Source organism: Macrobrachium nipponense, chromosome 2, assembly GCF_015104395.2.
Source record: "Macrobrachium nipponense isolate FS-2020 chromosome 2, ASM1510439v2, whole genome shotgun sequence".
NCBI lineage: Eukaryota > Metazoa > Arthropoda > Malacostraca > Decapoda > Palaemonidae > Macrobrachium > Macrobrachium nipponense.
The window spans coordinates 52976509-53120687 of NC_087201.1; the positions used below are offsets into that span (position 1 = coordinate 52976509).

Below are 144179 nucleotides of genomic sequence, written 5' to 3' on the forward strand. Positions count from 1 at the left end.
ATCAAATTCTTATATTTTGAGGCAATGACAGGGCTTGGGTCTACATGTCAATTTCTTATTGACAATGGTTTTTATGTATGTAACTTACCAAGTAATTATATTACCTAAAGTTTCACTCGCCAGCAACTTAAATTTTCATACAATCAACTTACCTGGCAGATATATACATAGCTAAGACTCCGTCGTCCCCGACAGAAATTCAAATTTCGCGCCACTCGCTACAGGTAGGTCAGGTGATCTACCGGCCTGCCCTGGGTGGCAGGACTAGGAACCATCCCCGTTTTCTATCATATTTTCTCTGTCGCCGGTGGTATCAACATTGTTGTTATTACCTCCTGACTTAGATTCATTTTTCAACATTTGATCAACGTTTTTTCGGCTTTTTGGTGACGTATTTAGATCGTGTTTTGGCATTCGCTACTGTGGACTGTGTTTGGAATAACTCTTTTGGATTTTTCTCAGTATGTCTGATTCTAATGTGAGTGTGAGAATGTGTGTGAATGTAGGCTGCAGGGTGAGGATACCGAAAGCTTCGGTTGATCCTCACACTGTATGCCGTAAATGTAGGGGGGTTCAGTGTTCTGCTATTAACACTTGTAAGGAATGCGAGGGTTTGAATGCAGAAGAGTGGAAGACTTTGACTTCTTATTTGAAGAAGTTAGAGAGGGATAGAGTTAGACGACTAAAAGGTGTGAGTTCAAGGCCTATTGAGCCTTTCACGGATAATTCTAACCCTACTACTGTAGATTCTCCCTATAGATCTCATTCTCAGAGTGTCTTTTCGGATTCGGCATCGGAAATCGCCAATCTGAAAGCGACTATTAGAGACATGAAGTCCAAGATGGCTGACTCGAAAGGTAAGGCTAGTGATAGTGAACATTTTAGTGAAGTGAGTCCTATCAGTGTTGTGGAGGGGGCGTTTGATCGTCCCTGCGGCGCTCCCAGGCCTAGACCTCTTCCAAGCTCCCATGCCCAGAGGAGAAGGAAGTCGAAAGCCTTAAGGAGGTCGTGGGGAATCCCCAACTGGTCAGACGTCCCTTCAGCTAGCTCTGCTTCATGGCAGCCAGCTCAAGGGCGCTATAGGAAAAGCGTCCTTCGCGAGTGTTTTTCTCGTCTCGTCCTCTCCCTCTCCCTCACCTAAACGAGGGTGGAAGGAGTCGAACTTATCGAGACCGCTGAAGCGTCATATGAAGCAAGACATTGATTCGAGCCCAGAGCGCTTCTCGGATGACGCCCGTCTGCTATTAAGAAGGCGAAGGTGGCGTCAGCGTCACCTGACGCTTATGAGGAAGTACCCCATCATGCTTCTTCCCCGAGTGATGACGAGAGGCGTCATGCACTAGACGTGGGAGAAGCGTCAAGAAAGATAATTATGGCGGTTCAGGAACAACTGTCATCTCTTGTGGGAGTTTTAGCGCCCCGTCGGAAGGACGTGACGCTTTCCAATTAAGAAGTCTCGTCCTCTCTCACCTGCTCGAAGAGAGAGTGTTTGTAAGACAAGAAAAACGAAAGACGTCTTTTAGAAGTGAAGCGTCATTTCAAGCGAATCTGAGACGTGACGCTCCATCCAAGATTGTGACGCCGAGTAGAGGTGGACGCCCTTAGAGAGCGGAGCGTCTTCCAGACGCGAAGCGTCATCAAGACGTCAACAAGAGACGTCATTCATGACGCTCGGAGAGCGGGAAGCGTCATACAAGACGTCTTCTACAGTGCAAGAGAAGCCGCAGGTTGTGACGCCTTCCAAGTCTATTAAAACGGGGAAAAGGAAAGAGTTTCATTCCCTTAGCCCCTCTCCTATCAGGAGTTTGTCTCCTCCAGAAGAGGAAAGTTCAGAAAGGAGAACGGAAACTCAGATATATCCCGAGTTGGAGGAAAACTCGGATGATGACGATCATGGAAGAGAGGGCTTGTCCAACTATAAGGTGTTGACTACCCTGCTTCTTGAGGAATACGGAGACGAGTTGACTCCGGCTGCTCCTCCTTCTCCACGCTCGCTCTTTTCTAGTGCGAAGGCGAAGAAGCCCTCGTCTTTTCTGAAGATGAAGCCCACCATCTCGATGAAGCGGGCTTTACACGCCTTAGACTCCTGGATGAAGTCGAAGAAAGACTTAGTCAGGACAGTATTTTGCATGCCTCCAGCAAGGTTAGCTGGGAAAAGAGGCATATGGTACAAGACGGGGGAGAATATGGGTCGCTCTCCCTTCTACAACAGAGGCAGATTTTTCGACGTTAGTTGACGCTTCAAGGCGTCCAAGTCTCAATTCTGCTCGAATTACATGGAGTATTTCAGAACTGGATCATCTCCTCAAGGGACTCTTCCATGTATTGGAAGTCTTCAACTTCTTGGATTGGTCCCTTGGGGTGATGTCCAAGAAAGCTCATGATTCAGAGGGAATCGAACCTGAAGCCCTGTTATGCATTTTGTCTTGCATCGACAAAGCGGTACAGGATGGATCTTTTGAAGTCTCTTCATTATTTGGAGCAGGTCTTTTAAAGAAAAGGACGGTGTATGGCGCCTTCTTAACAAAGGCAGTCTCGCATGCTCAGAGGGCAGCTCTACTGTATGCACCTCTGTCTGGCTATTTGTTCCCTTCTCAGATAGTGAAGGACGTGGCTCACTCTTTAACTGAGAAGGCGACGCAGGATCTTCTGACGCAGTCGGCTAGGAAGAAGAAACCTGCTTTAGTTTCTGACAAGAAAGAACCCAGCACTTCTATGCAGCCCTTTCGAGGTGGTCCGATCTCCAGACCTCCCGCAAGAAGGAAGGCTCCAGAGAAGAGAGGTAGGTCCGCCTTTCGTCCCTTTAAAAAGGGAAAATGAAAAATTTCTCCTCCAAGCACCAGTAGGTGCCAGGCTCCTGCGACGCTCCCAGGCCTAGACCTCTTCCAAGCTCACGAGCTCAGAGGAGAAGGAAAGTCGAAAGCCTTAAGGAGGTTGTGGGGAATCCCCAACGGTCAGACGTCCCTTCAGCTAGCTCTGCTTCGTTGCAGGCGGCTCAAGGGCACTATAGAAAAAGCGTCCTTCGCGAGTGTTTCTCGTCCTCTCCCTCTCCCTCACCTAAACGAGGGTGGAAGGAATCGAACTTGTCGAGACCGCTGGAGCGTCATATGACGCCTGACATGGATTCTAGTCCAGAGCGTTTTCCAGATTGACTCTACCGTCTTCTAGCAAGAAAGCGAAGGGGGCGTCAGCGTCACCTGAAGTGTACGCGGAAGTACCTTTTCCTTTTCCTTCTTCCACCGAGTGATGACGAAAGACGTCATGCACTGGACGTGGGAGAAGCGTCAAGAAAAATCATTATAGCAGTTCTAGAGCAACTGTCATCTCGAGTGGGAGTTTTAGCGCAACGTCGGAAGGACGTGACGCTTCCAATTAAGAAGTCTCGTCCTCTCTTACCTGTTCAACGACAAGCGTCATACAGACGGGAAACGGCTAAACGTCTTACAGAAGCGTCTAGTGCGAGAGCGAGAACAGGTGCTTACGAGAGTTTCGTAACGCCAGAGAGACGTAAGACGTCTTTTAGACGCGAAGCGTCATTGGAAACGGAGCATAGACATGACGCTCCGTCCAATATTATGACGCCAAGTAGGACGCCTTTGGAGAGCGGAGCGTCTTCCAAGCGCGAAGCGTCATCGAGACGTCAGCAAAAGACGTCATCCATGACGCTTGGCAAACGAGAAGCGTCATGTAAGCATGAAGAGTCTTCTAAAAAATTCTAGAGAAGCCGAAGCTTATGACGCCTTCCAAGACTATTAGAGCGGGAAAGAGGAAGGATTATCATTCCCTTAGCCCCTCTCCTGTTAGGAGTTTGTCTCCGCAAGAAGAAGAATGTTCGGAAAGGAGAGCGGAGACGCTTTTAAATCCCGAGTTAGAGGAAAACTCGGATGACGAATATAGTGGAAGAGAAGGTCTGTCTAACTAGAAGGTGTTGACTACCCTTCTTCTTGAGGAGTACGGAGACGAGTTGACGCCCAACACCACCGCACTTGCCTACATTCGGAAACAGGGAGGGACGCACTCCTCGTTCCTTTACGAGCTCACGAGAGACCTATTACTTTGGACGTCTCACAGGAACATCTCCCTGATGACAAGGTTCGTACAGGGAGTAAGGAATGTGAGGGCGGACAGGCTCAGCAGTAGGAACCAGGTCCTTCATACAGAATGGACTCTACACGAGGAAGTGTGTCTCGATCTCTGGTCTCTGTGGGGAACTCCTCATGTGGAGTTCTTCGCAACATTCATTTCAAAAAAGGCTCCCAGTGTTTTGCTCGGTCGTGGAAGATCCAAGAGCACTTATGGTAGATGCCTTCCTGCTAAATTGGTCTCGAGTAGACGTTTATGCTTTTCCCCCATTCAAAATCCTGGGGTTAGTAATGAAAAGTTTGTGGCGTCAAAGGAGACGAGGATGACGTTAATAGCCCCCTTTTGGCCGGCCCAGGAATGGTTCACGGAGGTGGTAGAGTGGATCGTAGACTTTCCAAGATCCCTACCAGGAAGGACGGATCTTCTCATACAACCGCACTTCAAGAGGTACCATCAAACCTCTCCGCTCTCGCTCTGACTGCCTTTCGACTATCGAAAGACTTGTCAGAGCGAGAGGCTTTTCTCGCGAAGTAGCAAGCGCGATCGCGAGAGCACGCAGAACCTCCACTACGAAAGTATACCAATCGAAGTGGGAGGTATTTAGAAGGAGGTGTAGATCCAAGAAGTTGTCCTCCTCCACTACCTCTATAGCGGAAATTTGCGGATTTCCTGCTATTCCTGAGAGAAAAATCTCATCTAGCCGTATCCACAATAAAGGGATATAGAAGTATGCTCTCGGCTGTATTCAGGAACAGAGGATTAGATGGGAGGGCAGATAATGAAGATCTCCACGATCTCATAAGGTCTTTTGAGACTTCAAAGTCCAAGGAACCAGTACCTCCGAACTGGAACCTAGACGTAGTTCTAAGTATCTGTCATCGGAAAGATTCGAACCTCCTCATCGGGCATCGTTTTAGAGACATTACCCGAAAATGCCTATTCCTATTATCTTTAGCTACGGCAAAGAGAATTAGTGAATTGCAGCTCTGCAGGATGAAGTAGGATTCAAGGGGAGACTCAGCGATTTGCTCGTTTAAGACCCTGTTTTTAGCGGAAAACGAGAATCCTACGAATCCCTGGCCTAAGTCATTCGAAGTCAAAGGCATGTCGAGTCTCGTAGGCAGAGAAACAGAGAGGTCTCTCTGCCCTGTTAGAGCTCTGAAGTTCTACCTTCAGAGAAAGCATCAAATGGGAGGCTCTAGACAAGGTCTTTGGTGCGCGGTAAAAGACCCCACAAGACTGATGTCCAAGAATGCGCTGGCATTCGTTGTAAGAAACGTCATTACAGACACTCATAAGGCCTGTCCTGACGAACAGTTACAACTGTTGAGAGTAAAAGCTCATGAAGTGAGAGCTATAGCGACGTCTCTCTCGTTTCATAAGAATATGTCGTTAAAAACATAATAGATACGACATTTTGGAGATGCGACTCAGTATTTGCATCTCATTACTTGAAAGACGTGCGTGTGACATATGAGAAGTGTTTTTCTCTAGGTCCTTTCGTATCGGCGGATACGATTCTGGGTACGGGAGCCGACACCAATCCTTAAATGTATATACTTTTCTTCTTTTTGGATATGGTCGAGTCTCTTCGAACAATAGAGGACTTAGGCTAGCACGGGCGGCCGTCTATGTTGTTCAGTAAGAGAATTCTTGTCATATCCAATTAGTTGAGTATAATTTTTTTTTTTTGAAAATTATGTATGTGTGCATAGTGGTTTTGAGTTACGATTGTTGTGACGAGTTCGGGGATAACTCTAACAATCTGTAGTTCTAACATATGGTTAGGATCAGGTGGTCGGGATGGTTGTGTGCTCCTTCATAAGGTGTATTGTCATATAAGTGGATCAGCACCCATTGACAAAGTCCTTTTAGGCTCTGCCGAGTAAGTGGGTAAGACCCCATCGGCAGACCCACAAGAACTCTTGGCCATAGATCATATATCTCGCTAAAGTTTCTTGAGGTGATGCAGACTACTGGGCAAACACCCACGAAGTCTACCACCTATCAGGTAGGAACCAAGGTTTTATTTATACCTACAACATATGTTGTTTACCTGTCTATTCCATATAGAAGCTGTCTCTTACCCTCCACCGAAGGGTGCCAATCAGCTATGTATATATCTGACAGGTAAGTTGATTGTATGAAAATGATATTGTTATGTTACAATAAAGTTTCATACATACTTACCTGGCAGATATATACAATTAAAGGCCCACCCAGCCTCCCCGCAGGAGACAGGTGGAATGAGAGAAAATGAAAATGATAGAAAACGGGGATGGTTCCTAGTCCTGCCACCCAGGGCAGCCGGTAGATCACCTGACCACCTACCTGTAGCGAGTGGCAGCGAAATTTGAATTTCTGTCGGGGACGACGGAGTCTTAGCTATGTATATATCTGCCAGGTAAGTATGTATGAAACTTTATTGTAACATAACAATATCATTTTGAAATTTGCAGTAATGCTAATTTCTTTAGGTTAAATGGCACCACCCACTTTCAGGGTAAGGCAGGAACAATGCAGCTGAGAGTCGTCAATAATCTTTTGCCAGCCCTCAACTGAAGTTCAGTTGTGAGCAGTCAGCTTGATTTTGATTTTCATCTGTTTTTCCATATGTGTTTTTCTCCTATTGATGATGTAATGGTAGCCTTTGGCTTTGTCAAGTTTTTGGTTAGATTCTTTGGTAACAAGACTTTATTAACAAAATAGACTTATATTGACTTGTACAGTGGTACCTCGAGATACGAAAGGCTCAACTTATGAAAAACTCGAGATACGTAAGCTGACACGAAAAGTTTTACTGCTCTACATACGAAAAGTTTTCAAGATACGAAAGGTTTCTGAAAGTACGAGATTCGCCCGATAACAATTTTGAAACTCACGCCGCGCGCCGCCATTTTAGTTCTAGTAGACTCGCCACCATCCTCCTGCTCTCCCATTGGTTCCTGATGCTAGCCAAGCCAGGAGATCCTTCTCTCCTATTGGACAGCATCCCTCCCATCATGCATCTAACGTGGTGGCGTGCCTTCGCTCGGCCACTTCGCACCCGAAGCTTTATCGTACGCATGCGGCATTCGTTCGGTCCAACGATTTCGTTTCGTATCGTAAATTCGTTAGTGATTTCGTTGTGCTACTTTATTGTGTTGTGAGAACCTAATTAGTAGTATACGTACTACATGCGTAACTTAATTACGTACAGTACATATAGTCATGGGTCCCAAGAAAGTTGCTGAAGTTCACAGAAAGAAGAGAATGCTTTCTATGGAGACAAAGATGGAGATAATATAAAAGTATGAAGCTGGCTTGCGTTTGAGTGTGATCGCTAAGGGAATACGGCCGAAACTGCCGTTATGACGATAGGCACCATCCTTAAGCAGAAGGAAGCCATCAAAGCAGCTACACCTTCCAAGGGCGTGACTATTTTGTCCAGCAAGAGGAGCCATGTGCATAATGAAATGGAAAGGCTGCTTCTTGTATGGATCGAGGACAAAGAAATCGATGGCGATACGATAACCGAGACGGCAGTCTGCCAGAAGGCCAGCGCTATTTTCGGCGATTTGATTGCCCAAGCCGAAGACGACGGCGGAGAGGGGACATCAACGGCAACCTCAGAGTTCAATGCTTCTTATGTGTGGTTCGAAAATTTCCGTAAACGGACTGGCATCCATTCGGTGGTGAAGAAATTGAAATTACGTAAAGTATAAAAAAAGTAAAAAGAAATGTAAAAATCAAAAAAAGACAAAATAAATTTTATTTTAAGTTTTTTGTAAAGTTAAGTGTTACAGTTTTGTTAATGTGTTTTGTAAAGTTTAGTTTGTTTTTCTGACATTTTTTTATGTGTTTCGTAAAGTTAAGTGTACGTATCTGCCGTTTGTCCTCCTCCTCCTCTGCCGCCACTTTCGGAGATAGCCTCACTCGAAAGGTAAGCTTCCACATTTTACGTTACAGTAATAATATTTCTTGTACACTAATATACACTTTATTTACAGGTTTTGCATTTTTATTATTAAGTTACATATTGAATGGTCCAAACTGTTGTAGTATTTCATTGTTTATAGGTCAATTTACCTTTATTATGAAATTTACTGGGGTGTTTTTGGAGGGCTTGGAACGGATTAGCCATTTTGCATGTAAAATGTGGTCCAAGATACGAAAACCTCATGATACGAAAGGCGCCTTGGAACGGATTAATTTCGTATCTCGAGGTACTACTGTAGTTTACTTGACTTGTTATCATGTCCGACTCAAGTACAACTAGCTTACGGTATTATAATAATAATAATAATAATAATAATATGCTTTATTTCGGCTCGGGGCCATATACATTGAATATACAAAATACAGACAGTAGCAAACACAATCTAGATACATGTGACATGATAAAATAGAAAAAGAAAATGAATAATCGGCACTTATCCACAAGCTAGTAATCATCATACTGGTAATAACAGTAATAATATTGGTGAGAGAGAGAAAAAAAAAAAATATGCATTGAGAGTAATAACAGATGGTGCATATATTATATAACTCAAATTTCAACTAGAGACCTTAGGTGGTTACAGTAGTCAGGTCCAGAGGGCTTAATACATAAATTAAATGTAAATAAAACTTTAACTTGATAGTAATCACAGTAATAATGAAAAAATAAAATATCAGCAATATATGTAATAATGACAAAAACTGCAGATGACATCTTGCCAATACAGAGATTAAGTCCTTTAGGGGACAAAGGCCTCATTTTCCCATCTTTCCCACAATTTTGATTTTCTTCTTGCTTCACTCCTTAGGATGCTTTGTATGAGCGAGTTGCTGCTGTTTCTCACTCGGGTTACCAGACTGGACATTGTTCGCCTAACAATGATTTTTAAATTGTCCAGGTGGTTTTCTATGAACATCTGTGTGGCGGAGTGGTAGCGGGGAGTGTTTGTGAGGCGTCTCAGAATGTCATTGTGCACAACAGTGATGCGTCGCATGGTCTCTCGGGTATAGTTCGTCCAGAGGGAACACCCATAGATACTGTAGCAGTACGAGCGGAAGAGCAGCAGTTTCACGTCTCGGTGACAGAAGGCAATCCTCCTTGCAATCATGTTGCCCGCTGCACATAGTTTACGACGCCTCTGTTCAATGTCTGCCGTATCTTTTAGGTCGTCGGTGATAATGTGACCCAAGTACGGAAATTCGTGAAAGCCAAATAATGATTCACACTTGATGTGTATGAAATGTAGGGGACAGGTGTGTTCCATTAATTTGGCCTATAGTAAGAGGTCTGACTGGGATGCCAAAAAATGGAGGGTATCTGAATCACATTTAAAAAGATTAAACAAGGACAGAAACGTAAAAAGCTGCCACTAGAGCTGAGAGTAAAACAGTTGGAAATAAGACTTTAGATAGTTCTGGTAAGTCTTCTGTAAACGTTCCCATAATTTCTGTACCCCCTCATTCTTTGACCCCCCATTCCTAATAGTACTTTAACCCTTAAACGCCGAAGGGGTATACTATTAAAAATCGTCTTCCGTGTGCCGAGGCGGTCTCAGAGTGAGCGTGGAAGCAGAAAAAATATTTTTTTCAAAAAATCACAGCGCGCTTAGTTTTCAAGATTAAGAGTTCATTTTTGGCTCCTTTTTTTGTCATTGCCTGAAATTTAGTATGCAACCATCAGAAATGAAAAAATTATCATTATCATATATAAATAATGCGATATATGATAGCACGAAAACAAAATTTAATATATAATTTATTCAAATCGTGCTATGCGCAAAACGGTTAAAGGTAACGAGTTAATTTTTTTTCGTTGTAATGTACACTAAATTGCGATCATTTTGGTATATAACACATTGTAAAACAATAAAAGCAACACAGAGAAAATATTATTACAAAATAATGCATGAATTCGTAACGCGCGGACGTAAACAAATATTTTTTTTCAAAAATTCACCATAAATCTAAATATTGTCCTAGAGACTTCCAATTTCTTTCAAAATGAAGACATGCATTTGACTTTACAAATGGCCCAGTCCCTTGGACTGATTCTCGGGGTTTTCTAGCGTCTCCATCCCCGGAAAGAATCGAACGGGGCATAGAGAAGGTGACAACCTTCTTAGAGAGAGAACGAAGCTCCGCAAGGGAGTGGCTGAGTCTGCTGGGGACACTTTCCTCGCTGGAACAGTTCTTCTCTCTGGGAAGGCTTCACTTGAGACCCCTACAATTTTATCTAAAACAGATGTGAGATCAAAGGTCAGGAGACCTTGCAGACTCCTTCCCGATCCTAACAGAGGGGAAAAAGGATCTGAGTTGGTGGCTTTCCCCACTCAGGAGAAACAAAGGCTTGTCTCTTTTAAAACCGAACCCGCGCCTAGTGTTGTTCTCAGACGGGTCGGAGTCGGGATGGGGAGCAACACTAGAGGCAAAAGAAGTGTCAGGCACCTGGAAGGGGGACCAGGTGAACTGGCACATCAACAAGAAGGAGTTGTTGGCAGTCTTTCTAGCTCTGAAAAGTTTCGAACCAGAAGTCAGAGGCTTGGTGGTCCAAATCAATTCGGACAACACCACGGCCCTAGCATACATAAGGAAGCAGGGAGGGATGCATTCCTTCTTCCTGTACGAGACAGCAAGAATCCTGCTACTTTGGGCAGAGGAAAGAAATATTACGCTTCTCACCAGATTCGTTCAGGGGGAGAAGAACGTAAGAGCGGACCTACTGAGCAGGAGAAATCAAGTCCTACCCACAGAATGGACTCTCCATCTAGACGCTTGCCAGACTCAGGATTGGTTCACAGAGGTACTGGAATGGACAGTGGACTTCCCCAGATCTCTTCCACTCAGGAGAGATCTGCTCAGACAACCCCACTTTGACAGGTTTCACAAAAATCTCCCCGCTCTCTGCCTGACTGCATTCAGACTATCGAAAGATTCGTCAGAGCGAGAGGCTTTTCGCGCAAAGCTCCTAGCGCGATCGCCTCAACCTAGTGTTCTTGTTAGACGCGTCAGATCAAGGTTGGGGAGCGATACCAGGGAACAAGGAAGTCTCAGGGACTTGGAATGGGCAGCAGAAACAGTGGCATGTCAATCGGAAGGAATTGACTGCCATCCACTGGGGGTTCTTAGAATTTGCAGACAAGGTCAGTAGCAAAGTACGTAGTGGTCTTCCATTCGAACATTATGACAGCACTCACGTACATAAGAAAACAAGGAGGAACCCACACGTTTTCTCTTTGCAAGATGGCAAGAACCCTGTTGTTATGGGCAAATCAGAACCAAACCAGATTGGTAACAAGGTTTGTTCAGGGGAAACACAATGTACTCGCCGGCGAACTAAGCCACAAGAGTGGATGATGAATCCATTGGTGTGCCTCGATAAGTGGAAACATTGGGGCAAACCAACGCTAGATCTGTTTGCCACAGCAAAAAACCATTGTCTCCCTCTTTACTGTTTGCCAGCCCCAGACCTGAAAGCATGGGCAATGGATGCGATGCTTTTGGACTGGTCGAACAAAGACTTATATGCATTCCCTCCATTTAGGATGGTGAGAGAAGTTGTCAACAAATTCAGGTCTCACCACATCATCTCAATGACCCTATTGCTCCATTCTGGCCAGCACAAGAATGGTTTCAAGATCTTCTAGATCTGGTGGATTGGCCAAGGTTACTTCCACAGAAAACCGATCTACTCAGACAGCCCCACTTCAGGATGTTCCATCAAGGGCTGTCCACTCTGTCCCGACTGCTTACAGACTGTCTGACAACTCTTACGAGTGAAAGGTTTTTCAAACCAAGCGGCATTGCAGAAGAAAAACTTCAAGTGATGTCTACCAGGCAAATTGGACAGTTTTTAGATCCTGGTGTAAGAAACAAAACATTTCATCTTCTAAGACATATATAATGGAAATAGCAGTTTCATGTATGACACTTACCTGGCAGGTATATATATAGCTATATTCTCTGTTCGCACTGGCAGAATTTTCAAAACTCGCGGCAACCGCTAGATCACTGGTAGTTCAGGTGATCGCCACCCCGCTCCCGTGGCGCTGGTGCTCGGAATCATTCCCATTTTCGTCAGATTTTTTTCTGCCACTGAACCGGCAACATCGTTGTTGGTTCCCTGCTAGAATTCGAAACTCGTTAGCTGACTTTCGCTGTACTTGGATGGTTTATTGGGTATCGTATTGGAAAGTTGGATTGGCAATCGCGATTGGAAGTTATTATAATGTCTGATTCTGGTATAGTATTTCGAGTGTGTATGAAAGAAGGGTGCAAGGTGAGACTGCCGAAAGCTTCGGTAGACCCTCACACAGTATGTAAGAAGTGTAGAGAGGTTTTGTGTACTTGGGATAATAGATGTAATGAGTGTGAAAGTTTAAATGAGAAGGAGTGGAAGACTTTCACCAAATATGTTGAGAGACTTGAAAAGGATAGAGTAAGAAGATCGGTGTCTCGGAGTGAGAGGTCAGGGTCTTCTAGTAAGGTCTTGAATACTTCTGTTATTTCTCCCCCTTCTTCCCAAGTAGAAGTTGTTAATCCTTCTCCTCAGGTCTCTCCTGCGCCCGCTGCTGTTTCTGAGGATACTAATATTGTGAAAGTGTTTGCCGCCCTTGCGTCAATGGGCGATCAGATTCAGCGTCTTACAGACAAAGTGGGTACGATTGAAAGTGTCAGTGTAGTGGAGGGGGCGGCTGATCGTCTCACTCGTGCTCCTAGACCTAGGCCTCTGCCAAGCTCCCAGACCCAAGGGAGAAGGCATGTCGACAGTCGAAGGGAGGCGAGAGGGGTTCCCATACGATCAGTTGTCCCTTCAGGCAGTCCTGTTGCGTCCCAGGCTGCAGCAGTGCGCCATAGGAAAGGCGACACTGGGAAGTGTTTTTCCTCTACAGATAGTGCTGCGTCAGGCAGGTATGGACGTTATGCGGAAGTTTCGCGTCCTCTGAAGAGGACGCATAGACCTACGTCTTCTCAAGATGAGCGTTACCCTCAAGAACGGTGGAGTAGTCCCGAGATTTTCTCTTCTAGTGATGAGGAAGAGGTGGTTCCGATTAAAAGGAGGAGATCCTTTAAGTCAAGACAAGACGCAAGACCTCATGTGTACGACGGTTCTCTGGATAGGAGCCCTCCTTCTGAATACGGAGCAGTCTCTCCGATATCTTCTCCTTATCGTAGAACTCAAGATCGAGTTTCTCGTTTTGAAGATCCGTCTCGTCCTCGTTCTCCGCTTGCTCAGACTTCCCGCCAGGAAGCAGAGACTAGGAACTTCCTTGAAGAGATGCAAGGAAGGTTAGCCGATTTGGTTAAATCGTGGGGAACATCGGAACATCCGCCTACGAGGCGTAAGGACGCATCTCTCCCAGTCAAGTCGTCTAAGAGGACGCATGATGGTTTGCCTCCTTCTCGTCATGCTTCAGAGTCTCGGGTAGTACGCAAGTTACGGGAGCAGGACGCAGGACGCAAGTTACGAGAACAGGAAGCAGGACGCAAGTTTCCGGAGCAGGACGCAGGACGCAGGACGCAACCTCGGAGCTCAGAAGGACGCAGGACGCAGGCGGCAGGAGCCGGTTTCTTCCCGCGAGGTTGGAGAAGATTTTCTGCAGCAAGACCTGGGTTTACAGGACGTGTCTTCGGCAGAAGAGGAAATAGAAGACTTAGAATCTGAGGAAGAAAAAGAAGGTGAAGCACCTTCTTCAGACTATAAGAAATTGACGAATTGCCTTCTTTCACTTTTTGAAGGGGATTTTCAGCCTGCAGCTCCGACATCACCCCTTTCTCAATTCTCTAAGAATAAAACTCCGAAGAAGTCCTCGTTTTTGAAGATGAAGTTTTCGATTACGGCTAAGAAGGCTCTTCAAAGAATTGATACGTGGTTGAAGGAAAAGAGGGAAGCGGGCAAGACTGTGTTCTCTTTCCCTCCTGCCAAATTGGCATCGAAGTCCGGAATTTGGTATGCGACGGGGGAAAATCTCGGCCTGGGAGTTCCTGCCTCCTCCCAGGGGGATTTTTCCAACATTGTTGACAGTTCCCGCAGACATGCCTTGAATTCGGCCAAAGTGTGGTGGTCTCCATCAGAATTAGATCATCTCTTGAAAGGGATTTTCCGGACCTTCGAGGTTTTTAATTTTCTGGATTGGTCCTTGGGGGCTCTGGGACGAACAGTGGAAGAGAATGAATCGACGGCTTCTCAACTCCCAAGCAGTATTATGTCCTGCATGGACAAAGCCTTAAGGGATGGCGCGAATGAATTAGCATCTCTTTTCACCGCAGGAGTTTTAAAGAAAAGGTCACTCCTATGCTCTTTTGCTGCTAAGGGCGTCTCTAACGCCCAGAAATCCGAATTAGTTTATTCCCCACTTTCGGATCAATTGTTTCCTGCGGATATTATCAAGGATATTTCGCTTTCCCTAACTCAGAAGGCGACGCAGGATCTGTTAACCTCCTCGGTAAGGAAATTTTTACCCAACAAGGTGGTTAAGAAGACCCCTAAGGAATCAAGGCAAACTAGTCAGCCCTTTCGAGGCAAGTCCTTTTCTCGTCCTGCCTTCAGAGCAAGAAGAGCTCCGTCCAAGAGGGTTTCGAAACCCAGTACTAAACAATGAACAACAAGTCCTTCAGACATCAGTAGGTGCCAGACTCCAGAAGTTTTGGGAGATTTGCAAGAAAAAGGGAGCAGATCCTTGGGTCGTAAAGGTAGCCAAAGAAGGTTACAAGATCCCTTTTCTGAAGAGACCACCTCTTGCGACATCGCCAAGAGAGCTTGGAGCTCACTACAGCGATCCAGGGAAACAAGAAGCACTACAAGAACAAGTTCTTTCTATGCTCAAGAAAGGAGCAATAGAACCTGTTCTGGATCACTTATCTCCGGGATTTTACAACCGGCTGTTTTTAGTAGCGAAATCCTCGGGGGGATGGAGACCAGTACTGGACGTAAGTCAACTCAATTTATTTGTGGAGAAAACAAAATTTACGATGGAGACGACCGATTCAGTACTGGCGGCGGTACGTCCAGGGGACTGGATGGTCACCCTGGACCTTCAAGACGCATATTTTCATATCCCAATTCATGCAGGATCCAGGAAGTACCTGAGATTTGTGATCCAGAACAGGGTCTTTCAGTTCAAAGCCCTCTGCTTTGGACTGTGCACAGCCCCACAAGTTTTTACAAGAGTGATGGTGAGCGTGGCGAAGTGGCTACACATTCTAGGAATAAGAGTGTCTCTATACCTGGACGATTGGCTCATAAGAGCCCAATCAAGAAAGCAATGTCTGGAGGACTTAGAAATGACGTTAAACATTAACGGAAGAGTTAGGGTTGATGGTGAACTTAGAAAAGTCGAATATGACACCCAGTCAGGAGCTAGTTTATTTGGGGATTCTGATCTCCTCAGTGACTTTTCGGGCTTTTCCGTCTCCCAACAGACAAGAGCAGTGCATCCGGAAAGTGCAAGCCTTTCTAGAGAAAGAACAATGTTCAGCACGAGAGTGGATGAGCTTACTGGGGACACTCTCGTCCCTGGAACGGTTCGTTTCTCTAGGAAGGCTTCACATGAGACCCCTACAAATATTTTTGAACCAAATCTGGCCAAGAAAATCGCAACCAGATTCCTTCCTGTTTCGAATTCCTCACAAGATCAAAGAGGAATTGCGTTGGTGGCTAACTCCGGGGAAGTTAGCGAAGGGAGCGTCTCTCCAGCAAAAGAACCCAGACCATGTATTGTTCTCAGACGCGTCGGACGCAGGCTGGGGAGCGACTCTCGGACATCAAGAAGTTTCAGGTCGTTGGAGCAAGCAGGAAGCGGCTTGGCATATAAACAGGAAGGAACTGATGGCGATTTTCTTGGTTTTGAAAGAGTTCAACGCGGTGATTCGCAACAAGGTGGTACAAGTCAACGCGGACAATACCACAGCTCTGGCGTACATCCGCAAACAAGGAGGGACACATTCAATCTCTCTTTGCAAGTTGGCGGAGGAGATCCTTCTTTGGGCAGAGAAGGAAAACGTAACCATTCTCACCAGATTCATTCAAGGGGAGAAGAATGTGAGAGCGGACCTGTTGAGCAGGGAAGGACAACTTCTATCAACAGAATGGACTCTTCATTTAGAAGTATGCCAGAGTCTGTGGAAATTATGGGGTCGCCCAGTGGTGGACTTGTTTGCGACAGCAATGACAAAGAGATTGACGACTTATTGCTCTCCAGTCCCAGACCGTCAAGCAGTCGCAGTAGACGCTTTTCTTCTAGATTGGACGGGGCTAGACGTCTACGCCTTTCCCCCGTTCAAGATATTAGGGAAGGTTTTGAAGAAATTCAGGGAGAGTCAGGGGACAAGAATGACTCTCATAGCTCCATACTGGCCGGCCCGAGATTGGTTCACAGAGGTACTGGAATGGACAATAGATGTACCAAGGACACTTCCAGCAAGAGTAGATCTACTCAAACAGCCTCACTTCAACAGGTACCACAAGAACACCCTCGCTCTGGGTCTGACTGCGTTCAGACTATCGAAAGACTTGTCAGAGCGAGGGGGTTTTCTAGAGAGGCGGCCAGAGCGGTGGCCGGAGCTAGAAGAGCCTCTACTATTAAGGTGTACCAGGCGAAGTGGGAAATCTTTCGCAAGTGGTGCAAGAGTCGGAAAATTTCTTCATCCAGTACCTCTGTGACCCAAATTGCCGACTTCCTTTTATACTTAAAGAAGGAAATAAAATTGTCAACTCAGACGATTAAAGGGTATCGGAGTATGTTGGCTTCAGTATTTAGACATAGAGGTCTAGATATTACAAATAATCTAGATCTGAGAGACCTCATGAGGTCCTTTGCAACAAGGAAGGAGCCCCAATACAGAGCGCCTTCCTGGAATCTCGATGTGGTCCTGAAATTTTTAGGAACTAGTAAGTTCGAACCGATGGATCAAGCTTCGTTGAGAGATATCTCAAAAAAGACCATCTTTTTGGTGGCCTTGGCCACAGCTAAAAGGGTGAGTGAGCTGCAAGCAATTAGCAAACATATTGGTTGGAAACATGACAAAGCGGTTTGCTCATTTCAGGAGGGGTTCTTGGCCAAGAACGAGAATCCAGCTCATCCATGGCCAAGGTCGTTTAAAGTTATGGGTCTTTCAGATCTAGTAGGACAGGAACAAGAGAGAGTTCTTTGTCCAGTAAGGGCATTGCGCTATTATTTGGAGAAAACCAGTAAGATTAGAGGAACTTCAGAATCACTGTGGTGCTCTGTGAAGGATCCTAGCAGAGCAATGACCAAAAATGCTATTGCCTTTTTCCTTAGGGAACTAATTAAAGAATCTCATATGTTATGCCAAGAAGAAAATTTCGGCATCCTTAAGGTTAAGGCGCACGAAGTGAGAGCAGTAGCTACTTCGTTGGCTTTTAAAAAGAATATGGCCCTCAAAGATATCATTGAAACGACGTTTTGGAGGACTAATTCAGTGTTTGCAAGTCATTACCTTAGAAACGTCAAAACAACGTTTGACAATTGTCAAACGTTGGGTCCATATGTATCCTCAGGAGCAGTATTGGGCAAAGGATTTTCCACCCCATAACTTACTAACATGCTAGGTATTTTAATGAAGTGGTGTTGTTTTTACGGTTGTCTGAGAGGGTGATTTCCTCTTCAGTCTGTGAAGTGTAGTGTGTTAGGTTAGTTTTGTGTGTGGTTCAGGTGGTCTAACTTATCCTAGCATGAATGCCCGTGGTAAGAGAGGGCTAGGGTTTCCTGTCAACAAATTGGTCCGGTCCAGTTGTCAGACCCTTGTATTTAGCTTCATCAACTAATAGGTCACGTCCTAGTTGGAAGCTACTAAGGTTTAGCAGGCTAAGAGGCAGGAATGCTGAAGTCAGCTACCTTAGCAGGTAAGGAATCTAAGAGTATTTTAAATTTTAATTTTTTTTAAAAACTCTTACAATGTTGCTGTCTTTGACCCACCTCCAAATGTGTCAATCAGCTATATATATACCTGCCAGGTAAGTGTCATACATGAAAATGATGTTATTATGATATAACAAAGTTTCATGTATACTTACCTGGCAGGTATATATATAGCTATATTCTCTGTTCGCACTGGCAGAATTTTCAAAACTCGCGGCAACCGCTAGATCACTGGTAGTTCAGGTGATCGCCACCCCGCTCCCGTGGCGCTGGTGCTCGGAATCATTCCCATTTTCGTCAGATTTTTCTCTGAACCCTGTCTCCTGAGGGGAGGTGGGTGGGAATTTAATTATATATACCTGCCAGGTAAGTATACATGAAACTTTGTTATATCATAATAACATCATATTTCCTGTTACATTTGAGGACAGCTAGGAACCTGTCAACCTCGACTATAAGAGGATGTAAAGCAATGTTGGGATCAGTCTTTAAACACAGGATTGGATGTATTGATGAATAAAGATCTTTCTGATCTCATTAAATCCTCTAATACAGAAAAGCCTAAAGGTTCGAAGATCTTATCTTGGAACCTAGATGTAGTCCTTAAATGGCTGTTGGAACTTCCTTTTGAGCCATTGTGCAGTGCATCACTGAGAATTTGACGAGAAAGACCCTATTCCTGGTAGCCTTGTCTACAGCGAAAAGGGTGACGAAACTAAGCTCCATGGACAAGATAGTGGGATTTGCTCAAGATGCTGTATGCACATTAACCTTGGGGTTTTTAGTGAAAAACGAAACTCCTTCCAAGCCATGGCCTTGTTCTTTCATTATTAAAAATTTGACGGACTTAGTTTTAGGGCTGTTGCCTTGTATAATAAGGCGCCCTATGAGGTAATGTTAGACTTGCGATAATCTTACGCTAAGTCGGTTGGTATTGCACTTCCATATTCAATGGAGTGTCTTGGGGTTTGTAGATCACTTACGAAGTCGGTATTATCTTCTTTGGTGATGACGACGATGTGTTAAACTCATGATGATTCGGCAATGATTTGAGGTTCTAGTCGAAAAACACGAAGTATAAAAAATATATATATTCTTCTGAGTTTACATGGTGAAGATCAGGTATGATTGTACAAGTCTTCTAATGACGATAGCTTGATCGCTTCTGCCAATGATGATGGCTAGTTCTATTCTCTCTACATGATAAAGCTTAGGTAAAGAGATACAGGTCTTCTAATGACGATAGCTAACTCTATTCTGCCCTACTACCATCTCGGTTACCAGTCATAAAGGAACAGACAGTAGCTCGAACATATGAACATACATACAATGAGACACACTACAGATCACGTAGGCCATTTGAATTATAGGTCACGGTAGTTGTCTCAAGCAGGGAGCTTGGACTAATGTTTCAAAACAAATGAATGATTACAGGTGACGGCATGTCAACTTAGCCTACATATACTTTATTGTATACGTCATCTTTAGCGTCTCTAGTCTGATCACATTCCTGCAAGCAATCTGGTTGACCTCTTTAGTTTTAGTCTTTTATATATATGGACTAACATTCCATATTTTTATTATGTAATCATTACATTAGTAGGACCAGAAGAAGAAGAGAGGTTATTGTGTCTGGTCAGAGCTCTAAAATGTTATCTACAAAGGACAAAAAATTAGGGACTCGTCTGATCATTTATGGTGTTCTGTAAAGAATCCTTCTTGCCTGGTGTCTAAAAATGCCCTGGCGTTTCTCTTATGTAATGTTATTGTAGAGGCTCATTCCGAAGTGAAAGCAACAGATTTTAATTCACTAAAAGTGAAGGTTCACAAGGTGGGAGTAGTGGCTACATCACTTTTTTTTAAACATAACCTCTCTTTGGATTCAATTATACAAGCAACATATTGGAAATGCAAATCATTGCTTGCCTCTCATTACCAGCAAGAAATCAAAACAGTATATGAAAATTGCAGTGTTGGGTAAGGGTGTGTAGGAAGACATTCCTTCCTATTCTAGTCTCTTCACCTTGAGTTTTAAGGGGAGTCTGGAGGTACTATTGGTGTACTAGGAGTACCCTTCAGTTAATTTTATAGTTGGTTATGAATTTTATAAAAATTTTGGAGGTGATATGTTTTACTTTGGTAAATTTTATATTGTATGGTACTGCCCCCTGGGCATCCTTCGGTTGACCATGGACTATTCCTTAGTTGCAAGGATCCCACTAAGTAAGAGGACGACTCCTGGCTATACCGCCATGTCTCTACAAGTTAAGATGAGCGTCTTCCAGAGGCAGTAATCATCTATTCAGCTCTCTTAACAGGTAAGAAACCAACAAGCATTCTCATGGATGCTAGCACTAAGTACATATTTTATCTTCATTAATTTTAAGAAATATGTGCATATCGATGGATCCCACCTCCTACAATGTGGGATTCAGCTATGTAACTACTTGCTAAGTTGCATACATAAAAATGACATTTTTATAATAAAGTAAGATTTTATGTATACTTACCAAGTAGTTACATGATCAAAGCCCTCCCTCCTCCCCTCACATGAATAGTAGGGCATAAGCAACTGAATTTTGTGCTGTGTTGGTTCCTCTCTCCCCTTGATAGTGGGCGGGGGTATCACCTGACCAAAACAAACTAGCACCACTGCGAATTTCAAAAATTCTAGCAGCCAACGGATTTAGAAACCATAGCTATGTAATTACTTTGTAAGTATACATAAAATCTTATATTATTATAAAAATTCTGATAAAGTTGTGTGTCATGGGTATCATTAGATAAGTGTTTTGTAAACTAAAAGATATGTGATTCTTACATACTCATCTTTTTTAATAGTGTAAATTTTGTTCCCTTGTTTATTTTCAGATCACATGAAAAATGAGTGCTCCAAGCCTTCCGCTTTCAACGATCTTGAAAAGCAAACATGAAGAAGCAGATGGTGATGAGCCTAAGAAGAAAACACGAGAGGAATGGAAAAAGGCTAAAGAGTTAGAGGAAGCTCGAAAAGCTGGTACAGTCCCTGCTGCTGTTGATGAGGAAGGTAAAGATATCAATCCTCATATTCCTCAGTATATTTCCACAGCGCCTTGGTATTTTGGTTCAAGTGGTCCAACATTAAAACATCAGCGACCACAGCCAGAAAAGCAAAGTTCTTTCAACCATCTCAATGAGCATTATGTGCGAGGGTTAGCTGGCACTACAGCAACTCGTTATCGTAAAGGTGCTTGTGAAAATTGTGGTGCATTGGGTCATAAAAAGAAAGACTGCTTTGAAAGACCACGTAAAGTTGGAGCCAAGTATGATGCTAAACAAATTGCCCCTGATGATATCTTGTTACCAGAACTGAAACTTGATTTTGATGGAAAAAGGGATCGTTGGAATGGCTTTGATCCAACACAGTATGCAGCTGTAGTTGAAGAGCACCAAAAGGTTGAAGAATATAAACGACAAATAAAAGCAAAGAAGTTGAAGGAAGGTGAAGAAATGAGTGGCGAAGAGCCTGATGATGATGATGAGGATGAAGACAAGTATGCTGAAAGTGTTGATATGCCAGGGACTAAAGTGGACAGCAAGCAAAGAATTACTGTACGTAACTTGAGAATTCGGGAAGATACTGCCAAGTACCTCAGGAATTTAGACCCTAATTCTGCATACTATGACCCTAAGACACGTTCAATGAGGGACAATCCTTATAAAGACACAGGTAGGCGAGATGAAGAAGTGGACTTTGCTGGTGAAAACTTTGTAAGGTTTACTGGAGACACAGTCACTCAGGCTAAAGCACAGTTATTTGCATGGGATGCTTATGAAAAAGGTGTTGATGTAAGTTTACAGGCTGAACCAACAAAACTGGAGTTATTGCAGAAACAGTTTATAAACAAAAAAGATGAATTTAAGAAAAAAGTATCAGATGATCTTCTAGAAAAATATGGAGGGAAAGAACACCTTGATGTCCCTCCTACTGAAATGCTTTTATCACAGACAGAAACATATGTTGAATATTCACGGCACGGTAAAATCATCAGGGGAGCTGAAAAGCAGGCTGTGCGGTCTAAATACGAAGAGGATGTCTATCCAGGGAACCACACTAGTGTTTGGGGAAGCTATTGGCATGATGGAAAGTGGGGTTTCCAGTGTTGTCATTCCTTTGTTAAGAATTCTTATTGCACTGGTGAAGCAGGTAAAGCTTCTCAGGCAGAGCAACTGTTACCCAAACCTTCCAATCAAGATCCAAATGATTCTGAAGAAAAGCTTCCTAAAACACTACTGGAGATGCATAAAGAGAAGACCAAGACTAAGAAGAAGAAAAGGAAAGCAAAGAAGAAGAAGACAAGTAGCAGCAGCAGTAGTAGTAGTAGTAGCAGTAGCAGCAGTAGTAGTGATTCTTCAACTGAAAACGAAGATGAAGAGGAAAAGGAAAAGAAGCGGAAAAAGAAGCTACGAGAGGCACTAATCCGTGCCAAGTTGGAAGAGGATGCTGCGGCAGAGATGTTGAAAATGGATGAAAGAGAGAGAAGTTATAATTCTATTTATAATTACAAAGCTCCCACTGAAGAAGAAATTGAAGCTTTCCAGATGAGGAGACAGAGGGAAGATGATCCCATGGCTGCATTCCTGGGGAAGTAAGTATTTTCTCAGGAGTTTGTATATCACTGTTGTATTTTATTTTGACTGTTGAGGTTCTATTTGAAACAGTTAGTTTATGGACAACGGAGGTAGGCTAATTTAAGAAGCATAGCTTTACTTTCCCACTGAAGCACTTAACGACCTAAAAATTAATTTTCAAGATGAAATATTTCAACATGTACAAAACCAAGATACATTATTCATGTTTTGACATGTTACTTTACTTCAGGTTCTGAGAGTTATATAGAAATGTATTATGCCATTTGTAATTTTAACTTATTTGTTGCTACATAGAGGTTGCAAAGCATTGTTGCTTCCCATCTTTGAACTTAACAAAAACAGGAAATTGTAGTAATTTTTCCATTTGCTGGAAACTGCAAGATCTGAGGTTATAGTTTGGTAAATATGTATATAATTTAAATCATTATGTTCACTCCTGACCTTTTAAATTTCTACAGGTAATTCTCAGGTAAATTATGCATTCATAGCCCAAATTAGGCAACATAGTTAGCTCCACAGAATGAACTTGTTGCTTTGCAAACCTCTTTTGTGATGATCATGTACAGTGTAATTACAGTAGATTAGTCCTGTCCTGTATTTTATTCATTACCTTGTTACTTAATGTATGTCCTTAAGGTCTGTGTTATCATACAAACAACAGACTTCTTACTTTACTTATGCCCAAGCACATAAGAAATTGGGAAATAGGTCCGAGTGAGTCCTGCTTTATCATGGGTAGTCCCCTATGATGTCTGTTACACCAACCTTGGTTTAAAGTTTAACCACAAACATACTACTGAGAACTTTTCAGTCTCAACTTTTATCCTTACTGATTCATAATGTATTTCCTATTGCCAGTCTGGGAATGTTCATTAAAGTCAGTCCTTACGTATATATTTATGGTTTTTCACATCTGTAAAACAATTTTTACATTAAAAAAATTATTTTCCAGACTTGAAAGGTCAGTAAAATGTGAAATAAAAATTTTGAAAACACCAGTCTGTATCAAGTGACAACTATTTTATTTCTTATTTTATCATATCTGTATGCATCATTGTATGGTTAGTATGTATTTGGACAAATGCATTCATGACTTGCATTCTAAACATATTCTAAACATACATTTAGTGAGGAACTTTTTGTGTAGAAGTAACAGTGGCTTATCAGCTGATAGCCTTCACATCCTGTTGATGGGAAGTTTTTGTATGCTTTATTACATCATATGTTGCTTTTGTTCTCAAATGAGTTAAATTTGTTATTGTTTCTTGTATTGATATGTAGTACTGTATCTCTACAGGTTTTTGTACACCAGATATGTAATTTCTTACTTCACTCAGTTGTCCTTGAAGGTTGTTCACAATCATAGATTTCTTTGTTTGCTTTTACCTAAGTAGGTATGCATAAATTGTTTTTGCAACAGCTACATTGTACTGTATATTTTATTTGAGTGTTAGTAGGAGTTTTCATGTGGCTAAACTATCTGGATGCAAAGCTTCAACGAAGGAACAAAAGGACAGAATGATACTGTCTCCAGGTCATCCCAGGGAAAGGCTTACAACCTGTGAAATGTACTATGTGTTTTTCATGGCATACTGTAGATAGTACAAAAGGTTCTTTGTAGCCTATGTCATCCATCTTCCTTTATAGCAGTCCAGCTTCAGCTTAACCTTCCTCCAATTTTGACCTCCTTTTCAAGAAAAATGACTCAGTGGTCTATTTTAAAATAATTCATGATACGTCAGCCTCCCTGCCTTGTGGAAGGTTATTCATTGCTAAGGGACTTCCCTCACAAGAAAAAACAGTTATGGATGTGGCCTCACTCTTAAGCTATCATGGTTTAGTTTACCACTGAACGAGTTCCACCTTAAGTGGGGCTGGATTACCCATGGGAAGTACAAATCTCTGTAGATTTTTGCCTAGGCTGCTTGTTAGTTTGGATGAGGGAGAGTAGTAACTGCTTTGATCCTAGTGGGGCAATATTATGAAATTTCTTAGTAATGAAGGAAGCTATAAAGGAGTGCCAATAGGAGACTTTAAGAGCTGCTACATCCCATTGACAATGTTAACTGCATAATCAGAGGAAGAGGTTGTTGATATTCAAATGATGGGAGCATGAAATTCAGAGGAACTGAAAAGCAGCATAAGCAAAGCATATGAACAGTACACAAACAAAGAAAATAGTGAGGAAATGACCATGTGTGTATTGTGGGGGAGTTTTTGGCATGAACTCAACAGCATATATCAAGCATAACACAGTATCACAAGAAATGCTCAGGGTTACAAAATTAAACAGGAATAGCCAATAGAGATGCAGTGTAAGGGCAGGCCTTAATATAGGTAGAGCATTTGTTGGATACTATGTGTGTGTAGCAGGTGTAGAGAGGATAGTAAAAAAAAAAAAAAAAAAAAAAAAAAAAAAAAAAAGTAGCAATAATATGGATATAATGAAAAGTGATTGTTATCCTTCATGTAAATAAGGGAAAAATTTTATGATGTATTCTAAACTACCGTACTGTCACTGGAGATTTTGAAAGGGTATAAGTCCAAAGGATAAGATTCATAGCTGGAGTGCATCACCATGATTTTGTTACCAAAGAGGAAGCTGCTGAGAGATGTAGTGACCAGATGCTGAGGAAAAAGACATAGCTCAAGAGCTCAAGGACAGAGTTGATTTAGATGTGATGAGGAGGGAGAAAAGTAGTATGTATTCGTGGGGAATGGGTACCAGACCCCCCCCAGCAAATAGCTAGAACCCACGAATAGTTGGAACCCCTTTAAAAATGCTTAAAACAGCCTATTTTGTTAGTTACAACTCAAGAAAAACCCACTAGAAATTTTTATACCTGTTTTTTTTAATAGTTTTTTCACAAAAAGTGCATTTTATAATGAAATTGATAAAAAACCAGAAATTTGTGGATATTTTTCCTATAAAAATACTGCAAATACGTGAATTTCCTGCAAATAATGGGTAGATATGGTCCATAGAGAAATCCATGAATGTGAGTCCGCAAATCCAGAGAATGCAAATATGGGGGGCCCGCTGTAGTAGGATGAAGACCATCTAGAAGCCCATGTATCATTGAGGAAGGGCGTAGATGAATACCCAGATCTGATGGGAATTCATTCATAGGATAAAAGACAAGGAAGGGAACTGATTTCATGTATAACCTCAATAAAGAAAAAGTGTGAGGTAAAAATATTAAAGGTAATGGTTTATATTCAGTATTTCTTACTCAAGTTATGTAATTCACATCATCAGCATTTGTAAGCATGATAAGCTGTACCCAGTCATAAATATTAATTATCATTTATGTATACTATTACTCTATTAATTTCATTTGTATGTGTTATATTTAAGACCATCATTAAGAAATTTGCCAGTCACTAAATAACTAGAAGATTTCCATTGCTTCTTAAGCTGTATCAAATATTCTGGTGGCAGAATTACAGTCAAAGATACATGAAGCACTGAGACTGTACAGTAAGGGTGTAGACAGGGAATGGAAAGAATCCCCCAGATTATACAGATGAACCTTGGAATAAGTGAGCCAGACATTGTGGTTGAAAATGTCAAGGTAATTCTTAGCTATTCTATTCGAGTTTAAGGGATTTCAGTAACTTGTAGAGACAAATCTTCCCTGTGGTTCTTACTTTGAATATAGTTGCCCTGGTTCTAGTTACACAGAGAAAGTAGACAATTAATGTCAGTTTCAATTGGTACAATCTGTATATTTGTGCACAGTTTGTATGAGAATCCAAACATATGCAGAATTTTTACTAAAACTGATGAAGAACACTATTTGAAATTCCTTAAAAATCTGCACCAGCAGTATGGGAAGCTTATAAGAGGTTTCCAGCTTTTCTCTTCTCACTGTATTTCTTCATATCATATTTCCTTTGGAATTTGACTGGCTTCTAATCCTTCCTGTGGAGTCTTTTGATACTTTGTGCATATTAAAAATCTGAAATTCCCTATTCGGGACTTCCACATTCTGACAGAAACAGGTCTAGTTATAGAAAATGAGGATGCTGATAAATGACCCTAAATTGTAATTACTATGACTAAATCAAATATACCTATTCTGTCAATGTTGTATTACTGACTTTCATCACATTAGGTGAATGGCAGCTGTTTCGGAATAATTAATTTGACTGTAACCAATGAAGGCAGAGTAAACTGGTTGTTGGACTGTGGAGATCCCTATCAGAAAGAATGCCATATTGAATTAATATGTTGTCTTAGATTTGTCAAGCTTGTTTGACCAGTGAAGTTATGATGAATAAATCACATGACCAGTTCCCAATTGCAGAGTTTGCAGAACACTTAAAATCAAGGATAATGTTTTGGTAATTTTCATATTTTGGAAACAAATCCTTAACTGAAATTTTATTAGGATCAACATTTTCAGTTTATCCAATAATTATAATGATTTGTGGAGTTGCATTGTATTATTAAATAAGATTGATGTATTCCTCAAGAACAAATCCTTTGGACCAGCCCTGTGAGAATTAAGAATGTTAATTTGGTGGTCTGGCTAAACTTATGAACGATAGTAACTTGTGATGCCAGTGTATCTCTATTAAAGCCTGTAGCACATAAGATTTATAAACCTTGTTTCCTTTATTATGTGCCTGCCGTTGAACCAAACTCTTCGACATAGAACTAAAATGCCTGTTGCCCTACCAGTTCAATTAAATATACCTTCATCCAAACCAAGAGTTGAGGAGGGAATCGAATGAAGTATAGAGTTTAGGCCAAAGGCCAAGCACTGGGACCTGTGAGGTCATTCAGTGCTGGAAAGGAAATTGAGAGCAGGTAGGTTTGAAATGTGTAAAAGGAGGTCTCTCGTGCCATTACACAATGAAATAATTGTTAGGAGACCTTGGATAGCAAGATGGAAGAAAGATATGAATGGAGGTACAGTGAAAGGAATGAAAGGGGTTGCAGCTAGGGCTGAAGGTACACTGCAAAGAACCTTAAGTAACGCCTAAAGTGCACCCCAAGAACTTGAGGAGGGACTAAGAACCAAAATAGTAGAAAACATCTTTTCACCATCTAAGAAAAATTCAGTATTCTGGTCCACTTTATTTATTAAGCAGCCTTTGTGCAACAGCAGTAAATTTATTAGCAGGACCATCATATCCCTTCCAATTTTCATCAGTTGAGGAGTCCCCTGCCAGAAGGGTGTAACCCAGAAATACGAGTTTTGAGTGAATGCAGTTTAAAGTTATGTAGTGATAACTTGCATGTAATTGTACAAAAATGTGTCCCCTGTTAGAAGGGCATAACCCAGAAATACAAGTTTTGAGTAAATGCATGCAGATTGGTTGCAGTGCAGGTGTGTACCGAGCTGGCTCTCCCATTGGCTCAGTCCTATGCCCTTCTGGGTCCCCACAAAAGATCTAACCCTATAGTTTGAAGCAGGTTGTACATGATTTCAATCCTTCGTAGCACTGACACAGAGCCACATTGTGCCTGGAAACTTCCACCATGTAGTTATTAGTGGCCTCTGGTGCCCATATCCAGCACTAACTAAAAATTACCAAATTTTCGGTTATGCCCCTTCTGATGTGGCTTCTCAATTTTTGCAACATTTTGGATGCTGTAGATTAATTATCCTTTATTTTTTTCAGTATGTAATCAGTGCTATGTTTCTTTTAAGTATGTAATCAGTGGTATGTTGAATGTACCTATCAATGTTAAGCACAGGTGAAATAAAATATTTATAAATGTGGAAGATATAACTTATATGAAACATTATATTCATGTAAATATGAAATATATAAGCTTTCTAAACTTATTTTGCTATTTTATTATAAGTGGGTTAACAGGTCAACATAAGTTTTACAACTTACTTAATTCCCCTTTATTGAGTATTAGTTTATGAGTTTTGTGGAAAATTTATAAATTCCAATGTATTTTGAGTGTAATAGCATGTGTAGTCTTATTCCTGTTACTTATGTGTATCCTTAGATTATAACAACAAATTTTACTTTTGGAGAACATAAATGAAATAAGCATTTCTCTTAATTAAAATTATTATTGTTTTACTTCATGCCGTTCATTTGAGAAGTCTTGATATGTAATTTATTCTGTATTAACTTGAATAATAAACAAAAATATATTTGTTCCAATGATAATGTAGGTGTGTAACTTGCAGAGTGAGCTGGATGGGTCATTGAATCCTGGTAGAGGAGGTTGAGAAGGGTTATACCCCAAATTTGCTCCTCACTTTTTCTTTGGCAGTCATCCCAAAATGATGCATCTGCTCTTTCTTTTCTGTGTGCACATTGTATTTGGAATGTGGACAAGTTTTTTTGCTGTTTTGCATGCCCCAGGCATTGGTTCCATTTTTCTTTTGAGATTAAAATGATTATTTGCTGGTGCAGGGGCTTTTGGCGACCATGTGGTTACTTTGTCTCCCTTGTCGGCTGACCCATATCAGTTTTGTTCTTTCTATAAGGTGAGGGTTCGTATTCAATCCCAGACCTGTGATAAAGTGTCACCTAGTCCTCTCCTCAAGTAGAAGTATGGTAAGAGAAGAAAGAAAGACAAGAAGCATTTGTTGGTTTTTACAGGGAATAACACTCACCCAGTGATGTTAACAAATTTCAGCACCCTTTTGCTCTTCATTGCTATTGCACTTCCTCCTACTCCTGGATCTTCTACTCCTCGCAGGGTTTGCTCCCTAAAGTTCCACAAACCTGTCTATCCCTTGTCTGAGGATGAGGAAGCCCTTTGCATATATTACTTATAAAATTTGCCCACCCTCAGTATTCCAAGGAGTCCACCACAAGCTTCCTTCATCAACTACTGCAGAGGATCCTCTGGTAGCAATAGCATTGCCAGTATGATTTATAACTAGTTTTTGCAAGCTGGTTCATCACAGGTACACTTTGTTTTGTGATAATTTGATCTACAGTGTGCACGTCTGATGTTGCTGTGGCACTATGTTTTTGTCTCCATGTTTACTGAAATTATTTGCAATGTAAGTGTTTAGAGACCCTATTAGATTTTATGTTTGCTACTTTTAAAAGAGATTTATGTCTCCTGCATGACATCTAGATTTGACAATCTTGCACAGTATTCTTTCTTTTGAGATATACTAGTCTAGTTTTTTATTTGGTCTCAGACGATAGCTGTCGTCCGAGTAGGATGTCTGAAAAGTGCTGTGGAAAGTGCAAACCTAGCGCAATGTTTAAAGTGAATACGAAAAAGGGAAACCAGATGTAGTAATTAAAACAGCAGAGGGAATAGTTAGATTAACATATAAGCTCTATCAACAAATTATCAGAAAAGCACATAATGATATAAAGATGGAACAATACAGAAAACACTGGATGAAGATGAGTCAACCCAAAGTGAGAGTGAGTCAGCAAACTGTGGTTAGACTCCAATGAAGTTGTGGATGAAGGAACTTGCTGTGAAATATGCAGTATATGGGTCCACTACGATTGTTCAAGAATTGAGAGTAAATACACTGGCATACTTTTGAATGACAACTTATTATACATCTGTAACAATTGCACAAAAAACTTACAGAAGATGAACTTGAAGAAATAAAAACTAACACAGTGGTATTAGCTGAGCTGATTCAGAATTTGGCTCAAAGAACGTGTGACATCATGACCAACATAGATGAAATTCAATGCAAAATTGACAATGTTGATAAAGATGTAAAGATTATGACAAATATGGAAAAAAAACTCATGCAGAATTACTCAAGACAAAAAAAAAATGCTTTTGATCAAATGTACTAACGAAGAGAACACTTCAGCAAATGAAAAGAAGCAAATTATGAGTACAATAATGATGCCAGTTGAACAGGTTAAAACAACAAAAGATGGACACTTATTTGTAAGATTCCCAAGTAGAAAAATCTTAGAAATGGCAAAAACAGAGATTCAGGGATTCGATAATATATCAGTCAATGAGAAAGGTAAACTTAAAACCCAAAATATAAGTAGTAGGCAGTCCCGGTTATCGGTTTTGGGTTCCGTTCCCGAGGGGGTGCCGATAAGCGAAAACCGCCATTAACCGAAACTTGGCAATTTATGGCACTCATGGCGCCTGTTAGGTATGTTATGGTGCCAATAACCGGAACTCGGCCTGTTATGGTGTCATAAATCGCTGAGTTTAACGAGCGCCATAAAACCGGATTGCCGATAACCGGGGACTGCCTATATGTTCTGAAAGACGAAGATGACATACTGGAAAGTAAAATTAACTGAACTATTTTTGTTTTTATTGCTTTATAATCTAAATGTGTGTGTGTGTGTGTGTGTGTGGAAGGCCTAGTAAAATGCATATTTACGTCATAGATTATATTTTCTGGATATAATACATTCATTTATAATAAACTACACTACAATCATCACAGAAGCGCTTTATTATAAAATCCTTGGGTTGTTATATCAAACCAAGACACTTCATAGGACTAAAACTGGTTGTGACACAAAGATCTTTGAGGACAGACCTAGTAGGGTTCTGTTGGTCAAAAAACACAACCACCTGGAGGCACAGCTGAAATACAATTCTGCATTACTGATGACTTTCAAACTTAAATGACATGTTAGCACTGCTAAAAATTTATTAAGGTTCTGAAACTTGTGTATCTCAGTTGTGAATTAAGTACACCATTCAAATTCAATAATGCACTGGTCATCTTGAACAGGTGGAATTACATAACTTTTATGACTGGAAAAGTTATTGTACATTTTTTCATAGTGGTTATTGTATTGGTTTAGATTTTGGTTACTCATGAAAAATATTCTACTAGACTAGTTGAATATCAGTATCACAGTAAAAAAAAAAAAAAAAATTAACTTTAGTACTTACAAATGATTATCACATTCGCATTAAGAGTAAATTATATTTACATTGTGATACTGCTTTAATTTCCCACTAGCCTAATTATATCTTTGCCATGTTACATAATAGTTCATGCTCAAACCAACCATACTTTTAGGTAACCTTACAAGCAAACTACACCCTTTGCTTTGCCTTAAGCTTCCTCTGGAAAAACAAGATGACTGTTAACTGAGAAATAACCAATATTTTAACTTATTTGGGTTGGGAACACTTGGTAAACATGCCATATACCTGACTGTCTGCTAAATGTACAGTGATATTCCCTAGTAGTGCAAGTAATCTGCTTTTAAATTAACACTCTTTCTTCCTTTATAGAACATGAATTATTTTCATTAATAAATAAATAAAAAAATGCCTTTATTAAAGCCAGAGGGTTGTGGTTAAGGAGAAAATACCTCTAAACACTTACCACCCACAGCATGTCTGTAAATATTTCCACATGGTTAATCAAATCGTATCAGATAAGGACAGATAAAAAATTATCATTCCATTAACATTGATTTTTCTTGGGGAAATAATACATTTTCCTTCACAAATTATAAAATGGCATTTCACTTGGAACACTACTGAAAATGTGGTTACAACATTTTTATAATCAGTTTTTTCATAAAATCATTTCATACAGATGTGTTCATAAGTAAAATGCAAACTAAATATACCTCAAAATGGTTTTGAATTCTAATCTTGCATATTTCTTATTCCTATCCAGCCATTATGATTACAAGGGAAGAATTTGCACAATACTCACGGTCAGTCTCACCTTTGCTACTGCCACTTTCAAATGTTCCATGCTATCATCCAATTATTCTCGTTCATTTGTATCACAAAAATTATCATGAATATTTACATCTTAACTGTGATCAAAAGTAATATCTATCTTTCAGGCTAGCTATCTTTTTACGCATGGTACAGCAATAACTTTTGCTATTTTACCTCCTTTAAGGGTTTCCTTTGTAACTATGTAAACAAATTTACCCTCTAAAAAGTGTTTGTAAATAATGAATTTATATTACAAAAGTAAAATAAAATCTCATAATGATTTACATAAAAATTTGGTAAAATACTTACTGGTGGCATCCACTTTTTACTCCCCAGTTAGCTAATACCCACCAAAATGTTTCAAATTTACATCTCGGTACAACAAAAGCATAATCACTGAAAACTATCAGCTACTGAATAAGCCCATCACACCACTATCTGATACAGTAAAGCTAAAGTATGAATATGACACAGTCAACCACCAACACATTGGCTATCATGACCAACAAAACTGGCCCATACCATATGTGAAGGCATTGAAAAAAAAAAAATACCCCAGTTTATCCTATAGGCTGATGTTTACAATTTGTTAATGACAGTGGCTTATTGGTATACTAAATATTTTCAACTGGCTCAACTCTACGAGTGCAGGGTAATAGTATTTACTAAAATATAATTTTTACTTATTTCTACTCGCCATCATAATTTCAGTGTTTTATTTACTGACAAATTGTCTTGAAAATTCAAACTAAATATACTGACAGACTTTTTATCAATAAATGGAGCAACTAGCCCATTGGGTCAGCATGTTCGACCCTCAATTTATAAATTATCAAGAACTTATATAATGAAAATATTTTCCTTTAACCCTTGAGGGATGGGCTAAATATATATTAAGCACCCCTATCCACCACCTGGCCAATTTAAGAAAAAACACATCAATGGAAAGAGGATGATATGCAAATGCACACGGTGTATGAAGAAAATTTTTACATTTTTCTGTGCCTTCCATGGGAAGTTGAAAGTGAATATTTACAACCCTGTGCAGGGGCTCTTTTCCAGAGAGTAAATTTTACCAAGTTATACTTTTTTCTCTACTAATTTGATTTTATTTTGTAAAATTATAATTACAGCTCACACAATATCATTACAGATAGGAACTAAAATCTGTAACAAATTCAGAGTACATTGTAAAATATTTACGAGATTTACCGAGATGGGGAAATGCAGTAAGTTTTTATGAGGTATAGTACATGTTTTTTCTAATATTTCTTTACCATTTTCTTTGCAAAATTACAATTATAACTGACACACTATTACAAATGATAACAAAAAGCAACAGCAATACCTGGGTATATTTATGAGCAAATAAAGACATCATGGGATACAGAGGTGCAATACATTCCCCCTATCGAGTCTCAAGGCATACTGATCACCCGTCCTGTGCTGAGCTACTATAAATGCAACTAGTCATTTTGAATCATTAAAGTGATATGAACATCTTTCCCATTAAATTCATCGAAATCATATGGTGCGTAATATTAACAGTACGTACTATGCACTTCTATGAGTTAGCCTGTCAATCACTCAAAACCTGTTATAAATATTCGTATGATGATGCCTGTCCACTAAGGGTTAAGGATTTTCTACTTGAGCCTGATATTCTTAAGTATAAATTGGTGCATAAGTTACCCGATACATAATACATTATTACAGCCAAATTAAGTTTTTATACTCTCTCCATGCAATTATATGCTATAACATAGCCAAACACAACACAAAACATGAAAAAGTTGTGCATAATTTTTTTTTTTTCTGAAACAGCAAGGGATCTTACATGCCATCAAATATGCTTAGTCTTCACAGTTAATGGGCTATGGAAACTGACAAAAGATTGCAAAATTTCTATTCAACAAATAAAACTAGCTTCCATTTTTACCCAGGTGATGGAAAAATGGAGTTTATAAAACTTCTAATAAAGAAAACCCACAGCATGTAACATGTTTAGCAAAGTAAACTTAATCCAATGGAACATTTCAAAGTACGGTTTTATTAAAAAAAAAAAAATAAAATGGATTAAAAAAAATTAAAACTGTTCACTGATCAAGTATTCACAGAAAAGTGGCAGAATGATAACAGTTTAATTTTCAAAACACACTCAATACTGTACTACTAAAGTATTTCCTTCCTACTGATAGTGTAACTAATGTATGGAATGAAACTAAATACAAAAAACTATATTCATCCATTAAGAGATCATTTAAATGATTCTGTAATCAACTTGATTTTACATCTGAATATTCTCTGTCAAATTTTTGAGTGCAGGGAACAGAGATAAAAATTCAAACTTTAACAATGAGGAAAATCTTTTAAAGAATTCCCTTCACTTCACCTTTCATTTCACTTTAATGCAGATTATCAATGAATACCTTAAAGAAATCCTACAATATTTGAAATAATTTTTGGTTCCATAAATATAAACCTCTTATTTTACGTAAGCTATAATTCCCAGGACCATGCACTGTTAACCAAGAGTCCCATAACAATGAAAGGAGTACAATTCCCACGACCATGCAGTGTTAACTAAGCATTGTCATCAACAAGGAAAGTCTCTGGCTTCCTTTCTACAGTGTACATATCAATGATAAGCTCACACTAAATATCATCTGCATAGCTCCTGTCAATGTGGAAGCATTTCTACTAGTTGTGTGTGGTTTCTCGCCCAACTTCCAATAAATTGCCACTGGTTGCTGTTCATCAGAGTTAAAACAACTTCCAATAAATTGCCACTGGTTGCTGTTCATCAGAGTTAAAATAGTTGTATTGGGAGTCAGTAATGACTTGAGAATTAAGTATGGTTTAGATAATTTCACGAGTACAGAAAACAATGAATTGATCCTCCTGGATGTAGTCTTCTGATGATCAACTCTATCTCTGAAGATTGTACGCATATCCAAATTCCTATGAATTCTGGGAAACTGGGCAATACTAATATTTTGGAAAAACGTGATCAACACTGCTTTCATCACCTTTATACATATAGTGATAGCCTTAAAAGGAACTGCTCTTAAATGAAAAGTGAAAACTTGATTCTAACAAGTTGAAGTTCAGTGGAAAACTGCCACAGGAAACAGGAAAAGAACAAAGGTCAACACAGTAAGTATATACAGCACATAAAGGTAGCTGCAAAAAAAAAAAAAAAAAATTAATATACAGCACATAAAGGTAGCTGCAAAAAAAAAAAAAAAAAAATAATAAGTAAGTCCCAAAAAGTGCTTTAGTACACAACACACTATAGTCAGTAGCTCTGTACACAGATCATGGAATATACATTTACAAGCATGAAAATACCTATCATCTGGTTCATGGGCTTTTATTCTTCAGGTTATTTCCTCAAACACATGGAATATGGTATGTGGATAGTGTGTTGTACTTCCTCCATGAAAAGAAGTTATAAAAAAATAAACTCATTCTCAAGACCACCTTACAGAAGGAATAAATCAGGCCAAATACTTTTGCTATAGCTTGCTAAGTCTTCATGCTACACAACTGCAGATAGTATAGCAGATGCAAACTAAGAGGTTTATACAATGTATAAATGCAAGTTTAAAATTCTGTAATTTAAAATGGGTCTACCAATAATTTATATAAAAACACCTTTTAAAATACTACCCTATTAGGCTGTTAATTCTTTCAAAGGATTAACTCTATCCCTAATGTTCTATTCTCAAAGAAGTCCACCGAAAATTTTCACCATGCAAATGGAATTTTTTCAAGTTCCCAGAAATGAAAGTTTGCAGACCAAAACTACATGAGGGATTTCCAAGATTAAAAATTCCTAAAGCAAACACATTTGAATTCCAGCTTTCAAAATGAGTGAATCATGGCACCAAATTCACTTAATAATTCTAAAAACCCAGTTACTTTGTCTCTTTGAAGAGTAATAAACATTAACAAGAAAATTATGACAATGATACAGTATTCTAACAACCAGAGTCAACCAGTTGGACGGAGAAATGTTACCGATACCATTTCGTATTCACATTCCCATTAGTAGTGGTAGATAACAAAAACCTATTTCTAAGGTTTCCACTGTACTACAACAAAGCAGATAAAAAATTACAAGAAAATCAATGAAATACATCAAGATTTGACCCAACCATAATGGATAATGCACTGACATATACAATATTCTCAAAAGTGGTCAAGAGACAATCTACGTTTACCTTCTAACCAATCTTCTGAGCACAATTTTTTTTAAAGTTATTTAGAGATTATTGTCATCTGGTCTCTACAGCCAAAAAGCAAGTAGAACCACTGGAAATATATTCTCGTATCATAAAAAATACTGAATCACACTTAAACAACTTCTTTTGAGCAAAGCCAATCTTGGCAGTACTTCTTGAAGGAAAACTTTCCAAGTCTATTAAATGCTATTTATTGGTCACATGTCATTAACATTTAACAATAATAAATTTATCATTCATTTATATATCAATATAATTAATTATTCTTGTTAGAGCGCAATCTTCCCAAACCTGACTGGGAACAAACACCACCTCTCCTATCTTCTTCATCATCTGACGTACAAACAACAGGTGCTACAGCTCCTCTCGTGGATGTTGCCTGCATAAGCTCAGCATCAGGTCCAGTTCGATTTTCATACAACATAACATTTAAGGTTTCTTCATAAATTCTCGCTTCAGGAAATTCAACCTATAACAAGGATAACAGAATATGAACTTACAATTATATGGAAATACTATACTGCTACAAGATATAAAAAATATTAAAAATCATGTTCACAATAATCATTATATTATTGTATTAATCATAATTATATGGACCTACTATATAAATAAAAGATATCAATATTCATTCATTATTATTGGATAATTACTCTGTTTATTATGCTTTATAAATGCTGTATAACATTTGATGGGTGCTTCAGTTACCCAAAATCTAATCCTTTTGATAGTCTTTATGCTTAATCACCCTTCCCCCAATGATCATGTATTCGATGTTACTTATTCACATTATATGAGAAATTACAATCCAAACCCCATCAAAGTGCCATCTACATGAAATTTCATGCTATGTTGAAAAACATTACTTTAACCCTTTATGGCCCAAAATGACGATTTTGTCACCGAGTTTTCCAATGGCTCTCAATGCGGCAGATTACTGAACTGAACTGAACTAATACAGGTATTCTCCTACTTACGATGGGGTTAGGTTCCGAAAAACCCATCGTATGTCGAAAAAATAGTATCTCGAACATAGCCTAGCCTACAGTGGGGTAATCAGTACCATCTTTACATTAGGGTAGCTACCCTACACTACACAGTATACTTATATGTACATATACGTACAGCATAGTAATTATTAATTTCAGCTGATTCTCTAGGTTCAACTAGCATATACAATGATAGATACTATGGTATATCGGGGATCGATATCGGCATAATTGAGCGATACCTATCAGGCTGCTGACGCCTACATATATTTATGCAATAATGAATATGTATCTTTTCCGTGAATCTTTTAAAAACTATACATTACTCTTACCTTATTATATTGTATGTATTCTCATATTACGTATTACGGTCTATGTTTTGGTTTGGAAATCAGCTGGTGGCAAATACGAGTTTATTTCGCCATATTTAACTCAATTCGGAGCGAATTGTTTTGCTTCTTGTTAGCATAAAAGAATATCTAGATACTTTACTTACATGAGACAAGGTCATTTTCTATTATAAGACATGTTAATTTTTTCGTAAACATGTTTATTGTGTAAGGAAAAATTATGTGATTCTGTTCGCTATTTTCACTTTATTTCTTTGTAGTACGAGCTTTACCGTTATGTTATTTATCTTTTATCGACATTAAAACAGCAGTAACTGCATTCTTTCAAGACCTGAAGTTTTGATTAAAATGATTCTCTCAACTTTACCTACAGTTGTTTGATTGGATAAATTACGGGAGTTTTATCTCTGTTACTGATGCACAATAACAGTCATTAGCAGATCAAAAAGTGTTCTCAGCTTCAGCTACAACTTTGTTTAAATTTAACAGTACGTTTCCTTGCCAATCTTTGATCTATAGCGAACAAAGTTGTTACCTATTATACATAAAGTCATTTACAACATAACTGCAGTAATTGTTTACTATCGTATGATGGTTGAAATACAAGCCACATGGATGCTGTTATCCTATTCGGTTTACTAAGCAAAATGTTGTTTCTCGTTCGGTTGTTCATGGCTGTACACATTTACCGAAAGAGTAAAATGCTAATACAAAAATTTTCAAATTCTCTTTTGCTGTTTTTTTTAACTTATTTAACTAGAAGATGGGATAAATTTTGGCTATTGAAATTTGGTGTGTCTCTTTTGCTGTTTGGTTGTACACTGCTGGGCTGCACCCGTTACGAGCAAAATTTAAAAATATTTTCAAAATATTGTCGTATCAGTATTAATTGCTAACCCCATCGTAAAATCAAATTATCGTAACTCGAACACTACCTGTACATATTTGGGCAAAAGACCAAGCACTGGGACCTGAGATCATTCAGCAGTGAAAGGTTAAAAGGTGTAATTAAGTAAAACTTCATAGTTGCACTATGAATCAACTGTTAGGAGAGGGTGGAAAGTAAGATGAAGACACAATGAAAGGAACAAAAGGGGTTGCAGCTAGGGCCCAAAGGCAAGCTGCAAATAACCTCAAGTCATGCTTACCATGCATCAGAGAAAAGGAACTGAAAGCAGACTGGTTGGGAATAAGGGACACTAATCTCAGTTAAATGTTGGTAAATAGTACATACATGTAACTGATGACCTGTGTTTACCCGCAACTTTTGTAAATAATTTATAAATTATTAATTATGTCACATTCCTCAAATTTTCCATTGATAAAAGATATTTTTAGATCATGAAAATCCATCTGTCTCCTGAGATTTTGTTGAAATAATTTTATGAGCAAATTATGTGGCATTTTCCTCACATATGTCACATGGTTACTGACTTTACTCTAGTCGCACACAATACATGCCCATCACATGTACTCTGTGATATTGCGCATGTATGAGGAATTATAGTACTAGTAAATCATGATATGCAATAGGTCTTCTTTAGTTATTCTTTGCTGTCAGGCATATGCTTCCCTGAATTTTGATCCTGCCGTCTTTTACGCAAGAATTACGTAGCAGTTTTCATCCGATATAAGCACACGTTCCCAGATCTCACAGATTCCTTGCTTTTCGATCACCAGTTGTTTAACCGGATCCAGCTAGTTACTAGAAAATTATCCTATTGGTAAAGCCTTAGGTTTGTAGCTATGAAAAATACAAATTGCCTTAGAAAATTTGTCATTTTTCCTCTTTGGCTGAACCTACCAGCAACATAGGAGGTTAAGGAGTCCTTACTTCTGCATTCTGCTTTCTCTGTGGTTATCTTGAGACCATTTAGATGGAAAATAAACGTCCAAGTCTTTGGGGGGGGATTTAATTTTGGATGAAGATGTCTTAAAGAAGTGTGTGTTCTTGCTTGAAGTCATCTTCAATAAGGAACAGAACGTTTGGAGAATGAAATAGTGGGTGCTAAGGTAATCATCTGTGACAGAAGAGGATCATCATAGGGGCCCAAGGGTACTCGAATCTTACACCTACTAGACAAAAGGTTTGTGAGGGGAGAAAAAAATAAACCTGAACACCTTAATAAGGTATCTTCAGCCTTTCACGTATTTTTATCCTTCCACCAATGGCACAAGTGAGAACAGACTCCAAAATGTCTGCATCCCTACCATACCCTACCCCACAGGCTCAACAGTAGCGGCCCAAGTGTAAGCCAAACCTGATGGCAAGACTGACAGTATTACAAAAATACAATAATCTCACCCTAACCATTTATTGGGCAAACCGGATAGAACGACGGGAGTCCTATCCCTAGAGCGAGAACCCCCTGGAATCCACGGTCTAGCCCTGAAAAACAGTCCTGCCCTTGAGCTTTCAATTTGATATCGCTTGGGTCCAAACATTATCAGGTAATTGATGGTCCTACCAAAGTTCCCATTATTTAGCTTGGGATATAAACCCAGTCCTAGCTATTGATATTCTTTCCTATTTACTAGGTCCAATAAACTTTTGCAAAAGTGGAAAATTCCACAAAAATTAGTCCAAACACATATATAGTATTGATACAAGGGACTCTTGGACTCAAAACCGTGAACAAATTCCTGGGGTTCAAGAGCCCCCTCAACAAGTCAAGGTGGTCCCAAGTCGAGGGGGTCTTCTCTTTGAAATAAATGTTCCAAAACATTTTTGCAACATTTAAATATCATGTGTGCAGGATACTGTCACAGTTGTGTTGCCTGTATTTCCATATTCACTGACAAGGTTTTTAGTTTATTCTATGAATGGTTGTTTACTTTCATAGTTTTTGTATATGTCAGAACCTCTTAATCTAATTTCATCAATTCTTTGACTGAGTTAATTCTTCAGAAGCGAGATGAAAGCAGGGGGTGTGTACGTGTGCAAGTACAGGCGGACTGCGGTTAATGGTGCAATCGCACAGCAGCGAATCGGTTTTACGGCTGTCGTCAAAAAATTCATTAAAAAAATGAGGCATTTTAAGGTATTTCTAAGGCACAATTTTCAGTTAACAGCGCCGCTGGCGCCATTGTAGAAATGCCGTTCAGACCATAAAGGTTATGCAAATTATATTAACCCTCTTACACCGAAGCCCTAAAAACCAAAACGTCTCCCGTATGCCGAGGCAGGTTTGGAGTGAGCGCGAAAGCGGAAAAAATAATTTTTTCAAAAAATCACAGCGCGCTTAGTTTTCAAGATTAAGAGTTCATTTTTGGCTCATTGTTTTGTCATTGCCTGAAGTTTAGAATGCAACCATCAGAAATGAAAAAATATCATTATCATATATAGATAATGCAATATATGGTAGCAAAAAAAAAAATTCATACATAATTGTATACAAATCGCGCTGTGCAAAAAATGGTTAAAGCTAACGAGTTACTTTTTTTCGTTGTATTGTACACTAAATTGCGATCATTTTGATATATAACACATTGTAAAACGATCAAAGCAACACAGAAAAAATATCACAAAATTATGCATGAATTCATAACGCGCGGATGTAAAAAATTTTTTTTTTCAAAAATTCACCATAAATCTAACTATTGTTCTAGAGACTTCCAATTTGTTTCAAAATTAACCCTCTTACGCCGATTGGACGTATTAAACGTCGAGTCAAAATGTCTCCCGTATGCCGATTGGACGTATCATACGTCGGCTCGAAAAAAAGTTTTTTTTAAAAATTCGCGGGAAAAATACTTATAGGCCTACCAGCCGAAAACTTTTGTATCACGCGCCTTGGGGGATGCTGGGAGTTCACGGATCAAGGCATTGATTTGTTTACAATCGCTACGCAGGCGCGCAAGCGCGAATTTCTTTCTTATCGCACTAAAAAGTATCAGTGACACATCTCGGAAATTATTTCGTCACTTTGACATAATTATTGCACCATTTTAAATTATCCTTTACATGAAGTATTATATATGAAAATGTGCGCAATTTCATGCACAATACAACTAAAAAATACTCATGATTGTAGCTTTTATCAGTTTTGAAATATTTTTATATAAATAACGATAAGTGCAAAAATTTCAACCTTCGGTCAACTTTGACTCTACAGAAATGGTCGAGAAACGCAATTGTAAGCTAAAACTCTTACATTATAGTAATATTCAATCGTTTGCCTTCATTTTGCAACAAATTGGACGTCTCTAGCACAATATTTCGATTTATGGTGAATTTATGAAAAAACTTTTTCCTTACGTTCGTGCGATAACTCTTCCGATAAATTTTTTCGTGCGATTGTCCTAATGTTTTGCACCCTTTTAAATTTGCCGTTACATAAAGTTATATATATGGAAATGTGCGCAATTTCCTGCACAATACAACAAAAAACAACCCATGGTTGTAGCTTTTATCAGTTTTTGAAATATTTTCATATAAATAACGTTAAGTGCAAAAATTTCAACTTTCGGTCAACTTTGACTCTACCGAAATGGTCGAAAAACGCAATTGTAAGCTAAAACTCTTATATTCTAGTAATATTCAATCATTTACCTTCATTTTGCAACGACTTGGAAGTCTCTAGCACAATATTTCGATTTATGGTGAATTTATGAAAAAAAAAAAAAACATTACGTTCGCGCGGTAACTTCGAAAAAATCAGAATTTTTTTGTGCGATTGTCGAAATGTTTGCACCATTTAAAATTAGCGGTTACATAAAGTTTTATATATGAAAATGTGCGTAATTTCATGTAGAATACAACTAAAAATGATTGAAGGTTGTAGCTTTTCTCTTTTTTCGAAATATTTGCATATAAATCACGATAAATAGAAAAAAAACCACGTTCGGTCAAATTTGACTCTACCGAAATAGTTGAAAAACGCAATTGTAAGCTAAAACTCTTACGGCCTAGTAATATTCTGTCATTTTTCTTCATTTTGAAACAAATTTGAAGTCTCTAAAACAATATTGTGATTTATGGTGAATTTTTGAAAAATATATTTACCCTTCACTCCGCGCGCCGATTCGCGGCCGCAAGTCTCGAAATACGTACATGGCATTATCCTAATATTTGCTCCTTTTCATATTACCTTTTTATAGAGTTTCATATATCAAAATGTGCGCAAGTTCATGAAGAATACAATAAAAATAATTGAAGGTTGTAGCTTTTTCCATCTTCGAAATATGTCCATATAAAAAATATATATATTAAATTTCGAAATTCGGTCAAATTTAACTCGTCCGAAATGGTCGAAATCTGCAATTCTAATCTAAAAACTCTTACAGTATCGTAATATTCAATCATTTGTCTTAATTTTGAAACAAATTGGAAGTCTCTAGAACATTATTTAGAATTACGGTGAATTTTTGAAAATAACATTTTTTTACGTCCGCTCGTTACGAATTCGTACATCATTTTGTGATAATATTTTTCCGGTGTTGCTTTTATTGTTTTACAATGTATTATATATCAAAATGATCGCAATTTAGTGTACAATACAACGCAAAAAAAAGTAACTGGTTAGCTTTGACCGTTTTCTGCACAGCGTGATTTGAATACAATTATGTATGAATTTTTTTTTTTCGCTACCATATATCGCATTATTTACATATGATAATGATATTATTTTTCATTTCTGATGGTTGCATTCTAAACTTCAGGCAATGACAAAAAAAGGAGCCAAAAATGAACTCTTAATCTCAAAAGTACGCGCGCTGTAATTTTTTGAAAAAATTAATTTTTCCACTTCCGCGCTCACTCCAAACCAGGCCCGGCATACGGGAGAGGTTTTGATTTTAGGGCTCCGGCGTAAGAGGGTTAAGACAAATGATTGAATATTACAATAATGTAAGAGTTTTAGCTTAGAATTGCAGTTTTCGACCATTTCATATGAGTTAAAGTTGACCGAATGTCGAAATTTTTATATATATATATCTTTATATGCAAATATTGCAAAAATGAGAAAAGCTACAACCTTCAAATATTTATTTTTGTATTCTTCATGAATTTGCGCACATTTTCATATATGAAACTATAAAACGCCAAATAAGAAAAGGAGCAAATATAACGATAATGTGATGTACGCATTTTGGAGATTTGCGGCGGAGAATCCGAGCGCGGAGGGAAGGAAAGTTTTTTTTAAAAATTCACCATAAATCTAAATATTGTGCTAGAGACTTCGAATTTGTTTCAAAATTAAGAAAAATTAAACTGACCAATAGTTACTTAGGACCTGTAAAAGTTTTAGCTTACAATTGCGTTTTTCGACTATTTTGGTAGAGTCAAAATTGACCGAACGTGGTTTTTTTTCTATTTATCGTGATTTATATGCAAATATTTCAAAAATGAGAAAAGCTACAACCTTCATTTATTTTTTGTTGTATTTTACATAAAATTGCGCACATTTTCATATATAAAACTTTATGTAACAGCTAATTTAAAATGGTGTAAACATTACGACAATCGCACAAAAAAATTTCTGATTTTTTTCGGAAGTGATACTGCGCGGACGTAAGGAAAAATTTTTTTTTTTTTATAATTTCACCATAAATCAAAATATTGTGCTAGAGACTTCCAATTTGTTGCAAAATGAAGGTAAATGATTGAATATTACTAGAATATAAGAGTTTTAGCTTACAATTGCGTTTTTCGACCATTTTGGTAGAGTCAAAATTGACCGAAGGTTGAAATTTTGGCACTTATCGTTATTTATATGAAAATATTTCAAAACTGATAAAAGCTACAACCATGATTTGTTTTTAGTTGTATTGTGCATGAAATTGCACACATTTCCATATATAAAAGTTTATGTAACAGCAAATTTAAAATGGTGCAAACATTACGACAATCGCACGAAAAAATTTATCAGAAGAGTTACCGCGCGGACGTAAGGAAAAAGTTTTTTTCATAAATTCACTATAAATCAAAATATTGTGATAGACACATCCAATTTGTTGCAAAATGAAGGTAAATGATTGAGTATATTACTAAAATATAAGTTTTTTTAGCTTACAATTGTGTTTTTCGACCATTTCGGTAGAGTCAATGTTGACCAAAGGTTGAAATTTTGGCACTTATCGTTATTTATATGAAAATATTTCAAAACTGATAAAAGCTACAATCATGAGTATTTTTTAGTTGTATTCTAAATGAAATTTTGCACATTTTCCTATATAATACTCCATGTAACGGTTAATTTAAAATGGTGCAAAAATTATGTCAAAGTGACGAAATAATTTTGGAGATGTGTCACTGATACTTTTTAGTGCGATAAGAAAGAAATTCGTGCTTGCACGCCTGCGTAACGATTGTAAACAAAACAACGCCTTGATCCGTGAGCTCCCAGCATCCCCCAAGACGCATGATTCAAAAGTTTTCGGCTGGCAGGCCTATAAGTATTTTTCCGTGAATTTTTAAAAAAAAATTTATGTCGACGTTTAATACGTTCAATCGGCACCCGGCAGACAATTTATCTCGACGTTTAATATGTCCAATCGGCAAAAGAGGGTTAATTATGTATACAACCCCTTTCCATCATCCGCATTATGGTCTTCAACTTCCAATTTATTTTTACATTTGTTTTTTATGGTGTTATCAAAGGTATACACTAATTTACATTTACTTTCTTATATTTCTGAAGTTAAAAGGGAGGGAACTATTTTCTTGTTTTCTTTATTCCATGCACTCTACATTTCCTCTGTAAAAAAAAAGGGACCATAGGATGGATTTTTAAAACAGTAGGCTTATGTACAAAAGCAATAACATCAGTCATAGAATAGTGGAAGGAGCAATCATAAGAGAGATTAAAATACATAAAAAAAAAAAATTAAAATTATATAAAAAATAAAGGTTTCATCTCAGAAGATCCCATAAGCTGGACTTTAACATTAAAAGAAGCTAAGATTGACCGTTCTGACCTGGAGATTAGGTTTTCTGCCCAACAGACCAATGGTGATTGCTCACTTACCACAAAGGTTAATCCCACTGACCATCAGCTCAGGATATCAGAACGACAAGAAGGGGATTAACAACTCTCAAGAGAATGGAAACAAGGACAGCCATCACATAAATGACAGCTCAACAAGTAGTTCCAGAACACTGCTGAGCCTTAACATAGTCTGACTACCTACAAACCTCTTGAGAAAGGGCCACAGACAGGGCCTAAAATACTATGTAGATACTTACAAGTAAACAAGTTACTCTCAATAATCTTGTGGGTTTCTTTTTCCATCAAAAGGAGAAGTTTCAGAGGTGGCAAATGAAGAGACATTCCCACTGTCGGGTTTTCGTTGTCCAACCACCACAAGTCACTTCTTACCTCTGTTGACAAAGGGACCTGTGGCTGAGGAAGAGTCCCTTGCTGGGAACCAAAATTCCTTCAACCTTCATTGCAGGGATCAATATTTAGATGGCCATGAGGAACCAGCTTCTCCTGTGAAGTCAAAAGGCCTAGGATCACTTGCTACTGCTGAGCTGGTTGTATCCGTTAGGACAGGAATGGAACGGAATATGTGATTTTGGCATAAAGCCAAGCACTAGGACCCATAGTCACTCAGAGCACTAGTTAGGACAGGAAGGAACGAGCCACTGACCTGAACTTTTCAGAATCCTCTGGTCTGATGGGAAAACTCTCGACAAGGCTGTCTATCATCATTCACAGGTAAAGATTTCTCTAGCTGGAATGAAGATTGGGTTTTTCCAAATTTACCATGATGCCTAAGCAGTAACAAAATTGTAGAAGACTGTCCTATCTCAAATTATCTTCTCCCAGGAACTTGCTAAGACCAACCAGTCTTTGAGATATCTTAGGAGGCAGATCCCCTGAGCATGAGCCCTCGTTGAAACTAGCTTGAAAACTCGTGGACACCTGGGGAGCTGTTGTCAGCCCAAATCAAAGGACTTTGAACTGGAACACCAGCTCTCCAAGACTCAAACAAAGAAACTTCTGGGAGGAGGAATAGATAAGAGATTTGCAAGTCAGTATCCTTCATTTAGTTGTCTGTTACAGCTGCTGAGACTGTTCAAGGAGTCTCCATCCTGAACTTTGTCTCCCTGATGAAGAGGTTCAATGTTCAAAGGTTGACTATCACTGGCCTCCAATCGCCAGTGGCTTTGGGGACTAGGAAGTTTTATTTGTTCTGCTGCTCTCCCATTCTCCTATAATCTTCCTCACTTCTTGGAGAGACAGGGGTTTGGGAGAGCCCTGGGAGTGAGGTGAAGGAGAGGACAATCATAGAGAAGGAGCAACGTGGAAAGGAAGTAGATATCCTACCCAAAGGAAATCTATCACCCTCCCTCCCCCAGCCCAGAAACTGCCACATAGCCAAATGGCCACTGGTGGCATTGAGTGAGGAGGGGCGCCCACTTTGTCATTTACCTGCCTTGGCTCTGCCTTTATTCCCCTCTTCTTGGTCTTGAAGAACGGGTGTAAAAAGGACACTGCTGAGGTGATTTCTTCGGAGACAAAGCAGGTTAAGAAGTTGTGTTTGAGGTAGCTGGCCTTATAGGTTTCTTGGGAGGAGACTATTGATTCTGCCTTGGAATGTTTGGGAGAGAAGCAGCTGTTGATTTACTAACTCCCTGCTGAACGAGACGATCATTATCGTCAGCTCAATGCCTGTCAATAGCCATATCCAGTTGATCCCTAAGGAAAAGCAGCTGGGATTCCAGGATATTGCCATTCCACAAGGACAACAGGGAGTCAACATCGACAGACCGAGCTATCTTTGAGAGGGCCGAGTCTCTCCACATTAGCATGATATTAGCCTATTAGTTTGCACTCAAATGGGTAAGGTACAATATGGGCGTAGCACCAAAGCAACCATCTGATGTAAGATGCACTACAAGCAGTCCTCAGTTATCGGCGATCTGGTTTTTTGGTGCTTGTCTAGCAAAGACGATAACTGTATTTTTGGCATCAATATGCAAAAATCCTTTGTTACCAGCGCTGCCGGTCCTCATTTATCAGCACCAATAACCAAGGTTTGGCACTATTATCGCTGATTTTCGGTTATCGTCATGCTGTTGGGAGCCGAACCCACTTGGATAACCGGGGACTGCCCGTATTGACAGTATTTCTTGAGGAAGAAGAAATTCTGGCCACTGCTATACATCACAAGTCAAGCCAAGATATTTACGAGTCCATCCTTGATCCCAGCAGGGCAATCATAGAGGGAGTTGTCACAGTTATGAACGAGATCAATAACCTCTGCATTAGAAAGAAACTCTTGATTCTCCAAACCCTCCACTTCCTGGACATGAGTATCCCTGTCTGCCTCCTCCAAAGGACCAGCAGAGCCTGAGCATCTGAGGTAGAGGGAAGAGAGAGGCCTCAATCACTGGCTTGACACACACAAGACCCCTACTTGCACAATGGACATGCATCATCCCGAGCTCTGGAAGAGTCACATCTGCAGATGCAGTTAGACAAACGTCAGCCGGTCTCGCCTAGATCACGGTGTGAAACATCAAGGTGAAGAGCGGCGAGTCAGCAAGCTTGAACCATCTGGTGAAGGACAGCGGTCGTATTCATCTCCACGGCTGCACCTATTCACATGTCCATGGCCGTGAGAATCAGGAGAGAAATCACGATATCTTCTGGATGAGCGTGACCTGGAGCAAAAGCAAGACAAACATCTGGAAGGCCTAGTACTGACTGGACTTCTAGAGGGATGGACACGGGTGTGAACAGAAAGAACGTCTTGTAGATGAACTAGAAGGAGAATCTACCGGTCAGGATTTCTTGATTGGAGCCTTGTTGTACATCCTCTGAACTCACACATGACGAATAGGAGACAAAGGAACTGCTGTAGAGTTCCTTTCAGAATGGGATACTTGAAGGTGAGAGGCAGACGGACAAGACACATCACCCACAGGAACAGATGCGTGTTGGAAAGTCACTACCATGGTCCAAAGGCGAGTGGGGGACATGTATATGTGCTGGAGAGTTACAGCTGTGGTCCGAAGGTGAAGAGGAAGAGGTGACGGTCCTGCGTTTCTTGGAGAGAGGATCAGCAACTAAGTCTTTAATCCTCCAACATCTGACGGGGGAACGAACAGGAGGAGAAAGAAGGATAAAGAAGACGGAGAAGATAAAGGCGATCTATGCTGCCTCCTCTTATGAACACAACCATACCTTTTTCGAAAACGAGTTGACTGTGTCCAACATAGCTTGCATGAGGGAATTTATCGAAGGAGCAAGCAGCAGATGACGTCATTAGCAGGACCCCACTGTGATGTCACAGGAACAGACGAACTGTACAAGCTGTTGGTACTGCTGTAGGCTGAACAAGAGGTAACCCAAGATGATGCATATTTGGTACCAATGGCATCGCACTAGATGGTGTAGCACAAGACCCAGCAAAGTGAAGGCTGAGAGGGCTACGAACTGTCATGGCAGCCGACACTGGGATCCAAGAAGACATGGAATGGGATAAAAGGTCACCTAAGGTTGGTACCCCTGATAGACCTATAGAGGTCCAAACAACCAACATCTATGGATCCAAACCTGAAACGGGAAAAAGATGGTGCAGCAACTAGAGGTTTAGACAAGGGAGAAGCAGAACAATGAAGAGACTGAGAAACATCCATCAGAGGATGAAATCCTTCCCAAGACAGCGCCTCAGACTTCCTTTTGTGCATCTGCTTCTTAACAAATCTCCTCCAACGCTCAGAAGACCAAGACCGAAATTTAAAACCACGGTTAGTCACATTACAACATTCGATCTACACCAAATACAAGTTGAACGGGGACCGGTATCAAAGAAAAGGCAATTTGTTTTTTATTTACTTGTAAGGTGGTTTAGGTTTTTGTTTTAGTTTTTCCCCAGACCTCTGAGTCTCAAGTAGACTCTTCTCAGGGCTGGTTTTCTCAGGGATCAATCCTGAAGAAGAAGAAGAAGAAGAAGAAGAAGAAGAAGAAGAAGAAAAAAAAAAAAAAAAAAAAATAGACTATTTGAGAAACCCGTCTTATTTAAAAAAATTTATGATTTTATTAATTGAAAAATCCCTGGTTTCCGCAAGAATATTTTTCATTTCCGAACTCCGCAGATAAATAGATCTTTGCTGGGTCCAATTTGGGCACTCAACAAGCAAATGCTGTACTGTCATGGGTGTTTGACATCTGTTACATTTCACTGGGTCAGCATGTGGTGTTGTACATCAAGTGACCATGTGAGAATCTTGTGTGTCCTATACGTAGCCTTGCTAGGATCACCTCTTTTGCTCTTTCCTCCTGTGAGGATGTCCTCCATGCATAGACTTCAGTTTTTATAATTTTTAAGTTTATTTGTTGTTGGCACAGAGGCCCATTCTTCTTTCCAATCCTGGTAAATTAATGTTTTAACTGATTTTACCCAGTCTGACACTGGGGCATATGAAATTGTTGGAGGGATAGTGCAGGCTAATTTGGCAGCAGAGTCTGCATATTCATTTCCTTTTATTCCCACGTGTGCTGGGATCCAACATATTTCCATTGATATTCCTGATTGGAGGAGTTGATGAATTTTTATTTGAATTTCCTGTACTATTTGGTTTCCTGGTTATACTGTCTTATTGCATCTATAGCGCTACGTGAGTCATGAAAATAACAGAGACACTTGCTTTTGCCTCAGATATCATATCTAGAGCCATCTGTATGGCTGTGACTTCAGCAGTAAATACTGATTGGATATTGAAGGTAGGCTTTTTTTACTTAACATATTTTTCGAATATGCAGATGCTCCTACTCCAACATTATTTTTGGAGCCGTCTGTATATATCATAAATTTGTCGCCTTTTCTTCTAATGTGCTCCAAAGCATGTTGGCGGTACATTTCCGTACTTGTCATTTGTTTTTTGTATTTTTGTAGTAAGACAGGGAGGTACATATCTTTACTCTATTTAAAATCCATGGTGGTGGCAATTCCATTGGTGGGTGAAAAATTGGATTCATATTATGTATGTTCATTATGTATCTAGCTCTTTTTGGGAAAGAGCTAGTAACTATTAACTGCTGTTACTTGATTACAGTTTTGGAAGCAGAGTAAGTTGCAGGAGACGATCCTGCTTGCATTGAAAGACCTCTTTTGTATTGTTATTAAATTACGGTGATGTTTTAAGGGCAAAACACCTGCCTCCACCAAAAGTGAGTTTGTTGGGGACGATCGGAAAGCTCCTGTGCACAATCGCACGCCTTCATGGTGCACTGCATCGAGAGATTTTAATGCAGATTCTGAGGCGGATGAATATATTGGACAGCAGTAATCTATTATGGATAAGACTGTTGCCTTATATATCATTAATAAAATGTCTCGCTTTGCTCCCCAATTAGTGAGAGATAACTTTTTTAATATGGCAAGGGCTTTGATGCCCTTGGCTTTAATGTATTTGATGTGCTCTTTCCATTTAAATGTTGATCAAATATTACTCCTAGATACTTGATTTTGTTTTTGTACAAAATTGTATTTCAGTGCATATAAAGATGCAGTTTGATTGTTTGGTTCTTCATCCACCTTTTGTCTTTGTAGAAGACGATTGCTTTTGTTTTATCAGTTGAAAATTTAAATCCAACTGAATTTGCCCAACTACATATATTTGAAATGGCAGTACTGAGAACTCTCTGAGCATGTCTCAGATTACTACTCGTATAGTAAATGACAAAGTCATCAACATATAAACTGTTTTTTACACCACTTGGTAAATTTATAGTAATGTCATTGATTGCTAAAGCAAACAATGTACAGCTCAAGACACTACCTTGAGGGACCTTCCTTTTCCAGTTTATAGGTTACTGAGTAGGAATTTTCTACTCTTACTTGAAAAGTTCTGTTTGTTAAGAAGTTCTTAATAAATATTGGTAAGTGGCCTCTTAGTCCCTTGGAGTGGAGTTTTGCATGATGTTATGTTCCATGTTGTTATCGTATGCTTTTTCTATATAAAAAAATATAGCTACTGTTAATTTCTTTTGTTCAAAAAGCCTTTTTTGATATGATCTTCTAAATGTGTTAAGGGATCTAGGGTTGATCTGCCAGCTATTGAACCAGATTGTGTTGGTGTTAAAATGGATTCTTTGGTTATTACATACGTTAATCGTGCATTAACCATTTTTTCTAAGATTTTGCATAGGCAACTTGTTAGAGATATCGGTCTATAATTGGATGGATTACTTGCATCCTTTCCTGGTTTGTTTATTGGAATAATTATGGCATGTTTCCATTTATCAGGAAAGACACGTTTTAGCCAGATACTATTGTAAAATTTAATAAAATATGATTTTAGCTATAGGAGCTAATTTTTTATCATTTCAAATGATATTTTATCATATCCTGGTGCAGAGGGATGACAAGAGTTGATGGCATTATCTAGTTCATCCATGTTAAAAATATAGTTATATTCCAGGTCTTCAAGAGTTTCAAAATTGAGTATTATATTTTCTTTTTGTTTTCTGATACTTTGAAAATGTGTATCTAGGCTGGAGTAAGCACTGATGTTTTTCAAAATGTTTCCCAATTATGTTTGATATTTCATAAGTATCATGGTATATTTTTCCATTTAAATGTATTGCACTTCTTGGAGGTCTTATATGTTTTCCATTGATTTTCCTTATCTTTTGCCAGACATCCCTTGTGGATGTGTTTGAAGATATGTTTGAGACATATTCCTTCCATGATGCGATTTTTTCAGCTATTACCGTTTTTCTAAATTTGGCTGTATATTTGTTATATAGTGGTTTAATGTGGTTAATTGTTATGTTTGTTATAACTATTTTGTTTAATATGTTTATACTATAGGGCATTTTGTTGAGTGATTTAAGGCGAGTTTTGAGTCTGTTTAGATGCGACTCAATATATGTTTTATTTTACTTAATGTTGTTAATGTTGGATTCCACCATGGGACAGGGGATTTTGTGGAATGTGTTTTGGTTTTTTGGAATACTTTTATCTGCAGCATTTATTATGAAGTTTGAGAAGGATTCACATGTAGTATTGTGATCTTCATTATGTGGGAATGGTGGTATGTTTCGTGTGTATAGGAAATATTTATCCCACGTTAGCTTTTTGGATATTATATCTTGTAGGTGGCAATATTTTGACATTTACTCAAGTAGTTCAGAATGATTGGGAAATGGTCACTTGTGTATGAATCGTCTAGGACGTTCCATTCAAATTCTTTCTCCGCTACATCATTTGAACATAATGAAATGTCAATGAAGAAAAGGTTAGGTGTGTATTTGAAAAATATGTTGGAACTTCGCTTTCATTGAGACAATACAGATTGTGTTTCATTATAGTATTCTCTATGTTGATTCCGGATGTGTCAGTGGGGGTTATTAATATCCCATAATGGATTATGTGCATTAAAATCTCCTACTATAAGTAGTGGTTCCTGTATACTTTTGCTAATAAGTTCAGAAAAATCACTGAAATTTGCATTGAAATTTGGTTGGTTATATAAATTACAAATAGTAATTTTACTTTTATCAGGCATATACAGTTTAATTGATGTTATTTGATATGGCATAGATGGTATGTCAACAGGTTCATATGTAATGCTATTATGAACGTATATGGCTGTGCCTAATTTTCCACCGTCAGTTGGTGAATAACAGGCAATTTTATAGTGTTGGATATTTGTAGGGTTACTTCCTATATGTTGTAGACATATGTACATTGGGTTGTGGTTCTCGTTATGATTCTTGTAATTCACCCAGACGTAGTCGGGTTAAGAGACCATTTATATTCCATTGAATGATTTTATATTCCATTATTGGGAGGAATTGGTGTTAAATTCTGTAAATTGATTGCTGATTTTACTTTATCTCGTAGTTTATATGCATTTGAATTTATTTGTGGTTTTTTAATCGTTGTATTTGTATGTTGGTTATTAGATTCTGCAGTTGTTTGTTTTTCATAGTTGAATATTAATAAGTCTATTTTTTGATTTTATAATTTCCTTTTTTGTATTTTAAGGATTCAGAACATAATTAGTTCTTATGTTGGTGTGTTAAAGGGCACCTCCTTAATTTGGTAAAATTGTCAATACAATTTCGTACTGTGTCCTCTGTCTTGGTAGTTATTGGTTATATCTACTTACAAAGCATTCATTACAACCACAAGATGAAGCATGTTTGGTAATGTTAATTATTGGTTCAGAAGTTTTTGGTCTACGCTTTAGAAATTTCTGGTTTGTAATTCTATTGTTCCTTTTCTGTAGTGATAAGGACTGTTGGTTTGAGGGGTTATTTGTTTTGTTGTTGTTAATGGGATATTTCGGTCTTGTGGATGGTTGGGGGTGATAGTTATATTTTGGTTTGGTTTAATGGTATGATTTTCATTAGTATTATTTGATGGAAATTGTAAAGAGTGATCTTTACTGTCCAGATGTTGGCTGTTTGATTGAGATTGAGGGTAATTGTGTATTTCCACTTGTGATGAGGTTAGTTTAATATCTTTTTTTAAAATGTTCTCCTGGTGTAGTTGGAGTCTCTCTGGATTGATTGTAATTTTCAATATTTACTTTTTTCCCTTAGGTGGGGTTCTTTCTAGAATTCTTTTCTTTTTGCCAGTTCGATTATCATCATTATTTAATTCTTCTTCTATTGGAAGTTCTTTTCCAAGGATAACTGAATCATCTATGTTGGTGGTGGTATTGGTTGTTGTAATATCACTTTTATTTTGGGTTTCAGTATTATTGGTATGAAATCCAGTTTCCATGTTTATACTATCTTGTTTGTCATTGTGCTGTTTGATGTCTTTGATTTTTAGTCACATTTGAAAAGGTGGGGGTTTTGGATGGATTGTTAACGCCTCTTACTTTTAGCTCAAGTCTGGCTTCCATGACTGACATTCCTGTCCTATTTATTAACAACTGAAGTTCTGTGTTATATTGGTAAATGAACACTCCTTAGATTTTGCGTGATGGGCTAGTCCACAATTAATACATTTTGATTGTTTACAGTTCCAATTAGTGGTATGGTCATCTGATGCACAGACCTGCACATATAGCTTTATTACGGCATCTTTTGTATGTGTGTCCATACCTTGAGCACTGTGTACATTGTAATGGTTTAGGAACAAAAGGACGAACTTCTCTATTTTGTCCAAGAATTTTTATTTTAAATGGTAAGTCTTGGCCTGTAAATTTTATTTTGGCAATGTTGATATTTTACTTTTATCTTTCCTACTTGAAATAGAGTATATTTCTAAATCGTGGATATTGTTATATCTCAATTTTAGGGAGTCTAGCAATAGTTGTTTTGAAGGAAGCTCCTGCTCGCTATTGGGTAGGATGACTGACCCTGTACATAATTCAATGTTTCATGGCTTGTAATTATTACCTTTATATTATTTATTTCTGTTATACTTAAAAAGGCAGTGGACTGCTTTTTATTGGTTACTTGGATCAAGCCATTCATTGTCCTTGATGTGTCTGCATTCCATGTCTTGTGTTGGATATATGTTAAGTAATTTGTTTTCTAGCCATCGCTGCTGGAGATTTTGTTGTCAGCTTTGAGGACTAGAAATCTTGACCAATTATCTGGTCCAAAGAGGTCATCAAAATGTACCAATGTGGGATTAAGTCGGTAATTTTTGTTTCTTTTTGGTCCTTGTTTTATGTATGTTGCTTGTCTATTATGATTTTTATATTTTTCTGTATTGCTGAGAGGATTATTTGTCTCTAATTCAGAATTATTGTTCATCATATATGGTTCCATTGTTACGATATTGGAGTTTACCAATTTATTTTTGTTTGTTTCTTTGTATTTATGCACTCTATTTGGTTTTCTGGCTCTGCTGCTTTGTTTACTTGGAACAAGGGTGTTCCTTTGTATCTATAGTACTTTCACTACTTGTGGCAGTACCTAGGAAATTCGGGAGTGACGTGCCAATGGTCATCAACTGTGCCGTAGTTTTTCCATCATGGGGCCCAGGGGTACTCAAATCATTTATTTCACAGTTCATAAATTTTGAGTTTTTACACACACACACACACAGACAGACCACACACACACACACACACACACACACACACACACACACACACACAAAATTCTTGAAAAGATATCATTGGCCCTTCGCGAAGTTAAATTTTCTGCCAAAGGCACAAGTGAGAAAGGACTCCCAAATGTCCGCATCCCTACCCTACCCCAAAAGGGGATGGCATAACATGATTAGTATGGCCCAAGTGTAAGCAGAACCCGCTTGCTAGGACTAAGAGTATTATGTTAATACAATTATCCCCATCCTAATCACATTATGGGCAAACTGGATAGAATGCCGAGAGTTCTATTCCTAGAACCAGGCCCCCCCTGGAATCCGTGGTCCAGCTCCACAGAATAGTTCCGCCTGAAAAACAGGTCCGAACATTGTCGGGTAGATGATGGATCTACCACAGTTCTCACTATTTAGCTTCGGATTTAACTCCACGTTAAGCCATATGTTTTCTCATTTATTTGCTTTCAAAAATTTTGGCAAAAAATGGAAAGGTCCACATAGTTTACTCGAAAAATATATAATGTCATATGGGACTCTTGGGTTCGAACCTGGGAAGAGATTCCTGAGGTTCGAGAGCCCCCTCACCACGTCAAGGTGGTCCCAAAATGAGGGGGTCAAAGAAGGCAAGGAAACATGAATAAGGGTAGCCTCCTACACTGGGACATTTTCTCCGAGACTTACGAGAACTTTTAGATGGGTTTTGGGACTGCATTATAAAAATCAAAACACAAAACACACCAAAAAATATGATATTGTAATGATACAATTAAGTTTGTTCATACTTACCTGGCAGATATATATATAGCTGTATTTTTCCGAATCAGACAGAAATTTAAACACTTATGACACACGCAGTGGGAGTCAGGTGGTTAGTACCCATTCCCGCCGCTGGGAGCGGGTGGGTTATCAGGAACCATTCCCATTTTCTCTATTCAATAAATTTTTATTTCCTCCACTGTTCCTCCTGAGGGGAGGGAAGCCGGTGGCGGGTGGCCGCTACTTGATTGTATATATATCTGTCCAGGTAACAAGTATGAACAAACTTAAGAATTGTATCATTACAATATCATTTTGTTCATGAAACTTACCTGTCAGATATATATATAGCTGAATCCCACCTTTGGTGGTGGGAGTAGACAGAATAGAAGATTTTAGGAAACATATATATGCAGATAATTGATATCTTGGTTCCTTACCTGTTAGCATAGCTGACTTCGTGGTTACTGCCGCGTAAGTCTGCTTGCGCTACTAGTTGCCAGCAAGGTAGAGACCTATAAAGCTGGTGCACTCCAGATGATCTGTCAACAGGGGCGAGACCACGACGTGACTAGACCATTGACCATACAAATGAGGGCAACGAAGTAAAACCAAACCACCTGGCGTAGCCTACCAAAAGTATCCCACTTAGACTAAGCTAATGGAAGGGAGATCCGCCGCAGGCAGTCAACCCCACAACCATAACACAAGTTAAAAACTCCCCTAACCATTAAAGGATGAGTAACAATTTTCGTATGTTGCTTTCACCTCCCGCAGGTAGTGTGAAGCGAACACCGAATTGCTTCGCCAATAAGTGGCGCCCAAAATATCTTTGATTGCCATATTTTTGTGAAAAGCCACCGAAGTAGCAATAGCCCTCAACTCGTGGGCTTTCACTTTCAGAAGCTCCATGTCACTTTCACTACACTTTTCATGGGCTTCCTTAACCGTACTTCTTAAGAAGAACGCCAGTGCGTTCTTCGACATCGGAAGATCTGGTTTTTTCCCAGAGCACCACAAGTTCTCCGAAGAGCCTCTGCATGCTCTGGTTCTCTGCAAATAAAACTTGAGCGCCCTGACAGGACACAGGACTCTCTCAGCTTCAGGTCCCACTAGCTCCGACAACCCTTTGATCTCGAACGTCCTCGGCCAAGGGTTGGAAGGGTTCTCGTTCTTTGCTAAGAACGTAGGACTTAAGGAACAAACTGCGCTATGATCCTTGAACCCAATGTGCTTGCTTATGACTTGAATTTCGCTAACCCTCTTCGCCGTCGCCAGAGCGGTTAGGAAAATGGTCTTCTTAGTAAGATTCCTAAGCGAGGCTAAATGGAGCGGTTCAAATTGACTCGACATGAGAAACTTAAGTACCACGATGGTACTTTCGGTTGGAGAACTTTCACAGTCTCAAATGATCTAATGAGATCATGAATGTCTCTATCATTCGCTAAGTCGAGTCCTCTATGCCTGAAGACCACAGAAAGCACGCTTCTGTAGCCTTTAATCGTGGGAACGGCTAGTTTCGCTTCTTTCCTAAGGTGAAGAAGGAAATCTGCTATCTGGCTCACAGAGGTTGAGGTGGAGGAAATGCCCTTCTTTCTGCACCAACTTCTAAAGACAGCCCACTTTGATTGGTAAACTGCGATTGAGGAGGGCCTCCTTGCGGTGGCAATCGCCGTTGCCACAGGTCTTGAAAAACCCCTCGCTCTGGCCAACTTCTTGATAGTCTGAACGCAGTCAGACTCAGAGCGGGGAGGTTTTTGTGGTACCTCTCGAAGTGGGGCTGTCTGAGTAGAGCTTTCCTTAGGGGCGAGTCCTTGGAAAGTCTACCAAAAGGGAAAAAAAAAAAAGGAACAACTTCCACCTCCGTGAACCAGTCGACCGCTGGCCAGAAGGGTGCAATGAGAGTCATCCTCGCTCCTTCTGATGCAGCGAACTTCCTCATCACTTCCCGAGGATTTTGAATGGGGGAAAAGCGTAAATGTCTAGTCCCGACCAATTCCACAGTAGGGCGTCTACTGCCACTGCTCCCGGGTCCAGAACTGGGGAGCAATACAGCGGAAGTCTCTTCGTTCGGGAAGTTGCGAAAACGTCCACATGAGGACGTCCCCACAGCTTCCATAGCGCCTGGCATACTTCCTGATGAAGGGTCCATTCCGTCGGCAGAAGCTGTCCTTGCCGACTGAGAAGGTCCGCTCGCACGTTTTCCACGCCTGACACAAATCTTGTCAGAATCGTGACGTTTTGCGACTTCGCCCAAATCAGGATATTCTTCGCGATGGCGAACAGAGAAGGAGAGTGAGTTCCCCCCTGTTTCCTGAGGTATGCCAAGGCTGTGGTGTTGTCCGAGTTTATCTGAACCACTTTGTTGGAGACTTCCTCTTGGAAGAACCTTAGAGCAAGGTAACCGCTGAAAGTTCTTTTAGATTGATGTGCCAGGACACCTGTTCCCTCTCCAGGTGCCTGACACTTCTCTCCCTCCCAGTGTTGCTTCAACCCGTGGAGGACGCGTCGGAGAACAACACTAGGTCGGGGTTCCGAAGCTTGAGCGAAAGTCCTTCCGCAAGCTTCTTTGGATCCAACCACCATTTGAGGTGCTTTTTCCCTTCTTTCGTCAAAAACAAGACCTCTTCTAGATCCTGTTTGCGTGACCAATTGCTTGAGAGGAAGAACTGAAGTGGTCGGAGGTGCAACCTTCCCAGAGAAACAAACTTCTCCAGTGAGGAAATGGTCCCCAGCACTCATCCATTCCCTCACCGAGCATGTTTCCTTCCCTAGAAAGGCCGACACTTTGTCTAGGCATTGAAGTTGTCGCCCCTGGGCGGAAAAGCCCGAAAAGCCACTGAGTCCATCTGAATCCCCAGATAGACTAAGGATTGAGAAGGAGTCAGATGCGACTTTTCGAGATTCACCAGAAGTCCCAGGGACCTCGCTAACGACAGAGTCGTGTGAAGGTCCTTCAGACACCGGTCTTGCAATGAGGCTCGAATAAGCCAGCGCTAGGTAGTAGAGAGATCCTTATTTCCGCAAGATGGAGCCACCTCGCAACGTTCTTCATAAGAACGGTGAACACCATCGGCGCCATGCTGAGACCAAAGCAGAGTGCCCTGAATTGGAAAACCTTCTCTTTCAGGACAAACCGCAGGTATTTTCTTGATCGGGGATGGATGGGGACGTGAAAGTATGCTTCCTGAAGGTCTAAAGAGACCATCCAATCCCCCGGTCTTAAGGCTGCAAGCACGGATTGAGGTGTCTCCATCTTGAACTTCTGCTTGGTAACGAAGCGATTTAGACTGCTGACATCCAGAACGGGGCGCCACCCCCCTGACTGCTTCGGCACTAGAACAGACGGTTGTAAAACCCCCGGAGAACTCCGGTCGAAGACCTGTTCCACCGCCTGCTTCTCGATCATTTGATCTAGTAGATCGTGAAGCACTTTCTGCTTTTCTCCCTGATACGAAGGAGACAAATCCTTTGGTGTCAAAGACAGCGGGGGGTAACTTCAGGAAAGGAATTCTGTACCCCTTCTTGACGATGTCCAGAGACCAAGCGTCGGCACCTCTCTCTTCCCAGGCTCTCGCGAAATGTAGAAGTCTGGCTCCTACCGGTGGCTGAAGGACTTCCCTCTCACTTCTTGCTCTTGGAAGGAGCGGGAGTCTTGCCTCTGAAAGAGCCTCTTCCTCGAGGGGCTGGCTTCGGAAGAAGCAGATCGAAAGGGCTTCGATTTCTTCAAAGCAGAGGACCCAGAAGACGAAGTAGTTGTAGGCTTCCTAGAAGACTGTGCCAGAAGGTCTTGGGTTGCTTTCTCCAGGAGACTGGCAGCTATGTCCTTTACCATAGACTGGGGGAAGAGATGTTCTGAGAAAGGAGCGAAAAGAAGATCCGCTTTTTGCGCTGGCGAGACCGACTTTGCAGTAAAATTGCAAAAAAGTGCTCTCTTCTTAAGCAGTCCCGTGCTGAAATGAGCAGCCAATTCCTCAGAACCATCCCTGACGGCCTTGTCCATGCAAGACAATACACTGGACAGCTCCCCCAGACTGATGGAATCAGAACTCCTGGACCTGGCATCCAAAACTCCTAGGCACCAGTCAAGAAAATTAAAGACCTCTAGTGTCCTGAAGAGGCCTTTAAGGTGAAAGTCTAACTCACTATGCGGCATCCACAATACTACCAAAGTCTCCTTGAGCCGAGGCTGGAAGCTTAACTCCGACGTTTTCTCCCGTCTCATACCACATACCAGCTTTGCCACAAAGTCTTGAAGGTGGTAAAGCGAAAGAAGTCTTGCCTGAAGCTTTCCTCTTTTCCATCCAATCATGGACCTTGCGAAAAGCTTGCTTCGTAGAAAGCGACTTCTTCATTTTCACAAAGCCCGAGATCTTAGTAGCTTTGGATGACGAAAACTGAGAGGGAGGAGTACGTGGAGCTTAAGGTTGGAAAGTGTCTGCAAAGACTGACAGTAGCAAACGAGTCAAAACCTTGTAGTCGTCGAAACTGGCGCCAACTGCTGTTCTTCGTCCACTTCGACGAAAGCGTCACTAATTTCTTCTTCAGACACTGGAGAAGTCGGAGGAAGTAAGGAAGTCATATGAGCTTTCTCAAAAGAGAAAGAGCGGCGAACAGGAAGAGTTCCCGCTTCCGCTTCCGCTTGCGGAGGTGGTAAACTGACATCCGTAGGCGGGCGCTTGGCGTCCGAAGCCAATCTACTGGCGCCGACTGAAGCGCGCTCGACAGCAACAGGTGTACACCTGGCGTCCACTGGCGCTGCGAGCGCGAGCGTCCACTAAAACGCGCTGAGCGTCCACTGGCGCTCGCTTACCTAGCACCGAATCACGCTCGGCGTTCACTAAAGCGCGCTTGACTTTCACAGAAGCGCGCTCGGCATCTAAAGAAACGCACTTCTTATCAACAAGTTTCGTAGCAGCGGAAACGACCGCTTCACGAGAGCGAGAAACGAATTTCTCGCCTCCTCTAGAAAGTTGCTGGGGAGCAGAACGAACTCTAGAGGGAGACTCAAACGGAGAGAGAGACGAGCGAGGAGAGGGAGAGGGAGAACGCCTCGACCTCTTCACAGGAAGATTGTCATACTTCTTACGGCGACGTGGAACAGTCTCTCTCGAAGAAAAAACATCTCGAAGTTGCTGCTGAAGAGACTGGAGAATCTTGCTTGTAGGTGAAGCCTCCTTTTCTGGGGAAGGGCTGATCCTGTGAGCAGGCGAGTGGCGAGGGGACGCCTTCTTCCTACTCCCAGGAACCGACACTTCACGCACCTTAGAGCGACTGCGGCACTCGAAAGAAACATCTAGGAAAGACTCCGCCTCCGAATAATCCTTACGCTTCTTCTGCGGAGGAAAAGCAGCAAACGCACTATCAGGCGACGAGCCAAGTTCCGGAGAACAACTTGGACGTGAAGCGTCCCGAACGCAAGCCGTCCTTTTGAGCGGACGTGATGCGGTATGAGAGCTCCACCCCTTGCGCGGGGAGGAAGCTTCAGAAGAAGAAAAGCACTCCTTGAGAAGACATGCACGCGCACGCTCCTTGGCAGTCTGGGTAGGTTCGTCAGAAGCTGCCGAAGGCACGCCAGATCGGTGGGGGTTCCTTGTAACCCTCCTTCGACTTTCGACATGCTCTCTCCCCGTAACCTGGGAGTCAATCAGAGGTCTAGGTCTAGAGGGGGAATGAGGCCGATCTGACGCACCCTCCACTACACAAGGGGCACTTTCACTGCACTTCTCTTCACTTTTGCTCTCCAGAGCTAACACTTTTGATTCTAAGTTACAAATCGATTCAAGAATTAGCGATAAAGTATTACCTTCCACCGACACTGCTTCAGGGGTCGGAGGCAACACTACAGGGGTAGGAGCATAATCTACAGAAGGAGGGTTAGCAGGAGAATCATTAAAATCTTGCCTACCTGAAACACTCCTGGAGGAAGACCTCCTTAACCTATCTCGCTCAAGTTTCTTAAGATAGGTTTCATACGCCTTCCACTCAGACTCTGTTAATCTATCACACTCCTTACAACGACTTTCAAACGTACATTCATTCCCCCTGCAAACCTTACAAACAGAATGTGGGTCTACTGAAGCTTTCAGTAGCCTACCTCTACATTCGGACATAGAACAAAATCTAGCGCTAGCAGAACTAGACCCTGACATCTTGATCAAAGAAAAATCAATACCAAATTCAAATCAATCCAAAGTCAACGTGTGCCAAGCCACCGATCCAATTCAGATACCAAAGAAAAAACCAAAAGGGATACTCAAGTAGCTAGTAAGTTTCCAAAATCTGGACGGAGGTGCTGCAAACAGGTGTTTCCAGCACCGGCGACAGAAAAATTATGAATAGAAAATGGGAATGGTTCCTGATACCCGCCTCCCAGCGGCGGGAATTGGTACTAACCACCTGACTCCCACTGCGTGTGTCGTAAGTGTTTAAATTTCTGTCGGATTCGGAAAAATACAGCTATATATATATCTGCCAGGTAAGTTTCATGAACAAAACTGTACATACACAGAAACAATCATGAAAACATGGCAAATGGTAAAATCCAGCTGCAGGGAGGAGAGAGTGACACAGATGTCCTCTTCTCAAAGGCGGTAGAAGAAAAACTGATATGCCATGAAGTTGAAGTTGGGTTGCTAGCTTCCCTCTACCTCATCTCCATAACAGACGCCAGGTGCCACCAATTCCTTGCATAAACAATTCTTATTTTTTGCCAGTTTCCAGCTGGTGCCAGATGATTTATCCTAATGTTAAGACCCAGGTTTGTTCCACATGTGAACAATTCATATAAGGATATATGGCAACATAAAAGGAAAAAAATTTAAAACTTAAAATCAGTAAAAAATAATTTAATTCAAGAAAAGATCCAATTTGATGCATACAATTATAAAGACAAGGCTTCATACAACTCTCCAGCTCACCTCCAGGGAGTTGACAGCAAAGAAGTTACTATCTATAAATAATCAATTTGACGAGGGCTCAAAACTAGAAGATATATACACTGTTTCAAGCAGGTGGAAGATTTTCATAAAAAAAAATTGTTTGGAAGATTTTCATAAAAAAAATTGTTTGGAAGACTTTCATAAAAAAAAATTTTTATGGATTATCATTAATCCTTTATACTTCTATGCTTTGCTACTGGCTAAAATACAGATATATGTTATACCCTATCAAAATCTCTAGGGTTATTAAAAGCATGGATATTTTCAATTTTCAAAAGCAAGCAATCTGATATCTATTATCTTTTGTTTATTAACTTTTTTTAATCGCCAGATGAGATTGGAGAAAAGGTAAGATAAAGAGGATGGAGACCTTAGTGGGGGAGACCAAAGGATACATAGGAAAGGTAAAAGGTATTTAACCTTTACAAAACTGATTATGAGTGTCTCTACCACTAGTAGCTACATAATGAATGATCCAACATAAAATGAAAGGAACTTACCTCAAGCATGACACTAATAACTACAACCAAGACGCTTTGTAAGCAAGGGTGCCACCACGGGTCAGCAGGCAGGTTGACTATCATACAACCCAACTGAAGACTCGTCGGAGCTCCCAAGCTGGTCCAACTCATCGACAGTAGTCAATCCTCTCCAGCTCTTCAGTTCTATAACTACTTATTCCATGAAAATGACAATTTGTCGAAAATTGCATTTTTCCTAACTATACAAACCTGAGGTCCTTTAACAATAGGAAGGTAACTAGCGGCAGCTGGGACGGTCGTAAGCTTCGAACAAGGGGAGAACGGTAGTTAACTGCTTGTCCGATCGTGCGCGCGCCCGAGAGGTGAAGAATCACTTTTGCTTTAGGCCCATGCAAAAAGTTGCAGAGTGAGGGGTGGCATGAGGTGGGACTATATGTAAAGGACCTCAGGTTTGTATAGTTAGGAAAAATGCAATTTTCGACAAATTGTCATTTGTTCCGATACGTAATACAAACCCTCGGTCCTTTAACAATAGGAAGACTCACTTCTTGGTGGGAGGAATCTGAGTCTTTTTGGTGAACAGACTGGTGTTCGTCCAACCCTGGAGTGCCTCCCTGGTCGTAAGAGCAAGGGAGGGATCCAAACCTCTGTCCGATTGATCGGGGTGTGCACCGCAGGATCAATGGTCAGACCTCTGGGCCAAGTACTAAGAGAGAGGCAAGCGTATCTCTTCGTACCAGCAAGCAAGAACTTGTTCCTGTTTGCAAGAGACAATCATAAAATGATGGGTTTGTCTCAATTTGGCATCCACTTCCTCCCCCTTGAGGAGGTGGTGGATATTTACTCCTATCCCTACTGAAAGGGATAGGATGGTGCTCTATTGAGTAGCTCACCTTGCATCTCGTCCATTACCCAGCAGGGTGACGACCGTGTCCCTCTACCCAAAGGTAGAGGGAAGAAAAAGATGGGAAGAGGAGCCAGTCACACTCTCATTCCTCATCCATTCTTACGGTCACACCAGGACTCGATGCTGTTCAGCCTGCGAGGGTCTGGGTTAACTACACAACGTGTTGAGCACCACCACGGTTCCCAAGGAAAAAGATCCAAGGAACTGTGGGCAATATCCTGAAGGTAGAAGGAGGTGCATGCGGTCCGGTTGGACCAGGCGCCTGCCTTCATTACCTGCACCACGGAGAAGTTCTTGCGGAACGCGAGAGAATGATGAAGAGGCGTCCACACTCATCCTGGGTGTCGAGTTTCTTCAGACAGCTCCGTCGCACCTTCACAGGACAAAGCAGCATAGCCTTCGTATCGGAGGCGGTGGACGTCCATTAGGGAGGGTATTGTGAAGGACTCGAACCAATCGTCAGTTACCGAAGGGTTCTGAGTCTTCGCTACGAAGATCAGTACGAAATCGAGCGTCACAAATCCCCATCCCTTTGTGCTTGACTTCTCAAGAGAAGTCATGCAGTTACCTAAGACGAAAAGAAGGGAATAGTCGTAGGTGACCTATCTTCTCGACTTTGGTTATGTACAGTACTCATACTGACAAGCTATTAAGACGAAGTAATGATTGCTCTGGAACAACGAACTAAGTCCATAGCATAGTTCGTAACTGACTCGGGCGCTCTGACAGCTGCCGACTGACTGGTTCGGAATCAGTAGCAGTTGTCCAAGCATCCGGGTAAGTCACGTGACCTTCGCCCTTTAAAGAGTTATGCTGAGAGACCAAACAAATAAAATATTTGTTAGTCACCGATGCCGGACGGCGCGGCGATGATTCTCTTAATGCATAAGCTCAAAGGCGAAAGTCAATTGCCTTCAAAAGACCGAGGTCCCTGATGGCAAGAAAATCTCATAGACGTTGAATCTCAGCTTAAGGAGAAACAACACTATGTGACGTTGAAGACGAAGGTAGGCAATGAATGCAACCTACGTCTTCCAGCTGAATCGAGAGAAGGAATCTCAAGATTCTAAACCTGTGCTTACAAATGACTGAAAACGCTAACCGCCATTTCATTGCTGTCCGTTGTGCAATGAAAGCGGGGCGTTCTTCAGTAATGAAACACAGGGGAGAGCCGCTTGAAGAACTGCTTCTCATGGGCTGAACGTTTGGAAGTAGAGCTGGCAGGTGTGGGAGTAGGCGATGTCTTTCAATACATCTGCTAATCCGGGGTGAACAATGAACAATTGTACACCTCCGAATACAAGATATTTTGAGGACAAACTCAGATTCCGCAAAAATCATTCGCATTATCGGGATACGAGCAGCAAGAGACTATTACAGAATTCTGTTACCGTGCGGTAAACAGAAAGATGAGAGTCGAATAGATATCTCTGTTTAAAATTCTCGCAATACCGAAGACGATGAATACTAGCGTTTCTCAGCAGTTAGATGGTATTCATTAAGTATGCGAGAATCCCCGTTAATCAGAGACTTAAGTCCGTGATTGTTGGGCAGAGATACGGTTGTTATTCAATCAAAGCAGGTGAGAAAGACATAAACAACCGTCTATCTCAAAGCGGCAGCTGATACTGAAATGCCTCGGGCAATTCAATACGCAGTAGCTGTCGCTGACTCGTCATCCTGAGTTGCCAAGTAATCCTTTCCACGAAGGAATGCGTTCGGCTAGAACCACCGAGCATAAAAAGATATGCTCGAGCAATTATATTTAAGCGAAACGAATTTCGGTAAATATAAAAGCTAAAATGGTGTTGTTGTGACAACACCATAAGTATATAAAATTGAAACTGGAAACTCCTGGGAGGTTGCAGGCAACCGGGTTGCAGTTCAATTAGAATACTTTTCGTCTAAGTCGCAATCCGTAGAATAACCAGGATATGCGCCTACCCCTCGGACCATTCAACTGCTTAGCAGAATCATGTCGCGAGGTTAATATATGTAGTATATTTGTAGGATTCTGAACAACGATCTCCATCCTAAATTCTTTCCTTCAAGAAAACAAAATAAGGATTGGAGATCGACCACCTTCGTTCTCTATTAAAGAGAGTGAAGGAGAAGTCTTCCTCGAAGGAAAGCTTCAATGGTGAACAGAATACTAAGACGATAGTTCCAGCCAAACTGGATATTCCCGTCCGTTCTTCTCTATTCCGGTTGGTCGCCTACTGTGAGATAGTCTTCTTTCAGCAGCAGTCTTCTTCCTAATGCTAGAAATTCCAGGAATTCGAGCATAGACGAGGTTCCCGATTATCGTGTAACATATCGGGGGGATTCTCGTCTCGCTCACTTTGGACCGTGGTCTCGCCTAAAGTGTTTGGAGATCGTAAGAAACTCTAACACTCTGAATGCGCTAGAAATTCCGTAGAATTCTAAGCAGTCTGCGAAACCCCACCGAATTCGTCAAACGATATCGGCTGGTGGTCCTCTCGATTCCCGTAGAAATCGAGAATGGGGCAGGATCCCTCCTCAACGACCGGGGCTTACGTCAGGTAGGACCCGAAGGTCCAACCTGGTAGCGCAGTCCCCAACGTGGGATCCTACAGAGAAATCTCTGTAGGATCCTTCCCCTTTCCCTCGTAGCCGTAAGGAGAGAGGGAATGGGGGAGGAATTGGATACTCGCTCGCCTTCCCAGTGGAACTAGCAGTTGGAGAAGAGTAGGAGCAGCCATCGCCTTGCGGCGATGGCCTCTCAGAGTCTGGGAAAACGTATCGTCAGGAGAAAACGTTTTTCCCCGAGGAGGGTTACGAACTCTCACTGTAGGTAAGGGTCTGCCGCCACTGTGAACGTCGTCTGGGTGGGGCTGATCGACACCTGACAGGAGAGAGCCGATACCGTCCTCCGACTCATTCCAGTCCTCGTCGAGGTCGAAACCTCTCAGGAGGACCGAAGGAGTATTAAATACGGTGTCCGAAGACACGTAGAAACGCCGCTGTCGCCGTAGAGGAGGTGGAAGTAGCTTGATCGACCGGCCAGAACTGAGAGAGCCTTCTTGTCCGGAGACGAGAGACTCTGGTTCAAGACAGAATAGGCAAGCTCCGATCGCGGCATACCCACCGTCGGTTTGGGTTCCCTCTCGGGCCCCAAAACGACTCGAGCAGAGACATGGGCTCTGCTGGTGGGAGCGGCGATCCTTCCCCCCGGTCGTTGTGCTGACGAATCAGTGCAATAACCTGGGTAAAGTTACTCTGAATCTCGGAAGTTACAGCGTCTTGAGGAGTAGGACCGTCCAGTCCCTCCAACAAGAGCAGCTCCCAGGACCCTCCTCCTTCAGAAGAAGGACCAGCAACAGATCCCTGACGGTTGCCTCCAATCACTTGCGCGTACGTCCTGGTTGGTCCTAAGACCAACCTGGCACGTGCGGTCGTCGTGACGGGATCGTGAGCGGCGCATCTCTCACGATCACTCCTATATACCTCGCTCTTCCTGGCGTATGCCGAGGAAGTTGAAGGTATCGGAGAGACAGAACTGACGCTACCCCCCCTCTCCCCCTGACGGTCGCCTCCAATCACTTGCGCGTTACGTCCTGGTTGGTCCTAAGACCATACGTGGCACGTGCGGCGTCATGACGGGACGTGGAGCGGCCGCACCCTTCCACGATCACTCCTAGCTACCTCGCTCTTCCCGGTGTAGCCCGAGGAAGTTGAAGGTAGTGGAGAGACAGACCTGACGCCCCTCCCCCCCCGCTCGCTGGCAGGACCACGTACGTGGGGGGCTGCAGCCGATCACCAACCCGCGGTGGGGATCGATCTGCAGGCCTGGCCGTGCCGCTCACCTGTGGCGAGCGGCTCAACTGAGCACGTCGACCGGTCCCGTCCCTGTGCGTCAGACGAGCTGCTGCTGGTCACCGTATCCGCCCGGTCCCTGTGGGAGCGGCGGTCAGGTGACCTGCAGAGCTCGCTTTCGCCGTGAGACCGGTGAGCGTCCTCGCGGCACGTCAAAAACCGCTGGTACCAGCCGAGGCTGGTACCGTCGGACGAGGGGACCTGGGGGACCTCTTCCCAGCCTCAACCCGTGGCCGGTCAGAGACCGTCACGTCCACCCGAGGTACGGCTGGTCGCTGCGAGAGCGGCCGCTGGCCTGGCGAGAGTCACCTGAGCGGCTCTCGACAGTCTTCTGCTCCGTGCCTCGGTCATGACGCTGAGCGAACTCAGGCGTCTTAACTTTGGCTGCACGGTCACCCGAAGGAGATCGTACACTCGGAACTTCTCGCGGACGAGAAACCGAGCCGGTACCTGGCTTAGCAGCAGAGCTGCCAAGACCAGGCGAGGGTGTACCAGCGGTAGCCAGCACACCCTTGGTCCCCGTCTTCTTCTTCTTCTCAGAAGGGGAGACGGGCCCGTTCCCGAAGGAACAGGAGGACCAGCAGAAGAACCCCCCCGTCACACCGGAATGTGACGAGCCCTTCGAAGTTCCCGAAGGAGTCTTCTTAGGGGGAATAACAAAACCCGGTTACCAGCTGGTCGCTGCGAGAGCGGCCGCTGGCCTGGCGAGAGTCACCTGAGCGGTTCTCGCCAGCCTTCTGCTCCGTGCCGTGGTCTTGGCGCCGAGCGAACTCTGGCGCCGAAACTTTGGCTGCACGGTCTCCCGAGGGAGAGCGTACACTCGGGATCTCCCGCGAACGAGAGACCGAGCCGGAACCTGGCGTAGCGCATCGCCGCTAGCACCAGGCGAGGAAGTACCAGAGCTAACCGATACTCCTTGGTCCCAGGTTCCTCGTTCATTTCTTCCGTTACGGAATAAGGGGTGACGGGCCCCGCTCCCGAAGGAGGGCAGGAAGGACCAAGCAGAAGGACCCCCCGTCCCACCGGGGTGGGACGGGCCCTTAGAAGTTCACGAAGGAGACTTCTTAGGGGGGGGAGGCTGAGCCTTCTTCTTCTTCGGCTTATGGGCCTTAGAAGTCGAAGGGGAAGAGGCAGCAACAGACGAAGACGAAGATGACACCTCCCTCTTCTTCGTCAGCTCACGCAGGACAGTCGTCAGGTCCTCCATCCAGGCCGGAGTCGGGCCTATTGCCGAAGCAACACGGCCCGACTGCACCTGTCCGGAAGGACCTGGGACTGGGGAAGACACACCATGGGCAGGACCAGCATGGACAGGCGCAGGAACCAGGAGCGACAGGAACAGCAACCAGCTCAGGAGCGGCAGGAACAGCGGCAGCGGTAAACACAGAAGGGACAGCCAAGCCAGTAGCGGGAACCACATCAGCGACCAGGTACGGCAGGCCCAGCCATCGCCTCGTAAATCATCGGCAGCCAGCGTGGTACTGGCGGCCGGTCCAGGGCGAGCTGCTGGAACAGCGAAAGTCTGGGGCAGGCAACACGAAGAAAACACAGGCGGCGGCGGCATAACCCCTCCTCGGTACGGCGGCGACCGGCCTAGAAGCGGCAGACGGCGTCACCGACACAGCATGGGGAGTGTAGACCAGCGGGGGGAAGCAGCATAAGCGGCCGTGAAGGTTGTAGTGGAGACCACTCCAAGGTCACCGCCCCAGACCTCGCTAGACTCTGCAGCAGATCGTGGATGCTAGGCACGCCCTGCAGCCGCAGTGGTCCATACCTGTCCAAGGTCGTCTCCCACGGCTGTAGCACCTGCGGTAGCACAGACAGATTAGTAAGAGGGGTTCCCTCACGCACGGGGGGGAGACATGCCCCACCCCACCCCGAACGGAAGAACCCCGACCCCAAAAAAACAAAATACGAGGAAGCTGAGCGGGGGGGCAGGAAAGAAGACGAAGAATCGGATACCAAGGGAGTCGCGGGAGAGCTTTCCGACGACTTCCTGGCAGACCTTCGCTTCCCACCCACCCCCGCACAGCAGTGAAAAGTAATATGAAAATGAAACAGAATACTGCACTTGCGATTCACTTCATAGAACTTAAAGAGGGAAAAATCAATTCCCGGTAAGAGCGGAAACTTGATCCATAATAATATGATGCTATCATAAATATATATGAAAATGAACAATACTGCACTTGCTATTTTCACTTTCACAGCAATAAATCGTAAGGATTAATTCCCGGGTAAGAGCGGAAATTGATCCAAAATTAAATTTGATGCAATTAATAAATGAAAAATGAAAAGAAAACTGCATTGCGAATCCACTTTCATTGCATTCTATTCATACAAAATAAGAGGCTCTTGCCGAGCGCAATCAAGCTCTCGGCAACGAACGCACAGGGCAAAAATATAATGAAAAAAAGAGTACTTACATCTTTCAATTACACACTTTCGCCCAAAATACATGACTCGGCGCGAGTGCGCCCGCCCTCGGCACCGAGACATAATTCAAGGGTTCAATTCATGAAAAGAGCGGAAATCGCCGTCTCTACGGCGATAGCTCCATGTTGATTCATAATTAAGTAATGAAAATGAAAACAGTGTACTTACAGTTTCATTTTCAAGTCAAACCAAACCATTAGTAGAAAACACAATATAAACAAAGCATACGACGATGAAGCGGGCAGAGAGCGATGACGAACACGTCCTCACACCCGCGGCCGAAAGCAAAAGTGATTCTTCACCTCTCGGGCGCGCGGGCGCAGCGGCACGATCGGACAAGCAGTTAACTACCGTTCTCCCCTTGTTCGAAGCTTACGACCGTCCCAGCTGCCGCTAGTTACCTTCCTATTGTTAAAGGACCGAGGGTTTGTATTACGTATCGGAACAAATGAAACTATTAGCACTAACCTTGGTGTGTTTTCTATCTGTTGCATAAACAATCGATGTACAGCACACTTCAGCTAATTTTTTCCCATGGCCGTAATAAGCCCATAGGCATATTTCGTTGGACCCAATGACATCCTTTATGAATAAAACTCTTTGACTAAAACGAAGGGACAGACGATCAAATAATTCTATATTCTTCAGTAAATTATCATCAGACGTGCTGCAGAAAAAAGTGAAAATGTAAATTACACTACTGCCTCTAAATTAACACCTGTAAATTTCATTTTAAAGTCATTTAATAAAGTAATTTCCATAACACAAAATGGCATCGTATTCATATTGAATTTGCATAAATATTTTTCTTTTTGGAATATCTCCATTGAAAACAGATATTGGCTGACATGAAAGATATTAGCCATAGAAACTAGTTTTATCTCAAAATTTCAATTACTTCAGAAAAAATTTCCAACTATTGTGGGACATAGAGCCGCATGTAATTTAATTGGTGTACATGCATGTATGAATGCGTTCCTGATACAGATATATATGTATATATATAAATTTCCTTAGTACAGATCTTTATCTCTTTAGCTTATATACATATACATACATACATACATACATACATACATACATACATACAGATATATACATACATACATACATACATATATATATATTACACACACACACACATATATATATATATCACCCTTACCTTGTATACGAATATTTATTGTTATGTCTATTAACATGTAACTTTACAACTGGCGTACTGGAAGACTGTATAAGCATTTGTTCTTCTCTTTGGGAAGTGATTAGTGGAACCCTGCAAACAGGATCCTTTTCTGGCTCTTTTTGCTTTATGGCTCCTTCACATACCTCCACTAAATCACTCATGCAGTAATACCGTGCTTCTGCTAACAACTCCTGCAAAGTAATAAGTTTTACAATTAAAGGTAACAAATAGAGTAGTACAGGCAGTCCCCGGTTGTCAGTGGGGTGCTGATAAGGGAAAACCGTTTTCAATTAAAGAATTTAATGCAGGTTTTTCAATAAAATAAAAAAAAATTATGCCTATTTTGTCTACCATACAGAATGTAGTACATGCATGCATGTGTCTTCAGGATCCTCAGGCTTGTCTTAATCATTAACTTAATTTCTCCATAAACTACATATGAGGCACTGAAATCAGAGGCCCTCATTGACATGATTAATGGGCTTTTATGAAATAACATTTGTAACAAAGTTAGCCTCATTTAAACCACATCTATTATATACAATGCAAAAACAGCTATCTAAGAGGGAAGTCAAAGAGCTGAATGCCCTCAGGTGTCTGTGTATGCCTATAGGATGGGTCAGGAGACTAATTAATAATCTGAGGTGTCTGTGTATGCCTATAGGATGGGTCAGGAGACTAATTAATAATCTGAAAATTTTATTAAATAGTAGTGATGATGATGATTTTTATACATAATTTTGCATGAGGCCCATTGGGCCATACATTGCCCAAGCACCGTACATAAATTATACTACTGTTTACATAGTAGTGAAATGGATACTAATAGCCAGGTAATTAAGACTTATTCATACATCCTTAAATGTAGAACAGTCCCAATAAGCAGTTTGTTGGCACTTATAATGTCATACATGCCATTTATTGACATAATTATCAGCAATTATTGGTTATCAGCACTCAGCCAGGAACACAACCCACACCATTTTATTTAATATACCTATCTTAAAATTAAAATTAATGTATACTTCTTTGCTTTTAAATTCAATAATTTTTAAGTTTGTCTGTTTTATAGGTAATTTGGGGTTAGGCTAATCATTATTCCCATGAACACTTTTTCAACCTACTTGCAACACACCTAATCTACTACTCGAATTGACATTAGCATTTTTAAAGTACAGCAGCTGAAGAATAAAAACAAATTAGTACTGGTTTACTACCTTCAGGTAAAACTAAAAGGTAGGGCATAACAGTAGATGAGTCAACAACACTGCTTTATTTCTGCTCTTTAAACTTTGACTGGAAACACTGCTTTAATTCTGCTCTTTAAACTTTGCTCCAGTCAATCATGATTCAATAAAACTGCTATATTTCTGCTTTCTAAACTTTGCTCCAATCAATATAGTAGGTATTCACGCCAACTTACATACTTGAGGCACACATCCATATGTCAACAGTGTACAAAATACAACCTATAGCATTGTTAGCTCAGGTTTCTACTTGACTGCAGGAAACAACAACAAAAACTTGAACTTTCAAAATAGGTAAACAAAAAACCAATCTGCTAAAAATTAAAGATATAAGGTAACAGTTATAAATGTCTTACCTGCAGTTCACGCTGGTTTTCTGGCAAAGGAATCCATTCATCACGCAAATAGTTCAAAATAGTACCGAAATGCTTACCACATCTATCAATTAGAATCCAACCTGAAATTTAAGCAAAACACACTTGTTCAACAAACAGATCTCAATTACTCAATGTGTCACAAAGATACATTAACCCTTAAATGCCGAAGCGGTAAAAAAAAAATGTCTCCCGTGTGCCGGAGGTGTTTCAAGAGTGAGCGCGGAAGCGGAAAAAATATTTTTTTCAAAAAATCAAAACGCGCTTAGTTTTCAAGATTAAGAGTTCATTTTTGGCTCCTTTTTTTGTCATTGGCTGGAGTTTAGTATGCAACCATCAGAAATGAAAAAAAATTATCATTATCATTTATAAATAATGCGATATATGATAGCGCAAAAACGAAATTTCATATATATATATATATAATTGTATTCAAATCGCGCTGTGCGCGAAATGGTTAAATGTAACAAGTTACTTTTTTTTTCGTTGTAATGTACACTAAATTGCGATCATTTTGGTATAAACACATTGTAAAACGATAAAACCAACACAGTGAAAATATCATCACAAAATAATGCATGAATTCGTAACGAATGGACGTAAACAAATATTTTTTTCAAAAATTCACCATAAATCTAAATATTGTCCTAGAGACTTCCAATTTCCTTCAAAATGAAGACAAATGATTGAATATTACTATACTGTAAGAATATTAGCTTACAAATGCAGTTTTCAACCATATCTGACGAGTTAAAGTTGACCGAATGTCGAATTTTTTTATATGCAATTATTTCGGAAATAAGAAAAGCTACAACCTTCAAATATTTTTTGTTTTATTCTACATGAAATTGCGCACATTTTCATATATAAAACTCTAGGAAATGCCTAATATGAAACGGAGCAAATATTCCGAGAATGGGACGTACGCATTTTGGAGATTTGTGGCGGAGAATCCCCGCGCGGAGGGAAGGAAAGTTTTTTTTTTTTTTTAAATTCACCATAAATCTAAATATTGTGCTAGAGACTTCGAATTTGTTTCAAAATGAAGATAAATGACTGAATATTACTAGACTGTAAGAGTTTTAGCTTACAATTGCGTTTTTCGACCATTTCAATAGAGTCAAAGTTGACCGAACGTGGTTTTTTTTCTATTTATCGTGATTTATATGCAAATATTTCAAAAATTAGAAAAGCTACAACCTTCAATTACTTTTAGTTGTATTCTACATGAAATTGCGCACATTTTCATATATAAAATCTTATGTAACGGCTAATTTAAAATGGTGCAAACATTACCACAATCGCACGTATGATTTTTTCGGAAGAGTTACCGTGCGGGCGTAAAGAAAATGTTATTTTTTTCATAAATTCACCATAAATCAAAATATTGTGCTAGATACTTCCAATTTGTTGCAAAATGAAGGTAAATGCTTGAATATTACTAGAATATAAGCGTTTTAGCTTACAATTGCGTTTTTCGACCATTTCGGTAGAGTCAAAGTTGACCGAAGGTTGAAAATTTGTCACTTATCATTTTTTATATGAAAATATTTCAAAATTGATAAAAGCTACAACCATGGGTTGTTTTTAGTTGTATTGTGCATGAAATTGCGCACATTTTCATATATAAAACTTTATGTAACGGCTAATTTAAAATGGTGCAAACATTACCACAATCGCATGTATGATTTTTTTCGGAAGAGTTACCACGCTGACGTAAGGAAAAAGTTTTTTCATAAATTCACCATAAATCGAAATATTGTGCTAGAGACTTCCAATTAGTTGCAAAATTAAGGTAAATGATTGAATATTACTAAAATATAAGAGTTTTAGCTTACAATTGCATTTTTCGACCATTTCGGTAGAGTCCAAGTTGACCGAAGGTTGAAATTTTGGCACTTATCGTTTTTTATATGAAAATATCTCAAAACTGATAAAAGCTACAATCATGAGAATTTTTTTTTTTTTTGTATTCTACATAAAAATGCGCACATTTTCATATATAATACTCCATGTAGCGGCTAATTTAAAATGGTACAACAATTATGTCAAAGTGACAAAATAATTTCAGAGATGTGTCACAGATACTTTTTAGTGCGGCAAGAAAGAAATTCGCGCTTGCACGCCTGTGTAACGATTGTAAACAAAACAACACCTTGATCCGTGAACTCCCAGCTCCCCCCACCCCAAGGCGCTGATTCAAGAGTTTTCGGCTGGTAGGCCTAAAAGTATTTTTCCACGAATTTTTAAAAAAACTTTTATATGTCGACGTAAAATACGTCCAGTCGGCACCCGAGACACAAAAAATGTTGACGTAAAATACGTCCAGTCGGCGTTTAAGGGTTAACAACAGAAAATGTTCATTATATATTTCTTAATGACTAATCTATAACACTCATATAGTACTGACATTATCTACCAACCAACATCAGCAAATGAAAAATTCATAACTTATGGATCACAGCAAGGAGGAACAATTGACTGAACTTTTGGTGGCATAATTTCATCAAGCTTACAAGTCAAGTTTAGGTAATCTAAGAGAGCCAAGCAAGCTTATAATGAAGGTGTGAAGGATGTCTTGCTCTCCAGTGGTGATGACCATAAGCGGTGGTCTACACTCAAATATCACTCTGCTGTTGATTCAAGCATGACTCCCTTTTCTTGGAGCCGATGGAAGAGCTGTATATTCCGATGGAAGAACTGTATATTGACAGAAACAGAAGGCAGCACTTTTAGCTCAAGTCTTTGTGAGCTTTCCAGAGCATAAACTGTGTTCAATGGCCTTCTGGTCTCAAAAAGTCAAAACTTTGTTTCTGGGCCTTGGCAGTTATGGTGGCATAGATCCTAATGGGATCTTTCCCATCTCCTCTGAAAAGACTGCTGGGTTCATTGATCCCAAGATAACTAAGATTTGTTTGAATTACTAGTTTTCCTTCTGTTTGGTGGATGGGAAGTTGCTGCATTACCAAAAGGACTAAGTCCATCCTCAAGCCCCTCTCAATATAAGCTAATTTCAATTGCCACCGTTTTATCTAAGGTCTTTTTAGAAGCTGCTCTGTAAACATCTTCGTAGGTTTCTTGAAGATAACATCCTGCTACCAGTATTACAGTTTGCTATGTAAAGCCTTGGTACTTGTGATGCACTATTGTCAATATCTGTTCCTGAGGGAGCTGAGGCAAAAAAAGAAAGAACATTTTCCCTTTGTGGGTTGGATAAAATATGTTAAGAAAATGTCTTAGAAGACATGCACAAGCTGAAGGGGCAGGCTTTCTATCTAAATCCTCTTCATCAGAAGAAACTGGAGACTAAAAGACAGATCCTTCGAAGACTTTGGCATAACAGGAACTTTTTGCAAAAAACCCATAATGTCGGCCAACTGCTGCTTGATGGGTGCCAAGGACAAATCCTCTACCACAGGTGCTGAAGAAATTGAGGTTGGAAGAGGTAGAAGAGGTAGTGCTGGCTGCTTGAAAGTTGGTGCCAAACACTTGTGAGCTAGCGCCAGCCATTCGGAAGTTGGCGCTGGGTTGGGAACTCGAACTGTCATTGGGAATTCAGAAGACGTTAGATGCTCTTAAGTTGATGGGCGCCTAGAAAAAGTCAATGGATGCCTCTTGGCACTCGATAGTTTGGGAGCCAAATTCTGGTGCTCCAGTTCAGAATGTTTGGGAGAATCATACTCTGGACTGCGCCTAGCACTGCAGGATAGCCGAGGGCTTCGAGATGGTCCCTAAACTATTTGCAGGGCAGCGGGAAAGAGCAGTCGATGTTGGTTGTACTTCTCGTCAAAGGTAAAGACTAATCTGGAAACCACCATCAGCGTCTCTTGGCAGGACTAGATTCCTCTGAGGTGAAAGGCAAGTGACGCACATTTAATGAAACAAGTTTCCAATGGCTGTCGGTCAAAGCCTAAGAGTGTACCAATTCAACTGAGGGGCTGACCATCGGCGGGCAAAGCCACCGGCCTCACTTGGACTTCCGGTATGTCACTTCCCAGGTTCAGGGAGCAAGACAGGCACCTTCGTCTACTCTAGGAGAACCAGCGGGACGAGCAGCCACCACCTCCACTTGCACGACAATCACTTGACATTTTCACTACACACTGTCCAAAAGGACCTTTAGGGATGCTATTTCAGCCATTGAATTAACCACTAATTCAATCTCACAATCAAACCTGCACTTGACACTGGCAATGGAATCAGGGTTAGAAGCATGGGAGATAGGCATGGGAGTAGGCTGTGCAATGGTAGGGGGACTGGTAATGGAAGCCAAAGCTGGAACAGGGGAAGAAGAAAGGAAATATTGTCTACAACGTTGGGTTAAGGTGTTGATTCTATGCTACATTCCTTACCTTTAGCTCTAGAGGCTGCCTTCCTCTTCCTATCTCTATCAAGCTTGTCTAAATGAGATTTCAACACCTTCCACTGCTTATCATCCCAATCCTTATACTCATCACATTCACTTTCGTGCAGATTTGCCTCCTACAGTTAGCACAAATAGGATGAATCATAAACCAAACTTTGTTAACCTAGTCTTGTAACCCTCCCGACAATACTGAATGCTGGAGGAACTAGAGTCTGACATGACATCCAACATACAAATTATAAAATCCTAGGTCAAAGCTAACAAGCTTGAAGGCTACACTACTGAAAGAATACTTCACCAAATCCCCAAACCAAAATACCAAAGGGTTGAACTGAATATAGAATTTAGGCCAATGGCCAAGCACTGGGACCTATGAGGTCATTCAGTGCTCAAATGGAAATTGACAGTACAGTGGGCCCCCTGTATTCGCGGACTCACACATTCACGGATTTCTCTTGGGAACATTTCCCCGCATTATTTGCAGAAAATTCGTGCATTCGCTGTATTTTTCTATGAGAAATATCCACAAATTCCTGGTTTTTGTTATCAATTTCATCATAAAATGCACTTTTTGTGATAAAACTATTAAAAAAAACCAAGTATGAAAATTTTTAGCGGTTTTTCTTGAGTTTTAACTAACAAAATAGGCTGTTTTTAGCGTTTTTATAGGGGTTCCAAACATTGGCGGGTTCTAACTATTCACGGGGGGGGGGGGGGGGGGGGGGGGTGGTACGCATCCCCCCATGGGGGGACCACTGTAAAGGGTTTAAAAGGTGTAACAGGAGGAAAACCTCACAGTTGCAGTATGAATCAAGTGTTAGAAGGAGGTGGAAAGTAAGATGAAGAAAGAAATTATGAGAGGAGATACAGTAAAAGGAACAAAAGTGGTTGAAGCTAGGGGCTGAAGGCATGCTATAAAGAACCTAAGTAATGCTTACAGTGGACCGCATGAGGTCCACTGATGGCACTAACTCCCTACAGGGTAAAATACCAATGAAAAAACTCAATAATGACTGCTGCAACATTCAATGTTATGTCGAAGGCCAGCAGAAATGAACTGAGCTCTTTTGCTTTGTTGTGGCTATCGTTCCCCAAAGGTGGGTAGGCTTAGTCACATACACAAAGCTGATAGAAGTGCAACTGCAATTTTTCAACTTAGGCTGCTACCTCCACTAGTGGAAACTACAGCGACGTAATAACTACTTGGGTAAGTTACTTATATGAAACTATGGTGTAAGAAAGAACTTGTGAAAATCACAATCAAGTAGTATATCATATAAAATTCAGTCACAGCAGAAATATAACTTTTAGAAAACTGTCTGGTGCTAAACTTCACATAAATTCACCATAAATCGAAATATTGTGCTAGAGACTTCCAATTTGTTGCAAAAGAAGGTAAATGATTGAGTATTATTAGAATATACGAGTTTTAGCTTACAATTGCGTTTTTCGACCATTTCGGTAAAGTCAAAATTGACCGAAGGTTGAAATTTTGGCACTTATCGTTATTTATATGGAAATACTATTTCAAAACTGATAAAAGCTACAACCATGAGTTGTTTTTTGTTGTATTCTACATGAAATTGCACACCTTTTCATTAGTAAAACTCTGTAATGGCTAATATAAAATGGTGCAAAAATTATGTCTGTGACGAAATAATTTCCGAGATGTGTCGCTGATGCTTTTTAGTGCGAGAAGAAAGAAATTTGCGCTTGCGCGCCTGGGTAACGATTGTAAACAAAACAACAGCTTGATCCGTGAACTCCCAGCATCCCCCAAGGGACGTGATTCAAAAGTTTTCGCCTAGTAGGCCTATAACTATTTTTCCGTGAATTTTTAAAAAACTTTTTTCGTCAACGTTTCGTACGCCGGTTCGACACCCGACAAGACAATTTTTGTTGACATTTAATATGTCCAATCGGCGTTAAAGGGTTAATACAAAAAATATATTTGACTTTGCATATTTTCTTTTCATTACTAAGAACTATTTAAAAACAAAGGAGATATGGGATAATTTTTGCTGTCATGAAGTTGTAAACAATACGTGGCGCCACCCTCTTAGCCTCGCAACGAACTAATGACAGTTGAATCAAGCCGAACCACCAGAGCTCCCAGACCATAGAGTTTTAGTTTTAAGAGGTTCAACTGTATAGCTTTTCTTTACAAAGTAATATTAAAGCCTTATTTATTGGTTTAGCCATAGATTTTAATTAAAGGTTTTCAAAGCCTATGCTAGGCTAGATTATCGTCAGTGGATAGCCTTCTCTTGGCCACCATTCGGCAATAGTATCCTTATTTTCATTTTATGGTTTATTTTCTCTCTCTCTTCATGTTGCCATTTGTAACAGAGTTGTTGTAAAACAAGTACATCGTTAAGTGAGGAACACATGTATTATAAATATAGTTGTTCTGTTCAATTGTTGCAAATGATTACTTTTCCCCAAAAAAATATCTAGGATTTTAGGATTATGGATAGATCATAAATCTGTATGTCTTTTCAGATTTATTGATAGTACTCCTGTTTTCTTCCAGTCATAGAGTAAAAACATAAGTTCAGTAAATAGCTGAGATATTTCTCTTCCTCCCATAACATGCTTGTTTTGTACTCACCTTCCGAATCTGTCAGAACCTCCATACGGCCAGAAAACATAGCTCTTAGCATATTGTCATGTTTAGTCAAAGTGCCAATAGTAGTATAATGTAAAGAGCCTCCAACATTCAACTTGACATACTGGGAAGGGCTCCCCTTAATAACCTGAAAGAAAATTAAATAATCTTAGAAATTACATCACCATTAATAAAAGGTTATTAGGAGCAAAAACTATGCATACAACACCCAGGTATGGAGAACTAGTAGAATAACCTGAATTAATTTCAATATCAAAACACTACTGCACAGTGCATCACACAAAATTGTTAGTAGAGCCAGGCACCCCATTATGAACCTTAAATTACGTATAACATACAACATACAACACTTGTGAATAGCAAAGACATACTAAAGACATAACACAGAATTTTAAATAAATTTACTTACTAACATGGATTAAACAACACTTTCCTGTCTTAAACTACCACTTCACAACAGCCAAAACTACTTGCACTCTTCAATGACAAGCTGGACAATTGGATAACTTCATGAATATGTAACTCAAAATTAATTAATACTTTCAAGGACAAGTTCTGAATCTAAAACAGTTCCATTACTACATATCGCTCTCTTTATACTTCAAATATGATTTAAAGTTACCCTTGAAAATTGGAGCAAGTGTGTCACATGCACAGATATAGCCATCTATTCATTTACATACAGTACATGAATTACTGCTATAGAAAACATCACTCAAATAAGTTTTTACAGTAACAATGTTCTATGCCACTGAAATTATTGATTTCCTAACTATAGTTTTCAAACCAATTATTACTATCAAGAAACCTTCTTAAGATTTTTGTTTACCCAAGTACAAGGACAAGTTCCTCAACACTAATTCACCCTTAAGAGCTGGGAAAACTCTGAGGTCGGCAAATTTCAGAAAAAACACATCAATGGAAAGAGGAAGATATACAAATGAACATAGTGTAGGAAAAAAATTCTAAATAATTCTCCCTACCTTCCATGAGAAGTTAAAAACTGCTATTTACAACCCCTTGTGGGGCCTCTTTTACCAATTGTAAATTTTACCAAGTTATACATGTTAATCTTATTTTACTTTGTAAAATTATAATTACAGCTCACACAATATCATACCAGATAAGAAGTAAACTCAGTAACAAATTCTGAGAATATTTATTGTAAAATATTTACATAAATTTACAGACATCGATGATGCAGTAACTTTTGAGGATTACATATACAGTACAGCCTCGGTTCTTGACGCTAATTCATTCCAGAAGGAGCGTCGAAATTCGATTATTTCGAGAACTGAATCTAGTTTTCCCATAAGAAATAACTGAAAATGGATTAATCCGTTCTTGACCATCAGTTATTACCCTAACCTTGCCTTTTAATACAATACATTACATGTAAATTACAACTAAATAAGTTAAAAGTTAAATAAATATCATGTTAAACGTATATTTATAATTTTAAATGTATAATATACAGTATAAAAGAAAACTGGCCTGCATGCAACCGATTGTTGACCAAGCTGCATAAGCTACCTAGGTAAATAGTAAGTAGAACGTAGTGTAGTGGGTAGGCATAAAACGTGTTGCCAACAAAAATAATAAAAACATTGAAAAGCAAGTCTAATTATTACTGTAAATTAATAAACTATTAAAATTAAACCCAATTTATATTTATCAAAAACCTACGAAAATTTGCCAACAGTAAGTCGGCATTTAAGGATGTAAACAAACCACAGCGCAGCCCTGGTGGTTTATAGCGGGACTATGGTAGTAAACAAACCATATCGTCGCTATAAGCCTAGAAACGTTTACATTAGGTATTAATTTATGGTAAATCTTATACGGAGTCGACTGCAATACTGTATACAAAATCGCTTGAAAATTATCTTTCAGTAAATGTTATGATACTAACGATTTTGTTTCATAAATGTCCTTATAAAAAAGGTGTGTCTTTTATGGCAAATTGTCCAATATCAGGGCTGGTTTCAAGCTTATTGGACTTTCACAATTATTATGGTACTGCATGGTACATATATACATACGTATAAGTAAAAGAATCTTCTTAATTTCTATAATTACTATAACATTACATACCAGCATCTCTTGAGTTTAATATCAAGCTAACCTCTTTTTTACGAGGACGCTTATAAACCAAGCATACAGATTGCGTTCGTTACCGCGCACACGTTACATATGTAAACTGTGTCACGACCAGATCTCATACGTAAACATTGACGTCTTTTTACAGTAGACATAAAAGAATCGTCTTAATTTCTATAATTATTCTATACCATAGCGCCTTCTCTGATTTAAGCTAAGGCTAACCTCCTCTTTACCAGCAAGCTTAACAAAGCTTAAGATTGCATTCGCTACCGAACGGCACACGTTACGTATGTAACAAGTGGTTTCACTACCAAATCTCACACATGAACAATGACGTATTTTTACAGTAGACATAAAAGAATCTACTTAATTTCTATAATTAATGTATACCGTAGCGGCTTCTGAGTTAAGCTAAGGCTAACCTCTTCTTTACCAGCTAGCTTAAAAAGCTTAGATTGCGTTGCTACCGAACCAAACATGTTACTTATGTAACTGGTTTCACTACCAAATCTTACACATAAACATTGATGTATTACAGTACGACATAAAAGATTCGTCTTAATTTCTTAATTACTACGCACTTAATATGGCATAGTGGCTTCTCTGATTTAAGCTATGGCTAACCTCTTCTTTAACGGCAAGCTTAACAAAGCTTAAAGATTGCATTCGCTATCGAACCGCACATGTAACCTACGTACGTAACATTGCCTTCACTCCAAACCTAACACTTGAATACGTATTGCATTTGCTACTGAAACGCGCGACTCAAGTGTGAGCATGGTTTTAGAATAAGACTAAGCTTGAAAAAAAAATCAAGCAAGGGTGCTTGATTAAATCTTTATTTCGCTCATCACTTTCATGCAGAGGAGAGGATAGATGAAACTTAAGGTTTATTTTGGAGTTGGAAATGATGGAAACATTTTGAAGAAGGAAAACGCGAGATGCCATGTAAACACTTTTCCATTATTTCAGAGATTAACAATAGCAAAAGGTTTGAACATAGATAGCCAGTAGTAATGTTGGGACCCATGATAAATCAAAAGGTAACTGCGTATAGAGTTGATACCAATGAAAAAGCAAACTAAATGCGCGCAAGGTGTACGATACACGACACATGTTTGAATGTTTGTAAACAATAGCTGCGGAACTTAAACTGCTGAGTGGCGTCACCGGTGTTACCAACCATTTTGCTAAATTATGCTAGTCAGTCCAAGCAAGAATTTATGCCAAATATGGTGCAATTTTGTGCCAGAATTATGCTATTAATCTATCATTATCTAATTTCTCTAATACATTTGAGCTAAAACAATGATGTAATGGAAATTTAAAACATTTATATGTTAGGTGAAATGATACAAAGTGACGAACAGACAATATTATAACTAATAATTTGAGGATCTTTACATGTTAGCAAACTCGAAATAAAACACCATTTTCCTTTAATAGATCACGTACGCAATCACTAGTATACTATTTGATATGCAATCACTATACTCTTTTCTTTCATCTGTCCATCCGCCTGTGGTGTTTTTGTATGGTAACACTGTGTCCCGGGCTTTAGATAGTGACATTCAGCTTAGTTTCAACGATTATAATAATATCCTATTTCGAATATTAACGGTGTAATTCGCATACAGTAAATTATTAAACACTTTTCAGTTGCAAATGTACACCCAGATATCCTTTTATTTACCTAAAACTTACACATAGCGTAACTATCTAAAGCCCGGGACGCAGTGTTACCATACAAAAACACCACAGGCGGATGGACAGATTAAAAAAAAACAGAGTATAGTATACTATTTGACAAATGTGTGAAGATCACACATACAAATGTGAAGAAAAACATACAAATTTTACTTATTACTGCATCATTATCATGCCACTGAGAACCATTTTTCTTTACCAGGTCACATACACAATTAATAAATACTTGAAAATGTGTGAAAATTACTTCAAATATAACATTTTGATATTTACTGAAAAATCAAAACTAAAAAAAAAAAGGTAAACAAACAAACCAGTCTCTACTCAAGAAGAAAAACATACGTACTTATTACTTGATCATTATCATGCCACTGAAAATGAAATTTTCATTATTAAAATGAAGTTTTATTGTATACTTACCGAACAATTATAGAGCCGTGATTTCCACGAGCGGCAGGATACTAAATTCAAATTTAGCGCGTCGGCGTCGCCAACACTGGTGGTGATGACGTCATCTCCCTCCACTCGCGGGAGAACCAGGTACAACTGCCCAGGTGAATCCAATTCTTTCTGCCCGTCCGTCCACCTAAGGGGAGGAGGGTGGGTATAATCATAATTGTTCGGTAAGTATACAATAAAACTTCATTTTAATAATGAAAATTTCATTTTTATTGTAGTGTCTTACCGAACAATTATAGAGCTGATTACACATTTATGGGAAGGTGGGATTCAGTGGACCACTAGTATTTTTAAATGGTTACATTTATTGCAATACCAGTAAACACTCAAGGTGTCTGTTGTACCTTACCTTGTAAGAGAGCTACAGCAGACTGTTACTGCCTCTGGTCGGTGCTCTTCTTACTATTGTAGAGGAATTGGAATTTGACCAAAGTTAGCCTCTACAGGAGTGGAATCCTTCCGTAGTTCAAGCGAGTCAAGGCTGACTGACGGAGGATAGTAACAACAAAGATTGCCCTTGCCCTGGGCTAAGACCAGAAATTCAATCATACAAAACATTTGTCACCAACACCAGATTTAAAAACATATATACCCAACCATTGTAAAATCTCGAACCTAACCAGGACTGGTGCGTATCCCAGGTACTCAGTACCCCCAGCTTCCCTTGAACTCGACAACCTATTCAAGGTGAAAAGTTAGCATAGAGGTGACGACCCCTGTGCCGTTTCTCCCAACACCATGCCAGAAACCGCCACCGGACCTAACGTTTTACAATTTCTCGAAACCGTTTCTATCTCTTTGAGATAATGACTCGCAAAAACCGAATTCGATCTCCAGAACGTTGCTCTGAAGAATCGAACGCTAAAAGATAAATTTTTCTTCTGAATGCTAAAGAAGTTGCCACTGCTCTAACCTCGTGAGCTTTAACTCTCAGAACGGAAAGATTGTCGTCTCGGACTGCGAGTGAGCTTCCCTGATAAGCTCTCTAATAAAGAACGATATAGCATTCTTAGAAAGAGGACGAGAGGGATTTTGAACCGAGGTCCAGAGCTTAGAAGATTGTCCTCTAATACCCTTAGTGGCAAACAGATACTGCTTAATAAGCCCAGAACTGGACATAAGAGCCTTTCTTTCTCCTCATGTCCAACCAAATCAGATAAGTTCCTTACCACAAAAACTCCTCGGCCAAGGATTAGAAGGATTCTCATTTTTGGCTAGAAAGGTCAAAGATACCGAAAATACAGCATTGCCTTGAGAGAAACCGACTCTTTTGTCTATAGCGTGCAATTCGCTGACACGCTTAGCAGAAGCTAGTGCAATAAGAAAGAGTGCCTTCTTAGTCAAGTTCCTGAGTGAAGCCGACTTCAAAGGCTCAAACGGTGGCCCCATGAGGAACTTAAGCACCACATCTAAGTTCCAAGCCACTGTATCTTGCGGGAGCTTAGTGGTTTCGAAAGACCTAATGAGGTCCGACAGATCTGAATTGGAGGAAATATCCAAACCTCGATGTCGAAAAACCGAAGAGAGCATGGCTCTATATCCTCTGATCGTCGAAGGAGCCAGTTTCTTAGAGTTCCTAAGAAATAGAAGAAAATCTGCTATTTCTGTTAAAGAGGTCGCAGAAGTAGAGACTTTAGCACTTCTACACCACTCTCTGAAGATTCTCCACTTCCCTTGATAGAGTTTGTTAGAAGACTCTCCTACAACGAGCGATAGCTTCTGCAGCTCTTCTTGAAAATCCTTTCGCTCTGACAAGATTCCGGACAGTCTGAACCCTGTCAGAGCTAGAGCGGACAAGTTTTGGTGGAACCTCTTGAAGTGAGGTTGTTTGAGAAGCCACTTCTCTGGAGGAAGAAGTCTGGGGAAGTCTACTAACAACTGGAGAAGGTCCGGGAACCACTCTTTCCTGGGCCAAAAGGGAGCGATTAACATTAGCGTTACATTGCTGTGCGACATGAACTTGTTCAGCACCTCTCTTATTAGACCGAACGGAGGGAATGCATAAGCTTCCAGACCCGACCAATCCAACAGCATTGCGTCCACCGACCAAGCTAGAGGATCTGGGACTGGCGAACAAAAGAGAGGAAGACGGGTTGTTCCTTGATGTCGCGAACAGGTCTATTGACGGTCGTCCCCAAAGGCGCCAAAGTTTCTGACAAAATCTGTTGTCCAAAGTCCACTCCAGAGGTAACACTTGCTGTTGACGAACTTAACTCGTCCGCCAGGACGTTCATCTTTCCCGGAACAAATCTCGGGACTAGCTGAACCTTCGCTTCGTTTGACCACAGGAGGAGTCCTGGCTACTTCGTACAGAGAGAAAGACTGAGTCCCCCCCTGTTTCCGCACGTACGAGAGAGCCGTGGAGTTGTCGGAATGCACTGCCATACTCGACCTTCTACTAAGCTCCGAAACTGTCTGAGCCCCAAGAAAATTGCTAACAGTTCCTTTACATTTATGTGGAACTTCTTCTCCTTCTCCGACCAAGCTCCTGAAGTCCGTTGATTTCCCAGTAGGGCTCCCCAACCTGTGTCCGATGCGTCGGAAAAGAACTGTAGGTTCGGGAGGATGGGTCGTAAATCTAACCCTTCTTCCAACCTTGCTCGAGAGAGCCACCACCTTAGGTCCTCTTTTATTTGATCTGTGACAGGAAAGGTAATCGAGTCTGGTTGTGTCTTCCTGCACAAGAGGCTCTCAGGAAAAACTGCAGAGGTCTCATGTGCAGTCTTCCCACGTCACAAATTTCTCCTCATGACGTCAATTTGCCCAGGAGCCTCATCCACTGATTGGCAGAAACTTCCCTTTTTGTCCAAGAACTCCTGAAACTGTCTCAGACAGCCTTGAACCCTCTTCGGGGACAGAAAAGCCCGAAAAACTTGAGCATTCAGAATCATCCCAAATAAAGGATGCTCTGAGATGGAACCAACTGGGACTTCTGTTTGTTGACCAGAATTCCTAACTTTCTGGCAAGATCCAGAGTTGTTCCAAGGTCTTCATGCACCGACTCTCTGATTCCGACCGGAGAAGCCAATCGTCCAGATAGAGGGAGATTCTTACTCCTAATATGTGCAGCCAGCTTCCTAGCGGGATAGAACCCTGGTGAAAACTTGAGGAGCGGTCGCTAGTCCGAAGCAAAGCGCCCGAAACTGAAACACCTTGCCTTCGAACATGAACCTCAGGTACTTCCGAGATTCGCGATGTATCGGAATGTGAAAATAAGCGTCTTGCATGTCCAGAGAGACCATCCAATCCCCCTGTCTGATGGACTCCAGAACCGACCGAGTGGTCTCCATATGAAATTTTGTTTTCTGGACATGCAAGTTCAGGGCGCTCACATCCAAAACCGGCCTCCAGCCCCCTGATGACTTGGGAACTACAAAAAGGCGATTGTAAAAGCCTGGAGGAAATCCCCTTCTATCTGTTCTATCGCTCTTGAGAACAAGCGCTTCCACTTCTGCGGCTAGCGCCAGAAATTTGTCTGAGCCCGGAGAGTATGCCTGGAATGGAATTGGCACAGTGAGAGCGAGGGAGGTGAAAACGAGAGGAATACGATAGCCGAACTTGAGTACTTGCACTACCCAGGCTTCTGCTCCTCTGTTTTCCCATTCCTCCAAAACAGCGCCAGCCTGGCTCCCACTGGTGCATGAAGAACCGAGCTTTCATTTGGAAGGTTTGTTAACCTTGGCCGAGGCCTTAGACTGAGGTCGCAAATTCGACTTCGGCCGAAAGAAGCGCTTGGGTTTTCTCCCTCGAAAAAGGCGCTTGGGTCAGAGGAGAAACCGAAGGAACAGTCTCCACAGGAGCTTTAGGTCTCTTAGTAGACTGTGCCAGTAAATCCGAAGTAGATTTCTTATCTAGCGCAGACGAAATTGACAACACTACATCGTCTGAAAGAGGTTATCTTTCACAAAAGGAGCAAACAAGAGAGCAGACTTCTGTTGGGACGTAACCCTTTTAGAAGCAAAGGAGCACCAAAGTTGCCTTTTCTTAGGGTACCAAAGGCGATGAGCGAAGCTAACTCATCACATCCATCCCTAATGGATTTGTCCGCACAGGACAGAACACCAATCCAATCCTCCGCTAACTCCTGAGAAAGAGAAGGACAGTCTTCGATCTTGGCCGCTAAAGCGCCAATAGTCCAATCAAGGAAGCTAAAGACTTCCAAAAGTTTAAATTGATTTCTTTACAACGGGTCCAACTCAGGCGCTGTAAAGAAAAACTTTCGCTGCGGCGAAAGCAGATCTTCTAGAGGAGTCGATTAAACTGGAGAAGTCTCCCTGGGAGGAGGCAGAAACTCCCAGAGAATAGCTTCCCCAGTTACATAAAACCTATACCTCTTACGAAGCAACTAGAGGGAGGGGGGTAAGCAAAAAGAGCCTTCCCTAAGTCTCTTTTCATAGACATCCATTTCTCCGTCTCTTTCAACGAATGTCTAACCGCTTTAGATAGAACAAGTTTTGGGAGGAGAGGGTCTGAAGTTTTCCTCCTCATCAAAAAAAGTCGAAGTTGGGGAGCGCGGGCCGCTTTCTCAAAATAATCTGGTATAAGATACCAGAAGAAATCTAAGGAGACGTGAATAACACGAGAGGTGATGTGATCCTCCTCCTCTACTTCTTCTTCATTCTCCGATACCGCCGAAGAAGTAGACGGAACTACAACCGGATTCTGAAGGTTTCGAACCACCTTGACTCATTCATCAGTTGGTTAACATCTCTAACTGCTTGCGCAAAGGCAGAGACGAATCAAAAACAGTTAACGTAGGCTTGGAAGAGCCTAAATGTTCAGCAGGAGGCGGAAAAAACTACTTGCGCCTCGCTCGGAGCCGTCGAAATTCGAGGCGAACAGGCGCATCAGGCGTAACAGACGAAAAAAGCGCCTAAAGAAACACCCTTAGAACTGCTAGCTACAGCGCTAAAACCACAATCTCTACTAGTAGATGGAGCCGAAAAAGGCACAGATTGAGCGACGAACGAGCCGCTAACGGACGCGGCGCAACCCTACTCTCAGGCTCCTTATACCGCTTGACTGGAGGAGGCGAAGAATCGGCGCCCTGAAACGCCTCTTTAAGGGACGCGAAAACGGGCGAATCTCGCCCAAAAGAGCGCAACGCGCGACCGGAGAGAATCGCTTGAATTCATTCGAAAGGCGTCTGACCGCAACACCTTTCCAACGCTTAACCGAGCCCTGTTGAGGCGCAACAGGCTCAACAAGAGTAGGCGCCTGTCTGTGGCAAATCCGATCGACTTCCTTGGACTTCCGGTATGTCTTCTCCCCGGTGCGGGGAGCTGGACAGTGACCTTTGTCTAGGAGACGTGTCAGGACAGACAGACGCACCCTCAACTACACTCTTACCTGAAGCCGCTTTCTCCAAAAACGTCTTAACTGAATTACCAAGTTGCAACCGTATTCGCTAGTACCGAAAATTTCTGATCTAACCTCGATTCCAGACTGGCAATGGTGTCGAAGAAACTACACGGGAAGCCGGAGAAGCGGGATTAGTAGGAGGAATAGGAGGTGTAGTTAAAGGAGACATAACAATTTTGAGGATAAACAGAAGGAACAGAAGCATCGCAAGACGAAGCGGAGCTAAGGTCTACTTTCCCTAAGCGCGCCTGCTTTTTCTAATTCTGTCTTTAGCTAATTTCTCCGAGTATGAACTAAAAAACTTCATTGAGAATCAGTCCAATCATACACTCGTTACATGTTCGATCTGCTGAACAAACCTGTCCCCTACACTTAACACATTTAGTGTGAGAATCATATTCTAACTTGGATAATCTAGTTTTACATCCTGAGATGCAAAACCTAACTCCCGACGGACTAGAATCCGACATGGCAACGCCTAAATAAAAAGCAAAATAACAACAACGCCAAAAAAGAGTACTTCACCAATTCCGAAGATCAATTCCACAAGAAAAAAAGCGAAGCAAAGTCATCCAACCGCACCGACCACCGATGTTCACCGGACGCCGGCAGGAAAAGAATTGGATTCACCTGGGCAGTTGTACCTGGTTCTCCCGCGAGTGGAGGGAGATGACGTCATCACCACCAGTGTTGGCGACGCCGACGCGCTAAATTTGAATTTAGTATCCTGCCGCTCGTGGAAATCACGGCTCTATAATTGTTTGGTAAGACACTACAATAAAACACCATTTTTCTTTAACAGATCACATACACAATGAATAAATACTTGAAAATTGTGTGAAAATCACTTCAGACATAATTAAAATTTTGATAACTACTGAAAAAAATAAAACTTGAAAAAGGAAAAAAAAGTAATTCATTACTCATGAAGAAAAAACATTAACACTTTACTGATCGTTTGTCATGCCACTGTGGGTATTTATTTATATTCACAAAATTTAACATTCCTTAGCTGGGTTCAAACTTAGCAATTAACTCATTTGTTAGTGCTGCTTTTGAGGCAATTTTACTATGAAGATACATATATTCACTATAGCTGTGTATGAAATTGAGGAATTTTCTTCATTTTATTTAAAATTTTAGTGATAATACATTCTAAAATTGTACTAGAACCCTAAGTGTGAAAGAAATTATGCTAAGCTCCAATTCTTGGGTCAAATTATGCTAGAAAAACATGAAATTATGCTACATTTGGTAGCACTGGATGACGCCAACTAGCGGCGGCTGGCGGAAACAGTTTTGTTTACAAACATCATATGGTTGGGAGTCGGAAACTGGTTTTTTGGTTGAAAACAGATACAAAGTTTATTGGAAATTTAGTGGCGAAATCCGATTATGTCGAGTTCTAATACGGTCGTGAACCGGGGCTCTACTGTACATGTTTTTTCTAATATTTCTTAGCACTTTTCTCTATCAAAATTACAATTACACGTATAACTGACATACTATCATAAAAGATAAGAACTAAAACCAAGAACAATCCCTGGGTATATTTAAAAGGAAAGAAAGTAAGGAATGGGCAAGATTTTTATGATTAGTATCTCTTCAATACTAGTTCAGTGCTAATTCTCCTTGAACTGCTTGTGCCTTTGGGTGAGAAATTACAACATTACCCAACATCCTCCAAAGGTCATACCACTACTACCTGACATCGAATACCGTATTCTGACATCGAATACCGTATTTGAGGTTATATTTTTTATTTTCCTTATATGATATCTATAGGCAACATCTGGAATTCAATGTTCTTATCATTGACTTCAACAGAATCTCAAAAAATTATTCACTACATTTTAATTATCTTTACACTTGCCTTTTTGTGATCGCCCGACATGTCTGAGGTGGGTGAAGGTGGCGCCACCACCACTGTCCTTGTCGACTCCAGGGTAACAGCCTGCGTCACTTCTTGCACCCCCGCCACCACCACACCACACCCACTGCTTACGCACCTATTGACAAAAAATGTAAATAATGGATTAAAAGGACCATCCGATAATGCATGAAAAGATGAAACATTCTAACAAAAGAACAACTTCAAAAATTACACTAAGAACAACAGGATTAACTAACATCTCACTGCTGCAAGTTAAAAAAATGTAGCAAGGATCCTTTCAGAGATGGACAAGCCCCAGTAATATATATGCCAGAATATTCCTGGCACCAGGTAGCCCAGCAGTTTTCTTTGGTACAAATGACTATATATGAAGATGGTTGAGATGGAAATTATTAAAATAAACAAGATTTTTTTTTAGTATGAATGTACAAACCATCATCTTATTCAAAGAGCCTTCCTCCTTAGCTGGGATTTTCATAAGGAAAATCACAGCTAAAGAGGAAGTATCATGAAAATGAGCAAGAGAAAACCGAGAGCAGCCAACATAGAAATGCTGAGGCTGATAGGAAACTGAGCTGGAGACTGTTTTGTCTGAAAGCCATTTTTAAGAAAAAAAAAACTGAAAGCTCATGTCCTCCCTGTATTTAGTGAGAAGTACAGGTTGGCAGGCAACAATACAGTGGAACCCCTTATTTGCAAAGGCTGCACACCAAATTTCCCCCAACCCCAAAAATACATAGCTAGAATCCACAAATGCCTATAAAAATGTTTAAAACTGCCTATTTTTAGTTCAAACTCAAGAAAAACCCACTAAAAATGCTTATACTTGATTTTCTTAATAGTTTTTCACAAAAAGTGCATTTCACCATAAAAATTATTTGAAAACTCTGTAATTTGTGGATATTTCTCATAGAAAAATACAGCGATTACGGGAATTTCATGCAAATAATAGGTATATAAGGTCCATAAAGAAATCCACGAATAAGTGAGTCGGCGATTAGCAGGGGTCAACTGTACTGTAAGGAGGGCAATATAATGTGATGGATCCTCATAATAACGATCCACCTATTCATCTTTGATAAAAAGAAACGAGAATCTTGCTTTTCTAGACAAAGTTCAAAAAATAGGAACTCAACATGTTGAGTAATTCACCTGCAACACACCCCACTCCAGCTTGTATTTTGCTAGACTGCTAATTTGAAAAGAAAGATCCCAATTCCTTCCCCAATTCAACCCTACCATATGGCAACCCTTTTAACTAAAAGACTTTCCTGTATATTTGGAGCTTGGTTTTCTATATAACTTGTTAGGCAGTCATAAAAAATCTTGGACAGTAGACTACGGACTTGTGACTAACACCTTAAAGGTAGAACTAAGGTCAAGGTGACAGACTCATGCCTTCATTACTTGTGAAAAATTTCCTCTTGAATCACACAGGGGAATGCCATACTTCATACCCCATTCTGAAGACAAACTATCAAAGTGAGCAAAATTGTTCATAGCTACTATGAGTATGGATAACTCGGCCAAGGAAGAGAGGTCCACGCCAAAAATTCAGAGGACTGGCTCAAGGCAGAGCTACAGACTTTACTGCAAGGACTGTGAAAAGCTTGTCTTAGAAGGATGGATCAGTTAAGTCCACGACCTACACTACACAGTACATATACGACACCAGAGATAACACTGTTATTTGAGGTCTGTATGACATACAGCTGATCACTTGGCAAATCTGACAGACAAGAGGAAAGGCAGAGAGATCCACATTCCAAGTTGCAGAAAGTCATCATCAAAGGCAGTCCAGGATCTGAAACAGAAGAGCTGAACAACAGGAACTGGTACACCAGTTAACCTAAGAAAATAAAGCCTTTCTCCAAGAAAGAATGCAAACACAGTTCTGACCAACCAAACTGACCATAATGGTTGAGTTGGTCTGCTAAAACATTCCCTCTGGCTAGAATGTATTTACTATATGCTGACAGTTCAATGGCATGATGAACCACCTATGTACTAGTGCACCTGTCTAATTAAGTGACAGAGGTGAAGAAAAATGGTTTCCCTTTTTTTTTTGACATATCGACACAAATCACATTTCCAAGATCTTAATTTGCAGGTAACACCCATCTTCCATCCATACATCTGAGTAAACTCTCCTTTGGTGTGTCTGAGAACAGAGGCATCTCAGGAGGTGGGGTGTCAAGAAAATTCTATAAGGAGGTTCATATCCTTTTCCCCTACCTCCCACCTCAAGAGCATAAGCTGGGAGGGCAGGCACTAGGGCTGAGCAATGCTATTGCAGTTGCAACTCAAGCAAGTGCAGGTGGAAGCACCCATGTGGAACGGGAATGACTTCTCCAGAGACAACAGGACTACCTGCAATAGCCAAGTTGTTTGTTCCCCTCAAAACAGGAAATGAACTAAAACTCCCCTTAGCAGGCTGATGTAAGAGTCTTAGTGAAATCATAGTTTGCCCAGGTATTTTGCCTGTTGCTTGGGTTCACCCAGTTTATCATGGTCCCCCAAGCAATGACAAAATGTTAAGAGGATTCCTATGTTACACAGCACTTGCTTCTCCAAGGTAGCCAGAACTAGCCAATTGTCCGAGTAAAGCATCAAGCATATACCTTTCAAATGGGACCAAGCTGACACCAAGGTGAATACACATGAACACCTGGGGGCAGTCATCAATTTGAAGAACAGGGATCTAAATTTGTATTGTAAAGTGTCTTGGTGAAAAGAGAAGTGGAGGTACTTCCTAGAGAACTGATAGACAGGGCCCTGGAAGTGCATGGCCTTTTGGATGGAGTCTAAAATGGAGTACGTATAGACTATTCTACCATGAACCAAGTCAGTAAGACTAACTCAGTCAGGAGAGAGATAACAAGGACTTGTCTCCAGCTGCTCTCTCTTCCAGGAAGAATGACTATTAAAGCTTGGAGTGGTTATCTACAACTGCCAGTGTATTCTTATCCAATATCCCCTTCAAGCTTTCCAAGGTCTAAGAGTGTAAGTCAGGAACACTACCAATTAACAAGAAAAAGAAGTGTGTCTTTGAAAGGTAGTTTGGGATCTGAAAAGGACACTAAATCATCAAGGGCTCTATGCCCTGTCTCTGCCACCTTGGTCCCTCCTATTCTTGGCGGAGGAGGGAACTGAAAACCCCTGCATCTCCTACCCGTAGTACATGGTAGTCCGGGTTTCTTGCCTCAGTTTCAAGTACAGGAGGCCAGCTTCCCATGCCAGACACAGAAAAAATGGCCATCCCCAAAGACTTGGCTGCTATTCCCTACGTCACCCATGAGGACTTGCAGAAGACTCTCTACATCAGATCAAGGTGCATGCCATCAGAACACCTTCTCTACTTCTGCCTCAATATTACTCTTTGGGAACCATAAAGAGGAACGGAATCCTGACCATTCCACTGTACAGGATGACTCTCAGCCAAAATTTATTGGGAAAAGAGCACACATATGTAATACTATATTAACCTTAAGGCCTTTAGAACTTCTTGTGTATCAATGCGGAAAGAAGCTAACTATCTCTGCAGGACAGCAAAGAACCTTCTGCTTGCAGACACCACACAATAAACAAGCAAGCAACCACAACAGTCAAAATAACCGCCTTGGTTCCTTAAAGCACCCTAAGGTACACACTGTTGATGAGATACTCAAACGAGAGACAGCGTTGCCTTTCCACAATAAGCTCACCTGGAACCAAACAGTCTCTCTGTTCTAACCTAGCAGAAGAGAACCTGATAAATTCCCAAAAGCATAAGTTACATCACCTCCCATAAGGGAAGCTGACAAATCAGTCTGCCTAGGTTAACACTTTAGTACCATGAACAAGAACAATTACACCTAAAGATACTGATCACTGAATAACAGGAATGAGCACTCGGAAACATCCCAAGTATCTTGAAGACTACATACATACAGCTCGTCATGATGCCTACTTGGTGGTATGGTAATGTGGGGGCTTTCCAAAGATGAATATGCAGTTATATATGCACAATACATACAAGGATCATTTATGCATACGTCAAGAGTTCTGGACAAACCCAGCACCACCTAGGTGGTTTGCACAACCAAACACTGTTGATTAATATTGGTTGAAGGTGTCAAACCCATGAACGCAAAATACTCTCACTTGGAGAGAGAGCTCAGCATACACACCTGGACAGGCAGCCTATCCACTCAAGTGTAACCCTTCCCATGAAAGCAGGAGGAAGGCACCAAAAAGGTTTGATGTAGTCAAAAGCACAGAAATCAATCCCTTTAAAGGAATATACAAACATCTTTCGACCTTCCTTCACTGTTCCCAAACATTCTCCCTGTGAAGAAAGTGACCAACACACCAATGCAGAACAAAACTGGGAACTTTCCTAGATAGTGACCCCCAAAAAGGGTTTTAACCCAGTATGTAGCCACCTTTACAGCCTGTTTAGTACAAGCCCAATTGGGGATTTCCATAAAAACAAAAACAAGACTAAATATCACATAGATAATGACCGCCAAAGAAATATAAGTCCTCGAGAACGATCCCCAAAACCCTTGGAAGTCACTATCTAAGAAAGGTCCCAAAGCTGACTACACAAACACTTGGGACATTACTAAGCAGCAAAACCACCACTTGAAAGTTCTTCACATCACCCACTGCCCATTTCCTTGTTCATTTACATATTGAAGAAAAATTATACAGTTAAAATGATGAAAGACAATTCAGCTTGATATCAGTAAGAGCATAGCAATACGTCATGACCACCACTAACAAGAAAAAAGTGCTTGATTACAACAGGTTAGCAAGAGATCTCCTCCCCTTTGTCAAACCAGTTCCAGCTGATGTTGACGAATACATCTACTATATAGTATAAGGCAATGGTGGGCTTTAATGTTGGAAAACTTATTCTTCACTAGATATTCAATTTGAAAAATAAACTAATTTGATGACTAAATAAAATTACAGTAAAAAGCAATTTGGCTAGATACTATAAAAGTAACCATGTAATCATTGTACAGAACTCCTCATAGTTATTGGAGAAGAATGTAGAGTAGGGGTTATGAATTACTTGAGTGAGAGGGGTGGGGGGGTGGTTGCAGCCACGGCAAGGTAATGACACAGCATCCAAGTTTAAGTTAGGTAAAAGTAAGTTTGATCAAGTTATATTCCCCCTGAAATGCCTACTTGGCCATCAGTAGCCCTGACCCCTTACTCTGCATTCACCAGTAATTTTTTTAAATCATTAGCCTCCTTGATGATATTTTCAAAAACTTTACTTTCTTTAATTATAACAAATGAATACTATGGTCGATGGAGAGCACTGTCTAGCTCTTGCAGAAATAGGCTTCTCAAAACAAATTCAAGCTTCCTCTCTAAAGGGCACTATAGTAGATTCACATCAACCGTGCATTTGATGTCTAGGCCAGTCCCTTACGACGCTCCTGATTGGCTGTTGATTAGCCAATCACAGGGCTGATAACTCAGTCTCTCTTGAGAGTTCACATAGGCAGGATCTATGTTCCACCTCTCCTGAAAAATGTATCCCTCAGGAAAAGTGGAACATACATCCTGCCTATGTGAACTCTCAAGAGAGACAGAGTTTCCAGCCCTGTGATTGGCTTATCAACAGCCAATCAGAAGCGTGGTAAGGGACTGGCCTAGATGTCAAATGCATGGTTGATGTGAATCTACTATAGTAGTAGTTAAGGTAAAAATCCGCATGGTACAGGGGTGGACCATGTACGATCAATGATTGCAACCCCAAGAAGAGTACATTATAACGCATCCTGACACCGGAGTAGAGGTCTTTAGCTCCGTTTCTCACCAACAAGAAGTCGCGTCTGATGCCCATCTCCGATGTCAGGACGCGTTATAATGTACTTTTTTGGGGGTTGTACACATTGATCGTACATGGTCCACCCCTGTACCATGCGGTTTTTTTTACCCTATCTTCAGATTATTGGGAAAGAATTAAAGATTTTGATGCACAAATACAAAAGGAAAATCTTCTGGCCTACTTCTGTATGCCTAGTAGCCATTTCCCAAGTACTAGGTACCACTGGGGGAAACAACCGAGTGGACTAAATGATCCAGTCTTGCCCGCTTGTTGATCCACCCTCCGAAAAAGTAATTTAAGTTGTCCTGACACCAGAGGTGGGCACCAGTCATGAGTCATCGGTGGTTGGAGCAACACCTCGAGACCTCTGCTCTCCTTTCGAAGAAAGCAAAAGTACTTTTCGGAGGGTGGATCAACAAGCGGACAAGACTGGATCAGCTAGTCCACTCGGTTGTTTCCCCTAGTCTGGAACCAAAGCGGGTAATTGTAGGCAACAACTCCGCAAGGACTGAAGGAACGGCCCTGTGAATACGACAACCACTAAGGATTGGGGCGACTAATGTATTTTGCGGTGTTCAGGATTGGCCCTGTGGGTTAATTACAGTAGATTCCCAAAAATAACGATAAAATCTTAGCAAGCAACCATAATACTATAGGAAACTGTATTTTTCAAAGAAATACCCGACGAGGAGTTATTATTACCTAGATCAGCCCAAAGTGCTTCCAGGTTAGCCTAGGCTTAGGCTTATATTAACCGTTATTCCGATCAAAAGCATGAAGAATGTAACGCAGAACACTTCTTTTAGTGCTCTGCGCATTTTTCCCTGTTGTCAGCGGAGCGACCCTTCCATTTCTTTTGTTTCTCCAACGACTCTGGCCTCTGCTGAGCTCCCAGACCCAAACCTAAGAATCTCTGCCCCTACTCCCTAATACTTCCAAAGAGGCTACAATCAGTCCTTATATGACCAGACCTTTCCAACTTGCCGACGACCTCAGGTTGCGAAGATCCAGCGGACTGGACACACCACCGAAGGGAAGCAAAGAGTCATTCCCTAAAACAATGTGTTCTTCAACTTGACAGCAGAAGCAGGGGAACACTCCCCCCAAAATGGCTGAATTGATCAATTCTAACGCCCTACGACCACTGACTCGCGACACACAGCTAACGCTTCACAACGATTATAGTTATCTTAACATATCAAGGTAGACATAACCAGACAACCATTCCCGTACCGTAAAATGTTGGCAGATTAACGACACAATTTAGAAGACACTTCACGAAACCTTATTCAGCACACACCACCATCTTGTGAACAAGTGTTGCCAGAACGTCAGATTGACGCAACCTCACCGAATGCGAGTTGTTCAGTAATTTCGTTGGGAAATTGTAAAACAGTTGCAATTCTTAATTGGGCATTTCAAAAAACATTATTTTAATTATATTGATAAATTTCCATCATATTTTAAGCTTTTGCTTAATTTCCCAAAACAGTGCGAATATTTTGTTATTTTGCTTTTCATGTGGTATCCTAAATGGACATTTGTAACAAGTCTGTCGAATACAAGCAATAGAACGAACCCTCTTGAAATTACGCTTCTTGACAGATTATCCTGCAAAAGAAAATCTGACATTAATAGTTTGATATTGAGTAGTATTTTCAAATTCGGCAATAAGCTAACAAACACCAGATCTTACCCGAATTAATATCTTCAAATGCGTCACGAAGATGCGGAAATTCCTTTCCATCTGTTCATATTGAATTCCGCGTTGTGGGCTTCACATCCGTTCGTCAATGATTCACAGTCTTAAATTAGAATTACAAAGAAGATTATGAGAAATATCTTCATGTAAAGTCAAATAAGAGGTCCTTTGGTCAATGGAAGAATAGCCACTCGTTATTATAAGAATAAAGGATGACAGGAGAATAACGTACGTAGGTGGTAACACTGTTTTGGGGGAGACAGTGAGCAAGACTTGGGCCGATTGAGTATTGGGGTGCGGGTGGGGCTTACTTGCCAATTTTGTGTAATGTGCATTGGCCTCGATTAATGCGTATGATCGTTCAGCTAGAGAGAAAACAAACATACATTTAATAAAACTGCCGTGTTCAGTTTTTTTCGCAAAAATAAGATGTTTCACAAGCCAAAAGATTTCATCTTCCGAAGGGTATTTGGAACATTCCTTGTTCTCAACAGGCAGCGTGAAATCAAATCGTAATCTATTACCGTTCAGTCTCGAAATGCATTGATTTGGCAAATTGAAAAATAAAAAAAAACTATTTTTAACTTGAGCCATTCCCAAACTCTACATCCCCTTACAATAATGATGTTGATCCAATCTACAACTACACCATTTAACTCAGTTCGAGTTTTATTTTTGTCCTTCCAACAAATAAATATTTGTTATTAGTTTTGCCACGTACCATAAGTTTCCCATGGATATCAGTGCCTTAGACGCTTGCACATTATATGTAGTATTGTGTGCATCGAAATGCAAACAGGTGATTTGCATTTGCTTCTCTCTCTCTCTCTCTCTCTCTCTCTCTCTCTCTCTCTCTCTCTCTCTCTCTCTCTCTCTCTGCATGTTAAAGGCTTTTCAGCTGCTTATAGTGCACCCATTTTCATATAATATTTATTTCAGATTAGCAAGGTCTGATTAATTCCAAATAAATCTAAGCTAATTACCCCAAAAGAAAATAACACCTTTTTCATAATACTTGCAACATACAAATTCAAATTCTTTATGAAATGTGTCCCAAAGCATGGAAGAACTTTTTACAAACTTATCAGTGTGACTATTAAACAAAATTCCGTCGTGTTAATCGATAACAACAACAAAATTGGCGCAGTTCTTACCATAAACTGCAAATTTATCGTCTAGTAAAGCCTCTTTACTCAATACTTATGCAAAAATTTATTGACTAGCAAAATATTACATTCAATTTCTTAAAGATGTAGGTACATCTACTAATCTGATACAAAGACGCCAATTACATTTACGCTTTCGCATCTCTGGAATACCAAGGAAGGAAAATTGGTTGTAAATGTTCATAAGAGGAGAAATGTATAAGAGTTGATTTATATACTTGGTATATGGCTGGGAGGAAAATTAAATAATGGGGTACATGATCTGCAAGACAATCTCAAGAGACCGCAGAGTAAGGCTTAAGATCTTGTACTTCGTTTCTATACTTTCCTCATGGCCACGTCCTTAGTTAATATTCTATTTCACGTTTTACTCTCCATGGTAGAAGTAATAATATTTGTTTGAGGAGGGAACGTTGGAAGCCTTGGCGCTTAGAGAGAGAAGTGAAAAGGAAGTTGGTACAGGAAGGAACATGGTAATGGGAACTGGTGTCTGAAGTAGCTGACAGGCACCTATGGATAATGGAGTTAAAGAAAGGGCCACCTTTGGGCATTTCCTTTATCTTGGGAATCATTTACGCTCAACAGAATTCTAATTAATGAGTGCCTCTGCTCCAGGCAGATTTCAATCCTATACATACGCACACGCACACACACACACACACACACACACATATATATATATATATATATATATATATATTTATAAAAATCTATATATATATATATATATATATATTTGTACATAAAACACATTCTTTATTTAGTTAACGACGACCGGTTTCGAAGTAACTGTCTTCAACGTCAGGTCTGACGATTTAGAGATTTTTTAATTTTTCTCTGTATTTTTGTTGTTAGACCTAGTGATGGAGACAGTACTTCGAAACCGGTCGTCGTAAATAAATAAAGAATGTTTTATGTACAAGTACTGTTTTTACTCTTATATTATAATATATATATAATTATATAATATATATATTATTATATATATATATATATATATAATATTATATAATATTACATGTGTGTGTACAGGGTGTCCATAAATTCATGGTGCAATTTAAAATACTTGTACCTTTGTAACTATGCATGACAGATTTTTAATCTTTAAAAAGGATAAGAAAGTTTGATGTGCCTGGTTTTTCTGGTCTTTTGAAGATTTATTTGTCGTCTATTTTTTAAAATATTTTCAGTAATTTCTGACTTAAAAATGATTTATTTTCTTTTGCAGAACTGCCGTTGGCCCATGGCTTCATCAGAAGAGAAAGTCAACTGCGTTCTATGGTTGGCAGAGCTTAAATGTACTGTCGCTGTCTAAAGAAGGTTCTCAATCCAATACAGTATAGAACCACCACACAGGAATTGCACAGTCATGCGGATGAAGAAATTAAAGGAAACGGGTTCTGTTATTAATATCCCACGGTCTGATAGACCATGAGTTGATGAAGGAACTGTAGCATCTGTACAACAATCCTATGAAAGACGTTCGATAAGTCTAAAGGCCCATCCATACTATGAAACTTTGTTTGCAAACAGTGTTTCCTGTCCAGACCTCAGTTGTCGTTAGGATACTTGTCGGTGCAGTAGCCTCTGTATTCTACGTGAATATTTTAATTCACGCCGAGGAGGGATAAGAGAAAGAAAAAGCCTACCTTTGATGGCGGGGCGATTCAATTAGGATTCTTTTCAATTCCCTTTTCTTTATCGGTGTCCGATAAATGCCATTTATAGGGAGGAATAGGGATTCAAAGATACATGCATTTTTTTTCTTCAAAATCTAAATAATATATTTGATTGGGGGGTAATTTATTCACATGGGCCTATTCACTCCGTCTTCTCCCTAACCCCCGACCCCCAAAACATCCCAGGATGCACCGACCTCCCTTTACCACCCTCTATCGCATGAAAGCAGCGAATGATAGTTATAAAGGTTATTTTTTTAATTTCCCTCACCAACGAAGCCTAAATATGTTCTCAAAATATTTTCTGCTCACAATAACTTTTTCTTTCATTTCCCACAATATTTGCGTAAACTCGTGTTACACGCATACATACATACACAAGCATTTAAGTCTTGGTTTATTCAAACTCGATGCCTTCATAATGAAAAAAGTTGTAGATAAATATAAGCAATGAAATTAATATATTCAGATTTTACATGTTTTGGACTATATGGAAACGTTGTAGTTTATGTTAGGGTTAAATTTATGTTTAGGTTCGTGACCGTGTGATATCCGATAATCCTGGATTATCTCTTTGATTTTTACCCTTTTGACAATTAACCATCTGGTTGATCTTTTTGTTTACCTGATAACTTTCTAACTGTATTTCATTCGTTCCTTGACAATGTCTTAGTAAAAACGAAAGCGCTTGGATTTCTGCCTATCATTTTCCTGTGGTGTTCGCTTATTTAATGAAGTCACGTGCATCTACTGTGATTTTTTAAACATACGTTCATATATGAATTATATATATAAGCATATGCATACAATCTACGTGTATATATACATATATGCATGTATACACATGTATATGTAACATATACATATATTATAAATGTATATATATGAATATACACACAGAAACACTAAATGTTTTCCATTCTGGATGGGAAACAAATATACGGTAAAAAAGTTTCCTAGTGTGGACAGGCCTAAGATGAAGAGAATTATCATGCACGACTTTCTGTCTGTCACCAGTTCGGTGAAAGAATTGATACTGCTTGTGCATTTTTGAATAATTTGATGTTCTCTGATGCAGCATCATTCCACATTAGTGACAGGGTCAACAGGCATAACTGCTGTATTTAGGAACTGAGAAGCCACATGAATCTGTTGAAAATGAAAAAGATTCTCTCAGAATTAAAGTCCGGTGTGCTTTGGGAAAGAATCGAATCATTGGGCCGTTTTTTTTTTTTTTTTTTTTTTTGAAGAATGTGTTGTTAAAGATTATGACTATTAGACAAATAACACAAAATTGCTTTATTCATAAGTTCGAACAATTAGGACATACGAAGAATAGTTTTTTTTAGCAAGATGGTGCACTTTGTCACTGTGCTGTACAAGCTGGGCAGTTTCGTACTTTCCCAAACAATCAAATATTAAGCCGCTGTCCGATGTTCATTATGCTTTTGGACAGCTGCTTAGAAATATCAGTGCACCAGAGAAGCGAGTCATTAAAGGAACCGAGAAAATTATGTATAAATAAATTCTGCCATTATATTAAAAAAAAAATGTTTGAAAGAAGGCCTGTTTCCAGCATACACAGACATACGGCATGCAGACCCCACAACACAGCAACAAACCGGCTGACGAAGCTTCAGGAGGAGCCGCCCACCGAAGAAAGGGCGCGACTCTTCACGGAATGGGATGATATTACGGTTATTAACATTATTTTGATTACCATCTGTTATACTACTTCAGCAAGTGTGGATATTGGCGATTAATAATTATTTTTCATGTTATCTTATGCATCTAGATTGTGTATGTTAGTGTCTATTCTTTGTATATTCAATGTATATGGCCTTGAGCTGAAAATAGAATTTATATTAGTTATGGATAAATCTGATACCGGAAGCTTTCGGCAAACATTTCAATTCCCCATTTTATAAGGGAACTCGAACAGTTTCCCTAGAGCTCTCTGTACAGATGTATCTTTAAATATCTGTAGTACATATACATAACTGGATTTATTTCTCCATTTCAAGACTCACGCTGCTGTGAGTATTCTTTAATTCTATTGTGAAATTTCGTGTCATGTAAGAGCAGACCTATGAATATTATTGATCCACAGCCGTACAAGTTATGCAATATTGCCAAGCAAAGTCTGCAAAAGTAATAACGATATATATATATATATATATATATATATATATATATATATATATATGTGTGTGTGTGTGTGTGTGTGTGTGTGTGTGTGTGTGTGTGTGTGTGTGTGTGTGTGTGCGTGTTTGATTTTAAATCACAAAGAAATAAAAAAAGTGATGATTATGCAAATAAAGTTACAGCCATGGAGGAAAATTGAAACGCTGGAGATGCTAAGTACTTTCGTCTTATTACCAAGACATGGTCACATCGACTAAAGATACACATTGCTGTTGTTTGAGATTAGCCAGCCTTTTGCCGGCACGCGCTCTTGCTCCTGGAGCAGCCCGTAACTAGATAAGATACACAGAAGCAAAGGCCTATATGAATGGTGGTTACAAGTCATAAGGGAATACGAAATCTTCTTATTGGTAATCCTCTTTAGTCTATCCTTCAATTCCTTCTGGAACATATGTTTTATGACCGGGTCAAAACAAAATAAGTAGATTTCGATTTTAATCTGTTGACCGTTCTGTGACTTCCCGACCTTTTTGTATTCCCTTTTGACTTGTACCCACCATTTATATATAGCCCTTGGTTCAGCTTAATCAAAAACAACACCAACAACACCAACTGTGTATCTTTATAGTTGTTGTGGTCCTGGTTGTGACCATGTCTTGGTAATAAGACGAAAGTACTTATAATAGAATTTTCCTTCGTGGCTGTAACTTTATTCAAATAATATATATATATATTATATATATATTATATATATAGTATATATATATATATAATGTGTGTGTGTGTGTGTGTGTGTGTGTATATGTCTGTGTGTATACATATACAAATTTTCACACACACACAGATGTATATATAGTTATACTATGTGTGTGTGGTGTGTGTGTTGTGGTGTGTGTGTGTGTGTACAGAATATACTGATCACTTTTCACCAGATACGTATGTAATTATAGCCACAATGCCCTCTTAACTTAACGAATTCTTTGCGCTGCTTGAACACGCTTGTCACTACCACTACCAGAATTGATAGCGTATTCCTGGTCATTACAAAGCCTGTGGATCCAAGTGCATGAAAACTTCGAGAAGTTAGAAAGTTAAGAGGGCTTTGAGAATGTGCTACAAATGCAACATGTACATGGATCATCCAGCCGGATTTGTTTCCTTCCAGGAAATTCATTGTTTGCTGTTCTTAGGGAATCGGAGATGGATTTTAGTTATATTCTTTGAAGTCTGCTTCGCTGACAAGTTTTTGTTATCTGTTTGGCTAATGAAAGTTGGTTCCAGAATCTTGACTTTGTAAGGACAAAAATTGTTAATTAGTAAAGATGATTCACCTCAAAAAACTTAATATTTCTACAGTGCGCTTACTTTTCCAAGATCGCTGTGGTGTGGCCTATACAGAAATCATACCGTGCCAATTTTCACGTTATGGTAATCATATTAGCTTCATGGAGTCTATTGAAATAGTTTTTATTTCTTAAAATGTGATTCTTTATTTGCATCAGATATTTTGAATATATCTTATTTCGTAAATTCTTCGTGAAAACCTCAGTTTCACTAATGAAAATTAAGATATGGCATATTTTTTCCCCGGCGATGCCACATCTGAGTTCAGGGGACCTATGGTTTTTAAGAGGATTTAAAAGGTCATCGTCAATATCATTAAAGGATACTCGCACTCGATCACCCACTGTGAAAAGTATGGACAGCCAAGGGACAGCCCAGCCCAAATGACTCCCGTAAACGTCTTCACCCACACCACCTTAGGCCAAGGAAATAGTCTATAATTTCCTGAAATACTTCATTTTATAAAAACATCTTGAAGGTTCTGTAACTGATGTTTCGAAGGCTATCCAGTGAACATCTGAAGCAACAAAAGTGTTAGAAATGACTATCCGTAGACTTAAGAAGCAAGAGAGGCGGGGAATGTAGTGGAATGAATCTCCAGTGTTTCAAAAAAGAAAAGAGAAAGTGAGTCCTGTGACTGACTTGGATGGTTTTGATAAAAATGTTATGCAGAGAAGGAATGCGTGGTTATCTTTTCCAAGGGCATAATAGATCGATTGACTTATAAATTTATGTTTCAAGTCCAAACACCGGAGCCAACAGGCCACTCAGCGCATCTATAACCATAGAAAGAGAAAGAAGGAACAGCTAAGTAGAATCGGTAATGGAAAAAAAAAAATTAACAGGGAAGAAGCAAACTCTTTCCTTCGACTCCCGAGGTCTAAAGCGAATCCTCCTAAGAAGGATTATATCTGCGGGAAGCATTTAATGGGACTTACATACCCGTAGATATGACAACTCTGCCTGGCCCCACCTTAGCGATCTTAGAAAAGATTGCCGAATTTGGGTCAGTTTGTCCATCATAAACTTTTTTTCACAATCTCCACTATCGAACCTTGTAGCCTATACGCCGGATTCAGTTTCTATTTTATTTTGGTAGACGCTAAAAAGATCACTCCCTATAGTTCTTGCATACGATAAAACAAAGGGGTTTTTAGATTCGATGTTTTTCTTTTTTTTTTTTTTGGTTACGTTCTTAATGCCTCCTTCTTACTGGATTCTTATTTTGTTGGTTGACGCTTCTTTCCCATGGCTTTGAAAATATATAATTGTTTCTTTATTAAAAGCTTATTCGACGACAGAGGGCACTGGAAGACAGAAATCGGGGTAACACCCTCCTGAATCCGCTTATTTAAAGGATAATTCAGTTAGACCAACATCCAGAGGGTCACCGCTAAACAAATACCCAGGTCACCCTGGGTTTGAAATGTTGTTGTTTTTGATTAAGCTGACCTTGTGTCAGCACGGGCTCTTGCTCATCGAGCAGCCCGTAAATCGTTTGAAAGAAACCAAATCCGGTTGGAACTCTTTTAAACTGGTTCAATGTATGCCCCGTCTGACCCCATATCGATATTACCTTGGTAACACCTGCCAGGGTCGATGTTTGCTGGCTTATTCAGATTTCTTTGCTTCATTTGTGGACCCTCTTCAAGAATATTAAACTAGCAGATAAATTACCGTAAACATTTTATGTATATATAAGTATATATCTATATATATATATATATATATATATATATATATATATATATATATATATATATCCCGATAAGACTTCCGATGTTATCTCTCGCTCTATCTCTCTGCATTTATTATTTCGCAGAAGCTGCTAGAATAACAAAACGCTGATATCATTATTATTATCATTATTATTATTAGTAATAGTAGTATGGTATTAAACCTCATAACAGAAAAGGAAAGACTGTTAGAATTAACTACATATCCAGCACTGTGCTATTAATTAAAAAATATAAAGAATAATCTGGCCAGAGTGTCGTGAAGGAAAGGTTTCCGGCGTTGCTCAACATCCTCGGAACTTTGAATCTGGCTCAAGCAAATCCCGGCATCCTTCCATTGGGGGTCCTTTAATCCGGTCATAAAATTTCCTTTCCGGTCCCATACTGTGCTTAATCTTCCCAGTCAAGCTAAAGCTCCGTTTTAAGGCTTAGTACCATTGATTAACCCGGCCTTGTGTTTCGAGAGAAGCCCATAAAGTTGACTGCTTTGTTCATTTTTACAAACATGCTTGTAAAAATCTTGTAAGAACAGTGCGAGCATGATATAATAAAAGTAAAAGAGTCAAGGAAGTGTCCATTAACATCGACAATAGTTCGACTTCCAAGAGGACTTCCTCGACGATACCTGGCTCCAATGTCTGTTATGAAGACATTTGTTGTTTGTTTTGTTTACAGATTTCAAGGTATTCGTCTGAGATTGAAATAGGCATTTAACGCATGACAATGAGTAATTGTTTTGTTTGGCCGTTGTGTGTTTTGTTTGGTACCGTTACTGGTTCCTGAAGAAGCGAGGAGCATTTTCTGAGCTCTGAAGGAAACGAGAAAGGAAAATATGCAGTAAATGAGAAGTATCTATCAAGCCGTAGCAAGACTGGGACCTTCGAGATTTTGATCTACTTTCATGGTGTCTGATTGGTTTCTCCAGTTATGAAACGTTTTATTTGTACAGTCTTTCCGACAATTACAATTTTATATATACACACACAGATACATATATATATATATATAATATATATATATATATAAATATACCATTATATATATATATATATATATATATATAATTATACTATATGTGTGTGTGTGTTGTATGTGTGTGTGTATTTATGTATATTATATAAATATATCAGTGTTGCATTTAGTAATGCCTGATATAAAAGTACAGACTTTCCTTACTACTGATCCTCAATGGTACATTATCATGTTTACTGTACCACTTCTTTCTAAACTTTGTTTCTTGTTATATTGCTATCCTGGCTATTATGTTATTTTCATTATTTCAAGTAAAGCTTCTACTTTTTCAGACTCTTACTGTAAGACCAATGTAGGCTACAGATCAGTCCTGGCTATTTGGCCCCACTCAGAGAAATTCGTTGCTACTACGCTATTGGTATGTACTTGTGAGGCTATTAATGACATTACAAAATATACACTCAACACAAACAAGTATAAATAGTTAAAATAAAGAAATAGATTATGTCATTCTTCATAGGTTCGTGGTCAGATTAATTGTTCATTTAAATTGTCCACTTACGAAGTCGGCAAACTTCTATACATTTGCGGGCTGAAGATGAACACCTGAAGATGTGGTTAGCATCCCTGAAAGTGACCTTTACAGGTGGAAAGATTCAGAATTAAATCCTAGAGTTAATGAGCCATGATATACTGAGAAAGATCTGTAATGAAGTAGATGAAGTGTCTGGTCAGTGTGGAATTATAATTGATGGGACACAAGATGGTCAAGGTAATGCGCGCTATATGACAGATGCATTTGAGGCCATGGAAGAGTTTATTGGTCTCTGTCTTAATATCAACAACAGGAGTCACTTTGCAAAAAGGTACACGATGTTTTTATCAGATATTAATTTCCTATTTCAAACCTCTGAGCCCAGACATATGATGGAGCGAGTAATGTATCTGGAAAATACAGAAGCTGTCAAGCAGAAGTGAAAAAAGTCCAATTATTGGCCAACAATGTTAACTGCGGAGCTCATGTCACCCATCTTGTAATTTCTAAAGGAGTATAAAAAACACCTTACATTAGGGATGCCTTAGATTATGTCCATGAACTTGGGGATATTCTATAATAGCTCTGGGAAGTTTAAGCATATCTACCTAAACACACCAAACCCATCACGACTGAAGCCAATATGCCCCAACTCGATGGTTAACTCTTGGACCTTCAGTAAAGTCTGCTTTGGACAATATAAACTAGCTCTGGAAGCCATTCAAAAAGCAGCAAATGATTTTGGTTCATCTACAGCAGCACGAGCCAATGGTATTCGTAATTATTTGTCACTAGAAAAGTATGTCCTTTGGGCTCTTTGCTTCTCTGCTTGTTCTACAAGTCGTAGAAAATCTTAATATTGCTCAAGGTTCAAAAGTCACAGTTAATGGAATCCTTACTGCTGTCAAAGTAGCTGCAGAAAATATAAAATCCCTTCGTACAGAAAATAAGTTTCAATGAATTTTTTTTTAAGTTGCACAAAAGAAAACTGAGGAGTGTGAACTAGAAAAAGTGACTCCCTCACAAGCGCAAGATCCCGAGACTTGATGATGATTCTCAGGAATGTGCTCCCAGTTGTGCAGAGGATTATTACAGAGTAAAGTTCTTCAAAGTTATTGACGACAGTGCCTTAGCGTATTTTAATGAGTATTTTACTTCATCTGACCTCACTATGTACCGCGATTTAAGTGCTTTTAACTGTCATTCAAAGAGGAGTCAGTCAAGAAGGAATTCCAGAACTTTCTGACTCCTTAAAGCAAGAAATTGACTTCTTCCATAATCAGTTCAATAGTGCACCCGTTGAGGACTACCGGAATGCATTTGCAAATATGGTGTCGGAAATTCGAAGACTGTTCCCACAGGTTGAACGCTAACTGAGACTTCTTTAGGTTTCTCCAGCATGTTCACGTGAGGCTGATCGGCCATTCAGTGCTCTTAAGCACATGAAAACTTGGCTGCGTTCCACCACTATTATTCCTCCAAGACCAAGGTTCCACCATGACCCTAAAACGGTTTAACCATTTTATGATCTGCCATATTAACCGTATAGAATGTCCCACTACCCCCGCCCCCCAGCTTTCAAAGACCAGATGACGCCCCTGGCGAGATCCAGTGTTGTAGAGGAATTCCTCTGATATCGATAGATCTCAAAAAGGTATGGCAGAGCCACAGTAGGTCATAGATATGCCTACGCAGACGGTCCATCTCCAAAGTTTTCAAACCAACTGAGAGGACCCGGTAGTGTGGTGGGGTGGTACAACTGTTCTGCACTTCACGGGAGGTACGGAACTTCAAACCATACACAGAAAGTTTGTGGATAACAAAGAAACCACACAAAGATTCATTCTTCTAGGAGCGTCAAGGATATCAAGTTTTATGGTACCTATGTCATCAATTTCACGAACAGCTGAGAAAATTATTCTACATGATAAATTTCTTCAATAGCCGTCTGACCGCAGTTTTTTAAATTTTCGTCAAATTCTATATTTTATTGAGGGGGGGGGGGGTGGGGGGGGGTGTGAATGGCGGGGTTGTCGGTAGGCGTGAAGCCACCCTCAATCAAAAGTATACTTATAGATAAGGAAAAGTGCATCTGCACTGCGTTTGCGAGTCACAACTGTGTGGAAAGATTTAAACATACAAGTAGCAGTTTTCATCTCACAGTTCAGCAATACTTGGGTAAATATGGATAGATTATTTCAATTTAGCTAGTGCTAAACATCAGAGGTGACAGGTCATAGAAACCTGTTTGAAATAGAGGCTGACAAATTAGCATAAAATTGCGACTTCCAGTACTACACACGTTTAACCTAGATCTATGGTGTTTCCATGCCAGATTTTAATAAATATTTTCATAAGTTATTCTCCGGCACTTTTGCATAAAATGAGCCCACTTGCAAAACGATTTTACCCGGCTAATTCTACCTAAAAATAACTCTAACGAGCCATTTTCTCTAATTGAACTAATCGGTTCCTTTATCAAGGCCGAAACATCACCTTTATAAATTATACAATGTTTCTTGCTCAAAAAGCATTTTCCTTTCTTACAGGAGTTTATTTATACAATCCTTAATAAATTTTATTAAAAAAACAAACACAGGGATCGTTAAGGTGTGTGAAGAAGAATTTATGGCGTAGTTACCGCATCTCGACTGAAAATATGTTCAATTTTCATCAAAATACTTCTGATTTCTACATACATTCGTTATTACCAGCTGGAACACGTGTATATCTAAGTGTGCGCACTCGCCGGCTAGTCATCGTCTAGTTCATGCGAGCATTGCAAGTGAATGGCGACGCCAGTCAAGCAGTCAGCCACATATGCACGTGAACCTCCCTGTCTGGGAACATGGACTCGCCCAGCGCACATTGTCAGCGAATATTATAATTTTCCAATGCTTTCATACTCATGCCGCTCCTTCATAACTTTAGCAAGTGTGGTTTAAATATAACTGTGAAAATCGCTTGTCACAAGTATATTTCTGTTAACATTCAAGTTGTACTGATTCTTTAATTTCGACTAGTGTTATTGTTAATTTACACACACACACACACACACACACACACACACACACACACACACACACATATATATATTATATATATATATATATATATATATATATTATATATATATATATATATATGCGTGTTCCATGACTTAGAATTTATTAGGTTACAGTATTTCTGAGCGGCCCATTGCAGCTTCGCTCAATACTTAGTTCATTTTTAAATTTGAATTTTGTCTTGCGCGTAGTAGATGTAGGTCTCATTAAAACAAAATTATTGCAATCTGAAAGCAGCCAATTCCATCAGATTTTGTGGCCAGACTTTTCAGCCTAGAATAGTTTAACATGATTGTTATACACTCGCATAAGACATCAAATGAACATGGACACCAGTCAATACTGATATAATCATGATATGCTATATGTATATGATATATTGTGTCTAGTACAGCTTCTGATAACAAAAGTAAAGAAAGAAAAAAGGAAAAAAAGAACACTCGAGTCTACTCAGCATTGAGTGAGGTGCCAATTCCTGGATTTTTTATACTATATATTAAACTAATACAATGCCAATAAATGTTATACTTGAGTACTTGGCCCATTCAGAAATAATAAACACGCTTAATACTGACTAAGTCTGTTACATAAAGGTTAGTGATGTTCACGACCGGTAAAAATGTAAACAAAATTTTTGATGAATTGCAACCGAGAATCCCAGACAGGCACGCAGTAGGCACTAAGCAGACTAGTCAGTCTGCCTCCATCCGTGCTAGAGGTTGGATGTCGTGTGCTACATGTTATACTTCTTTCAATATTTAGCTTGTGTCGTTGCCCTTTTTAAGGCTTTATTCATTTTTAACATTATATGACAATTGTGAGTGTTCTGCGAGTAAGGAAAGTGTGCAACGTAAGGTTAGCTCAGCTACTGTGCATTGCCTAAATGATAAGCTAAGACCGAAGGTTTGCTGCAAGCAGTGGTGTTGCTGGTGATGATGATGATGATGATGGGGGAAGAAAAAATATCGAATATTTTGCATCTTTCGTCTCCAGAATAAATGTCCCGGTTAAATCTTACGCGTTGACATACGTTCAGAAAGTGATATTTTTCACTTCAGGGTCCATTTCTAGTTTGATGATAAATTAAATCCACGTCAAAAGCACAAGAGGCAACGCTTTAGAAATAGCCCTACATTTGTTAATGGCTACATCAATTTGAGCTTTTTTTTATTATTAATTTCACAGGTTTGACATCAGTAAAGCCCCATACGTTACCCATTTGAAAAAACTTCAAAAAGCACCATTTGGCTAGATTGATTTTTTCATTCTTGAACTTGGACCCCCTACCCAAGACATAGTAGTAGCTGACCGCCCCCACCTCTCCCCCACCACCACCGCCCGCACATTCGATCGAGCTGAGGGGTGAGAATTTGGAAGTCTAGCCCCCCCCCCCCCTACTCCTGTCCGTAAGTAACCCCTCGGAGAGCAGCAACATTGCAAGCAAGCAAGCAAGCAAGAAATTGCCGTGCCGAGGAACAAGAAGTGATTCTCTGACTTTTTTTCATCCCTGCAAAGAATGAGGCCATGTGTCTAAAATACGGCTGTCGTTGCACAAGATGTCACCAGATTTCTCAAAATGGGTCCCCTTACTCCATCTCTGCCTTGCCTTTGGGGGTAAGTAGACCTACCTACCGGCTTAGTCGTAGATCTCTAGAATTACCTTTGCCTCCCTGGTGTAGGCGGGTCTGACAAGGGCTGCCAGTTCGTCAGGTGCTAGAGTAGTTGCTGCTTCTCTCTCTCTCTCTCTCTCTCTCTCTCTCTCTGGATCATTCATATCTACTATATCAGTTTTGTCTGTCATTTGCAATAGTAGACTTATGTTGCCAGAAAGATTGCATCTTTAATCAATTGACTAGTAGCTAGTAGCTATGCTACATCATTTAGACCATTAGGTAAATACTAACTTGACCTAGCCTAGGCCTGTGCTTGAATGTCAGCATGATCAGTAAGTTGCAAGTAAAATTTTTCTAATAGTAGTAATGCATACCTCAGTTACCAATTGGGTAGATCTAGGGTATTTATCCACGGCGGCCTAGACTATGGCAGCTGCGGTTTTTCTATGCAGTTTTAATTACTGAACAAGAATTCTAAGTAATATTTATTTGGACGACTGTAATTAACCCCCAGGGTCCAGTACTAAATACTGCAAAATACATTGGACGGCCCAATAGCTAGTGGATGTCATATCCGCGATTACGTTCCTTGCAGTCTGTGCCGACTGCTTCTGTAGAAATACCACCAATTGTATCTTACCATACTTGTTGAAGTTGGAAATTCTACATTGAGGTGTAACATGCTTAGGGCCTGAGGCTGAGGCTATTCTCAGAGGTTAGGGTGTAGACCAACGGGACAATTCCATAGACGTTAACAAGCCTAACCCTTCCTGGATTGCCAGGTCCTGACCTAGGCTAACCAGAACTTACCTACCTAACCTCACCTAGGGCACCGTGCCCTGACCTGTCCAGGAGCGGGACTTAGCTTCAGTTGGGAGGTTGTCCCCTTCATTCTGCAAACTATCCTTACGATATATCAATTTCTTGTCAGACACATGAAGCATGTGGTTTCTAGTTTATATAGGTATCTTATATTTTAGGTATCTATTATATATAAATACCATTTTCATTTTTTTTTTATTTCTACTATATACCCAGTCTCTCACAATTTTGGGGGGATCCAGTGGAATGCCAGGGTTTTGTGGGGGATCCAATGGAATGCCAGGGTTTTCAGGTGATGATAGCCAAAAATGGGTAAACTCCACCAACAGAAATGGTAAAAAATCCATAGATCACAAAATAAGTGGTTGGCAGATTATATATAGGTTGTGTTCATATTTGGTATCAGCAGCCTAACAATGAGCAATTTAGAGCACCAACAAATCCAACCTGACTTTGAGTAATGTAAATTATAAAGCAAAATATGTTCATGTTTTGTAGCTCGGAAAAGCACAGAAAAGATGGTCAGAAGTGTAAATTTTCCATTCTCTGAAGCCCTCATAATTATATGTATATAATCTCTCTCTCTCTCTCTCTCTCACTCTCCAGTTATATCTTGCTTAACCGTTCTTGCTTATCCAAAGGAATCATTAAAAACTGAAATGCATTAAAGGCCTATGCAGTGGTAGGAAAATGTCTAGCTTCAAGAAGGGTGTCTTCTGTAAGTTTTCCAAGGAAGTACAAACATTAATGGTAACGGGATGATAATAATGTTGTTTACCAGTTCATCTTATTATTTCCATTGTTGTTTGACACAAAGGTCTCTGAAATTCCACCACTAATTTTATACATGTGCTTTATCTTTCTCTTGTAATGAATAAACTCCACCCTCCCATCTCATATTTATCATTCAAGTCTGGGTTGTCCAACTCTTATGGTAGCCCCAAAAGTCCAGCTATACTGTCACAACCCCAGTGGTTGTGTGAAGGACATGTCATCGCTATCTCCGTTTCCCCTTGGTCATTATTTTTTGTAAATATGGCACTCGCATAATTTTCCATATGGACAGTCTGCCAACTGACTGTATTCTTTTTGAAGCTATTTTTCTCAAAGTGTCAAAGTATTTTAGATAAAGTTTCAGTGTCACACTGAGATTCATATCTGTTTAGTAATACAGATTATGCTAGAATTATGTGTAATCTCACTTTTGAAAGTAATTTCTGTCTGTTAGATTTCCAAACCGTATTCAGCATAACCATTGTTTGATTTGCCAGTTTTAGTCTTGTGTGATATCATAATGCTAGAGAACCTGTATTCTATATTGTTTCTATATTTTTGTTTATGAGACTTACCCAGTAATTATATAGTTATAGTTTCCAACGTTGTGCGTAGGAATACTACAGCTGAATAATTGCTTGGTAAGTATGAATAGAACATTATTTTAGTATAAAAATACCATTTTTAGTCAGTCTTACCAAGCAGTTATTCAGCTGTAGGATTTCTACGCACAACGTTGGAAACTGTAGCTATATAATCACTGGGTAAGTATATGCAAAATCTTATTTTATTATAAAAATATCATATTTGAGTGATTCAACATCATTAATCCTTTTTCTATAAGGTGTTATGTTATCCCTTTGTATGTATACTCAGCATTGTGTTGTTTATATATGTATATAGCTTACCAAGTAATTACATAGCTAAAGTTTCCAACTACCACAGCAGCTAAAAGTTGAAATTCGCTGTAATGATACTTTTGTTTTGGTGTACCTATGTAAATAGCCCTGACCACTTTCGATGACGAAGGTTGTTAGCTCTCCACTAAATTTGGAGTTCATTTTCCTTACCAGTTGTTTGTCGAGACAAACTGGTAATGTACATATTGTTTATTTTTGGTAGCAGCATTAGCTAGTGAAAGGTTTTTCTAGAAAAGACCGTAATTTCATGATTTAGAAGAAATAGATTGTCTTTACCAGATTTTGACTTTGTTACCGACTGTTATGATTTCAGACGCAAGTACGTCTTCAACTCGTTATTGCAGCAAAGGCTGCAAGATGAGATTAACTTCAATAAAGTATGATTTGCACACTGTTTGCTCTACTTTTAGTGGTCGAATTTGCTCAGTAAATTTTTCATGTGAAGAATGTGAAAACGGGATCATAAGCTATAGAAATTCTTAATTCTCATCTTTCAAAGTTAGAAAGGGATAGGAAAAGATAGGCGACTTATGAATGACAATAAGATTGCAGTTAGCCAGGAATCTGCTGGTAGCATTGATTTATCTGTTATTTCTGTACCGATTACCTGTGTCACATATTCCCAATTCTCCTGCTATTCCACTTGAACCCTTACCCAGCTCCCATGTTTCTGTCCCCAGTGCCATTGCCGACCTGGAATTGAGATTTGATCGAAAGTTCAAATTAATTGTGAATTTTTGGCTCAGTTAGGGACTTGAGTTCGTGGCCTAATGAAGCAAGTGAATAAAACCAGTGTTAACAGTGCAAGTGCAGTTTTTATGGGGGGAGCTGGCTACCCATCCCACCAATTCTCTTAGGCAAAGGTTCCTGGCGCACTCCCTTGAATATGGGAGAAGCCATACCAAAGGCCCAAGGGAGGTTGTTGGGGTCTGCCCACAGGTAGTTGGCCCCTAAGGCACACCTGTTGCAAAGTCCCAGGGTGTGGCAGACAGACGTTGGAAAGGTGTCTTTTTGGAAGTGGTCCATTTTCCTTGAGTTCCAGAGCGTCTAGTCCTGAAGGCAGGCGCCATTGGTGGTTTAGTGACGAAGTCCTCCTCCAGTGCCTTGCAAGAAGAGTAAGGAATCTCTCTTAAGTAGCGCGCAAAAAACTATCCTGTAGCTTCTGGGACAGCCCATAACATTTCTTGCCAATGTGTGCAGACAAGAAACGTCCGGTTTTGGAGTCAAAACGTGTTCATAATTGCTCTAGTTTGTCTATGAGTGCTGAGCGCCCATTGTTGTATCAGGAACTTCCGAGCGCCAAGTACCTTCTAAGGACTCAGTGACTGTCTGTTCTACAATTGCCGAACTCCTACCCACTCATTCGGAAATGCTTGAGCGCCAATTGGCACCTAGTTCCCCCTCACTTTGGTGCCAGCCTACTGCTGCTTCAGTTTTGGATCCTTCTTTTGAACCCATCCAGCAGTGCTGGATGACATTTTGCACTTTTTGAGGAAGCCTCCTCCTGCAGTTAATCCTGCTGAAGATTTGTCATTTTTCTCCAGTATCTGCAGTAGAAGAGGAAGAGAATAAAGAGGTAAAGGAAGAGTTCTCAGACTGCTTATGGAGCACTACTACGTTATTTACTTCGTAATTCTCCTACCTTCTTTTCATCTGTGGTGCCTGCTTCTCTTGCATTGATGTTTATGATGAGCAACTAGCCTGTCTATCCCTCTTAAGTTATTGCTGAAAAGATGGTTTGTCAGCTTCTGCTAGGAAGGCACTTAGTGAGGTGGACACTGGCTCTCAGAGAGCACAGAAAGTCTTGCTTTAGTTTTCCTTTGACTAGACTTTCCCATTAAAGGTATTCCTTTTATGCTCCGGGAGAAGCTCCTTCCCTGGGTGCAGCTTCCTCCTCCTAGGGGGACTTCTCAGTTCTCATTGACGCTTCTCAGAGATCAGCTTTTTCATCGGCCAAGTTGATGTTTTTTGCAGCTGGAATCGACCACCTCCTCCGTACTGTAACATGAAAGATTCAGGATTGTTCGAGCTTACCTGCTAACTTTGTCTCAGGCATTTTTGGAGTACAGGAAACCCCTGTAGTCAGGGGGGGATGGGTACCAGACCTCCCCCCACTCACAAATAGCTAAAATCCGCAAATACATGAAACCATCCTAGGAATGCTTAGTACTTTCTATTTTAATAGTTAAAACTTAAAAAATGCTCTAAAAATGCTTATAGCTCAGTATTTTAACAGTTGTATCACAAAAAATGCATTTAGTCACGAAGGTATGAAAATACAGTAATTTGTAAATATTTCTCAGTGAAAAATACCACGAATAGACAAATTTTCTGCGAATAATGTGTATACTATACTGTCTGTAGAAAAATCTGCAAATTGTGAGCCTGTGATGCGAGGGGTTTACTGTATTCTCTTGCGTGGACAAGGGTGTCTGGGATAGTATGCAAGAATTAGCCTCTACAGTATGGGCGTCTTAAAGAAGAGAGAATTATGGTGCTATTATACCACTAAGGGGGGTAACAACATCACACAAGTCGGCGCTTATGTTCTCTCCTCTTGCTAAAGATTCCTTGTTCTCGCAATCGACAGTTAATGACTTGCATCGCACTTGCATAAGAAATTGACGCAAGATCTGTTATCTCAGCCTTTGAGACGCCTGAAGGCCTTCCTGTCTTCAGTGGGAAGTCAGCTTCACCTTTACAGATGCAGCCATTTCATAGTGGGAGACCAAGAGCTGCCTATCGAAGACCAAGAGGAAATGTCCGTTTCATATTATGGTCTGTTAAGAGGCCTTCAACCAAACTTCCATTCAAGAAATGAAGATCATGTCCTCCGTCCTCCAGTTGGTGCCAGACTCCACCTGTTTTGGGAGGGGTGGAAAGAAAAGGGGGTAGAGCAATGGATTGTCCAAGTCCTCAAGGAGGGCTACTCTATTCCATTCAGGGAAAACCTCCCTTAGTTAAGAAGCCCATCGTCGACTGCCCATTCATTAGGCGCAGAGAGGTTTTCAGCTGTCTCGGAGGAAGTTTCAGCCCTCATCTCCAAGAATGTGATAGAGTTAGTAGAAGGCGTAACATCAGAGGGGTTCTACAAGGCTTCAGGAGGATGGAGACCAGTCCTGAATGCAATTGCTCGGAATGTCTCTGTCCATAAAACAAAATTCAGAATGGAAACCAGTCACTCAATTCTTGCATCCATTCGTTAAGAAGACAGGATGGTCTCATTGGACATGAAAGATGCATACTCCTACACCCCAGTATCAAAGCACAGTAGACCTCCCACATTTGTGGGGGATTGGTATCACATCCCCGACCCATGTGAATAGCTAAAATCTGTGAATATTTCAAACCCCTCGAAAAATTCTTAGAACTGCCTAATTTTATAGTTAAAAAAACTAAAAAGGCTTATATGTACCTTAACAGTTTTATCCTAAAAAGTGAATTTAGTCATAAAAATTATATGAAAATACAGTAATTTGTGAATATTTCTCAGTGAAAAATAGCACGAATAAGTAAATTTTCTGCGAACTGCAAAAAAAATCTGTATATTCAGTCCCTAGGAAGCCCTGTGCTTTGGACTGTTGACAGCACTGCAGATCTTCACTTGTGTCCTAGCTCTCCTTGGAGGGTGGCTCCATCTGATGGGCATCAACTTTGCTCTTTACTTGGACAATTGGCTCATTTGATCCCTGATGAAGGAACAAGGCACAGAGAACCTTTGCATGACTCCTCTTTTAGCACAAGATCTAGGATTACTTGTGAATCTCCATTCTCCAGAATTCCCAGCTGGATCCCTTTCATGAGATAGTGTATTTGGGGAAGGTGTTGAACCCTCAAGTTTTTCATGCTTTTCCATCCCCCAAGAGAGTGGAATCTTGGCTAAGAATGGTGGACAATTTCCTCACTCCCAACATGCTCAGCGAGCAAATGGATGAGCCTCCTAGGGGCCTTGGCATCCATAGGACAATAGTTTTTCTAGGAAGACTACATATGAGGGTTCTTTAGTTCTATCTCAGAGCAAGCAGGGACAAAGAGATATCCTAACTCATTCATCTGTCATGTAACTCATGAGATAAAGCATCACCTACTTTGGTGGAGGTCTGAAGGCAGGTTTTCATACATTCAACTTACCTGTCAGATATATACATAGCTATAGACTCCGTCGTTCCCGACAGAATTTCAAATTTCGCGGCACTCGCTACAGGTAGGTCAGGTGATCTACCGCCCTGCTCTGGGTGGCAGGACTAGGAACTATTCCCGTTTTCTAATCAGATTCTCTCTGTCGCCGGCTGTATCAACATTGTTGTTACTTCCTCCTGACTAGAATTCGTTTTTCGCAAAGCTTTTAATCATCTCTCGCTGATATTTGGTGACGTACTTGGATCGTTGTTTGGCATTCGCTATCGTGGACTGTTTTTTTGGACTTGGTTTTGGAATTTGTGAATATGTCTGATTCTAGTGTTAGTTTCAGAGTGTGTGTGAATGAGGGCTGTAAGGTGAGGATTCCGAAAGCTTCGGTAGATCCTCACACTATTTGTAGGGGGTGTAGAATGGTTGAATGTTCGATTGAGAATACGTGTAACGAGTGTGAGAATCTGAGTGCACAAGAGTGGAAGAATCTAACTTCTTACTTGAAGAAGTTAGAGAAAGATAGAGAGAGGAAGGCGGCTTATAAAACCCGCAGGATGTCTGCCTCTCATGATTTACTATCTAGCTCTGTAGCTTCTTCCTATGATAATCATGACCATTCTGTTTCAGCCCGTTCACAAATTGCTAATCCCTCTAGTTCTGCTGCGGAAATAGCAGAACTTAGAGCTTCCCTTCAGAAAATGCAGGAAAAAGTCGCAGCATTGGAAGGTAAGGAAAGTGAATGTGGTTTCGTTAGTGATGTTAGTGTCCCCAGTGTAGTGGAGGGGGCGTCTGGTCGTCTCTGCGACGCTCCCAGGCCTAGACCTCTTCCAAGCTCCCTGGCCCGGAGGAGAAGGAAAGTCGAAAGCCGTACGGGGGTTGTGGAGAATCCCCAACGATCAGGCGTCCCTTCGGCAGAATCGATTGTATCGACTGCCAAGGACCGCTATAGGAAAAGCGTCCTTCGAGAGTGCTTTTCGTCGTCTAGTTCGCCTTCTCCGAGAAGAGGATGGAAGGAGTCGAATCTTTCCCGTTCCTTTGAATAGAGGAGTATGAGAGAGCATGAGCTCAATTCGAGTCCCGAGCGCTTCTCGGAAGGAGGAGCGCCTTCGGTATTAAAGAAGGCGAGAATACATTCAGACTCTGGGTCTGGAAGGGATCCTAGAGCGCCTTCCAGATCTCCCTCTCCTAATTCGGAAGATTCCTCAACCAGGAAAATTTTGAAGAATATGCAAGAGCAATTAGCCTTGTTAGTAGGAACTCGTTATAAGGAGCCTACTCGTAAGAAGGATGATAGGCTTCCTATTAAAAGATCTAAATACCTATCTCCTGTCGGGCGTGACGCATCCTTCAGGGGAGTTGTCGCACAGGCGGCCATCTCTGGGGGGAGCGGTGCGCTAGACAGGAGAGAAGTAAGAAAGGAAGTTACTCCTGTCAAGAGTAGGGCGCCAACCAGAAGCCAGGCTCCGAGTAAGCGCAACGAGCCAGTACAACATTCAAAATCTTCAATCAAGCGCCAAGAGTTAGCTGAAGAGGAAGATCCTGTTAGGAGTAGAGCGCTTGTGAGACGGAAAGCGCCTACCGGAATCAATACTCCTACTAAACATCAGACGCATGATAAGGATCAGAGTATTTGGAACGACGTGCTCCTACCAGACGCCAGGAGTCGTCGGGCCTAGATACTCCTCCAGGCGCCAGGAGTATTCTGAACTGAATACTCCTCCCAGGCGCCAGGAGTATTCCGAAGCTTATACTCCTACCAGGCGCCAGGAGTACTCTGGACTTAATACTCCTCCCAGGCGCCAGGAGTATTCCGATGCTTATACTCCTCCCAGGCGCCAGGAGTATTCTGGACTTAATACTCCTACCACGCGCCAGGAGTATTCTGAACAAAATGCGCCTACTAGAAGCCAGGAGTATTCGAGGCGCTCTGCGCCTGCCAAGCGCCAGGAGTATTCTAAACACGTTACTCCTCCCAGGCGAGGTACTCCTGCTGTACACCAGGCGCATTCCTCGTATGAAGAGCCTGACACTCGTAAGAGAGTAAGAGAAGAATCAGAAGAAAGAAGGGAGCCTTCTCCTTCCGAGCCTATCAACCCAGAAGATGCCTCGGAGGACGAAATGAAGGAAGGATCTTCGAATTATAAAGTTCTTTCGTCCCTTCTATTGGAGGAATATGGAGACTCTTTGACGCCAGCTGCCCCCCCTTCTCCACGCTCTCTGTTTTCGAGCACGAAAACACACAAGTCTTCCTCTTTCCTTAAAATGAAGCCTGCTATATCTATGAGGAGGGCTCTACAATCTCTTGACTCCTGGTTCAAGAAGAAGAAGGAGTTAGGAAGGACGGTCTTTTGTGTATGCCTCCCCCTAAACTTACAGGGAGGAGAGGCATTTGGTACGAAACGGGAGAGAAGATGGGACTGTCTCTGCCTGTTTCAGCTGAATCAGACTTCTCGAGTTTGGTGGATTCGTCGAGAAGGCACGCCTTGAATGCAGCGAAGGTAACATGGGGGCTTTCGGAAACGGACCACCTTATCAAGGGACTTTTTCACACTTTAGAAGTTTTTAACTTCTTAGATTGGTCTCTTGGGGTTCTGGCCAAGAAATCTCAGGAAAAAGAACAACTCGACCCAGAAACCCTAAATAGCATCCTCGCCTGCATTGATAAGGCTGTTCAGGATGGATCGGCTGAGGTATGCTCCCTCTTTGGTGCAGGAGTTTTAAAGAAGAGGGCGGTTCACAGTGCTTTCCTCACGAAGGCTGTCTCTCCTTCGCAGAGAGCCGCCTTATTGTTTGCGCCTCTCTCTGAACACCTTTTTCCCTCGCAGTTGGTGAAGGATATCGCGCATTCTCTAACTGAAAAGGCCACCCAGGATCTCCTTAGGCAATCCTCAAGGAAGAATAGGCCTGTGGCTAGTGAGGAAAAGAAAGTGGCTCGCCCAGCTCAGCAACAGCCCTTTCGAGGAGGTCTTCCAACTAGATCGATCGCCAGAAGGAAGTCAACCGATAAGAGGGCAGGTCTTCCTTCCGTCCCTTTAAGAAAGGGAAGTGAGAATTCTGTCCTCCAAAGACACCCGTAGGAGCCAGGCTACATTATTTTGCGAAAGCCTGGGAAGACATAGGAGCGAACACTTGGACGATGTCGATTATCAAGAAGGGGTATCGCATCCCATTCAAGGACATTCCTCCCTTGACAACATCTCCGAGGGAATTGTCCGCCAGATACAGGGACCCTGTTCTGAGGGATACTCTTCGTCAGATGGTGGAACAGATGTGGGACAAAAGAGCAATAGAGCTTGTGCTGGATTGCAACTCCCCGGGGTTTTACAATCGCTTGTTTCTTGTAACAAAAGCCTCGGGGGGATGGAGACCGGTACTGGACGTAAGTGCGCTGAACAAATTCGTCGAACAACAGAAGTTCAGCATGGAAACGTCTGCCTCAGTCCTTGCAGCACTGCGACAAGGGGATTGGATGGTGTCCCTAGACCTTCAGGACGCATACTTCCACATCCCGATCCACCATTCGTCGAGGAAGTACCTTCGATTTATGTTCGAAGGAAGAATTTATCAGTTCAGGGCCCTGTGTTTCGGCCTGTCCACGGCTCCTCAAGTCTTCACAGACGTGATGAAAATGTAGCAAGGCACTTACATTTGAAAGGGATAAATGTCTCCCTGTACCTGGACGACTGGCTCATCAGAGCCAGGTCTCAAAGGCAGTGTTTGGAGGACCTGTTAATAACACTGGAATTGTACAAAATCTTTGGGATTGATCGTGAACCTCGAGAAGTCTCAGATGATCCCCAGCCAGAACGTGGTTTATCTGGGGATTCAGATGGATTCTCGGGGTTTTCGAGTTTTTCCATCTCAAGAGAGATTAAAGAAAGGCTGTGCCACAGTATCGAACTTTCTAGGGAAGGAGCGCACTTCAGCGAGGGAATGGCTGAGCCTTCTGGGAACCCTTTCCTCGCTCGAACAGTTCTTTCTCCTAGGAAGATTACATCTTCGACCGCTTCAGTTCTTCCTAAGAAGAAGTTGGAGTTGGAAGACAGGTCAGCTCTCGGACACGTTTCCAATCTCGGAAGAAATAAAACATCATTTGAAGTGGTGGCTGATTCCATTAAAGGAAAACAAAGGAGTGTCCCTGCAAGTACGGAACCCAAGCCTGACATTGTTTTCAGACGCCTCGGAGGCGGGCTGGGGTGCAACATTGGGATCCAAAGAAGTGTCAGGCACCTGGTCGGCAGAACAGGTGTCATGGCACATAAATTGCAAGGAGCTCTTAGCAATTCACCTGGCGCTAAAGAGCTTCGAACACTTGGTCAGAGGCAAGTTCGTGCAGATAAATTCAGACAATACGACAGCTCTGGCTTATGTCAAAAAGCAAGGAGGGACGCACTCTTTTGCTCTGTACGAGCTGGCAAGAGATCTACTGATTTGGGCGAACCAAGGAAGGTAGTTCTTCTTAACAAGGTTTGTCAAGGGGAGAGGAATGTGAGAGCGGACAGATTGAGCAGGAGGTTCCAGGTCCTTCCCACAGAATGGACACTCCACTCAGAAGTCTGTCAGAGCTTTTGGCTCCTTTGGGTGGGGGAAGCCTCAAATAGATCTTTTCGCCACATTCCTCTCCAAAAGGATAGAAACATTTTGTGCCCTGGTGGAGGATCCCCGGGCTTATGCAAACAGACGCCTTTCTCCTGGGACTGGTCAGGGATAGACGTTTACGCTTTTCCCCCGTTCAAGATACTGGGGGAAGTAGTCAGAAAATTCGTGGCATCCGAAGGAACCAAGATGACTCTGATTGCTCCGTATTGGCCAGCTCAAATTTGGTTCACAGAGGTGATGGAATGGACAGTGGACTTCCCCAGATCTCTTCCAAACAGAATAGATCTGCTCAAACAACCCCACTTCGAGAGGTACCATCAAAATCTACCCGCTCTTGCTCTGACTGCCTTTCGACTATCGAAAGACTTGTCAGAGCGAGAGGGTTTTCTCGCCAGGCAGCAAACGCAATTGCTAGAGCACGCAGATCATCTACTAGGCGAGTGTACCAATCGAAGTGGGAAGTTTTCAGAAACTGGTGTAGGTCGAAGAGCTGTCCTCTTCCAGTACCTCTGTGACCGAAATTGCAGATTTCCTTCTGTTTCTTAGACAAAAGTCGCATCTCTCGGTACCGACTATTAAGGGGTACAGGAGTATGCTTTCAGCAGTCTTTAGAAACAGAGGATTAGATCTAACGAATGATAAGGATTTGCACGACCTCATTCGTTCCTTCGAAACATCTAAATCACTTGAACCTAAGGTTCCAAGCTGGAACTTAGATGTGGTTCTTAAATTTCTATCATCAGATGAATTCGAACCACTTCACACTGCTTCGTTTCGTAACATCACTAGAAAGTGTTTTGTTTCTGATATCTCTTGCAACGGCAAAAAGAATCAGTGAGTTGCACGCCCTTGAATCAGAGTTGGCTTCAAAGGAGACTCTGCAATTTGTTCATTTCAGTCCCTTTTTCTGGCCAAAAATGAAAACCCTTCGAACCCCTGGCCCAGGAGCTTCGAAGTGAAAGGACTTTCTAGTTTGGTGGGCAGAGAGGCAGAAAGATCCCTTTGTCCAGTTAGAGCTCTAAAATTTTATCTGGACAGGAAAAAGCAGTTGGGGGGTTCGCATAAAGGTCTTTGGTGCTCAGTGAAAGACCCCAAGAGAGCAATGTCCAAAAACGCATTAGCCTTCTTTGTTAGAAGTGTTATCACAGAAGCTCATAAGAATTGTTCAGATGATTCTTTTAATCTTTTAAGAGTGAGAGCCCACGAAGTTAGAGCAATCGCAACCTCTGTGGCGTTCCAAAGAAATATGTCACTAAGAACATTTTTGGACGCAACTTCTTGGAGATGCAACTCTGTGTTTGCATCCCATTATTTAAAAGACGTACGAGTTACGTATGATAAATGTTTTTCTTTAGGTCCGTTTGTGTCAGCACAGACGGTTCTGGGTAAAGGAGAAAGCACCAATCCTTAAATTATGTACGTAACCCTCTTGTCGGATGTGTTCTCGGGTTTTCGGTGTATGGGAGTGTCAGTTGTCGCACAGGCGGCCTTCACTTCTCTTCATTTGAAAATCGAGTGACATCTGACTATTAGAGGGGTACAAAAATTTTGTTATTTTTGTATGTATGAGTTTCGAGTTTGTGGTTGTTTGCTAAGAGTTTGGGGATAACTCTAGGCAATCTTAGAACTAACACGGGTTAGGATCGGGTGATCGGGATTGGTTGTGTGCTCCTTAAATAAGTGCGTGTTGTCATATAAGCGGATGTGCTCCCATTGACAAACGCCAGTTAGGATTCTGTCGAGTAAGTGGAAGAGACCCCATCGACAGATCCACAAGAACTCTTGGCCACAGATCACTATCTCGCTAAGGCTCTTGAGATGAAGCAGACTCCTGGGCAGTAGCCACGAAGTCTTCCATCTAAAAAGGTGAGGAACTAAGGTTTATTTATACCTACAACATATGTTGTTTACCTGTCTAGTCAGTTGGTTAGCTGTCTCTTGCCCTCCACCAAAGGGTGTCAATCAGCTATGTATATATCTGACAGGTAAGTTGAATGTATGAAAATGACATTGTTATGATACAATAAAGTTTCATACATACTTACCTGGCAGATATATACAATTGAAGACCCACCCAGCCTCCCCGCAGGAGACAGGTGGAAGAGAGAATCTGATTAGAAAACGGGAATAGTTCCTAGTCCTGCCACCCAGAGCAGGGCGGTAGATCACCTGACCTACCTGTAGCGAGTGCCGCGAAATTTGAAATTCTGTCGGGAACGACGGAGTCTATAGCTATGTATATATCTGCCAGGTAAGTATGTATGAAACTTTATTGTATCATAACAATGTCATTTTTACTAGGGAAGTCACTCTGAGTGCAGAGCTCTTATTCTGATGCATCAGACATAGGCAAGTGCAGAGCTTTTATTCTGATGCATTAGACGTAGGCTGGGGAGGTGTCCTGGGAGACATGGTATCTGGTATATGGTCACAGGAGCAAGAGAAGTGCCATATGAATGTGAAAGAACTAAAGGCCATTCACTTAGGTTTGCAAGCCTTTGCTTAGAGGTGTTTGGGAAGACATTAGCAGCACACTTGGACAACATGACAGCTCTATCATACATCAGTAAGCAAGGGAGGATGCATTCCTTCTCCCTATGTAAAGCAGCAAAGGACCGTCTCCTCTGGGCAGAGGAAAATCAGACAAAAATAGTGACAAGGTTTGTCCAAGGCAGACAAATGTCTTGGCAGATCAGTTAAGTAGAAGCAACCAAGTCATGCCTAAGGACTCTAGATCCTCTGGTATGCCTGGACCTGTGGAAGCTTTGGGGCAAACCCACCTGGATATCTTTGTGACTTCTAAGAATCACAGGCTTCTGCTTTCTGGTCACTAGTCCCGGATCCATTAGCATGGGCAACAGATGCCATGTTACAGGAGTGGTTGAACAAGGATCTGTATGCCTTCCCTCCATTCAGGATGATAAGAGAAGTTCATATCTCATCAGAATGTTTCATTGACACTGATAGCCCCATTTTGGCTGTTAAGGGAATGGTTCCCGGACCTTCTGGAGTTTTCAGTAGACTTCCCAAGACTTCTTCCACAAAAGATCAATTTGCTCAAACAACCACATTTCAAGATGTTTCAAATCTAGCTCTGACTGCTTACAGACTGTCAAAAACTGCATAGAGCTAAGGGGTTTTCAAATTCAGTTGCAGGATCTATTGTGAAATGCAGACGACAGTCATCTGCAAATGTCTACCAGAATAAGTGGTTGATCCTTTGATTGTGGTATATAAGTAATGACATCCCATCTACTAAAACATCTGTAATGAAAATAGCAGATTGGTTTTTTTTTTAAGAACTCCTTGGCCTCATTCTTTTAATATTAAGAATTTAGTGAATGTTAAAGTTATATCTACACAGGACTGAAAGGTTTGGTCAAAGAACCGACTAGATCCCTTATGAAGAATGCCCTCTGTTTTTCCCAAGGGACCATATTCAAGAAGCTCATTCTTAGATTGATGAAGAGCTTTTACCAGTGTTTAAAGTCAGAACTCACGATATTAGAGCTGTAGCTATGCCGTTAGCTTTCAAACACAACCATCTCCTTCGCCTCAATTCTTCAAGCGTCTTACTGGAGATGCAAGTCAGTCTTTGCTTCACACTACTTGAAGGAAGTGGAAACTATTTTTAGCAATTGCAGTACCTTAGGCCCTGTGTCGGTGGCTGGCATGGAATTGGGGGAGGGAATGTAGGAAGTATTACCATCATCCTGTCTCTTGGTATTGTGTTAGGTCATTGGGTACTAATGGAGCCATGGGGTGCTTGGTACTTGGATACCCTCCAGTTTATTTTTTTTATGATAGGGGTGTTGGTGTTTTTTAATTATTTGGTGTAGTTAATATTCTTTATTGTCTGGTTGTCTTATGTGTTGGTACTCCACCCAGGACAGAGACAAAATTGTTATGCTTTATTAGCGACCTGAAGTGTCCAACTCTCAAAGCACCCGCTTGTGTAGCAGCCGACCCACAGCTATGCCGCTGCGCCTCTAAAAGTAAGATGAGCGCCAACCAGTGTATGTTCACGCAACAACTCTCTTGCAAGACAAGGAAACAACAAGCATTATTGCAATGCTGGAAAAATTTTATCCCCAAAATCATTACATGTTCTAATATTGTGGGGGTGGAATATGTCTGTGCTTCCCACGTTTCAATGTGGTAATCAACTATGTAATTACTTAGTAAGTTACATATATAAAAATGGGATTTTTTGATAAAATGAGGGTTTATATATACTTACCAAGTAATTACAGAATGGGAGTCCACCCACCTCCCCTAGTATGGACAACATAAGGCAGAAAGAAATTGAAAGGCTTTGCCTAGTTGGTCCTCTCTTTGAGGAAAGAGATGCTCATCATTGTAGTGAAAGTTTAGGTCTTAGGGCCAATAGAACATTTCTGTTAGTGTGAACACATTGGACTGTATAGCAGTTATTGAAGGGACAGTTAGAAAAAGTACTGGTAGCAAAACATTTCAAGAGAATGCCAGATTTTTGGTAAATAAAAGTATCTTGTTAGTATAAAGCAAAACTTGATGTTAGTATATACCTTCGCTATTACTCTTTGCAACTGTTCTGGACACTTGATGAAGAAAGTGGAGATGTACAGGTAAGGTATGACTACAGATGCAGAGAGTTATGTTGTCTGGCTGCTAAAAAATTTATTTGGATCTCAAAGTCTGAGGTTGTTTTCACGTTATGAGAATATGGTCATAAATGAATCATGTCAGTATAGAAGTTCTAAGAAACATAAATGAAGACTGGTTGGGAAAGAAGGCTTGAGACAGAACAGGGGAGAACTCATTTTACATCTAACATCTTAAGCGAAAGGCAGATGAAGTAATGTTAATGATGGTGATCTGTAGGTATGGCAACCCTTACAAACAGCACTATTTATTATCTGGCATCATTCATTCTTATGTTATGTAAGTTCTGTAACAAGAAAGCTTGGGGATCAGAATGACAATTAAGGTTTATTTTTTGTAAATCATTCCATCGTCATCATTTACAGCTTTCTTCCCTCAGGTTTTTCTGTTTCTTCAGTATTGTCGGGAATCAATTTTATCAGCACCTTCTAGGCTGTAATCTTAATGGCTTGTTCTAAAGCCAAATTATTTTTAAGAAAAAACCTCAGGATTTTAAATGGTTGTCCCCAATTATTGGTGAACTCCATTAATCTGCAATTTATGGCGCCATAACCGGCCAGTTTTCGTTGATTGGTGCCATAAGGTGCCGATAATAGGGTCATGACTCCATAACATACCTAACAGAGGTGCCATTAACAGAAAAATTTGGTGCCATAAGCACCATAAATTGCCAAGTTTCGGTTAATTGCGATTTTCACCTTTCAGCACCCGCTGAGAACGGAACCCCTGCTGATAAACGGGGACTGTCTGTACGAGCAGTCCCCGGGTTATGACGGGGGTTCCGTTCTTGAGACGCGTTGTAAGCCGAATATTGTCGTAAGCTGGAACATCGTCAAAAATCCTAAGAAAACCTTACTATTAATGCTTTGGGTGCATTGAAAACTATGTAAACTGCATTCTTGTTGCATTTTTCATCCAAAAAACCTTCAAATGTTGATTATTCTGCATTTTTGGTGTCATATTTCTTGTGCCAGATCAGCGTTGTAGGCGTCATAACCCTGTAACATGTTTCGCAACCCTGGAAATAATTTCTGGTGAATAACATTGAGAACTAGCTTTTAATGGAGAAAGTAACCCAGGTAACCTGCTGTGGGACATTGTAACTCAACCTGTCGGAGGTTGGTGACATAACCCTCCATATGATGGCTTAAGAGTATGTACTAGTATCAGTTGAATTAAGGTGTAGTAGGAGAAGAGTGGATAGCTATTTGAAGAGGTTATGAACTCTGATGTACTTAATGTTTCCAATTCAGGTTTTCAAAATCTATCCATGTAGACTATGGGAAATATGGGAAAATAAGAAAAAAGTCTTAAGTACTTGGCTACAGTCATCATTTACATGCCATAGAATGCACAGAAAACTAGAGGGAGTCATAAAATGGAGTGATTTTATTAACAGTATTTATTGGGATCAGATAGAACATTTACTCAGTACTAGATGTAAATGAATGTGACAAGAGTTAATAGTGTCTTGTGTTTAAGGCTTTGATATGTAAAGAAGAAACCTAATGAGAGAATATATACCAGTACACAGTCGACCCCTGCTATTCGTGGACTCACCTATTCATGGATTTTTCTATGGAACATATTATATACACTATACACATCATTCATGGAAAATCGCCTATTAGCGCTATATTTCACTGAGAAATATTCACAAATTACTGTATTTTAAAATAATTTTGATGACTAAATACACTTTTTGTGATAAAACCATGAAAATAGGTTTAAGCATTTTTTTTCAACTATCAAAATAGGCAGTTCTAAGTGTTTTAGAGGGGTTCTAAAAATTCACAGGGGTTGTGGGATACCCACCCCCTGGTAATACGGGGGCTCCTCTGTATTCTTTTATATTATGGTTTACCCTAGTTGAAATGTTCACTTTTACATTAAAGAATTTGTAATTATTAAATTTTTCAGAATTGCTCATAAGAAATAAACAAAGTTGAAAAAGGGGCAAAGATAAGTAGGGAACAGTACAGTGGAAGATAACAAAGAAAAGCAAAGTGTCAAACATGGATATGATGTGCATAGCAATGGAGAGAAAGAAAATTAGGGCATCGGTCCACATCACCATTTCTGGTAAACTTGAAGCATCTGCATTAATAATACTGCCAGTTTGGTTGGCTGGTTACTCTTAAGCTAACATAGTGGTGAACTGATAACCATTTGGGTAGTACTTCATATAGATATGGTACAGTTCTTCTTCTTCTTCTCTTCTTCCCAGCTTTAATCCATTTTTATTTTGGGGTTACCATTATGAATGAGTCATCTCCATCAATTTCTGTCCTGGCTTTCTTGGTCTTCCCTTCTTCCTTCTAGCCACCTGGTAGGGGCAAGCCAGCCTCAATGGGTGCAGGTCCCAAGCCCGGATAAATAGGGAGGGTTGGTGTTAGGAAGGGCATCCTACCATAAAATCCCACCCCAGAACCAATGAAATGAGTCGTGATATTGATATAGATATGGTACAGTGAATTATTAAAAACAAAATGCATTGTAATATGAATTGACTTTGTGCAAGTGCAGTTTAGTACTGTATACTGTATTTACCTAATGACAACCAGTCTAGGCATACTGATACTGATTTAGCAAATAATGTATGTCTTTCATCCCTTTGGAAATCTCCCTTCCAACCAGGGTGCAGTATTTAACTCTGCACATACTTCTCACTGGATGTACTCAAGTATGTACTCAATTCTTCAGTTTTATAGTACCTGACTTAGAGTCTTCTCCCACTGCATGATTGAGAGCCTTAAATCTTTCATCCAGGACTTCACACTAGTTCTGAAGCATCATGCAACATTTACGAATTGATTGGATGATCATCTTTTAGGGGTATAACATAAAAACAGAATTTCTTTTAGCCTTAATCCCCATATAATTAAATGAACTACATTTCAATTCTTTTCTCAAATGGTGAAGTAGGCTATCTGGGCTCCATAGCAGGATTCATGGCTGAAATATAGGCATCTTCCTCCTTTCAAGTCTCACCTAATTTTGTTCGTGCTACCTATGAAATGCAGTAAATAATGGAGGTCATTTCTTGAGCCTTGTCAAGACTATAAATTGTTACCTTGAGAGAACTTTTGCTTTGATAAGATTTATATATGGTGCAGAATAATTAATAATGGCTGATAACCAATACTGTATCTACAGTAAGCAATATATTGCATTTTGAGACATCCCACATTACATTGCTAATTGAAAATCTGTATGTAGCTGTATTTACTTTAAACATCACCCATCCTTTTTACAAAACTGTAATCAGTTTCTTTTTCTCTGTTGACACTAAAATTGTAAAGCTAATTTTTACTTAGTTGAGCTTTGTATATGATTCTATATTTGAACATGCTTTTTTTTAATTACAAGGAATTTCTAAGTATAAGTATAGTGTATATATATATATATATATATGATATGTAGTATATATATATATATATATATATATATATATAGTATATTATATATATATACATATATATATGTACACTCACACGTACATACAGTGGAACCTCTGTTTTCGTACATAATCCGTTCCGGAACCTCTCTTGAAGTCCGGAACATGCGAAAACCAAAACAATAATTCCCTTAAGGGATAATGTAAATACAATTAATGCATTCCAAAACCCCAAAAATATTTTTAAAAAATAGATTTTAAGGGAATAAACAGTTTTACATACTGAAAACAATGAGAAATAAATATAAATGAATAATGAACATTTAACATCACTCTTACCTTCATGGAAGACACTTTTTAGCATAAGGAAGACAGAGAGAAGGGGAGGAGGATAGGTTATTGTTTGGAAGGGTAATCCCCGTCCAGAAGATTTCAGGTATCAAGGACCTATCTGGGGTTACTTCTCTTTGTTCTTTGTTGGCACTATCTGGGGTTGATTCCCCCCTTTGGCTTGTACTGGCATCTCTTTAAAATTTGCCTAAAGTGGAACACAACATTGTCAATAAAGATGTTCAAGACACAGATTACAACACCGTTGTTGGGATGATAATTCTCTACAGAATCTTTTACATCACACCACTTCGCAAACATGTCCTTAATCACTTAAGTAGGTTCATTGTGTACGAATACCAATTTGCTTTCTAAATTTTTCAAACCAGCTTCTGCTGGCCTCAAATTCACCAACAGCAGCACTTGTTGTAGGCATTTTCTTACTGTGATCGACATGCAACACCCTCCAACACTGCTACAAGTTCTGAAATTCTATAGGGTTTCTCGCCATTTTTACAGAAGGGCTGGCACTTGGAACTGTCTATGGCCCCGTGATGGCTTATTTAGCAGTTGCACTCAGATAAAAAAAAAGCAAAGAACACAAAAACAGAATGGGTCAAGAGAGAACACTGGTTGCTTTGTTTGGTCTCTCAGTACAGGGCCCAGTCATGTGGTGGGTCCTGGAGGAGCGTTTCCGAGTGCATGAAATCCAAGGAAACGTACAAAACCCAAGACAAAATTTTGTCAGAAAAAGTCTACAAATACTGAATCCTACGAAAACCAAGGTTCCACTGTACTAGTAGGTTTAAACTCTAGGTATAGGAAAAAAATTTTTGTATGGGAATTTTTCAAGTTCTCTAGTGAGAATAGCATAACAAAACAAATCTTTATAAGCCTTCATTGACTGCATTTCCAAGATTTGTATTCAGTATGGTATGGGAATCTGTGCACAATGAGGATTTGAGATTGTGGGAGCCTATTTCTTGAAGGATATAACAGTAACCTAAAATCTGAAGCATTTCAGAGAATACAGGCCAGTTACCTGACCATATGTACTGTATCTGAGTAGAAGCACATCTGAAAGGAAGGGCTTCGGCATTGATTAGATGGAAAGCCTTTAATTTGATTGTCAAGGAGAATGATTTATGGAAAGCTTTCCTAGATTTTAGGAAAGTAGTCTTATGAAGATTGTTACAATATAAATAAATCAGAAGTATCTGCTCAGAGTTATACACACATGGATCCTATGCATAGTTAAGCAGGCCGGTGAAGGAATCTTTTCAGTATGCAGTATACTACTGTGTTATCTAGGTTTTAGTTTTTTGTAAAAGCAAACTGCTGAAATGGCTATTTGTCTGTCCATCCATCATGTGTCTGGCACTGCTATAGGTACCAACAACAGAGGCCACCACTGGGCTGTAGCTGAAAATTTCATGGGCCATGGCTGTGAGATTCATGCAACATTATACACTGTACAGAAAACTCTATTGTACTGAGGAAACTTTGGTGCATTTTTTATGTATTTGTAACATCATTGCATTTCACTAAGTGAGGTTGAGATCAGACTTCTAAAGAGGTTCAAGAAGGGAAAATGATGGTAAGTGAAATTGTAAATACTAATCTTTTAAGAGAGGGTTGGAATAGAATGTGTTTGCAGACAATCATGATGGAAAGAAGGAGGGATGAAACCACTGATATCACTATCACTGTTAATAGAAAAATGCATAGTCAACTTCCACAGAAATAGGCAGGTTATATAAGAATCATAAGAAGTAAGTTTGAGTGACTGGCCTTTGTGCTAGACCATTAAAATAACTGATACAAAGAGTAGGTTAATGATATAAAAGATTGAGAGTAAATTACCAGAATCCGTTTTACCCATGAAATAAGAAAGAGTAATTTTAATTTTATGTGATAGAATGAAGAGTGCTGGGTGAAAGTTCTTTAGAACAAGCATTATGACAGCTCACTTCCAAGATGAAGGTTGAATACTAGTGATCAGAATATTTTATGCAATAAAAATTGAGTTAAATAACTGGAGTTCGTCTTCAAACTGAGAAAACAAGATGATATACCATCTTTCCCTTGAAAACTTCCTTCTTTATGCAAGTGCTTTATGCACTGTGTGGGCTTGAAATAGTCAGCAAAAGTTTCGTAAAAGGATGAGTGTGAAAGAAATAAGGAAGCCTTGAAATGGTAAGGAAAGGGTTCATGAGAGGATGAGTGTGAAGGAAATAAGGAAGTCTTGAAATTGTAAGGAAATTATTCATAAAGGGATGATTGTGAAGGATATAAAGAAGTTTTGAATAGTAAGGGAAGGGTTCATAAAAGGATGAGTGTGAGAAATAGGAACCAAAGAGAATGGCTTTATGAGAAAAATAAATTTAGCAACACTTCTCTTTTATTGTTTCTCTCCCAAGTGTAGTACATGTAAATGCTGTATTTTCCCTTGGAAACCATTTATTTCCAATAATTAAGCCCAAACACTTCCGTAAGATACTCCATTGTCATTTACCCCAGGAGTGCCAAGTCTGCCCACAACATCTAGCTTCTTTTCCTTAAACAAATCATCTCATTTTTTTTCCTTTTTACAATACATTCATAGATGCATGTTCAGAACCTCAACATTTATATTTTCTTTGACATTCATCAAAAGTAGAAGTATGGGTTATATGTATTATATACAGTACAGTATTTTTCTGACTTTCCACAGGAGTGACAACATCTTTGTTATTGGCCTCTCTTGAAGGGGATCGTTTGTCTGGTTTGGGAACATTTTTCCCATCAAGGACACCACATTCCTTCCTTCTCCAGATACTTTTTACCTTGGAGTACATAATAGTGAAGGTTTTATATATATATATATATATATATATATATATATATATATATATATATATATATATATATATATATATAGGTTATAGTGCTGAATGACCATTAAAGGTCCCAGTGTTTGGGCTTGTCCCTAAATTTCATAATCCATCCATCCATCCTATATATACTATATATATATATATATATATATATATATATATATATATATATATATATATATATATATATATAATAAAAGGAGCCCATAAAAACACCAAAATCATAGAGAAAAAAGTACTATATTTCAGAGACTGCTGTCTCCCTCTTCATGTAGATGAATGAGAAAAGTTTACAGAAAAGGTGGTATTTATACCAAGAGGTCCATCCACAAACAAGCCATTTTAAGTCAAACCCCCAGCTGATAATCTTCCTTTAATCTTCTTAAGGGTTGGTTGAATGAAGACGTTGTCGATCGTGTTCTGAAATCCATGCTCCTTTTGAGATGTTCATTACCTGCCTCTCTTTTATTAAGGCCGATTCCATCATTTGACTCTTGTACCGCAGTTGCTGCTATAAATTACACGTGACAAATTCCAGTTTATTCTATGGTTATGTTCATTTATATGGTTGAAAATAGCCGAGTTCTGTTGTCCATACCTAACTGACCGTTTGTGTTGTATTAATCTCTGGGGAAGGGATTTGCCTGTAAATCCGATGTAAGATTGGTCACAGTCCTGGCATGGGATTTCGTATACCCCAGAGTCCTTTGGAGATGTCTTTTGTTGGTATACGAAATCCCATGCCAGGACTGTGACCAATCTTACATCGGATTTACAGGCAAATCCCTTCCCCAGAGATTAATACAACACAAACGGTCAGTTAGGTATGGACAACAGAACTCGGCTATTTTCAATATCATATAACATGAAACATAACCATAGAATAAAAACTGGAAATATGTCACGTGTAATTTATAGCAGCAACTGCCGGTACAAGAGTCAAATGATGGAATCGGCCTTAATAAAAGAGAGGCAGGTAATGAACATCTCAAAAGGAGCATGGATTTCGGACACGATCGACAACATCTTCATTCAACCAACCCTTAAGAAGATTAAAGGAAGATTATCAGCGGGGGTGACTTAAAATGGCTTGTTTGTGGATGGACCTCTTGGTATAAATACCACCTTTTCTGTAAACTTTTCTCATTCATCTACCTGAAGAGGGAGACAGCAGTCTCTGAAATATAGTACTTTTTCTCTATATTTTGGTGTTTTTTTATGGGCTCCTTTTATTAGATGGAATTCTGTTGTTACAGAACATTTTTACCAGTCATATATATATATATATATATATATATATATATATATATATATATATATATATATATACTAGATCCTGAATATATGGAACAAGAGGAATATAGAAATAAAGGCAAATGCCATGAAGGAAAGTGAAACACTGGAGTGATGTTAGGCCTTTCGACTTACAGTCCTTTACATACTTATCTAACTGATAGAAATCTAAAAATAAGTTTATATAGAAAGCTTGTATAAATGAGAAATAAAGATTATAAAGGAAAATACGTACCTGGAATCCAACACAGTTGAAGGATTAGTAGACTTTCCAAAACAATGATAAATATTTAAGAAGTTTTGCTACAGATTAGAAAGCAGGGACAAGACAGTTAAAAGATTATACTGGGAAAGTGACTGACCACCAATTAAATTAAATTGCCTTGTCCCTACTTCCAACCAGTGGGCCTAATCTTTAACGTCTTAAATATTTATCCCTGTTTTGGTAGGCGTACTAATTCTTCAACTGTGTTGGATTCCAGGTACATAACTATCTTCATTTATAATCCTAGCTTTCTTTGTAGACTTATTTTTATGTTTCTATCAATCTGCTGAGTAAAGGACAGTAAGTCGAAAGGCCTAACATCACTGCAGTTTCACACACACACACACACACATTATATATATATATATATATATATATATATATATATATATATATATATATATATATATATATATATATATATATATATATATATATATAGATATATATATATATATATATATATATATATATATAATATGTGTGTGTGTGTGTTGTAGAAGAGAAGTTGGTGAAAGCACATAATAAAATATATAAGTTTGCCGGAAGCAGAGCATGCGTGAGAATATGTAGATGGCTGGCTGGTGTAAAGGGGGTGTCTGAGTTTGTTATGTCTCTGTGGCCTTTTAATATCTTTTTTTTTTTTAGGGTGGAGCGGGGCGACAAATCATAGAATGGATGGAGGGTTTAGGTGCGGGTGGTTGTATGATGAAGTAATTGTTAACGATGTGGAATGGTTGATGTTTACAATTGATACAGTACTGATTGTGGATGTTAATGAAGATAAAGTACAGAAACTGGTGAATTAGTTGGACATTGTTTGCAAAGAGAAAAAAATGAGAGTTAATGTGAACAAGACTAAGGTTTTGTAGGTAAATGACAATGAAAAAGATGAGCAGTGACTTAATATGGATCGAGCAAAATTGTTATCAAAATAGATGAAGGAAGAACAGCAGAAGGGTTCTTACGAATGATTGAAAAAAAAGAGACTTGAATTCGTATGGAACGGAGTTGTATATATGAACCACCACCTTCATGAAGACTAAGCTTCGTTGTGAAAAAAAAGGTAAAAGACACGGGGTAGAAGCTCGCAAAATGAACCGTTTGCGTAGGGTCAAATGAAGCGCCGGATAAAGGGAAATAAAGAGATGCTGGAAAAGATCCTCAGTATTGACGAAATAGAGAGAACGTGCAAGATGGAGGTAATTTTCATAGTGTGCGCAAGGTCATGATGGGCTGCTGATGAGACGGAAGCAACCATATTTGTTAGTTGTTTGCACCGGGATCATCCTTGATTCAGCATTTAATTCATGAATCTTTCAGTAACTTGCATGTATTGTATGAGGTTGTATAGGCTGCTGTTTATTACCACAGCTGTCGCCATCAAGCATTGTACTGGTTATGGAATGCTCTCCACTTTTTGAGTCACGTAATACGAATCTGTGACAAGCATCTTCACACACATCATGGAGAGTAGTATAGTATATATATACGCCGTAGTAAGGTCTTTCATGTGTAAAGGAATGCATTACACCAGAATATAGAATATAAGTTGCCCTACAAGTTAACAGACAACCTTTTCTTCTGATTTGGTCGTGTCAGATTTGATGTCTCGTCATCAGTATTGCGAGCGACTTTTAATTTTTTTCGCTTTTCATTCTTAGCGTAATCTTGGTGCACGTAGATTTATTTCAACGTACTTAAATTATGACTGTTTGACTTACCGATGTAAGTGCCAGGATTTGGCTGTTTGCATTTTGTAGTCTGATCGAGAAGGAAGTTTATACACATTCATAGAGGAGCAGGATGCTAAATATTGGGGGGGGGGGGTGTTATTGTTGTATCAAAAAATGCGGAAGTATAAGTGTTGTGTTGATCAGTGACAGTTCATATTAGGCTAGATTTCCTTCGAGGAGTTGGAATGTGTAGAGGAGTTATTTTCCTGCATATCTGCAAAGCTTTTCCAGGTATTACCGCGCATTTTTCATTGAGGATGATGAATGTGCGTTGTTATTTATCCATTGGATAGAGGATTAAGACGAATGGCTCGCATTTGGCATCAGCGATGAGTTGCGTCATAGCTATCGTCATATAAAATGTCATTTTGAACGTAAATCTCTAATGTCATTTCTTCGTCTAGTTCCTTCGACATCCCGGCGTCGAAACCATGAATTTTTATGCTATACTCTGGGTCATAATGGCTCGTGTCAGCTTTTTATGACTGTGCGGCCCAATCGCTTTTTCAAGTACAGTGATAGTTTGTGACGTCGGTAAATTGCGAGTGCTTTTGCCATTTGCTTCAAGACCGTGGCCGGAATATACCTTGTTTTGCGTCGCACTTATTTTTGTGAACCTTATGACTGGTGTGTGTGTGTGTGTGGTTGAACTGTGTTACTGGGGAAGTCAAGAGGTTATGAGAGAGAGAGAGAGAGAGAGGAGAGCGTGTGGGGGTTGGGCTGGGGACGGTTGAAGGTGATATGATTAGGAGAACGGGGACGAGTAAGAAAACAGGGATCAAGATGCATGCAGCTTGGCCTCATACCCTGTGCATCTGGAGTCGTGTATGCATGCGGAGTGTGCATGCCATGCAAGCACTTTCGACCAGGCCAGGCACTGAGTGTCTTATACTGGTATTTCATGTTGTTTATAATTTGCCAGACTCGGTGCATGTGTTCTTGAATGCATCCGAGGCGAAGATTCGCTTCTACTCCCTCACGATGCAAAGGAAACATTGTGTGGCAGATGAGGGACTGCATCTTTTCTTCTTCTTCTTCTTCTTCTTCGCTCCTGTCCAGACTGCTGGCCTTGAGGACTGTAGAGCTCGGCTTTTCAATATTCGTCTAACTGAGTGCTATTGTCGACTCTAAGGCCAAATTATTGTTTTCATAAAGTATCGTAGGAGAAGAAATGTAGATATCCTTATTGTTCATAACGTGGTTGATGTTTGGCAACAGCAACTGGCCGAGTTGCCACGTCGTCATTTATTGTAGCTACATCCAGCAGAACTGGCGCCGTTAGGGTGATGGTGGTGGCGGTGTTGACTGCGACGGGCGGTGGGGTGATGCTGGGACGGGGACGGGGACGGATTGGATATGGGAGGGAGGGAGGTTGTCTGTACACCTAACTTCAAGTAGGTTTGAGAGAGAGAGAGAAAAAAAAGGATTGACTGCTTAGAATCATTCTTTATAAAGTGAGGAGTAAGTCGGAAGTGCAGTTCTTTTCACCTTGATTTTGTTGTTGGGGTAGATGGGTGTGGCTGTTAAAAAAAATAGTAAAATAAAAAGGGGCTCCGGTTGATATTGGGTTTGGGTTGTAGTTGGGGAGGGAGTCAGGAGATTGTTGGTTGCCTGTGAGGATCATATCCGAAAGGTTGAAAAGGTTCCGAGAGGTCTTTGTGGACGAGATGGCAACGACTAGTTATGATTTAGGTTTTATATAAGTGACATTGAAGCAAAAAAAAAAAAAAAGTATGGCCAATATATATGCACTATGATAGCCGTGTATTAATGCTTTCTAGTGAGAAGGTTCTGTAACACTTCATTTTTAGAAAATACTTGTGGATTCCATAGAATCTTGGAACAAAGCTAAAACCGTGATTTTTTTTTCTAAATTCCATAGAATAAGATGGTCCTGTGGTGAAAGGAAAGTAACGAAGATGAATAGAGGAAAACTATATGTATATATATATATATATATATATATATATATATATATATATATATATATATATATAATATATATATATGTGTGTGTGTGTGTGTGTGTGTGTTATTCAGATTACCTTTCTGAGAGAGAAAATCTCGGTCGTTGCCCAATTCAGCTTTCTTGACACCATCAAAAGCGTAAATATACAAATGTTCACTCTCACAAAGTGGTATGGATTGATGGTATATATAATAAAAACACCAGCACAACAATGATTGTTAATCATTTACCGATTACTCTCTTCATTTCCAAATTGTGGAAATAAACTTCTTAATCGTTGGTCAATTAGTTGGAAATTCAGAAATTCAAACCGATGCATTTTTTTTTTTTTTTTTTTTAGTAAGCAGTCAACTGTTACATCAAGGCCTATTTGTCTTATTCATTACAATGCTTTCTGTGTTATTTCTCTTTCATTGTTTATTCTTCGCTTCTCGGTTTTCTTTTGTGCACTGGACTGGCTGCCTTCCCTTTTGGGAAAGCAACTAGGGTTACAGTTTGGTTTCCTGTAATAATGACAATTCTGTAATGTGGAAACCCTCTCTTTCTCTCCTAATGTGTATATATATATATATATATATATATATATATATAAATATATATATAATATATATATATAAAACAATGAAATAGAAATAACACAGAAAGCACTGTAATGAATAAGACAAATAGGCCTTGATGTAACAGTGGACTGCTTACTAAAAAAAAAAAAAAAAAAAAAAAAAAAAAAAAAAAAAAAAAAAAAAAAAAAAAAAATTAAAAAAAAAAAAAAAAAAAAAAAAATTGCATCGGTTTGAATTTCTGAATTTCCAACTAATTGACCAAACGATTAAGAAGTTTATTTCACAATTTGGAAATGAAGAGAGTAAATCGGTAAATGATTAACAATCATTGTTGTGCTGGTGTTTTTATTATACCATCAATCCATACCACTTTGTGAGAGTGAACATTTGCATATTTACGCTCTTGATGGTGTCAAGAAAGCTGAATTGGGCAACGACCGAGATCTTTTCTCTAGAAAGTGAGTAATCAGAACTGTGGCGTTTTGGAAAGAGAGCAATGTAAAGAACGGGAAAATGAGAGAGAGGCTTTTTGAAGACACTGACAGTAAAGACCCGACTTTCATTTACAAGACAATTCTCCGGCCTTCCCGCCAGAACAAGCAGTCTTCTGTGATGGTGACGTCAGCACATACAAAAACAAAGTTCGTAGGACACGCTTTTTCCGCGCTTACCGAACTACATCGTGGTTTAGACAGACATGGGAATGACGTCAACTTATAAACCTGTTCGTGATGTAAAAATCTTGGTTCAAAGTTTTATTTTATTTTTTTAGCCATGGTGTAGATTTCATGTTACTGGGGAAATACAAGAGGAGACTTGTCTTTAATTTGCTGTGTTGTGAGCCAAATGGAGCAACCCCCTTGATGTCATGAACATACAAAGCAAGCTTCCGTAACATCATGTCTTTATGTTACAAAGGGAAGACAGTCTCATAAATGAAGATGATGTAGTACTATACACGTGCACGTGTAAATTTATACTTTAGAGCATAGCGCTGACTCCCCAGTGGTATTGTAATCGGTTCTAAGCGTGAGTCTAGGTGGCAATAACACTGCCAGGAAGACTTTTCCATATTTTACTTGTAGAGGATTAAGAGAGATTCCTGGGACGGGGCATTAGGTCTTTGGTACTAACGTCAATTCCTGCTTGACATAGAACATATGGAAGAAGGCTGAACATAAACAAGGTCGATCACCAATAAGAAAAAGACAACTGCAGTTTTGAGAAATCTTGGCAAATGATGCAGAACCCGGGAGATTGTTGACATCCCGAAAGGAGAATACGCGGTGGTGTGACAGCTTTGCCTTTTAACACAAACCTTTCATTTAATCTACATTCATCTTTATTTTCGCTGTAGATATTGATTCGTTCACCAGACCTCTGTATTCTATGTTATTCATGTTTTTGGCAACTAAAGGTCAGCAGATTGAAAATGTCATTTTAATAACATTGTGAGGTTATTTAAAATACACTTTAACGGTCAACTTTTATCATTTCTAAGTCTATAGACCTGCTGAAAACCTTGTGTCTGGTTGACCACGAAGATAATATACTCACTTTTGCAGATGATAAGAGGCTGATCCTCTAGAAATCACTTAAGGAGCATGACAGTCATCGTGAAACCGACCCC

The 144179-nt window shown here is 40.2% G+C and overlaps 3 protein-coding genes across 7 annotated transcripts in view; 2 read left to right on the forward strand and 1 right to left on the reverse strand.

Annotated features, from left to right (window-relative positions):
• The first annotated feature begins 20787 nt into the window (after positions 1 to 20787).
• LOC135220582 (pre-mRNA-splicing factor SLU7-like) lies at positions 20788 to 27181 on the forward strand. Its single transcript, XM_064257828.1, has one exon. The coding sequence runs from the start codon at positions 20823 to 20825 to the stop codon at positions 22569 to 22571; it is 1749 nt and encodes a 582-aa protein (XP_064113898.1). The 5' UTR covers positions 20788 to 20822; the 3' UTR covers positions 22572 to 27181.
• Positions 27182 to 30881: 3700 nt separating this feature from the next.
• LOC135220583 (BTB/POZ domain-containing adapter for CUL3-mediated RhoA degradation protein 2-like) lies at positions 30882 to 99637 on the reverse strand. 2 transcript variants are annotated; one of them, XM_064257829.1, is made up of 7 exons: positions 99510 to 99637; positions 92426 to 92561; positions 80905 to 81049; positions 73910 to 74010; positions 72286 to 72497; positions 71589 to 71787; positions 30882 to 36918 (listed from the first exon to the last, which is right to left on the reverse strand). In XM_064257829.1, the coding sequence occupies exons 2-7, from the start codon at positions 92444 to 92446 to the stop codon at positions 36706 to 36708; spliced, it is 891 nt and encodes a 296-aa protein (XP_064113899.1). In that variant the 5' UTR covers positions 92447 to 92561; positions 99510 to 99637; the 3' UTR covers positions 30882 to 36705. The 2 variants fall into 2 exon arrangements, with proteins under 2 accessions (XP_064113899.1, XP_064113900.1); XM_064257830.1 differs by lacking the exon at positions 99510 to 99637 and adding an exon at positions 99248 to 99401.
• A 13676-nt stretch (positions 99638 to 113313) lies between these two features.
• LOC135220584 (probable serine/threonine-protein kinase roco5) overlaps positions 113314 to 144179 on the forward strand; it is a 185153-nt gene continuing 154287 nt past the window's right edge. For 2 of the 4 annotated variants that reach the window (XM_064257832.1, XM_064257835.1), the window contains exon 1: positions 113322 to 114234. In XM_064257832.1, coding sequence (XP_064113902.1) covers positions 114177 to 114234 — 58 coding nt within the window. In that variant the 5' untranslated portion in view covers positions 113322 to 114176. Of the gene's footprint in view, positions 114235 to 144179 lie in introns of all 4 variants that reach the window. The other 2 variants (XM_064257834.1, XM_064257833.1) reach the window with 2 other exon arrangements.

Coding starts and splice junctions, on each gene's coding strand:
- LOC135220582 (XM_064257828.1), top strand. CDS start 20,823: ATGAGTGCTCCAAGCCTTCCGCTTTCAACGATCTTGAAAAGCAAACAT.
- LOC135220583 (XM_064257829.1), bottom strand. CDS start 92,446: ATGTCGGGCGATCACAAAAAG. Junction 74,011..80,904: donor GGTTCTGACAGATTCGGAAG/GTGAGTACAAAA, acceptor CTTAAATTTCAG/GTTGGATTCTAATTGATAGA. Junction 72,498..73,909: donor AAAACCAGCGTGAACTGCAG/GTAAGACATTTA, acceptor ATTACTTTGCAG/GAGTTGTTAGCAGAAGCACG.